General features: G+C 43.1%; 2 protein-coding genes across 3 annotated transcripts; one reads left to right on the top strand and one right to left on the bottom strand.

The window, feature by feature from the left end:
- Positions 1 to 58195: 58195 nt before the first annotated feature.
- INO80D (INO80 complex subunit D) lies at positions 58196 to 118891 on the bottom strand. 2 transcript variants are annotated; one of them, XM_080799278.1, is made up of 11 exons: positions 118506 to 118891; positions 99547 to 99639; positions 99195 to 99441; positions 93482 to 94233; positions 86266 to 86374; positions 75295 to 75519; positions 69462 to 69571; positions 67742 to 67875; positions 63041 to 63258; positions 62186 to 62343; positions 58196 to 59905 (listed from the first exon to the last, which is right to left on the bottom strand). In XM_080799278.1, the coding sequence occupies exons 3-11, from the start codon at positions 99410 to 99412 to the stop codon at positions 58740 to 58742; spliced, it is 3090 nt and encodes a 1029-aa protein (XP_080655404.1). In that variant the 5' UTR covers positions 99413 to 99441; positions 99547 to 99639; positions 118506 to 118891; the 3' UTR covers positions 58196 to 58739. The 2 variants fall into 2 exon arrangements, with proteins under 2 accessions (XP_080655404.1, XP_080655405.1); XM_080799279.1 differs by lacking the exon at positions 118506 to 118891 and adding an exon at positions 118356 to 118463.
- On the top strand, positions 113125 to 119494 carry LOC308340322 (uncharacterized protein; the record flags this gene model as incomplete). The annotated part of the gene is made up of 6 exons (XM_080799454.1): positions 113125 to 113232; positions 113828 to 113950; positions 118159 to 118408; positions 118564 to 118665; positions 118753 to 119118; positions 119255 to 119494. 5 exons carry the CDS (start codon positions 113125 to 113127, stop codon positions 119082 to 119084), a joined length of 915 nt encoding a protein of 304 aa, XP_080655580.1. The 3' UTR covers positions 119085 to 119118; positions 119255 to 119494.
- Between the last annotated feature and the right edge of the window lie 24685 nt (positions 119495 to 144179).

The following is a 144179-nucleotide window of genomic DNA, read 5'->3' as shown; positions in this document are numbered from 1 at the left end:
CTTAGTGGGCACTGGTGAGAAGGGAGAGTGTGCGTAGAGAAGCAGACGTTCAAGACGGCAGACGTGAGCCTGGTGTCCAGGCAAGCTTTTAAAATCTAGTTGGGAAAAACAAATAGTCCTCAAGTGCAAAGAATCGGAGGCTTGATTTTGGATCTGAACCTCCAACGTAAATATTTCCAGGTTACAGGAGCAGTTTAATACAGAGATTCTTTACCTGGAAGACGGAGTCCAGAAACATATGCAGAGTGTTCCTGGAGCTGAATGGCGAAGCCCCGTTATAGGCGATATTCCCATGTTATGTTTCATCGTAAATAAATAGCTCATTTACCCAAGGCCGCATATGTTTTATTAAAAGGTCCCACGATGGTCCTTTAGGAAGAGGAAATATGTAAATGTCCACCATCCTCAGCAGAGTGTTTATTAAGACTAATGGGAATACAGACTGTCTATGATGTGGGAAACAAAAGTAAAAGAAAAATTAAATTTCCTTACTACTTACAGCCCATCAACGACAAGTCCTTGAAACAGGCCAAGTGACATTCCTCTAGGAACTCGGCTGCCTCGATGTTAATACTTTGCTAAGGGCGAAAGGCAACCTTAGTCTGACCCCCAGGACCCTGTAAGTCTACTTTAACGTATAAAAAAATACCTTTAGAGGGACGCCTGGGTGGCTCAGTTGGTTAAGCAGCTGCCTTCGGCTCAGGTCATGATCCCAGCGTCCTGGGATCGAGTCCCACATCGGGCTCCTTGCTTGGCAGGGAGCCTGCTTCTCCCTCTGCCTCTGCCTGTGCTTGCTCACTCTCCCTCTCTCTCTCTGACAAGTAAATAAATAAAATCTTTAAAAAAAAAATACCTTTAGAAACTTCCTTTATCTCTATCCCACAAGATACATGTTGGCAATCATCCCCCAAGTGTATGACCCACCGATATACGTCTGAAGGGTCTCATGACTGAGGTTTTATTAGACAGTAATAAATGTCCTTTTCCTAAAAACAACTAGCCCCCTCAGGATCCTGGAAACCTTGCTTCCAAAGTTCCTTAGAGACTTCTACTATCCCTAACCCCCTCCCCCACTTAAAAGTATGTCATCGCCACTTCTCAGGAGCCCCGTGCAGCTCTTTCTGTTGGCAGGTCCTGTCCCTGTGCATTCATAAAACCACCTTTTTGCACCAAAGACGTCTCAAAAATTCTTTCTTGGCTGTCGCCTCCAAACCCTAACATCTTTCCTACATCATCTACACTGCCTGAAGCATCAAGTTTGCAACATTTTGCCACAAGGGGCCCCAAGATGATTGGCAGAGGTTCAGACCAAACGTGGCCGGATTCCACGTGCTTCCCTGAGCCTTGGGGGAACACCGCCCGAGCTGAGGAGTCACACCGCAGCGCCCTGACCACGTTCCCAACACAACGGGTGGGAAACCTGCTCTTCCGGATCGATCGATACCACTTGGGTGGGACAGAGGCTTAAAAACCTTCACCAGCCCTTCCCGGACCCACTCCAGAGTCTGGAGAGAAGGCTGCTGAGAAAGACACGGAGACCTTCTCCCCCTGGTGGAGAATCACTGCTTGTAAGGAATGGTCTGGAGCCCTTCACCGGGCGAACAGAGCGAAAGCAGGAAATGGAGTCACTGAGAAGGAGCCGCTTGGAACATTCTTGCAATGACCCTCATGACTTGAATTTCATTTTTTTCTCCTTTCAGATTCCTGAGTCCAATTCTACGGTAGCTTTTTCTTTAAAGAAAATAACAGAAGACCTAGCAGTGGGGTCCCGGGTCTGGGCTTGTCACCCATCGCCGCGTGGTCTCAGCTCTTCCTCAAATGGATAACCTCGGGCAGAGTGTGTGACATCCTGAAATTTGTTTTCTAAATCTGCAAAATGAGCCGTTCAGACAAGATGATTTCTAAAATCATCTCCAGCCTTAGCCTTCTAGGACTCTGCATAGTAAGTGTTAAAAATTAAATATTAAAATGTGCTATCCATACCATCCAAATACGATGATGGGGCGTCTGCCTTTGGCTCAGGTCATGATCCCAGGGTCCTGGGATCAAGTCCCACGTTGGGCTCCCTGCTCGGAGGAGAGCCTGCTGCTTCTCCCCCTGCTTGTGCTCTCTCTCTCTCTCTGTCAAATAAATAAATAAAATCTTAAAAAGAAAAAAAAAATACGATGATGCTTGTGAGTTAGGCAAGCCCAGAAGGGATCCCTCAACGGGGCCTAATCAGTCCCTCCACCCTCCTATGGATTCCTCTTCTGCCCTGCAGCCCTCATGTGAGAGAGGGATGGCTAGTCAGAGAAAAGGATTGTGCGTGTTTTGTCACAGAAACATTTTCTCACTTGGTGCGTTGCCAGTAGGGAGATGAAATAAATACTAATTAAAATACCCTGACACAGCATCTCTCGTCCTGACAAATACCTCATCCCCCATCTTTACAATAACAAATCTAAAAAATCATCTACGGATCTGGAGAGAGTAAAAGAACAGGAGTCAGGGGGCGCCTGGGTGGCTCAGTGGGTTAAGCTTCTGTCTTCGGCTCAGGTCATGATCTCAGGGTCCTGGGATCGAGCCCCGCATCCCTGCTCAGCAGGGAGCTTGCTTCCCCCTCTCTCTCTGCCTGCCTCTCTGCCTACTTGTGATCTCTGTCTGTCAAATAAATAAATAAAATCTTAAAAAAAAAAAAAAAAGAACAGGAGTCAGGCCACAGGCACCTTATATGTCACAAGTTCCAGGGCGAGCCTGTGAATGTAGCTATTTCAAATGTAATTACCTCAGTCACCCCCCACTGCGCAGGGACTGTTAAGGTCTGCTCAGCTTCTAGTGCATGGCTGGTGCTCAATAAATGACAAATGCAATTATAATAATTAATAATTCATATATTAATAATGCAATCCCTTTCCCATGCTCGGTAATTGCCCGCCAACATGCCACGCATACACAGAAGAGCGCGGGTTTGTCAGGCGTCCCAGAATTTCTCCTCGCTTCCCTAAAGCTGTGTCCAAAGGTCACCTTGAGAAGGCCATCCGCAGCCTTCCTTATCCAAAAAGTGCAAAGACCTGGGGCTGTGGAAATGTCCACGCCAACCCTCCCCCATCAGGGCCTGGCCTGGGAGCAGAGAGCCTTGAGCTGTGGGGAGCCCCTTATCTGGGGTGAATTGGTGGGATCCTTACCCCACAGTGAACAGATTGTTATTTCAGAGTCAGTCACAAAAATCAAAAGCTCCAGCAGGTTATTAATATCCTAGCAAGTCTTCCCAGAAGAGGGCTAATGTTGATCTCTTTATCTCATCTGTGTTTTCTTTTTTCCTGGCATTCTTTGATTTTTCACAATGCAGGTAATTCTACTCTGTTTGATCAGAACTCACTCAAGTTGTCTAATGAATTTCAATTTCCCGTTTATTTAGTTTTCCAACTGGCCTCTCCTTCCCGGACATTCCAAGCGATTTCCAAACTAGGATTAAAACCTGGTGTTTCTAACCCCGCCCCACCTTGAGCCCCCCTCCCTCCCCACTCCCCCTGGGCTCCCCCCACCGGTCTGTGGTCTGCAAGCTCTTCCCCCAGACCTGGCCACTTTCTGCTTTCTGTAATATTAAGGCATTCGTCCGCAGGAAGCAGAGAGACTGACGTCATCAGACAACTCCGTAATCCTTCTGGAGCCCAGAAATGACTGACCTTTTGTTATGCATAAAATCCACTCCTACACCCTAACTCCGAGGGACCTAGGGACCAGGGACCAGAAGGCAAAGGAGTCCTTTAAACCGACCATCCTGCTTCTTACAAATTGCTTTCTCACATTGCTTTTTCACCTTTACTTTTCTTCCAGGCTCCAAGTAAAACCAAAGAAAATACAGCTTCTGGTTTCCCCTTCAGAGGATAACGTGTCTATGAAACGAACTTTCAGATTTAATGTTCTGGGTGTTCATGAGATCCCATTCATCAAGATCAGGTCGAGGGGGAGAGCTCCATCAAGCTTACCGTTGGCTCCGAAGCCCTCCAGCTAGCGGCGGCGGCTGCTAAGACCACGTTCCCAGCTCCCACATCTGCACGACTGGGGCTCACTTCGGCCTCCGCGTATGTTTTTGGTACACTTTATGCCTCCTAGGGGGCTGAGAAGGAAACCCTCTGATACCAGGTTTTCTCTCTCCCATGCTTCTAGTTCCAAAACAGAGCCAGAAGTATCTGCCTGTGTTAACACTCTCCTTCCAGACCATTTGCCTTCAGCTCGGTTCTTCATTTTACTGAATTTGAGATTTCTTATTGAACAAACACATTGCTCACTCATCTGTAAACCCATCTAGAAGAGAAACCCAACATAGCAAACCCGTCACCTTCCCCTATAAATCTGTTCTTCCTCTCATATCCTTTATACTAATTTGAGGACACCACCACTCCCCTAATCCAAGGGATGGCAGCCTTTTTCTGTAAAGATCCAGATAATAAATACTGTAGGCCTTAGGCTGTATGGTCTCTGTCACAACAACTCAGTTCTGTTGGATCACGAGAGCAGTCGACAGTTCATAAGGAAGAGTGTGGCAGTGTTCCAATTAAACTTTATTCACGGAAACAGGCGGTTGCCCAGATTTGGCCCTTGGGTCATAGTTTGCCAACCCTTTTGACTAGAAACCTGGGAACCATCATGTCTCCTTCTCTCTTTAACCCCATAAAACCAATCAACAGATCAGAGTCAATCTTACCTCCTACGTATTTCTGAATTCTGCTCTTCCTAACCACATTCACGTTCTTACTTCACTTTAAAGAAGCTGCCACTGTGAATTACAGAAGATGCAAGAAAGATGCCACCTGACTGACTCTTGGTGGAGAGTACAACTCTTGATCTCAGGGTTGTAGGTTCGAACCTCACATTGGGTGTAGAGATTACTTAACACTCACACACACACACACACACAAACTTAAAAAAAGAGAAAAAAGGAAAGAAGATGCAAAGAATACACCAACCTATGTTCAAAGGAAATTGCTCACGCAACAGAAGATTAGAGAACAAATTCATGCTCACTGTATTTCATCGAATCTAAGATACCACTGGTTGTAAGATATGCATTATTTTATGCATACTACTAAGAAAGAACAAATAATAGCCAAAACTATAACCAAAACTTTACCACTTAGAATTTTAATTTTATACTTCTTGAAAAAAGTTATTTTAGACAGAGAAGTCACTGATTTTTGTTATCAGTCTTGTGTGTATCAAATATACATACGTATGAAAATGAACTGGTTAAACTTCTTGACATGCAGAGCCTGTCGTTTTCTTTCTAGAATCAAAGAAGTCTGTATCTTTCAACTCAGTACCCTCCCCTATGCCCTCATAGCCACACGGATTCAGCAAATTTCAATGCTGTCCCTCTCTTGATCTTACTAGAAGGTGTCAAAGGAATGTTTGCCAACAACACCCAGGACTCCTCTTCCTTCCTCAAAGGGCTCGTAAATGGTTTGTGGCTCAGAACAGAGAGGATCTGCCGTTGTCCAGTGGTGTCTCCGGGAATAGCAGACTAATATGCTTATGCTGGCAAGGACAAAGACTTCCAGAATTTCGCCTGGCAGGCGGCAATTACAAAACAGTCCTGATTTCAGAGATGCTAATGTAAAAACATGTGCCTCTTAGCATCTGTGAAGCATGGACTCGATTTTAAGTTATAACAAATGTTTTATGGCATGTATGTAACATATTTATGATTCCCCCAACTTCAACTAGTTTTTTAGATGAACTAGTCATTGTTATCTATAAAATAATAAGAGCACTTCTGCTGTTCATGCCAAACAGTAGTTTTTTCAAAGATTTGTTTTACTTGAGAGAGAACGCATGCACAGAGGGAGAGGGAGACGCGGGCTTCCCGCTGAGCAGAGAGCCCGACATGGAGCTTCAGCTCAGCACCCTGAGATCATGACCTGAGCCGAAGGCAGACCCTCAACCGACTGAGCCACCCAGGTGGTCCTGCCAAACAGTAAGTTGACAAGATCAGTCTTTATCAGAGACAAGGGTTTGGAGCTTAAATAAGGTTCGTTGGATGAGTGTGTCACTAGCAGCTAGACAGGATGGGTGGTGCTACTGTTAGCAATCAGGAAAAAGAAAGAAATTCATTTTTGCCCCAAAATTCCTCCCGATGGGCTGGAACAATTCTTACTGCCCTACTGATTTGGTTTGGAAAAATTCAGCCATGGGGACAGAATGAACAATAAGATTCTGGGGCCACCGTCTTCTAGTACAAAGATTATACCATGACCGCAAATCTGTGGCGTCTTGTGGGACTCACAAGACACAAAAGGGAAGAACCAAGCTTCACAGGGAAAGCCCTCTGACCCTGAGAGTTTGGATCATTCTTCCTTGGAAGGCACGTGCACTGATGAAGGAAACCGTCTGGGCCATTCAGGCTTACATAGGACAGCTCCCCATCAAGAACGCGGGCTGCCTCCAACTTCTCCATAGAATGAGTTGCTAGCTCAGCTTTTGATTCCAGAAACAATGCCACTTATCAAACTGGAGAGCTAGAAGGGATCTTGAAAAGACACACCCCTAAGATTCCATCTGGGAAGACCAAAGAAAAGTGGAGAAGAGTCATGTGCCTGTGGGACCACATTGGTCAAGGGCAGAACATCAAAATCCTTCAGCCAGTGTCCTAACCCCACATCTTGGGACCCTTTCTGGCAAATTCCTTAAAATCTCTAGACAGAGGCTACCGGTAAGACAATATCTGGATTATTAGCGTAAAATGCCACTCGCCCCAAACCCCATGATCAGAAATAATCTTTTCTTCCCTTTGAAATGTGAATGAGAGTGGTACGGCCAAAAATCCTATAAGACCTCTTCTTTTAAGCTATAAATGAAATTAATTAAAGCATTTGGGGGAAAAAATACTATTGTTTGATTTTTTTTTTTTTTTTGTGAGGTTTTTGAAAGAGAGGCAGCATAGCTAGGAGAACGCGCCCAGGTCAGGGATGGATGAAGCAACAGAGCCTCTAATCCTGACATTCAGCATCTGAACTGCTCCTGATAAAACAAAACAAACCAAGTTAAGCACGAACCCACCCCTTCTTCCCGAGCGCCTGAGTAATCCCAAGCGGCACCACTGGGTATGCCTGCGAGACTTGCTGATAGGTGTGAAGCGATGGGGGGAAGCCAGAGGCAACGAGGAAGGTGGGGTCACTTTTCTCTGTCTTATTTCAGCTGTAAATTTTCTGGGCAATACGACCGTGACAATTGATTTATTTTTCATTTAATACAGATTTATTCTGTGAAGCTTTGAACACTCGCTGACTCAGATGGAGAATTTTCAGTTTAGCAAAGCAAACTCTCAATAAACATGATTGGATATGAAATTTGTTAATCTGCACTTCCCCTGTTTGGAGATAACCATATTTTCTGCTGCCCCATTTGACAGATCTCCAGCCCCCAGCATCTCAATGTTAATCTGAAATGATAAGGGATCAAGGCTCATCACCTATTTTCTTTTCAGACAAGACTGACTTTTTTTTTTTTTTTTAAATCACCTTCTTAAAATCACCCAAAGAACAAGTCAGGAATCCCTAGGGAATCCAACCAGCTCTATTATGCTAACTACGAAGACACTCTTGCCCCCCAGCCCTCAAGAAAGGATCTTAAGGAAGTAGAAATTAAATTGCCAAGCCTAATGGATTCCCTGTGTGACTAAATCACTGTATTATTTCTCATGTTTGAGGAGATATACAGATTTCACGGCCAGGCCCACTCCCAGCTTAGATATTCCTGCTTCAACAGCTGTTGCCTTGCACTGTGTCTAAGGTCAAGTTCACCGATGGTGGAGCCCAGCCCTTCCCACTCTGGTGGGCTAAAGCAAGCATGAAAGGGTTTCCTGTTGACTTCACTCCCCTGCTTCCAGGAGACCCCTCCCCCACTCCGTCCCAAGGAAGATCCTGCCTCTCCTCCTCATGATGGGAGGTGACAGCCATTAAAGGAAGGGGGGGTAGCTGAAAGCGCTTTCATCTTTGTCTGAATAGCACGGGACCCTCGGGGTCGCCCAGCTGTCCCACAGAGGCCCTGCCCCTCGGGGCCTCCATCCTTCACCTTTAGCTTCAATGACTTGCTTCTTCTTCCAGAGACAAGACTAAGTCTACCATCTTAAATCCTTTGGGGGAAAGGCTTGGTAGAAACACATTCAACCCTGAGTACTGACAAACATTTGACCTTCCCCTTTTGATCAGCCTGTTTTTCCGGCACAACCCCAGGAGCAAAATCTGAAATAGACCGCAAGGCTGGGGCATCGCGGAACGCTCTTCACCCTCACTTCCACATCTGCATTCACATATTAATATGGTTTAGATTTTATATATGTTGGAAATCATCATTTAGGATATACCGAGTAACGAAACGAACATAATCGTAAGGTTCCCTACTAGCGCACGTGTTTATAGGCATAATCGTTTCCAAATGGGTTACAAATAAGGTTAATATCTTTTTAGCTCAATAGTGGACCTCTTTATCCAAACTTAGACGGGAAGCATATCCTTCTTACAAATCCTAAGCTTAGCGAACATGAAAAATAACACCATGCCTAAAGTTTAAAGTTAGTTCCTCAGGGACTCCTTCGCTCTGATCATTTTTAACCATTTCTATCCAGTGATTTCCCTTCTCCAATGTCAGTTCTAGTTCTGTTTAAATCAGATCTTCCCTCCGAAGTATATCTCCGTATTAGAGAAAGAAAATCAGAAAACAGTACGGTGACTACTCTCAAACTTCCAGTTTCTGTTGTCATTGGAAACGGGCAAAGGGAAGAGAACAGACCGTTCTAAGTCGAAAACCGGGTGTGCAACCACTTAGGGGGCGTTCATGACACCTCTTGGAGGCAGGAGGCGCAGGCAACGGCAGGCGGGCGCCCCAGAGCCCGGAACGGGGCCCACGAACACAGACAGGGAACCGACAAAGAACCCAGAAGGAGGAGAGAAGAAAGCACTTCCAAACTGTCGCTCGTGCATTCCCAGAGAGGGGGAGAGGGTGTGCCTCAGATGGGGAAGAGCTCGATTCCAGGAGGTGGCCCAGGACCTAGCTACTCTGCCCTGTCCGCTGCCTGAGTGCTCTACTGTGCCCGCTGCGTCTGCTTGGGCTCCGGACCACAGGCAGGGGGGCTCCGACGACAGATGCTCCCTTTCTCCCAGTTCCAGAGGCTGCGGGTCCAGAATAGAGCAGGTGGACGTCTGCCTCGTGACTGTGTGTGCAAGGGGAGGGAGGGGGATAGAGAAAGAGAAGGATTTCCCTGGTGTCTCTAGCTAGCTAGCTATTCGTTCATTCATTCATTCATTCATGCGTGGAGCCCAAGCTGGGGCTTGGACTCCTGACCGGGAAATAGAGACCTGAGATCAAAGAGTCAGACACTTTACCAAGAGGTGAGGTTCCTAATCCCATCAGACCAGGGCCCCACCCTGATGACCTTATTCAGTCCTAATTACCTCCCCAGTTCTCTCTCCAAAAGCCATTACATTGGAGGTTAAGGCTTCAGCGCATTGGAGGGAGGGGGAGGCACACAAACATTTAGTCCATGACAGGACTACAGGCCCTAAAACCACCAACCACAAAGCCCAGAGCCACACAAGAAGAGCCACTGATTTCTCACACATGCGTGAGGTTCACTGATGTCATGTGGAGGCCCAGCTTCTGTGTTTGAGACCCAACGCGGGGGTTGGCTGATGCCGAGGGATCACCTGGGGCCGTTGTCTCTTTTCTCCAGCCGGCAGGCCTGGCCACGTGCTCCTGATGGTGGCAGAGGAACCAGAGAGAAAGCAAGCCATTACCCTCCTCGTCTGGTGGTGCACATTTATAACCGCTCCATCGGCCCAAGTCAGGCAGAGCATCTGAGCCCAGAGGCAGCGTGGGGGGCACTATAAAGTGACACTCGTCAGCAGAGTTCAGAGAGGAGTGGAGCCCCAGGGCCATCCTTTAAGCTTACACAATCCCTCGGGGATTGCTCACATGACCTTATCTCTCTGCAAGGGCTTCCATTTCCTCTTCTGAGGGCCATCAGGATATGCATATTAGACCCTTCCCAGCTTTGTCCATCTGTGATGAGTTTAATATAATTCATGTATCATTTCATCCTACTGATGAAATAGATAAGTAGTGTCTTAACCCTAAACGGTATTTTAAGAAATATTTTGACAATATTTTGGGTTTTCTATAATGTTCGATTAAACCAAGACCTTGTGATAGAGTGCACCAGAACGAAATACTGCTTGGGTTTTGGCTCTCCCCTCTGCGACCTCTCATAGAGTTTTTCCCTGAAGAGAAAAGGGGATTGGGTCAAGCAAATGAAGCATCCAATGGGGTCTAATTGCAGCCAGTTCAAGTTCGTGCGAGAAAGATAACACCACATCCTAAGAAGCTACTAGGTGTGGGCAAAGAAAGAAAAAGACAAAAGAACTACTGTTCAGACATCTTGACAAATTTAAAACACACACACACACACACACACACACACACACACACACACACACACAAGAAGGAGATTTAAAAAGAAAATCTAAGACTATGAGCTTTTGAGTTGTCAAGATAATTGAGAACAGGTAATTTCCTAGGTGATAATGAACTAATGGAGGAGAAGTATCGTTTTTTCAGCCCTGGAAACAGATTGTACCAAAATATCAAATTTAGGGAGGTCCCCCAGAGACAGTCTGACGCGTGTGTTCCGGGGCGAGGATGGCATCCTGACCCTTCGAAGCCAGACTCGTTTAGTGGTCATACGGCTGTGTCCCCTCCCCAAGGAGGCCAAAGCCTGCAGCAGACTCCAGCCGCCGTAACCAGCCCTTCCTGGAAGTCAGCCCGGGAAGGGACCCAGCTGGCCTAAAGCAGACCGGTCCTTGTCCAACCCCAGCCAAGTGTGTGGGGCTTTGCAGTGGGGGAAGGTGTACCTCATTGCTCCTCCCTGAGCCCCGCGAGTTGTGACTCCCCTAAGGCAAGCCCCCAGCAGACCCTTTGACCTCAAGGAATTCCCTGCGTCCATTTTTCCTTCGGTAGAACAGAGCCATTCAAGCCAGGCCCGCTGAGAGCAGGCCGTTAGGGCCAGAAGTCACTGCCCTGTGCCCCCCATTATGCCGGGCGCCTTGGTAGCCCCTTCCTACCCATCAAGTCACGTTCTCGGAGACGTGTCAAACCCCACATTCCATGAGAGCTGGCTCCCCACACGCAGACAAACTAGCCTGGCAGCACTCAAGGGGCAGAAACCAGCCAAAAATAAAAGGGGGGGAAGCAGCTAGGATGTGATCAGGGGGCCCAGGGCTGGGACGCTTTTGAGGGAGGATCTGGTGTCCTGCTGGGTCCCGGGGCCCGGCACGATGCCCTCCTCCAGCAGGACAATGCAGACGGCCCGGGGTGTGGCTTCCGAGAATGTGGAGGTCCGCACTCAGCCAGGTAGTGACTTGCGGACGCCTGTGAGCACAAGTTGTCACACCTGTCACCACCACCAACTATCTGGTGAAACGCCTCCCAGCACTTGTGGTAAAACTGCAGCCTTGTCAGCAGAGGATAAAAGACTTGGAAAGAGGACAACGAGAGACTCCAAAAACCCAGGGCTGGGAGATAAAGCAACTGCTATAAAATCCCCTTCTACTGAAAAAGAGTACGAAGTTAAACTTTTCATTTTTAAGATGTATTTATTTATTTGAGAGAGAGAAAGAGCACAAGCAGGAGGGAGGGTCAAAGGGAGAGGGGGAAGCAGACCCTCTGCCGAGCACGGAGCACGGTGCGGGCCTCGATCTCAAGACCCTGGGATCATGACCTCAGCCGAAGGCAGACACTTAACCAACTGAGCCGCCCAGATGCCCAGATTTCAAGCTTTGAATAAGTCATCATCTGACACACATTCAGTTTGATTTTGTACCTGGATTTCTGAGAAACTATAAAAAAATGAAGGTTTTACCCCCCCCCCCAAACAACAGATAAAGCTGCTTTGATGCTCTGTGTTCATTCTTGTGCCATTTTTGGTCACTTAGTTGATTAACAAACAGGTGATTCAAAAAGAACAACAAAAACAGCAAAAAAGAAACTTAGAAGAAACCCTTCGGCCCTATCAGAAAATCACTGCAACCTAAGAAAACCACAAACACCCAAAGGGAACACAGTAGGAGCCGAGAGAAGCAGGAGCGGGCGTGGCTCGGTGGGGGGCGGGGCGGGGGAGGCTGGGATAGTCTCCCGCCCCCCCCCCCCCCCCCCCCCCCCCGGCTGCCTCTCCTCCCGCGTATCTGCCTCTGCCTCTCAGCATCCACTCCGCTCATTCTCTCTGTACACGGACATTGTATGGAGCACTACAAAATAGGCTACTTTTATACTAAAAGGAATTCAATAAAAGTGAAATACATAAAAGCCAGTGCTTATAGATTTTTATTATGATTCTTTTCAGCCAGGCTTTAAAAAATCTCTGATGTCGGGAGAAGTACAACGGACGCAACTTGCAGGAGGAGACAAGGTGTCAGGAACGAAAGCTGGTGCATCGGCACCAAGACAATCCCAGCCCCAGACCAAACCCCCTGCCCACCCCGAGAACCACTTTCCAGCTTCACCCTCCTCGTCCCCACATGCTTTGGGACAACCTGCTTTTTTGTCTGTCCTCGGGTTGATTTTAGGGACCGAGGAGGTGGTCCCCACGAACTGTGTCTTTTTATGACTCTTTTCTGTAAGCCCCTTTTTATTCATTCATAAGCAGCGGTAATCTGATGTTCATAGAGATGGATGAGGGGCCTGGGTGTCAGCAGAGAATCAGACAGATGGCAATTTTGACAATAAATAATCGTAATGCTTTTCAGTCTCTTGACCTCAACAATTCAAGGGTCTCAAAACACAGCAGAAACTTAGAATTAGAGGGAGGGTGAGACCTTGGGGAAGGGCATCCTGAATCTCCTTCCAGCTTGTCATCCAGGGCTCCGACTCAAGGAGGTACTCTGGTCAGCGCGTGGCCTCGGACCAGCTTGCGGACTGCTGCGTTCCTGGGGAGGACGCGGGGACAGCCCACGCATTACGGGACGTGCTCCCTCTTCGCCAGCATCAAGGAGCACAGTGAGCTCCAGAGCCCTCATGGGGAGATGGAGAGGCTGAAGGGCAGCTGGTGACCCCCAGCTGTTGGGACGGTGCGGAAGGCGGCAGTGGAGCCCCAGAGCCCTGTCCCGGCTGGAGATGGCTGCTCTTGCCACCAAGTCAGAGCAGATGCTGCAGAATGTGGCAGCAAGACAAGCCAGCATGACGCCGTGGCTAGCCCTGGCTGCCCTGTTCTTCCCTGCAGTACACATTCTACCGGACATGCCTCTTCGAGCCCAAGTCAGGGCTTCTTCGCGGGCTGTTGAGCAGCTGCTGAGAGGGAATGTGGCCTGAGACCCCGCAGAGCTACTCCCCTCACCATGCCCCTGCGAGCCACCACGACAGAGCGCTCCACGCACCTCAGGACACTAGTGTTTCCAGATGTGTGGACGGGGAGCCGGAGGACTCTTGGTGCTGCCCAGAAAGGATGGAGGGGAGGGGAGGGAGGGAATGAAGTTTTGTCTTCAGCTACCCACGTCCACACACACCAACACCAGGGCCACGGGCACGAGGACCGTTGAAGGTGAATGTCTAATGCATTGGTTGCAAATATAGCGATATTTAATTTTCCCCCTTTTCATGAGGTTCAAGGCCTTTTTAGAACTCCCTCCTCATGGGCCCTGGAACCCTAAGTATTCCATCGCAGAGGCTCAGGGTTGTTCTCTGGGCAGGGAACTCTCCTGAATTTCATGCGTATCTTAATCCTCATCTCCTTTGAAAAACTGAATCTTGTCTCTGACTAGAAAAGCAGAAACTATCCTGCACCCATAAAAATCTATGACAGCGGGGTGCCTGGGTGGTTCAGAGGATTAAAGCCTCTGCCTTCGGCTCAGGTCATAATCCCAGGGTCCTGGGATCGAGCCCCGAATCGGGCTCTCTGCTCAGCGGGGAGCCTGCTTCCCCCTCTGTCTCTCTCTGCCTGCCTCTCTGCCTACTTGTGATCTCTGTCTGTCAAATAAATTAAAAAAAAAAAAATCTGTAACAGTATCTTTGTTCTCGAGAGCCAAATTAAAAAAAAAAAGTGGAGGTGATTTCAGGTTCTCCTTTATAATATCCAAACGCTGAATTGGAGGAGTTTTAAAATTTGACGAATTTCTTAATTTACTTTTCCAATTTAAAAAATGTGGGTGCTGGAGGCTTTTGAAAACCAACCTTGAAACCACAGATGCCAGCAAGTAAATCGTGGGAGCTGACCAAACACTAGGGAAAAACGAAGCACTTTTTATAAAAGTCCTGTTTATGGCCCAGTTAATAGATCCAAGCATCCTTTTTTTGAAGATTTTTATTTATTTATTTGACAGAGAGACAGAGATCACAAGTAGGCAGAGAGAGAGGGGGAAGCAGGCTCCCTGAGATCATGACCTGAGCCGAAGGCAGAGGCTTAACCCACTGAGCCACCCAGGCGCCCAGATCCAGGCATCATTAAAACAAGATAGAACTTAATGTCCAAAGTGTTCCAGAAATACGGACTGCACACGTCCACAGCTACTTTTCTCCAGGTCTGCCGCATAGACCGGCCGCAGGGACGTCCAAGCAGCATAACACGACAGTGCTCTGCCATCTGGTGGCCATCAGTGAAATGACCCCGAATGTTCTGCCAACTGACTGAGGACAGAGGAATCGTGTGAACTGCCGCAATCATGAACAAAGCGGTTTTCTCAAGCCCACTACCAATGAGCAGGGAAAGCTGGGATCCTGAAAAAATAAATTAGATGTGGAAGAATCTTCTTCTCTAAGCCTCACAGGTATGAATGAAACGCTCTTAAATCGCTTGCTTAGCAGAGCCTGTCTAGTTACCAAACGGAGGTGTAGAAAAATAGCAGTTGTCACGTCTGCAAACCCCTTTGGTCGTGTGTGCACACCGACCATCTGTCCGTGCCGTGCACATCTCTGGTGGTCGTCAAATGGAGAAAAAAGGAGTTTGTTGGGGTGATGTGGGAAGGGGGACCTGGGACATTTTGAAAGCCACCTGGGAATGCATTTAAATAATTATGGTCCAACATGAGCTGGTCTATGGAACACCAATTCCAGAGACAACTTACAAAACTGGTCACAGAGGGTGCCTGGGTGGCTCAGCCCTGGGATCGAGCCCCGCATCCGGCTCCCTGCTCAGCAGGAAGCCAGCTGCTCCCTCTCCCACTCCCCCTGCTTGTGTTCCCGCTCTCTCTGTCTCCCTCTCTGTCAAATAAATAAATAAATAAAATCTTAAAAAAAGAAAACTGGTCACAGAAATTTGGAAAATGGACCTCCCAGCCCTCTCTCTCCGGCACATCTGTCATTTTTCCCTCCTTGGTGATTCAAAATGTACTTTAGTATGGGAAAACCTCAGAGAAGTCCCGCAGAAGATTTGTCTAACTTGCTTAACTCAGAATAGCCTAAATTTCTGGGACCTCTGAATATATTTTATTTGTTATTATTTGGGGTCTTTTTAGTTAGGTTTTTGTTCAAGGATCCTTTTTAAAAATTGTTGTTTTTAATATGACCCAGAGAATTTGAGAAACTCGAGTGTAAATGCAGCGTCAGCCCTGCTGCGAGCTGAGCAATATTTGGGAAAGTCACCTAACCTCTGTGTGCCTTATCTTCCTCAGATGGAAATCCCGAGTGGAAAAGGAAGAGACTAGAAAACACTTCACTCCAGCCGTCTCCCAGCTCTACCATTGTTTCCCCGTTTGCAACCAACTTTCAACTCTCTACATTGTGGGCTGTAGGAAGCCATCCATCTGGGAGACGGGCCAACGGACAACACACGTCTGTTCCCTTCCTCCCCCAACACCCAGCTAGGCTGCGAAAGGAATGATAAGGAAGAAACTATAAGGAAAGAAGAATAGGAGAAGCCAAAGACACACAACTTCAGAGAAATGCTAGGTGGAAGGAGAAATGGTAACTAGCTCTCCTCCTAACACGCAGTAGACCGTATTTTCCCAGATGACCACACACTACTGATCTCACCGGCTCTTCGCAGTGTGACCTCGCCGCTCTCCCCTCAAGAGGGATAGTCTAGTTTCTCTCTTCCTTGAGTCTGGGCTCGCCGTAATGACCTTCCTGTAACCAACAGCAATCTTGCAGCCCTGCACGGGCCTCTCGGAGAGCCCTCTCCCCAAACTTTCCCTCTTAGATCCCAGCTGCCAGGCTGCGAGAAACCCAGGCCACATGCAGGAACACCGTATAGGTGCTCTGGTCCACAAGCCCCTATGGGCCGAGTGTTTGAGTCTTCCCAGCGCACGGGGCAGATGCGAGAGGAAAGACGCCCCAGACAGAGAAGCTTTCCTGGGCTACTCTACCTAAAACAGCACCGTCATCCTGCTTTGTTTTTATTCATAGCCAGAATGTCCTTCATTTGTTTACTATTCTCCCTTGCTAGGATGTAGTCTTCAGAAGGTCAGGGGGCTTTATCTTATGAACCACTATATCCCCAGCACGTAGAACAGTACTTAGCATATAAAAGGCACTCGATAAATATTTGATGAATAAGTAAATGAATAAAACAATCAGAAAAAAAAAAAACAGAGGAAAGTGCAATCAGTGCAAAGAACAGAATGAAACTTCAACAGGTATTAATTAATATTGGCCGAGCGATAGCATCCACGTAGAAAAACTGGAGGCGATTGGAGGAGCAGGCAAATAAAAGTAGACAGCCTAGGAAAGAGCTTGCACAAAATAAACATGGATGGGGCGCCTGGGTGGCTCAGTGGGTTAAAACCTCTGCCTTTGGCTCAGGTCATGATCCCGGGATCCTGGGGTCCAGCCCTGCATCATGGGGCTCTCTGCTCAGCAGGGAGCCTGCTTCCTCCACCCCCCTGCCTGCCTCTCTGCCTACTTGTGATCTCTGTCTGTCAAATAAATGAATGAAATCTTAAAAAAAAAAAAAAGAAAGAAAGAAAGATAGAGTTGCTGAAATAAAAAATCCAAGAGAAGACTTATTAGATAAAGCTGACTAAATCTTTCAGAAAGCTGAATCAAAAGAAAATGAGATGGAAAATGAGGGGGAGGGGGAAGAACATTCGGGGATCCGTTGAGGAGGGCTCACATCCAATAACGAGATGTAGACAAAGTAAGAAGAGACAGAACGAAACACCGCTGAGCAGCACAGGGAAGCCACGGGAAGTGGCGGCACGCCCAGCCCGAGGACACCCCGCTGACTGCCGCGGACCACAGAGGGCGGGGGCCCAAGGGAAACACAAGACAGACGCATTGCATGATTTGTCTAAGCATTTGGAGAAGCCGTTATCGAGCATTTTGTTGGAAATTTCTGTTGAAGTATTTAGGGAGAAAATTTAGTGTGTAGAGTAGTAGATCCATAGCAAACTATGAAACCAAAAAACTAAGGTAATAATTAACTCCAGCTAAAGCAAAACATTTTATCTAACCTCCAGTTGTGAGGTCACCATGTTGGAGGATGGGCGAGAGAAAGGCAGAGAGGAAAGAGAAATGGGGGTTAAATCTCCCACCACCAGGAAGCCAGATCAGGTCCAAAACAGATAACTAATATGTCGTAAGATAAGCATGTTATTTAGGTAGATGGAATAAATACAAAAGAACCATAGAGTCCTCAATGGGGACCCATGCAGAGTAGAAAGAAATGAGCAGGAAATTAATGTTCTTCTTTATAAGACTTTGATACTCCTTGGTTTTTCAGCTGTGCAACTGTATGTCTCCTATATGAATACATACAGGCACAGAAAAGACGGGAATTGACAGGAAGATAAGAAAAACCAGAGGATGGGTTGTGGCCGCCCTGGACGGCAAGATCCTGGACATTGTTTAGCCTCCTTTTTCAGATTTTCCAGATTTTCAATAATAGGACTGTAATACGTTTGCAATGGAGAAGTCCCAATAGACACTTTAAAGCAAATATTTATACCCAAGTGACAGTCCCAAAATGTTGCTATGCACTGAAATTACTTGGGGAGAGGCTTAAAACACAGAGGCCCGGGTCTCCCCTACTCCACGCTCTGCACCCCCCTCGGGACTTTCATAGATGCCCTAAATATACCAGAAGTGCCACAGCCCTCCACTCCTCATATAATTCAAAATGTATGAAACCCAAGCCAGGAAATTTTCTTTTAATTTTGTAAGTCATGCAGTATGTGACACAGATCAGACGGATCGGGAGCTCAGTGTCTTTCCAGGTTGAACCGTTTTCTGATGCGTTTCCGCCCACACCTCCGCGCCACCGCGTCCCAGCGGGTGCAGGCTGGGTGCGGAGTTGTGGAAACCACTGCTCCGGGACCCTACTCCGTGGAAGGTGGGGGGGTGCTCTCCCCATCTGGTCCCCGTGCCTCTCCGTCCATGCTAGCAGTTCCTCCCTCCACAACGTCTGGGAACACTCTGTCACCCCTGGGACAAGAGAGACACTTGGAATTTTCCTGGAAAGTAGGATTCGGTTGAGAGCAGCAGCAGCTAGTAAATTCAACTGCAGGAAAGTGAACCTGGTGAAGCAAATTCCCTCAGACAGCGGGGGTCCCAGCGCCACTGGAGGTGTTCAGGCAGCAGTCACCCCCACCCCCAGGGGATGCCGCAGTGGGCTTCCCACAGCCAGGAGTCTGGATTTCCAAGTCCCTCATAACCCTAGTGTGGTGGATGCAAAGTAATTTTGCTGACCCACCGCCCCAAATGCCATATTTAACGATGTTTAGAGACATTCGTGTTTGCCACAACGGGGCACTGGTGGTGGAATGCCACTAGTATCCAGTAGATAGAAGCCAGGGGTGCTCGAAATATCCTACCATATACAGGACAGCGCCCCTACCACTCCAATAAAGTATTATCTGACCCAAATTGTTGATAGTGCCCAGACTGACAAGCCATGTGCCAGAAACTGTGATACAATTATTCAAATGAGCTGAAAAGAGTAGCTGTTTTCTTCTTTTACCTCTATTATCTATAAATACTCCGCTTGATGGAATGTGTTCCAGGCCATGTGCACAAGTTGGGACCATTTATAGACAGGTGCATTTGCAAGAACACCAGTCAAGCCTTCCCAAATAGTATCAAAACACACACTATCACCATCTCTCCTTAGCAGGCACAGACGTCTCATAAAAGACACTTTGCATGACATGCTTTTTTTTTTAAGTCCTATTTCCCAGGGGAAGCTGGAGATGGTAAAAATAAATAAAATCTGTATACAAAACTAGTGAGAAAAACAATTTGACAGAGCGATGTCCAACGCTAAAAATAAAGTAAGAGGTGTCAGTTTCCTAGCGTTGAGGAGAATGTTAGATGCTGTGAGGCAAGTTCAAGATATCAGCATGACACTTGTTGGAATGAATGGACATTATATACAGTGGTGACCTCACACCAGAAATGAAAGATCCGGCAATATGCTGGGGTAGAAGGTGTTTTGTTAGGTGTAGATATAAGGCCAACCCATCAGGAGATGACTTCTTAAGAGGAAGTGCATGCCAAGCCCCAGAATCAGGTAGGAAGCAGAAGGGAGGACATGGGCAAGAGTCTGTGGGAAAGAATGGGTGAGACGGAGTAGGCAGGCTACTCTAGCCAGATTCAGAACTGGTTAGTTGAGATCATTTCAGCAGGCTCTGGGCATAGGGGCTGCTCCTCACTGTCTGGTCCCTGGCCCCAGGGTGATCAGGGTACGTGGAGAGGGGCCCAACCAAGAAGGTGGTTGTGTTTGTGAGCTCTGGACTAGTTGGCATGTGTTTGAAAAGCACGCTAGAGAGCAAGCTGGTTATTATTTCTAGAAACTGGCTGATGCTGGGAGAGGCAGTCCCTCCAGGGTCTTGAAGGCCCCAAATAACAACGTATCAGAATACAGAAAATAGGGGCGCCTGGGTGGCTCAGTGGGTTAAGCCTCTGCCTTCGGCTCAGGTCATGGCCCCAGGGTCCTGGGATCAAGCCCCACATCGAGCTCTCTGCTCGGCGGGAAGCCTGCTTCCCTTCCTCTTTCTCTCTCTGCCTGCCTCTCTACCTACTTGTGATCTCGGTCTGTCAAAAAAAAAAAAAAAAAAAAAATACAGAAAATAAAAGCCAGGGCTGATACACCAACGGAATGTCAGAACGAATAACAAACTATGAAAAATAGTAACCTTATCCTCACCGAGTGTGCATGGGTCCATGAAAAGGAAATTTTGTCCAGGAAAGGTGAATGGTGCCTGACAGAGTTTCCCCTCTGCAGGTTGGGTTTAACTCAAACAACTGGGTCATCTAATGAGCGAACAAAACCAAACATACACCCAAATGTGCATCAGCTGAAGGCTGGAGAAGCCAAGTCACTTATCTATACAACGGAATACTAGTATTTAATGCAAAGGAATGAGGCATATCCCACACCGTGGATGAGCCTTGAGAACATGCTGCATGGAGGAAGCCAGATACAGAACGTCACCTATTGTATGATTCTGCTTCTGTGAAATGTCCAGAGTACGTGAATCTAGAGAGACGGGAAGTAGATGAGTGTTGCCAGGGGCTGAGGGGAAGGGGCAAAGGGGAGATTGCTGATGGGTGTGAAGTTTTTTGGGAGGGGATGAAATTTTCTAGAATTAGACAGTAGTAGTGATGGTTGCTTAAGTCTATGAACATTCAAAAGAGAAAACCATACTGACACCTTTTTTTTTATTCAATTTTATTTATTTATTTGACAGAGAGAGACACAGTGAGAGAGGGAACACAAGCAGGGAAAGTGGGAGAGGGAGAAGCAGGCCTCCGGTGGAGCAGGAAGCCCGATGAGGGACTCGATCCGAGGACCCTGGGATCCTGACCTGAGCCAAAGGCAGACGCTTAACCCACTGAGCCACCCAGGTGCCCCCATATTGACACTTTAAAAGAGGAGACTTCAGGCACACCTGGGCGGCTCAGCCAGTTGGGCGTCCGACTCTTGGTTTCAGCTCAGGTCATGATCTCGGGGTCCTGGGGCTTCATGGCCGGCAAGGAGTCTGCATGAGATTCTCTCTCTCCCTCTGCCTCTCCTCTCCCCTCCCCTCCCCTCACCCCTCCACCCATGCCCCCTGTTCATGCACATCTCTCTCTCTCTCTCTCTCTTAAATAAATAAATTTAAAAGAAAAAATTAAAAGAGTAGACTTTAGAGGCATCTGGCTGACTCAGTTGGAAGAATGTATGATTCTTGATCTCAGGGTTGTGGGTTCAAGCCCGACACTGGGTATAGTGATTACTAAAAATAAATAAACTTTTAAAAAGGCATTTTATAGTTTATGAATTACATCCCAATAAAACTGTCACCAAAAATTTAAAAAAATAAACAGGCTGTGCGAGGCTCCCCTTAAGACAGAGTGACCAATTCACGGAATGAGTAGGCAAGAAAGTGGGGCCCAAGGCTAGCAGTCAGCCCTGGGGAAGGGCCTCTGGTAGCCACTGCCTGGCTTAGTGAATCGTATTTCACCCTAAACCATTTATTACTTTGACACATGAAGGGTTTTGATAATCAAGAGCCTCCTATTAACATGCAAATACTTCCCGAAGAGTCTAGAAAAGCAGTCTCTCTCGAGAAGGTGGAGGCAGTCTTGCAGAGAAGCCATTGGCCACCTGTGTTCAACTATGCTTGCACAGGTATTGCAAAAAACGCCGAGACTCAGTTGAGCCCATAGGCACGGGGGCAGAGGGAGGGGATTGCGACAGGCGCCATGTGCCTGATTCCAAAGACACTGAGGGCAGGTGAGAGCAGGTGCGGGATGGATGTGGGACAGAGACAGGAGGACATGGAGTGTGGGAAAGTCTGGGGCTTTCAGTGCATCCTGGAAGGCGAATGTAGGGCGTGGCAGAGACAAGTCCGCACAGCCCACACTGAGGTCCCAAGCCTCCCTTGACCACAGTGCACACCGGGAGGTGACCCTGCCACCACCCACGTCAGGACTGGACTAGGGTAATGACTAGAAAAGACCTCTAGTAGGTTCACTATAGACCGGGATGTGAAAGAACTCGGGAGGCACCTGGTCACAAGCCAAGGTGGCACGGCAGGGCCCGGGTGGCTTCACGCCGGGAAGCAAATGTCGCGAAGGGTGGGGGATGGGCCCTGAGCCACAGTGGCAGGGCCAGCGCAGTAGGCCCAAGTCTCGCCCTGCCTCGGGAAGCCGAGTGTGGGTCAGTTGACACAAGCCATGTCCGTGCCTCACGAGAAGGGTCTGCACGAAGAAATCTGTCGGTCATCCATGGATTGCCATTCCTGCCTCCCGTCAGTCAACGCCACGGGAGGCCTACCGGGCACAGGACTGAGAGCCGCCCCTGAGCTCCTGGGGAGATCAACGCCTGGTCCCTGAATGCGGTGGGGACAGAGTCACACCCAGAGTCCAAAGGAAAGCAGAAGATGCTCCTCCTGTGTGGTCCTTGCCAGAGAAAGCCATCTCCTTTCAGACTCGGAGAACCGGCTTGGGGTGGGGGGCATAAACAGTGTTCCCGCCTCCCATTGTGGGAGCAGGTCTTACCGGACGGGCCTGGGGAGAGGGCGTCCGGGACCGGGGGAAGGAAGGTCCGTCTGGAAAGGCGGCTGCTGTACGGAGAAGCGGGAAGGCCATCGGGCACCTGCGGCTCTCAAGCTCACACAGGTCAGAATCACCTGGAACAGATTCCGGTCCCGCCCCAGCGTTTCCCCTTTAGTAAGTCTGGGTGGAGTCTAAGAATTTGCATTTCTAGGAAGTCCCCGGATGATACTGAGGCAGAAACTGCCGAGGGCCACCTCCCTAGATAAACGGTCTCACCTGTTTTTCTCAGGTCACCTGAGTGGGTGGGTCCTGTGAACAGACCCAAAGACGGCTGAAAATGATGGGCCGGGCCTCAAACAGGCTGACTGGAGAACAACAGAAGAGATTCCCTTAAGAAACACAAGTAGGGGCACCTGGGTGGCTCAGTGGGTTAAAGCCTCTGCCTTCGGCTCAGGTCATCATCCCGGAGTCCTGGGATCGAGCCCGCATCAGGCTCTCTGCACCGCAGGGTGCCTGCTTCCCCCTGCCTCTCTGCCTACTTGTGATCTCTGTCAAATGGGTAAATAATTTAAAAAAAAAGAAAGAAAAAAGAAACACAAGTAGGGGCACCTGGGTGGCTCAGCCAGTTAAGCCTCCAACTCGATCTCAGCTCGGGTCTGTCATTTATTTATTTATTTATGAAAGAGAGAGAGAGAGAGAGAACAGGGGAGGGGTGCACAGAGGGAGAGGGAGAGAGAGTCCTAAGCAGACCCCATGCCAAACAGGGAGCCCTACTCAGATCTTGATGCCGAGACGCTGAGATCACAAACTGAGCCAAAACCAAGAGTCATACACCCAGCTGACTGCGCCACCCAGGTCCCCCTCAGCTCAGGTCTTGATCTCAGGGTCCTGAGTTCAAGCCCCACATTGGGCTCCACACTGGGTGTGGAGCCTACTTCAAACAAGCAAAAACAACAGCAACCCATGAAAACCCTAGTAGTAGAATACTAATAGGAGCGAACATTGATTTCTTGTGCATTTACAATGTGCTGAGCACTCTGTGCTTTGTAATTTATCTCATTTATACAACACAGCAACCCTACAGAGATGGTCTCCTTGTATCCCCTATTTGTATGTATCAGGAAATCAAAGCACAAGGAAGGGAATAAGCACTAGGGGTACCAAGATTCAAGTCCAGCTCAAGGGCCCTAACCCTTAACCGCTGTGCCCTGCAGCTAGCCAAGGATATAGGACTGACACCAGGAAGAGAGAAACTAGAATTTTCTTTCCTTCATGAATCTTCTCGCCATGCCTTCAAGTAAGCACCTCAACTTTGCAAGCCATTCTTTTTGGAAGAGAACTGAAAAGGGAAGTGTGAGTTTGCTGGGGCTGTCCAAACAAAGTACCGCCCACTGAGGGGGGTTTAAACAATAGAACCAGACTGTCTCACAGCTCTGGAGGCTGGAAGTCCAAGATCGAGGTGCAGGCAGCGTTCGTTCCTTCTGCTGGCCATGAGGGAGAATCAGTTCCGTGTCTCTTGCCTAGCTTTGGGCCCTTTACCTGCCGTCTTTGGTGGATAGACCCACCACCCCGATCTCTGTCTTCTTGTTCACACAGTGTTCTTGCAGTGTGTGTGTCTGTCTCCAAATTTCCCCTTTTTATAAGGACACGATCAGATTGGATTGGAAGCCATACTCCAATATGGTCTCAGCTTAAGTAATTACATCTGCAATAACCCTAATTCAAATAAGGTCATATTCTGAGGTAAAGAGGATTAGGACTTCACTAAATGAATGGCAGGGCTGGGGTTGGGGGCCACAATTCAACTCATAACAGGAAGCAAACATCTTCCTGGAACTAACTCCAAATGCCCCAGTCCTAAAGATATCAAAAACACTTCCCAGGGCCATCCTGCAACCCCATCCCCACTAAGTAAGAAGTTCTACTTTCCAGGACTTGAGAAACCAGCACGTATGATATAGAATCAACTAGGAAAAAGGAGGAGTGTGTTAAGGGAATTTTTATAATGAGAATTCTCTTTTTTTTTTCCTTAACACTTGACTTCAACTTTAATGTTTCTCTTTCAGATGTACGTACCACCCAATTATAAGGTAGAAATGCAGCAAGTCAGGGGAAAAATCGTCTTTTGGTACCTGCCACTAACCAGTGTGTGAACCTCTCTCCTTTGAATAGCATTTGAATAAACGCTGAGCTCATTCTGGAGAGCAAGGTTGAATTAGGGAAGATGGATGTGAAGATTTCTCTGAACAAAGGTCTAAGAAGTAAAGTGAAGAGAGTTGATGTTCTGTGTCAAAATGCCTGGGAAAGACAGAGTCCTCTCTTGATTTTGTTATTAGAGATTTCCCACATCCTTGCACCACTCAGCATGGGATGGGCCAAATGGAGAAAACCACAATTTCTGAATCCTACAAGAAGTTCCTACGGTGAGGGATGGGAAAAGCAAACTTCCTCTGGGTAGTTCTTTTTTTAGGCAAACACCGTAACTGGAGGGAGAACGGTGCAGACATTGAGAATGCCAATTCACAACCAATGCAGATGCAATTTGGTTGACTGTCCATCATACAGCGGAGGATAAAGAGACTTGGGTTCCAGTCTTTGCCATAATGCTGTTCTTTCCTTTATTTGCTTTATTTGCTGTTTTTCTTTCTTCTTTCCTTTATTTGCTGTTGATCGGACTCCTGTGACATGCCGGGCATTCTGAAAACAATGACTGAGGAAGTCAGCTGTGCCCCGCAGCCCCTTTCAGGGAATCAGTACTTGTCCTCGTGGTGAGTTTCGATCAGTAATGTGAAAATAGAAAGTTGAAGTTTCCTAAGGACTTCGGTTCCACAAGCATCCACCCTGTCCTCAGCGTGGGTCCAGACAGGGTGTTCAGTGCGAGAAGGCTGGAGAACGAGACAGAAGGATGCGATTTATGGTGAGCGGGATGGGGTCTATGGTGAGCGGGATGGGACCCCTGCCTTGGAGACGCAGAAATAGGGCAGGGAAGACGGACCTATCAGTCACCGAGATCAGTGCTCAAGAGACACCATGCAAAGAAGGGACTTATTCCCAGTGCCGAGGGAGAGTAGGGGAAGCCTCAAGGGAGGGAGGAGCACCGTGTATGCCGGGCCCTGAAGAAAGAGATGCTTTCTTTGGTAAAGAACTGATGAAGGACAGGCGAGGTTCAGGGTAGCGTGAGCAAAGGTCGCCGCACTGGCAAGAAAGGCCTGGAACAAATGCGGTCCCCCTCAGTAATACAGCTCCTGTCTGTCTCCCAGCCCTTGCATTTTGCACTAGGGACCCAAAGAAGCCATTCAGAAGCCAGCCAGGAAACTTGCAGCCGGGCTCCAAGAGCCATCAGAGCAACTCAGGTGAGTCAGTCATTGGAAATGAAAAAATTGGCACGGGGCGGGGTGGTGACAAGGAGCATGTCATCTAAAGTGGACAGCCCCTGCTCGGCTTGGCATGCTGCAGATTAGAGCCGCCCAATTCAGGGATCTTTCAGAGAAGCCAGAAAAACACGGAGTGTATGCATACATACACTCACACATATATACCTGTATGGATATATACATATGTGTACACATACATACCGTTACATATTTCTGTATTTTTAAAATACTTTTTTCTTAATTTTAAATGTCCTTAATACATTGTGCAGGAGAAATAAAACACATCTGTATCTGCAGGCCAAACGCAGACCCACGGGCCCGCTTGGTGCAAGTCGAAAGGCCCCGGAGGTCCCGAGAGGATGAGCGACGTGCGCGAGGCCACGTGGTAGGTGCGGAGGCCCCGGCCGGGGAGCCCGGGGTTGGAGCCCGACAGTGAGTCTGTGGCAGGACGGGCCTGGAGGGAAGTGGCTCCGAGGACGCTGCTGCCCGTGGCGGGAAGAAGTGGAACGGAAGCCTGAGGGCACAAGGCGGGGAAGAACTGATCATCGAGGGACAAGGTGTCCTGGCAAAGAAGTATCTTCTGCATGATCAGGAAAGTCTACACACACGCGCACTCACAGGTAAGGAGGAGCAAGGATGAAAATCCTAAAACTTGGGCATGGAAAGGGACCAGAGAGCCCGAAAAGAACAAACCTGGAGTCACCACAACGGGGCGGTTATCAAATTGTGGGGGCAGGGGGGTGGGGTGGGGAAGGACGCCTTGGTGACAGAGTCATTTAGGCGTCTGACCCATGGTTTCCGCTCAGGTCATGATCTCATGGGTTGTGGGTTCGAGCCCCGTTGCTGGCTGGGCACCCAGTGTGCTGGTCCTCTGCCCCTCCCTTCTACGACACCACCCCACCTCCGGCTGACACACACTCTCTCTCTCTAAAGTAAATAAATGACTCTTTAAAAAAAAAAAATTCTAAGGGGGTTAGTACTCAATAGCGGTTTCAAATACTAAAATGAAAATTTACCACCAATTTAAGAAAAACAGCAACCTGCCCAAAATAAACCTGAAAAGAGAAACCAAATCCTGGACTCTTCACCTGCTGCCTTCCCTTCTGGCCATGATTTCTTTCCACTAATAATCGGAACAACATCCTCTAGGAGCACCGGTCTGGGGTGGGACTTGACTGGCTGTTCCCACCCTCGGTGTGTCCCTGCAGCGGCTGGGTATTAAAGACAATGTGTGGAAGAGTCTTTCTTGCAGTGGTTGGCCACCATGATAACCCAGTTTTGAAAGGGAGTTTTTGCCAGCAGGAAATCAGAGTCCAAAGATGATGATCGTCCTCTGAACCAGTTCCTAGCTCACACTGCTCTTGACCTTGTAGATGAGACGATGTGGCTTGTCGAACAACACGCACTTGAAAACCGCGGACTAGTTCAAGGAGGGGTTTGTTTCAGCATTTCTTACTGCAGGTCATATGAGACTTATTATGCTTCATGACATAAGGCAAGACCACGGAATAAAAAACTTCTTTACCGATGTCTGTGATTTATACATAAAGTTTGCAGTGAATCCATTTTAGGAACCCAATTCTCCTATGGGATCAAGCGCATTTAGCAGAAAAGTTCCGTTTCTCGGGAAGAAACACCTTTTAGGTTGAATGCAGAAAAAATTGGACATAAACAATGTCACTACAATGGGGAATTCTCAGAAATGAGTACATTGCAAGTAGCTTGATTAAATAGCCTGGGAAAATGAAAGAAGGAAGGAAGGGGGAAGGAAAGGAAGGGAGGGAGGAAAGAGGGAGGGAGGGAAGAAAGCAGGAGGAAGGGAGGGCGGGGGGAAGGAATGGTAGAAAGCCATTAAGGCTGAAGGCATAGCGGGGATGTACGTATGGGGTGTGAGTGTGCCAAAGAAAGCTGTGTCCCTGTCAAGGCTTTACCATCATTACACACACCCTTCGCGATTTCGGTGGAAACGAAGCTCAGCGGGCTTCGTGGGGCAGACTCACAAAAACCACAGAGCACATCTCTTTGACTCAGGTTGCTAAACATCCGGGTGGTAGGGGGCCTGAGTCATGGGAAATAAAAGGGGCAAGGAAGGATCCTTTGGTATTTGTGACAAGTGAGGACGAAAAATCTGCAAAGTCTCCCCGGGCAACCCATCGGACGTCCCTCTACAGGTTTCCTCCTCTCACGAGGGATCCTCCCGCCAGCGCTGAGCTGTGTGAAATACGAAGGCAACACTCCCTTCAGCGCAGCCCTGGGAGGGGAGAGGTCGGACGGGTGGAAGGAAGGAAGCCCTGGGCCCGGGCGACGGACAGACCAGGGGCACTGGGCAGCCCGGTGCTCGCGAGCTCCCCCCTGAGGCCACGCACGCAGGGTCGAGCTGCCCACCCCCTACCCCGAGATCTCAAGGGTGGGGAGGATTCCTTCTTCCCACTTGTGTAAAGACTTTTTTCTACTGGACACCCATTTTTAAAGCTTTTTCCCCCCCAGTACACTGCATGCTGCTGCCAAAAATTCATTCAGGCAACTTTTCAGATACCTTCGTGGTGCGCCTGTCTGGGCAGCCGCCTCGGGTACCGGGTGCCGGCTGCAAATCTGCCCAAATGGGCAGTACTAAGGCCGAAGAAAGGAATGAGCATCGGATGGGATGGGGCGGGGGGAGGGGGGGCGCAAGCACGGACTCCTCAACAGAGAGGGACGGGGACATCCACAGCCGGGAACCTGGCTCCTCCCAGCACTTCTGGAATCAATGGCAGACCTCAGCCGCCTGGAGTCACGGGAGGCTCGATTTCACTGACCTTGTATTTTTCCGTTTCCCTTCTGCCTGATGGCTTATGTGCGCGCGAGAAAGACACCTCATGAAAAGTCCTCAGAAACCACGGAGTCGCACACATTCTGTAGCTGAGAAGCATTATCGCTCAGGGCTCCAGCTCTGGGGTCAAACAAATCTGACAGAGAGCGAGATCACAAGTAGGCAGGGAGTCAGGCCGAGAGAGAGGAGGAAGCAGGCTCCCTGCTCAGCAGAGAGCCCGATGCGGGGCTCGATCCCAGGACCCTGGGATCATGACCTGAGCCGAAGGCAGAGGCTTTAACCCACTGAGCCACCCAGGCGCCCCTGGGGTCAAACAAATCTGAGTTCTTACCATGGTTTCATCACTTCCTACCCACAGGAACTTCCCTGCGTCAATGGACCTCTCCAAGCCTCTATTTTCTCACCTGTAAAATGGGACGACCTGATAAAGTTTGTGTCTGGAAAGAGAAAATGGGGAGGCAGCAAGGTCAGCTCTTTTTTCATAAGCCTTATTGAAATGCCTGACACTTTAAACCATGTCCATTTATCATTTTGGTTAAAAGGCAAAAATGGGGGCGCCTGGGTGGCTCAGTGGGTTAAAGCCTCTGCCTTTGGCTCAGGTCATATCCCAGGGTCCTGGGATCGAGCCCCGCGTCGGGCTCTCTGCTCGTCAGGAAGCCTGCTTTCCCCTCTCTCTCTCTCTGCCTGCCTCTCTGCCTTCTTGTGATCTCTGTCTGTAAAATAAATAAATAAAATCTAAAAAAAATTTTTTTAAAGGCAAAAATGATTTTAAAATATTAAAATACTTCAAGAAAGAAAAAGAGAAAGAAAAAAAAACAATCTAAAGGCTGGAATAAGACATTTCTTTCTAACCAAGAAAAGAATATACACAGACACATAGAAATGAAATGGGTATTTGCATCCCTCAAACAGGTTTTCTCAATTATGTTATGAGGAAAGTGAGAGTAGAAGATAAAATAGAGTGTTAATATTCACATTTCATTTTCAACCTGAGGAGCTCACTGGGCATGAGCCAGCCTGGGTCTGTTACCTACTGTGTGCTGGTTAGTCATTTCTCTATTACACCTCTGCTATTTATTGCACGTATACTTATTTTCTTTATGAAAATGATAATTTCTACACACAGCAAAATATCCATTTTAGTTCTCCCTCAGGTCTCTTAATTCTTTTTTCTGAATATTAAAAAAAAATCTTTATCAGAAAAAGTTGATTAGATTTGCTTATTGGATGAAAAAAATCCATTTTCCAAGTGTAGAATGAATTATAGTATGAAAAGAGTTATTTGTAAAAAATAGAAATATCAACTCTAGATTTGTGTAAAATAGCTTCTACTGCAATTTACTGTGAAGAGAGATTTAAAAGATGGAATAACATCACAGTAACTGAAAATTTCTCTGGGAAAATATTCTCTTGTTCTGAAAGAATTTTGACAAACAGCATTTCAGAGGTAAGTTTGAGTCACATTATAGGACAAAAACAGTTAAATGTCCGCAATTTTGTATGATTGAATGTAATGAAGGAGGACTCAGGAAAGTGTCATTACTTTTCTTCTTAGTTATAATGAAAATTCTACTCAGATCATACACTTAAAATGCGTGAATTTTATGGCATGTAAAATATCAATCTTATGGACTGAATGTTGCTGTTTGCCCCAAATTCACAGGTTCAACTCCTACTCCCTCCATGTGGGCTTTGGGAGGTAATAAGGGTTAGATGAGCCCATGGGGGGCAATGTGTTCATGAATGGGATCAGTGCCCTATGGAGAGGGATGAGAGACCTTGCTTCCCTCTGCTCCTGCAAGAGAGCCTTTCCCAGAACTCTGTCCCTGCCGGCACCCTCCTCTGGGGTTCCCAGCCTCTGGAACTGTGAGAAATAAATTTCTGTGGTACTTTGTGATGGAATCCCAAACCCATTAAGACATTCAATAAAGCTGTTTAAAAAATCGACTTCAGTCATTCATTCATTACTATTTTCAAAACCCTAATCCATAATTTATCGTTGGGAGATCTCACAGAGTTTCCACGAAGCTAAGACTTGTCTGACTCATTCAGAGACAGGGAGAAAACCAGGCCACAAGGAAGAGCCCAGACCTTGTCCTTCTTGGCTCAATCCCCTCATTCATGAGACTTGGATATGAAAGGGCCCAGCCTACTGCCAGTGTTTGCAGTACTCCAAGACGGAAGGATAATTAAACCAAGGCCACGGAAGTTTGTAGAAAAAGAACCAGAAACTAAAGTCCACGGTCTCAACTACTTCTTCCTCCGTGGTAGGTTAACCATTACCTGGAGACCAAACAAGGATCTCGGATGCCTCCCTCCTTGACTCTGAAGCACCTGCTTTACCCCAGCCCACCCCCCAGCCCTCCGCGCTACGTGTTGTCAGAGGACAGACAGCCTCACTGCAGAGGTCCAACTCAACCCAAACAATCCATGCTGGGGGACTGGAAAAAAAAAAAAAAAGGAAGAAAGAAAAAAAAAGACAACAAGATTTGGGTAGCAACATTCAGAAAGCCTTTTTTGGTGGTTAGTAGCCACATTGCAGGGCTCGAGTGCGTTCCTGGTAGCAGACAGGGCCACTAAGCCTACAGGAACCCCTGGGCGACGTGCTTCTCAGACTAGCATGTGCACCTGAGACACCCGCAGACCTGAATAAAACACAGAATCTTACTCATTAGGTCTGGGGAGAGCGCTGAGATTCTGCATTTCTTTTACTGTTTTTTGTTTTGTTTTTTAAGATTTTATTTATTTATTTGAGAGAGAGACGGATAATGACAGAGATAACAAGAGCACCCACAAGCAGGGAGGAGAGGGAGGAGCCGGCTCGATGCTGGGCTAGATCCCAGGACCTTGAGATCATGACCTGAGCTGAAGGCAGATGCTTAACTGCCTGAGCCACCCTGGCGCCCCCGAGATTCTGCATTTCTAAGAAGCTCTCAGGAAATGCTGATGCTGCTAGGACTGGGACCACCCTTCAAGTAAATTCTAGAGCAGCTCTGTTCAGTAGAAGTGTTGGCTGCTGCAAAAATGCAAGCCACATACATGATTTTAAATTCTCGGGTAGCGACATTAAAAAAGCAAAAAGAAATAGAGAAAATTAATTTTAACAGTACATTTTTATTTAAGCCAAAAATTCAAAATACTGTTTCCATGTGTAACTAAGAGGGGAATTTATTTATGAGATGTTCTACATTCTTTTGTTCCTACTAAGCATTTAAATTCAGTCTGTATTTTATGGGGTGCCTGGGTGGCTCTGTGGGTTAAGCCTCTGTCTTCAGCTCAGGTCATGATCTCAAGGTCCTGGGATCGAGCCCCGCATTGGGCTCTCTGCTGTGCGGGGAGCCTGCTTCTTCCTCTCTGCCTGCTTGTGATCTCTGTCTGTCAAATAAATACATAAATTTTTTAAAAAATAAATAAATTCAATCTGTATTTTAGACTCCCAACACATCTCAGTTCCTGCTGGGCATGTTTTGGGGGCCCGGTAGCCCATGTGACCTGGGGCTGCCGTGTAGGACAAGCCAGCTCTAGGGCCTTCCTCAAGCGGTTCTGGAATGCCTAGACAGGCACACTACAAGCTAGGGGAAATTACTCTCACCCTACTTGTTCGTTTTCTTGTGCGAGGTCCGCTAAGGGGTCCTGCAGACTGAGAAATGGAGACAAGAAATGTCTAGTCTTTTGAGGTCTACTTACCAAGAGCAGGAAGGGCCGTGAGGGAGGAGGGCATTTGCAAGGAGAAGCTGGGGAAGGGCGATTCTGATGGGGGAGCGACAGGGCAAGTGAGAGGCCCCAGGGCACCTCCGTCGTCGCAGGCTCCTCTGTGACCCCTCCCCACCCATCCCGGAGCCCAGACACTTCGGCCGCCGCCGAATTTACCAATCCCGTGGCTTGCATAGAGTATCAAAAATGAAGTCAAAGAGGGAAAGGAAAAATAAATATATTTAAAGGATCATGTAAAGATTTAAAAAGATAAAAAATGGAAGGCGAGGCAGGGTACCTGGGTGGCTAAGTTGGTTGAGCAGCCAACTCTCCTTTTTGGCTCAGGTCGTGATCTCAGGGTCATGACACAGAGCCCCCGTGTGCGGCTCTGCGCTCAGTAGGGAGTCTAATTGAGTTTCTCTCTCCTTCTCCCTCTGCCCCTCCCCACCCCCACTCTCTAGAACAAATGAATAATCTCTAAATGGAAAGTGAGGTTGGCAGGACACAACAGAATTCCAAGAAGAAGAAAAACTCTTCTGAACACTTAACCCCTACTGGTTTCTCACTCTTAGTTCCCAGGCTACACACAGCAAGATAAAGTTGGGAACTTGATTTTCCCGCCTTCACCTAGAGACAGGAGGAGGCCTAAGTCACAGCCTTTAGCCCCCATAAAACCAGCACGAGAGGCTCACTCTTGTCTCTTCCCCAGACTCTGCTTACGGAAGTCACAGAACCGGAGGGCCCTTGACTCCCAACTCCCTTCCAAGCAGGAGTTATTTCAGAAACAAGGGCAGCCAGTCTCTCCCTGAAAACTTCCACAAAAGGCTTACTACCTCAAGAAGACAGACTTCTCCATTTTTGAGAAGTCTTACGAAGTCATTTCTGTCAAGCTGAAGTTTACCTTCATTTAAAGTTCATCCACGAAATAAAAATTAAATAAAAAATAAATCAAGTTAATCCACTAATCCAAGTCCTAGTTCCGGAACTACGCAAACCACTTGTCATCCTTATTCTTTTAAGTAATTGAAGACAGCTGTTGAGGCGTACTGCTCCTAGATCTCTTGCTGTTCAAATCTGCCAACACCTTTACATCAATCCGAGACCTATATGTATAGGGTAATTGTCCAGAAAGAGGATTAGTTAACTAAACTGTTGTACACCCACACAATGAATTATTATGCAGCTATTTAAAAATGATAATGGAGATGTAGATTTACTGACACCGGAAGACTTCTGCCATATGTTAAATAATTAAAAGGCAGGCTAGAAAACCATATGTATAGTAGAACCCTATTTTTAAAAAATCTATAAGTATAATCTTACAGTAAGAAAGTCTAGAATAACACACACTAAAATGTCACGGAGGTTATTTACGAATGAAGGCATTACAGATGTTTTTGTCTTTTTGCTTAACAACATTTTCTAATTCTTCTATGTGAGCATGTGGTACTTGTATAATACTGTTAAATAATGTTCTACATAAATAAATAGAAATTATAACTAGTCTTCATAGCAGATAGGGAGCAATGACAAATCATTCCTTGGTTCCCTCAATGAATGAATACTTGTCATATGCCGGACACTGTTTTAGGTGCAGCTGTAGGTACAAGACAGAGAAAAATCCCCACTCTCTGGAACTTACATTTCCATGAAGGAGACAGATATTAAAAAATAAATTAGTAAAACACATTGTATATTAGTAGTGACAAGTGGTAACAAGAAAAAAAATCTAGGTAGGGAAAAAGTAGCAAGTATTGGGGGAGATTGAAATTTTAGGTAAGATTGTCTGGGAAAACCTCCCAAGAAGGTGCCATTTTACTAAAGACCTGAAGTCGGTAAGGGGATGATCTATATCTAGGTATCTGTGGAAAAAGAGTTCCAAATCAAAAGAGATTTAGTACAAAGACCCTAAGGCAGGAGCATGGCCCCCATTCTAGAAGTACCAGAGAACTCAGCACAGCCAGGGTGGAGGGCGTCAAGGGAGTGTCCAAGGTCAGGGTGTTGACCAGACCAGCAGGGCCTTGCGTCCGCCTCCGACAGGCAGCCACACAGGTTTCTGAGCAGAGGACTTACATGATCCCACTTAGGGTCTTAATAGAATCACTCTGGTTGCTATGCGGACAATAGATTAAAGTGGGACGAGGACAAAATCTGGGTGACCAGCCGGCCACTGAAATAATCCAAGCAAGCGTTGACAGTGGCTTGGACCAGTGTGGTAACCTGTGGAGGTGGAAAATCAGACGAACCACTGGTAGTGGCCAGAGTATATTGTGAGAGCGGAGCCCCCAGGATGTGCTCATGAACTAGATGTAGGGAATAAGAGAAAGAGGGGAGTAAGGATGATACCAAGGCGTTAGGTGGGAATAATGAGACAATGGGGTTGACTGTGGAAGGGTCCAATGGGTGGACACCAGAAGCTCAGCTTCGAACACTGAATTTGAAAACCTCTTGGACAATCAAAGGCAGATGTCAAAAATACAGGTATATATGTCCGGAAATCAGAGGAAAGGTACTGGATAGAGACGTTAAAAAACAAAATCCAGCCAAGTAAGTCTTAAAGATCTTACTGGCTTTATTCAATGACTTGTGAATTGGGCAGCATTCAGTCTAGCAGGCAGAAAGGAGCTCCAAGGAGCTGTACAAAATTAAAGATTTTATAGACAGAAGGAGGCAGGAAAAAGGAAGTTATACTAGGCAACACAGTGAATTGGTTATCGGAAGGTTACTTTCCTTGGATGGAAGAGAAGGGACCTAGCAGGCAGATGACCTAACTAGTGGTCACCCCGCAACTTCTAACTGGTTTAAGATGCCATTTCTGGGAGAGCCAAAACTGTAATTAAGTTAAATCCTACTTTGGTGATATGGGCTTAGCATAAGCGACTCCATTTGGGCCCTGTTGTCTTGTTTTTTGGTTTTTGTTTTGTTTTGTTTTACCAGATATAAATCAGGAGCTATCAAATAGATAGAACTTAAAGCCAAGAGATTGGAGAAGTCATCAGATTATGAGTGTGGAGAGAGGAGCTGCAAGGTTTGGGTTCCGGGGCACCCCGTGTTACAGGAACAGAGAGAAGAAGAGGGTCCAGAGAGAGACTGAGAAGCATCAATGAGGTAAAAAGCCCAAGAGAATCTAGCATCCTACATGTAAGAAGAGACAAATGTAAAAAGGGTTTCAAGATGGCAGGCGTGGTCCGCTGTGTCTAGTGCTACTGCTAGGCTAAGTAACGTGAGGAGCAACGGTTAATTTAGCAACACAGAGGTACAAGCGACCTTGAAAGGACAGTTCTGTGGCCCGTGGGGGCAGGAGTCAGTGGTGAGGGTCTCACAGGAGTAGGTTTGAGAGGGAATGGGAGAGGGGAAACTGGAGATCGCAAGTACATACGATTCTGCTCCAAGGAAAATAGAATAATAACTAGAGATAAGGAGGCAAGAGAGGCTCTTTTTTTTTTTTCCTTTTAAGATGTGAAACATACACCTGTTTGTATATAAGTGGAAATGATCCAGTAGATAAGGAAACAATAGGGAAGTGAAGGGAAGGTTCCTGGGGCCATGTCTCTGGGTAAATGAAAGGAGATGGGATCCAAGTCCAAGGGGAGGAGGAGGTCTCTGCTAAGAGCACAGACACATCATCTATGGTACCAAGAAAGAAGGGGGAGTAAATGGGAACAGACACATCTACCAATGAGTGGAAGTGTCATAGGAGCATGTAGGACTTGTCTTTGATCACTTTAGTTTTGTTAGTGAAACAGGCAGCAAGGATATCTGCTCACGGTGAAGATGAGGTATGAGGTAGGGTTCAAGGACGGAAGAGAAAGGATGAACCTGTCCTCTTAGGAAAGGGAGAAGCATGAAGGGAATACTTGTTTGCTAGGCAACATTAAGAGTATGCTTGAATTTAGTGACTACAAGTCATGTTTGAGACCTACTATTTATGATTCCATTTTTAAGAATAAGTAGAATCAATAAATGAAAATACTGACTTTCACTGCTAAAATCAGAATATCCTAGACTTTCTGAATTGGAAGCTACTTTAAAATACTATCATTCTACTTCTTTCTTTCATAGAGACAGAAATAGAAGACCAAGGAAGTTAGGACATTTGCTAAACAAGGTCCCTAAAGAGGTCAGTGGCAGAACCTATATGTTTATTGTGAAGAAGAGAATGAAAACTTGATAGGCGTGTCCCCCAAGTATAGAAGACACACCAATGACTGGAATGTATAGGGTTTAACTACGTATGGAACTGTCTTACCAGAGCTGCACAATAACAGGAGGGGTTACCTGGGAGGGGGGGAAGGTGGAAGATGACTTTTAAGTGTAGTGAAGAGTGGTTCCTATATTAAGGTGTTCATCTAAATTACCCTTCCACTTCTGATATTCTACACTTCAAAAGGAGTCCTCAAGAATATTGTGCACAGGGATGCCTGGGTGGCTCAGTCTGTTAAGTGTCTGCCTTTGGCTCTGGTCATGATCCCAGCATCCTGGGATCGAACCCTGTGTCGGGCTCCCCGCTTAGCGGGGAGTCTGCTTCTCCCTGTCCCTCTGCCCTCCCCACCCAGCTCATGCTCTCTGCTCTCTCTCTCAAATAAATAAATAAATAAAATCTTTTTTTTTTTTTAAAGGAATATTGTGCACAGGCTATGAGAAAAAGAGTATCAGAGCCAGTGTTGGGATGACTACTAACTAACGCCCACAGCCCACTTAAAAAGCCTCCTCCCGGGATGGCTGAGTGGCTCAGTCGGTTGGTTTGGGCTCAGGTCACGATCTCAGGGTCATCGGATGGAGCCCACACTCAGCGCGGAGCCTGTGGGACATTCTCTCCCTCCTTCTCCCTCTGCCCCTCCCCACTCACATGCTCTCTAAATAAATACATAAAGAAAATATTTTTTAAAAAAGCCTCCTCCCGGGGCGCCTGGGTGGCTCAGTGGGTTAAAGCCTCTGCCTTCGGCTCAGGTCATGATCACAGGGTCCTGGGATCGAACCCCACTTTGGGCTCTCTGCTCAGCAGGGAGTCTGCTTCCTCCTCTCTCTCTGCCTGCCTCTCTGCCTACTTGTGATCTCTGTCTGTCAAATAAATAAATAAGATCTTTAAAAAAAAAAAAAAGCCTCCTCCCTTAAATTCTTCAGTCACAACTCTTGAGGTATCAGAACCTACGGGAGTTGCTTGCCTCCCCTACCCACTCCCGCGCTGGGGCACACGTGCTCATACAGCTGGAAACGCCTGTGAGCCCAGTCGCTGGAGCGAGAGTAGGGAGACCTCGGGAGCTCGGATAATAAACAGAACAGATAATTAGTCCTTGAATAATTGATGAATTTAGGCTTTAAGGCTATTACTCCAACAAACATTCTTAATGGCACTAAAACTAATCCAAACATCTTCCCAATGCCCACCAGTGAATGGATTACAATTTTGCTCCAAAGGCAACACTGTTTGGAGATGATGCGTGTGTTGCTCTTCCCACAAATGGAATTGCCACAGCAGAGAAGGTGCCTTTAAAATGCAAGCCCGGGGGAAAAACCAAGAAACCAAAAAACAAACAAACAAACAAACAACAAAAAACACTCTCCAATCTAGTTTGTGCCATAGACCTTCGTGCTTTTTAAAATTCTTCTGCAGCATATTTGGGGACGAATTGAGCGACTAAGCAAGGCGAGATACAAGGTGTCCACAGATGGAGCTGCCGCGTGTCAAGCAAGGGCGAAAGAGGCGGCCAGTAGAGAAAGCAGCGGCCCCGTTAGATTTCGTTTGTTAATTTATACAGACGGCGAAAATGAGCAGGGGCGCCAGCCCCCCATGTCCTCTGTCCCGCAGGCCAGTCCCGGGACAGAAGGCGCGAGAACCTCCAAGACGGCAGGACGTCCTTTTGCTGGGCAACCGGTGCCACAGCCCGCAGCTCAGAAGGTGGGGACCCCCCCCCTCACTCCGCTCACCTCACGCGAAGCCAGGGAGCAACGAGAAACTCGAGAAACTCGCAGGGCGACCTCCTGGGAAGACCGGGAGGGAAAGAGCATCTCCGCACTCGGCTCTCGCGTTCCGGGACGATCGTGGGCCAGACGTGCAGAGAACCCACCTCCCCGGGGTCGGATGCAGCCCCTCCCGCACCGCGGTGGGTGCAGAGTCTCCTGGGAAAGATGATGAAACAGAGGGATGCAGGGCGCCTGGGTGGCTCAGTGGGTTAAAGCCTCTGCCTTCGGCTCAGGTCATGATCCCAGGGTCTTGGGATCGAGCCCCGCATCGGGCTCTCTGCTCAGTGGGGAGCCTGCCCCCCCCACCCCGCCTGCCTCTCTGCCTACTTGGGATCTCTCTCTCTGTGTCAGATAAATAAATAAAATCTTTAAAGAAAGAGAGGGATGCAGACTCAGTAAAAAGAGCCAAAGGGCTCTGAGGGGGAAGCTGGGGCCCTGACCCCTCCGCAGGGGAAAGGGCTCGCAGGGTCCGGAGGTGGGGTCTGTAGGGGGTGGCGGGAGGGTCACCGAGTTAAGGAAAAACCCATTGGACACCGCGTAACAGGGGAGCCTGAGCGTCCCCAGCACCGAGATCCAGAAACACCACTTAGATTGACAAAACCAAAAGCAGAAGCGGTTAAGCCTTTCAGAACAAGGAATTTTTCCAAGCTAACAAAACAACAACATACTTTGAGAATACCGTCACGTTAGGGTACATGAATATGCATTTGAAGAGTTTCCTCCGCGACGTGATAATCCCTAATTACCGGACTCAACAGACTTCGTTAAAATTTGGATCTTCCTAATCTTCAAGATTTTACAAAGCTAGAATCTGGTGGCATAAGGAGCGAAAAGTATGATTTTTAAAAAAAAAGAATCCAAAACAGTGAGCTTGGCATATCTGACTTCATAGCAAAGCTATTATTTTCAAAACAAAAAAATAAAAGTTGGGGCGCCTGGGTGGCTCAGTGGGTTAAGCCTCTGCCTTCGGCTGGGGTCATGGTCTCAGGGTCCTGGAATCGAGTCCTGCATTGGGCTCTCTGCTCAGCGGGGAGACTGCTTCCCCGCCCCCCACCCCCCTGCCTCTCTGCCTGCTTATGATCTCTGTCTGTCAAATAAATAAAATCTTTAAAAAAATAATAAAATAAAATAAAAAAATAAAAGTTGTTAGAATTTCAGATTTGGAAGGAGACGCGGCGGAGACTGTATAATCTGAAGCTATTCAAACATTTAAAATTTCCGGCTCCAGAACTCACTGGTGACACAAAACTCATGAAAAATGGAGGAGGAGCGCAGAGCCCTGACCATTCCCTCCCCCCACCACTCCGAGGGGCCTGGAGGACCTCCTAGAGCAGAGTTCAGAAACCACTCACCTAGCCCAGTGCCCTGTTTATGGGCGGGGACACTGAGGGTGAGTTTATTTTCCCAAAGTCAAACCTCTAGTTTAGAAAAGCTTGGACCCCTGAGCTCGTCTTTCCCATACAGGACTGTTGGCTGAGCAAAGAAAAGGGTTTCTGGAGAGGGAATCCGCTCCCTGCAAAGATGCTGTGAAGATTGCTGAAATGGCAACAAGGGATTTAGAATATTACAGAAACTCACTTGATCAAGCAGCCACAGGGTTGGAGAGGTTGGGCTCCAACTTTGAAAGTTCTATGAAGCAGCGTCGCATGCTACAGGGAAATCGCGTGGGAAAGGAAGACTCAGTCAAGGTGGCAAACTTCACTGTTGTCTTATTTTAAGGAATTGTCACTCCCACTGTCAGCAGCCACCACCCGGGCAGTCTGCAGCCATCGGCATCAAGGCAAGACCCTCCGCCAGCAAAAAGATTAGGACCCACTAAAAGCTCAGAAGATGGTTAGCGCTTTTTTTAAGCAGTAAAGTATATTTTAATTAAGGTCTGTACATTGTCGTCTTAGTCATAATGCTATTGCACACTTAATATATTTCACTATAGTATAAACATAACCTTTACAGGCACTGGGAAACCAAAAAGTACATTTGACTCGTTTTATTGCAATATTCACTGAATCGCAGTGATCTGGAACTGAACCGCCAGTATCTCCCAGGAACACCTGCATGTGGTTTTAATGTTTCATTACGTTTTCTAGCAAGGTTTTTATTTAGTCTTAGACCCAAAACACTTCCCAAAGGAGAGCATCTCCAATTCAGTAATTTATGTCAACAAGAAAATCTGATTAATTAGTATAGATCAGATTTACTGCCAACTTTTCAGGAATAAATTTATTTTGTCAAGAAGTCTATTAATTAAACAAAAATATGGTAAGAGAAACAAATGATAAAAATACAAATACATGACAGCCCCCAAGTTTTTTATTATTTTCAGAAAGAAATATTTTAGGTAAGAGCCGTGAATGGAAAAAGATGTTATACTTAATTTTTTGTTAGTTTGTTTGTTTGTTTGTTTGTTTGTTTAAAGCAGGCTCCATGCCCAACATGGGGCTTGAGACCTCGAGACCAAGAGTTGCAAGCTCTGCTGACTGAGACAGCCAGGCACACCAAAGATATTATATTTAAATATCAAAATTCAAATACAATTTTAGCACTGCTAGTCCATCGGTATATAAAAATCAAACAAAAAAGATATGATATGCTTTTTAAATGAATACTACTCTGCACATATTTTTTAAAAGATCATATTTAAGAGAGAAAGCTTGCGGGGCAGGGAGGGTTAGTGGGAGGGGGAGAAGACCCCACTGAGCAGGGAGCCAAACGCAGGGTTCAATCCCAGGACCCAGAGATCATGACCTGGGATGAGGGCAGACGCTTAACCAACTGAGCCCCCCGGTGCCCCACTCTGCACATATTCTGAGGGAGATAGGACATGGATAAGTGAAATGCTGACAATCTAGCATATGCTGCGACCAATGACCATTAGAGACTAGATCCCCAATTTTAAATATCAAGATATATTTGATGGTTCCTTGTTTTCCCCCTACGCAAAGAGCTCAGCTGTATTATTTAGTTTCCACTGGCATGATAATGAGCAACAATTCATTGAGGTTCTTCTGTAGGCATTGGGCCACATCCCAAGCAATAAAGATTTTAAAAAGAGAAGGCAGTGGACATAGATAACTATCAGGCAGGGAAGCATGATGTGCGGTAAGTGAATGCTCCAGGCAAGGAGTGTTGCCAGGGAACAGTGACTCAGGGTTTCTCTGGAGGCAGAAGTCTTCCTGAGGGCAGGAAGGCTTGAAAGCAGGCTGGAAAGAAGGTGGTACTTGGATAAGCAAAGAGACGGGCTACCTAAGGGTTAGGTATACCCGGAAGTGCATGGAGAGAAGTTTGGCTGGAAGAGGGGCTGTGAAAGGAAGTACATTTGCTATCGATGATCACACAACGAAACTGGGTTCAAGCAGGTTATAAAAAAACATTCTGAGGAGCCTTGAAAATCAACCCGTGCTGGGACTCTCCACGAGGGGATGGGAGGAGATTGAAGGAGGTTCAGATCTGAAATCATAAATTAATCCTGGCTGATTTTGGAGGGTCCTGGGAAGATCAGTCCGGCGGGGTGTATGTAAAGGGCCAATGGGAAGAAGGAGAGGTTGGAAGTAAGGACACCAGCTGGGAAACAACTGTGCTGGTTTAGTCACCAAGTGATGGAAAGCTGGGAGAAAGTGGGAGAAATCAAGATGACTGGAGATTCTAGTATGGGTAACTTAGAGTCTTTATGTTTGCTGAATGACTAAGTGAACAAATGAACAAGGGCAGAAATTCAGGTGAGAACTGGCTTAAAAGGGAGAGATGAGGGGCGCTTGGGTGGCTCAGTGGGTTAAAGCCTCTGCCTTCGGCTCAGGTCGTGATCCCCGAGTCCTGGGATCGAGCCCCGCATCGGGCTCTCTGCTCAGCAGGGAGCCTGCTTCCCTTCCTCTCCCTCTGCCTGCCTCTCTGCCTACTTGTGATCTCCGTCTGTCAATAAATAAATAAAATCTTAAAAAAAAAAGGGGGGGGATTGATGAGGGGCATCTGGGTGGCTCAGTCAGTTGAGCTTCTGCCTTCAGCTCAGGTCATGATCCCGGAGTCCCGGGATCGAGGCCTGCATTGGACTCCCTGTTGAGCAGGGAGCTTGCTTCTCCCTCTCCCTCTGCCTCTCCCCCCAACTTGTGCTCTCCCTCCCTCTCTCTCTCTCTTGCTCACCCACTCTCTCTCGCAAATAAATAAATAATAAAATCTTTAAAAAAAAAAAAAAAGGAAAGATGAGCAACTCTGGAAAACAGTATGGAGGTTCCTCAAAAAGTTGATAAAAGAGCTACTTTATGATCCAGTAATCTCACTACTAGGTATTTACCCAAAGAATACAAAAATACTAATTCAAAGGAATACATGCGCCCGGACGTTTATAGCAGCATTGTCTACAATGGCCAAATTATGGAAACAGCCCAAGTGTCCATCGACTGGTGAGTGGATAAAGAAGATGTGGAGTATACATAAATGGAATATCACTCAGCCAGAAGAAAGAATGAAATCTTTCCGATTGCAATGACGTGGATGGAGCTGGAGTGTATCATGCTAAGTGAGATAAGTCAGTCAGAGAAAGACAAATACCAAATTCACTCATTTGTGGAATTTAAGAAACAAAACAAGCAAGCAAAGATGAAAAAGAAAAGAGAGAGAGACAATCAAGAAGCAGACTCTTCACTACAGAGAACAAACTGATGGTTACCGGAAAGGGGGGGGGGGGGTGAGACAGGTGATGGGGTTGAAGGAGGGCACTTGTGATGAGCATCAGGTGATGGAAGGAAGTGCTCAATCACTATATTTACACCTGAAGCTAATATTACCCTATATATTAACCAACTGGAATTTAAAGAAAAACTTTTTAAAAAAGGGAAAGATAAGTTTGGATTTAGACAAACTGAATTCACAGTGATGGTCAGCTATGAAGGTGGAGGTCGTCAGGAAGCAGTGGGAGATGGGAGGCTGAGGTCTGAGACCATCGGAGCTACGGATGTGGGTTTGGAGTTCGTCTCCGGGGAGTCAGAGTTTAAGCCACGGGAGCAGAAGGATCCAGCAACGGGAGCTTGTGTGCAGGGGAAGAACAACCCGGAGGGCTGAAGCATGGGTTGGAGACGTGTTCAGACTGAGGTTGAACAAAGAGAGTTGGAACGAACAAGGAACCCAGAAAAGACGTGTGAGAATTAAGTGGAGAAACGGGACAATGACGGGTTGTCAGGGCTGACTGGTTCGGAGAGGTTGGAGACAAGGACAGCAGAGGTCACCGGTGGCCCTGGCAAGAACGGCTTCGGGAAGATGACAAGGTGAAAGCCAAATGGCAGCGGAACCACGAGTGATGGTGGAAAGAGCAAGTACAATGTTTAGCAGTGGAAAGAAGCGACAGCCGCTGAAGGGAAAAGGAAGTAGAGGGAAGATGTTAGTCTTAAAGAAATAACCGTGGTCAAGAGGGTCAGTACCTCGGGCGGCTTGTTTAGCTTCCACAGACCGTGAAGGTGATATATGGACTGGCTCTTTATTTTTTTCTTTTTAAGACTTTATTTATTTATTTGAGAGAGAGCAAGAGAGCATGAGAGTGGGGAGAGGCAGAGGGAGAGGCAGATTCCTTCCTGAGCCGGGAGCCCAACGTAGGGCTCGACCTGAGCCTCCGTCCCAGGACCTGGAGATCACGACCTGAGCTGAAGGCAGATGCTTAACCATCTGAGCCACTCAGGTGCCCCAGAAACACGGGAGAATTTTTTTTAAGTTACAAAGCAGAAGGCAAAGTTGTATTGCAGTTAACTGGATTTTAGTAACTGGTTACATCCTAGAATATTTTGGAATGTGATTGAGTAAAAGTAACCCCATCTGTATTTATGTCCTCTTGTATTATAAAAATCAGCACCCCTCGTCAGAAACTTCTTACCTAAGCTCCTTATCTATCCCTATCCTCCCCCTAATCTTTGTTCATTTTCCTCTAGACACTTATTTTAGGAAGGGGCCTGTGTTGTTTGTATCTTCAATCATTTCCGCTAGTTACAAAATGAGCATAATTAAAATTTACCAACGCTCAGTAAGTGCCAGGGACGATTCTCAGTGCTCGCCACGGGCTGTGCCCAGTCATCCTTGCGGTGCACTCTACAGAGAAGGAAAACTAAAGCAGGGAGAGGTTAAGTGACTCACCTGAGATCACACAGTTCTTAAACAATGGAGCAAAGTTAGAACTAAGGAAGTCCTGTCCAGATCCACAGTGGTAACCAGTCGTGGCGCTGCCTCTCACCAGATGCTCCCGAAATCTGCATTCCTCTGTTCACGGACGTCTTGAGAGTACTGACTTCCTCCAGAAATATGTACAACATACTGTGGGCAAACACGCTGCACTTGGGGCCGGCGTCTCAGGAGCTAACACTGTAGGCACTGGATCACACTGTCCGGACGGGGAGGCAGACAAGAAGACCGTGGCTCAGATGGAATGTGGGGGCGAGCGCACACCCGCAGGCCGGGATCGGGGCACGGGGCTGCTGTCCCTGAGTGCCATCGCTCCTGGGGGCGTGTGAAGGAGGCAAGTCAGCTCCCTAACCTGTGCAAACCAGCTCCACGTTCCCCGGGTGGCAGGCTGTAGGGAAAGTGTTTGCACTCTTTCTGGGCCATAAATAAAATACAGTAAGAGACTGCATGAGCTGCTCTCCCAAATCTGTCCTTTGCTTTCTTCCTTGATCATTTACATCTGGCTTCCACAAGGAACTCTCCGCCTATAACGTTTCTATCTCTATTTCCCGCTTGAGCCTCCCTTCTGAGCCCTGACCGCACTGCTGGTTGTCCATGCCCACTGGACGCCCCTGCTTGCAGTTCTGACTTTGTAAGTCTGAATCTCACTGGCTCAGGGCGCCTGGAGGGCTCAGTCAGTTGAGTGTCCAACTCAGGTCACGATCTCAGGATTGGGAGGTCACGCTCCCCGAGGGGCATGAGGCCTGCTTGAGTCTCTCTCCCTCTCCCCGACTCTCTCTAAGGTATATATAAACTCATTGGTTCTCTCAAAACCCTTGGTCTGGAGTGGTGCCCCCCACTTTGCTGCTGGCAACAGCACTCTTCTAGAAGCCTGGGGGAGGTCTCTTTCGATTCCACATGCTCCCCTGTCTCGCCATCTCATCAGTCTGTTTCCAAGTCTTTGAACTCCTCCCTCCTTTACATTTTACTGCCATGACTAGTTTCTACTTCAAGGAGCCTGACTTGCGGGAGCCTCCTCCTCCCTCACCTCTCCACCAAGAGTCTTCCCGAATCCCAGCGGGCCAGCCGTCTTGTGTCCCTGCCTGTTCTGCCTTCCATGCTCCCTACGCAATCGCCATTGGCTTCTCCCTCATTCCTCTCCAGTCCCTTCATGCGTCTCACACCTGTCGAATTCAGCTGCTCCCTGCTCTCCCACAAGCTGCTTACACTGCTCCTCCATCTGGAACACTCTGCATTTTCCCAACACGGCTCATCCTTGAATGCGCACAGGCACTGTGCTCTACACGTTTTTCTCTCCTTTGGTTGGAAATCATCTCTTTCTGACAGGAACGTACAAAGCATGTTCTCTCTCTTCTAAGCACTTGGCAATTTCTACCTTATTTGTAGAGCGACGCATCTTCTCTCTTCCACTCCATGGCAAAGTCTTTGGCTGTAGAATCCAGGCGTGATTCATTCTCAGGTGTCCCACTGTCTCTAACAGCAAGTGCTCAGAAATCTAAGTAGGTGAATAAGAAAACGAACGGAAGGCCTGAAAGACGGAAGACTGGGAAGAGGGAAGAGCAGAAACGGCACTCACGCGCCACCACGGGCTCGACTGAACGCTGAGCGCTGAGCCATAGACATCCCTCCATCACAGCGATTTCAAGGAGCAAAAACAACAGACTACGGTCACATGTCAGCTGAAGAATTTTCCAGGAAGCCAGTTAAGTGAAAGGAACAGAATAGTAGCACCTTAATGTTCGGATCCACACACTGTGGAAAGGTACAAAATTAATGCAGGTAAGCAGATTTTTAAGTAATGTAGGCTTCCGCCCCTCCCCCCCCCCCAACAAGAATTGATGGGGGCACCGGCTGGCTCAGTCGGCAGAGCAACTCTTGATCATGAGTTCAAGCCCCATGTTCGGCAGGGAGCTTACTTCAAAAACAAACAAAACAAAACAAAATACATATAATGAAACAGAGGAAAGAGCGAGGTGAAGACATGCCAGCAAAGAGTTAAGAAAATAGGTTCTCCTCTAAACCGAAAATAGATTTTCTAAACTCTATTTATGCTTTCACTTGCTGACCACAGGCTCTCAACACCAAGCTTTTAAAGATGTGGCCTCAACCCAAACATTTCACTCATGAGACTTGTCTCCTTAAGGCTGCTATTCTTAAAAAAAATCAACCGAGTGGGGCACCTGTGGGGGGGTGGGTGGGAGTCAATCGATTTAAGTGATTGACTCTGGATTTCAGCTCAGGTCATGATCTCAGGGTGGGGAGATGGAGACCCACGTGGGGTTCCATGCTGGGGGTGGAGCCTGCTCGGGATTCACTCTCACTCCCCCATCTACTCCTCAAAAAAAGAACTGAGTCAGCACAATCTCCAATTTTGTGATTTGTGCAAGTATTTAGAAAAGGAGCATCCTTAATGGACATGACAAGAGTTTAAGTCAACTGTAATACAGCCGAAGAAAACGGAGTGACCAATTCCGAGCATTATTCTTCATATATTGTCAATTTCAGAAGCAGAGCCTGGGATGGAGGCAATTGTCACCGCAGGCCATTTTCCTAGTACGGTGGGTGGGCACCTGCTTCTAGTCTCAAAATGTTAACTTCTTTTGGAGAAGCAAAACCAGTCTAAATGCCCCACAAAAATGAAGAATAGTAACTCTCTAACAAAAGGAATGTGTGATTAGATTACTAATTTTTCCTTATGAATTTTATCCTAGCCTCTATGCATACCACAAAATCCTTTGGCAAAAGACAGCACAGGAAATGAAAACTTCCAATCTGCATATTAAAAAATAAAGTTACATTTCAATCCCAAGGAGATACAAGGAAGACACCCGGCAATGCTTTAAAGGAAAAGAGTGTTTCTTCGAGGTGTTTTGGCTTTTTTTTTTTTTTAACTTTTGGTTATACAGCATGAAGTTCTTCTTATACTTGTGAAGCTATGAAAATGAAGAGAGAAGGGGCTTCTGATTAAATGAGATAGAAACTGGCTTTTAAGGCCTCCATTATGACATGTAACAATTTCATGTTACCAGAAATGTAACTTCTGGTTGGATTTCAAGGATCTAGATACCACATTAAGTTCACCTAGCATTTAATAGATCTCCCATCCAAGTACTAACCAGGCCCGACCCTGCTTAGCTTCCGAAATCAGACGAGATCCGGCGCGTTCAGGGTGGTATGGCCGTAGACTCACCTAGCATTTAATAGATCCATAGCTGTTACAAATATTAATCCTTGTTGGTCTCACCATAAAGAACCATGAATTAATCTCTCTAGAGTTCTTAATACAAGATAAGATCTATTTTTTAAAATTACTCTATTTAAATAACGAAGGGGGGGATGGATTTGCAGCTTCGATCTATATCCAGGCAAAGGAAATTATATGCAAAACAAGGCTACTTCACAGCAAGATTTATTAATACATCCAAAAGAAAGAAAGAAAAATCATTTTGTCACACTATATACAGATAATACATACAGTGTTTTATACACATATTACATCAGTTTTTACACAAGAAAAATATACATAAAAATGTAAACTTTTGTATACAAAAACCCTTAAACAAATTAAACAAGGACCAGATAACAAAAGGAGACCAATCCATTATTATTTCATCAAATTTTTAAAACAGTAATACAGTACATTCATTGAGATATATATGGAAAATGTGAGCCATCTCTTCATGTTTAAAGGGAAATTACAAACCAACAGCCTATCACCTCCCAAAATGTGGTCCCCCCCAGCCATACCACACTCAGTGCCATAGACCTGCCTTTCTGTCCAAACTGGAGGGCTCTTAACCAAACCTGCCGATGTCCTCCTCTGGCTGCTATAGTCTGTGCAGAAACGGGTGGCCCCTTAGCTTTTGTGCATATAACTAAGCTTCTAGCCACTATTCACGCAAATGCAGACAAGATTCTCGGTTTGTAAGTTCCCTTTAAGCAGCGCTTCATTTTTTTTTTTTTTTTGTAAATATTTTTAATGTATGGCCTGTTAAACGTACTTGTGTGCCAAGGTGAATGAGAACACTAAAAAAGAAGGGCTCTGAGACCTGCTAGTCCTTGCTACCGTGCAGTTACTTCGTAAGAAGAGATTTGAAAACTGTGCAACGTGTCTGTCCCTTACTGGATCCAAAGAAGCTACCGCCTCACCTCTGATTTCCCACTGCAACTTGGTTTCAATTTACACCTCTGTACTCCAGTTAGTACCGAAACACGGCCAAGAGGCTTTGTTAAAGGCTGCTCCTGATATCAAGTTCCAGCTCAACTACTCTACGAAATCACAGACCCCAACCTCTCTGTTCTGGTCTTCAGGGGGTTCTCTTCCTTCACTGGCTTTTTTTGTCGTTGTTAACGTCTTACAATTTAGGATTGTCCATCTACGTTCCTCTCTCTGTAAGGTCTTGAAATGTCATCTGCTGCCAACTCATCACAAAATAAAATATTTCATGTTTTCTTCTTCATAGTCTTTCCTTCAGTGTGCCAAACTGATGTACGGATGAAAACATCTGAAGCTGTAGGGACTAAGAATTAAATCTGTGGCAAGTGCATGTAGACTTGGAGTTCTTTAAAAACTAAAAAAAAAAAAAAAAGTCTGGGAAGACCTTTAACTAAAGAAATGCAAAACACGCTTAAGACAAGCTTCATGAGAGCTGCCTTCTCACAAAGTTGAATTTTGAACAAGGCAGAGTTAACAATTAGGTGATAGATTTCCCTGCAGCTAGAGAGTAGTTAACTTCCCCTAGGCAAAATGATCTCAATGATCATTATTTATTAATGAAAGGAAGAGGCAAATTGGTGAATTAAGTTGATCTAGAAGATGGTGGTTGACATACACTAACGGAAATGATAGAATTGTTTTATAACTGAAATAAACAGGCTGGTTTGTGGTACATCTCCATTTCAGAGAGAGGAAAAACGCACAAGGTTCCTCAAGTGAATCCCCAGCTCTCTCTTTCTCCCATGGGACAGATGGCATTTTTCAAAATGACAGTCTCCCTTTCAGTTAAAAAAAAATGTAACAATAAAAAGGAAAAGGAAGATAAATAAATAATGTGTGGATGTCTTTAGATGAGACTTTTAAATGTTTTTTTTTTTAAATAATTTTCGATAATGTATTTTTAAATCATTACATACAACTGCCATTGCAGTGACAATATTCCAGTAGGGGCAGCATTTTGCTAAATGTAAAAGATTGCCATTTAAAACTCATACATATACATGTGTATATACAGTATATCAACACTATTTATATACATATATATCTAGAAAGCAACATTTCATTGCCTCTGAATATCTATATATTCACTCCCACAATATATGAGAGACATACTGTGTGAGTATATACGAAAGTATATGTACACATGCTCAGACATGTATATATACACTTTTGTCTTGTGTGTGCATAAGAGCTTTAAAGGCACAATATATAGGGATGCAAGTTTTCTAGAGAGCTGCAGCGAAGTTAAAACAGAATGTCACAAATGTGGGAAAGAAGTCAAAAATATAGCAAAATTCCTTACGTGAGAATTGGTTAAAGCAGGGTCATCACGAGTAAAGTGAGTTACTTCTAGAATTCAGGAGGCTTATGTGTGACTTTGTATGCCTTCCATTAAAAAGAAAATGGTAAATGGATGATTAAAGACACAAAGTAAACCACATTTTTAAATGACAAACTGATGAGAATAAATGAGAAAATAAAGCTAACACTGTTATCAGTACTAAAATCAGTTATGTTCTTTTCCATTGTGAGTGAAATGTCCCCAAATTATCCAGGTACAACTTTCAAATTAGTCTTGTTTGAATGTTGGTTTTTTGGTTTGTTTTTGAGACAAGGATGAATGCCCAATCCTCCAAATTACTATATACACGATTACCCAAAGTGACACCTTCTGGAAAATATCAGAGATAAAGATCTTTAGAAGACAAGACCGAGACGTTAATGAACTATGCTTAAGCCAAACGCTTCTGGCTAGAGAGGACATCATAAAGGGGGAAAAAAATGCAGTGATAGTGAGACGGCCTGAGAAGGCGGTGAACATGAAGGCCAGTGGAACTGGCAAGTAAGAACAGTTCCAGCAGGAATTCACTTGTAATAACCATGAATAAGACTATAATCCAAAGGACTTCCATCTTGGTATGCACCGATAGTGGACTCCAGACTGTCCCCTCCTCTTGCTTACAGAATCATCGAATTTTCCATAAACGTATAATCTTAACAAAGGCTGTTCATCTATTACACACACACATTTTTTAGGGAAATATATGTATATAGCTTTATCTATACACACACATATACATACGTGTATATATAGATTTATACAAATGTATAAATAAACATAATACTTTTCAATCTTTCCATTGACAAGGCAAGTTCACATTCAGCAAAGTGCCACCACATCCCATATACACATCTCTGTACAGATATACACAAAAGGGTCGATTTTCACCCTTCAATCGGGGGGTATTTATTCTAGCAAATCCCATTGAACCAGTAACTGAAGGGAGAAATGGCACCAGTACAAACTCCCTTCTTTCACTTGCATGCATATGTACAAGAAATATGCAGATTTTTTTTTAAAATCCATAAAGCAAGAATGAATGAAACTGGGAGATGTAGAAATACAACTATAAAAGGAACGACCTCTAGAGCTTTCCTAGGTCTTGGCTATACTTAAGATGAATGAGGCTTCAAAGAACTACAAATTCTGGTATATTCTCAGAAGTTGTTTTGACATATATCAAAGTACATGATCTTTTCATATTAAAAATAAATGTGATTGGAGCATTTAATAACAACTCTAGCTTTGTCTACATTAGACCACCAGTTACTCCAGTAATGAATGTATAGCAAAGTGACAAAACTCAAAATACAGGAATGTATCTTTTAAAAATTCCATATGAATTAGGTAAAAGTCAAGGGTAGCGTAATTTTTCTTATAACCAAAATATGGGGGTTGGGGGCACACTAACTTCATGAGTAATAGCACAACTGAGTAACTTTTTAAAAAAAATTTTGGAAATAACTGAAATCATCCCAGCTTTGAAATATGCATGGTGAAATGATCCCACCAACTCTTCCAAAAAAGCAGTCCCTTCAAAAAAAATGGCATTCTTTATAAAAAGACTTTAATTTTCTTAACTTCACCAAGAAAAGATGATCACTAAGATTTTCTAACTCAGAATACAAAGAAATCTATTATTAACATAAAAAAAAAAAAAAGTTGTTTCAACTGGTCTGGTCCCATCACCCCAGTAGATAAAGACAGCTTGTGTCTGGTTCGTCTCTCTCTCTCTCTTATTTTTATGCTCAAAAGTGAGAGGCTTGTCTTAGAACCTGTTTCTCATGTCATTTGAAAAACATAGCATAATATAAGTTAATCAAAAGGTTAAAATTAAATGCACATGATATCAGAGCTAGCCTTTTAACATAAGATAGCATAATGAAGAATTTGGTGTATTTATACTACAGAGACAATGAGAAAAAAACTCTGATAGCCTCATCTAAATAAATCGTATTTCTACAATACATTCTGTTACCTTCCTCTATTTTTACCTAAGCACACATTCACCTCTCTCACACACGTGCCCCCAATGTATATTTTTGCATGTGTGTAAAAACACAGACGAGACATGCACACAAGTAATTTAATTCTATTTTTAAGTCACAGTGGGAATTCCTTAGTGAGGAGGGATAAAAAGTTCCTGAATAAGACACTGAGAACATCTAGATTTATTATTTTCTCTATTTTTACTTCCCAACTTACAGAATAAACTGTAAATTAAAGAATAAACCCATAGGAACTAAAAGAGGTCTGAAAAACTTAGTTTACAAATTCCAGCTACAGTAGTTGGGGGAGTTTTGCTTGATCTATTATGTATTTCTATTTACCCTGTAACTAAGCTTCTAGCCATCTTAAGTGTAAACCACAGATCATTTACTAAAGAAACACGATTCCCAACAGTTCTATGAGCAGTAATAAATGGTCTAAAGGTGTTCTACATTTTGAGGCCCCAGGATATCCTTTTATTTTATATATCTGCAAGGTAGCAAAGGACAGCTATACACCTTGACACGGCAGAGATCCAGTGTAAAAAGGTGCTTCACTAGTTTTGTTTTGTCAAAAAAAAAAAAAAAAAAGCTCATATATAATTTTTTAAGCTATTAAAACACACAGGCAACATAATTCATTACACTCAATACAGCTTTAGTATAAAACTTATAATTTATGAGGTGATGTTAATAGTATAAATTAATATACCTTTTCTCTTAAAATCTACAATAAGTATTCTGAAAAGCTCATTGGGGAAGGAAACTTTTAAATAAAACTTTTAAAGCTGTGCGTGATGGGAAAGGATTCTGTTTGCTGAAGCGGAGATGAGAGCCTGAAGGAGAAAGGAAAAAAATCCTACGCGAGACACGGTGGGCTATGAAACCAAACGTTTTCTCTTTCTTGCGCTCTCTTCAATGATGAGTCACCTTTAGTTACTTTTAAAACTATTTTCTTATTTTAAAAACTGCCCTAATTTCCACAAGGAATCCCTGAGACATACTCAACACTATACAGTGAAAAGAACAATCACTGTGAAGAGGGACTGATTTCAACCCTTCTGAGCAGATGAAGACAATGTCACAAGCATCCAACGTCCCATCACTTGCACACTCATCTGCTGGAGCCGACGGGCCTTAGCGACACTGGGTGGAGTCAGTTCAGGGCAAATCAGTCTATTCCCCAAGCAAAAGCAATGGTGTGGCATTTCGCTGCACTGTATGGTGAACATCTTTCCAAGGGGAACTCTGGGTGCATATAGAGCTTACTTCAGTGGTCCCCAGCTCAAAAAAACAAACAGAAACAAAACAAAACAAAACAAAAAAACAAGTGAAAGAGGCAGCTTCTATGACTCTTAGGCCAGGATCAGGGCAGATCAGGGGTGTGTGTGCAGACTTGAGGACCTGGGCGGGGGGGTGGGGGGGGCACTGAGGCCAGCAGGCAGGAGGGTAAAGGGGATGGGGAGCTGGGCTGCCCGACAAAGCTTACCAAGAGTTAGAAAGCTTTTCTCTTACAACATTGTTTTTTTCAGACTCAATTTTAGATCCCTCCAAACTCCGCCACTCAAGTAGTCAGACATTTCCAAGATGTGGGAACCTAGTTTCCGGTAAAGAAAGTCATACCAAATTTGCTCTCTCTGAAATGCCACCTGTCCTTTATTGGCTCTGTATCACAGTGCAGAGAGAGGGAAGCGAACAGAAATTAGAGCTGAAGGGAGACTTTTTGCTATAGTAATGAGGCTCTCCAAGTTGGCCCCACAATTTTTGCATTAATGACACTGGCTATTAGGAGACATAATTATTCACTTATATTTTAGGGTTTTTTTTCCTAACTTAATGGTCAGGGGGAAATGCTTAACAGACAGATACTCAAATAGGTTCTTCACTGGTATTTTATTTCAAAATCTTTTTCAAAAATCAAATAGATTTTTCAAATCTATTTCAAATCAAAGATAGCATTTAAAATGTTACTTTAGTCTACTAAGCATGGATTCTGGTTCCCTCCAGAATAGGATATTGGAAAGCTCACAAGGCTCCAGATACTAAGATGTCATTCTTTAACCTTTCTACTGAATGCCAGTGAAGATTCCGTATTTTCAATGTATTGCGAGAGAAAAAAAAAAAATTCTATGTTCTGTCACATATATATTTCCACCTCCCACCTCACCCCCAAGAAATGGATTTCTCATCAGGAATAGATCCTTGGAACGATGTAGGTGTTGGTGATGAAAGAGATACAGATGAAGACTATTCAGTATGACTACACTTTCTTCTAAGGAATCTTTGAAATTGCCTTTCACCTGCAGAGTTCTGCTGACCATGGAGAAGACCACTGTATTAGATTAATCTATATATACCGGATTAAAAACAGAATTTAGTAGAATGTTAAAAGGCTAAAAAGAAAGAGGTTGAAGAACCTGAAAACTAGATACCTAGAAATTTTTTAAATGAATTCCAAACCTATTAAATAATTAGTTTAGTGTTATGAATAGCCTCATCTTTTTGCAGTACCAATCCACAACCACCTATACAGAACATGGAGAAAAGGCGATCGGCTCACAAGAACACTGCTGACGCAGCCTACCACGACCACCATCACCACCCCCATGACCCAAGGGCACAGGAAGGACTGCAGGCAAGGGACATGAGCCGATGGTGCGGGAGTTACCGACACAGGCTCACTGATACAAACTGAATGGTAGAGCATGTGACTTTTGATCTCAGGGTTGTGAGTTCAAGCCCCATGCTGGGCGTGGAGCCTACTTAAAATATAAAACCCAAACAAAACTGAACAGCACAGGTCAAGAGGAATATAAATTCTTTCACATAAGAAGAAAGCTTACAGACTGGGCATGGGGATGGATCACAGACACCGTTTCCTTCCAAATCAAAGCACTGTCTTTGCCTCTGGGTTGGGATCATGGACTGCGAATGATAAGGAAAAGCTTTCTGATAAGGAAAAGCTTTAGTGTTAGTCACAGAAAGTGAGGATTCTTAGCTTGCAGTTGAGACTGGGCTTGTTGAAGAAATAAATCTTATAAATAATTATTTGGCAAGGATAAAGTATTCACTTTCTTTAGCCTGATGCCACTCGAGACGGTAACTACAATTTTACGGAAAAGGAAACACACACACGCACACACGCGCACACACACACACACACACACACACACATCCTTTCCAACTTTATCTCCATCTCTACTATTTGCTTCTCATTAAATTATCATCTTCTCGTGGAGGGACACTAGACACACTGCAGTGCCTGCCAGCATGAAATTGCTCAGGAAGTCATTTATAAAGCAGTTCTATCTCACATGGTAGGTTACTAGAGAAAAAAAAAAATCCTTCACCTTATAAGCTATGTGACGATAATTACAAAATTTTTCCATTGCATAGTCTGTCATTTGGTGGGTTAAGTGTAATTGCTACTTACTACTGTGAATTGTTTACTAGCTACATAACCTACGCAGATGTGCAAATTACTAAGCCATTTTTACAGAGGAAAAAAACAATGTCTTAAGTACTTTAATTAAAATAATATTAACAATTATGTAGAGAGAGTAAAGGAGAGAAAAACACTTCTTCGATGCTCTAAGATCACAGCCAGTATCATTCCTTAGAATGGAATTCAGATTCTCCGAGCACAGAGTGTATCCATGAACTGCAGCAACTGTGTAAGTAAATCACATTAACACAATCTAACTGGCCTTTATATATGGTCCCAAAGAACTACAGAAACGGAGTGAACTTCTCTGCCACTATTTCTCCTGAATTTCACACTAGCATACAAGCTAGTTTCCACCTAACCAGGACCTCACATGAATTTTGTTTTGCGATTCCAGTACTGCCTTATGATAGCGTAAGTGCTACTTAAAGACACAAATTTTCATATTTCCAGAGTGAAAGACGCTTCATTCCTTTCTCTACACATGAACAGCAAACCTACTACTAACAGACTAGAATTGCTCTGCATTTGCTAAAAGAAAAACGTTAACAGGTTATCTCTGGGTTCACAGGATGCTCTTCTCTCTTCCGAAAAGGGACTCACAAGAAGCCGCGAGAGCAAAGCAAATTGCAAGCTGGGATGCTGGTTTTGAAGGAGATGAAATGAGAAGACAAATTTGTTTTTTTTGCTAATGCCTCAAACCTACAGTGGTACTTCCTACGGGAGTCCCTTCTTCAGCTATCCCTGTGGGCATCTAAACAAAAATGAACTGACTCGAAATTTTTGGTGTGAAGCTGAAACTGGCAACATTCCTGATCATTTCATGCCTCCTTACTAGAAAGCAGGAAAGGGCTTTTCAATGCACATAAAACAGAAAATTGCAAACAAGAAAATGTGCAACTTACTGCAAACTCAGTTTTGATAACTGAAGAGTTTTAAGCAGCTACCACGAGAGACGAAGAGCCAGAGAAGTTCAAACCGACTACCCAGGACTTTCCCTTTGCTGTCAGAGAAGGGCGGGTAGGTAAGACAGTCGGTGTGCGGCTCTGCTACAACCTTGAATTAGTACACAATGGAGACTAGATCGGATTGCTGGGAACGGGACAGTTATCTAGGGATGATGAGAACGGGAAGGGAAAGAGTGGAGGAAAACCAACTGATACTTTTGAGCAGAGGTAACTACTCGTAATCATTTCATTACAGTACATTAAAATAAAAAAGCTTACTAACATAGGTTCACAGGTGAGAAATACTCAAATTATCTGTCCTCACCATTCAGAATAGAAATTTATGGTGATACCAAATATAATTTTGCTTTGTGACATAATTTATAATTTAGAAATTTCTCAATCTGCAAAAAAGGCAAAGCTATTCAAAAATAAATCTTCCAATCAATTATCATGATTAAAAAAAAAACCTAAATATATTACAAAGGTATTTTTGGCCCACAAAAAGAAAACTTCAATAAATACAAAATAGGGCATATCATGATTTCATACAGTCATGTGACATTTCCCCCTCCACAATCTCAGGCACATCGTATCTGCATAATGCCTGCCGATCACCATTATTCCTTTAAAAAGCAGAGAAAGAAAAGCTTTCAAAAGAAGGGACTGGTTAGAATTAGCATGGCATAAAGAGATTACATATAGGAAGTAGGAAAATACATCCAAATCTTTACCTATTGAAAAGGAATCAAGATCAAATATTCCCTGACAAATGAATTATTATATCACATCATTAATAGATATGTTCTCTCTACTCATCTTTTAAAATATATATATGTAAATTAGACTAGACTCGGGTATAAATAGCCAATGGTATCTCAGGGGACAGTGAGGCTTCTCAGCAAAAGCAGAGCACAGACGCCTTTAGAATCTAGTTCCACCCTGGGGGACGGGGCTGGGGACAAGGCAGGTAAAAAGAAACCTCACAGATTTATTTCATAGTCACCAACTTACTAAACTACCAATATGATTTTTGAACCCTAAAATCCTGGTACTTTAAAAAAAAAAAATTCCCCAAAGTTAAACCTAAGCATTTCAATTATTTTTAAAAGTACCAAAGGGTGGGTATTCCATATTCTGCTTTGAAAGAAACTTTAAAACGTGTATCCTTCAGATATTACACATCACTTCACAACTGGTACATTGATTCTACAAGTGTCGTCGACATCTTACAAATCTTACCGAAGAACCACTACTGTAAACATGAAAAAGTCAAAAGGAAAAGACACATCAAGGAGTTCAGAGATCCCATCTTTCCAAACCTAGCTGACCTGTCCTGCTCTTCACATCAAAATGTGGTCTTTTTGTAATTACACCTCGGGAAGGTACTCCGTGAGAGAGGGACGGAGAAACCAAACGCGCGTCTAAAAAGGCCAAGTGACCCCCAGACCTTGGAATCTCAGCAACCGCGCAGTCGGTCCCCACAGCCCCGAAGTGAATTCGGCTTTCTGAGTTCCCCATCACTGAGCACAACGGGGTTGTGCAATTCGCATCATCAACCTGCCACCCTCTCCACGCGGGAGACCTCACTAATTCAGGGGGAAAGAATGACCAACCCAATGAGGGTTCTGAGATGTGGGAAAGGAGAAGTCAGAGCCTTATCCTCATTAGGAAACAAAACAAAACAAAACAACAACAACAACAACAACAACAACAACGGGACAGCTGCTTCCTGCCCTGCACAGACACACACACATGGGTGCGCACGCGCACACACACACACACACACACAGGCGGTCAAAAGACTAATTTTTTTTTCTTGTTAATCGAACATGATCACAATTCGGAATGGAATCCTGGCCTCATGTGGTGTCTAGCAGGTGGTGCTGGGTCAGAGCCCCGACCCGCCCCCCACGCACCATCTGCTATCACTTACACAGGAACTCAGTGAATAGGACCGTTCTATCTAGAACCACCTCCGTCAAGACCTGGTCACAGAATGGAAAGCATTGATCTGAATACTAGGAAATAGTAAAGGGCACTGGTAATCTGAGGTATCTTCCACTTCTAGGACTTGCTGCTAAAAATCGATTCTATCCAGTCACTGTGCTGAGCCACGAAGGAAACCACTGAGGGAGGAGGGTGAACCTGCCAGGAGGGAATGAGCACCAGTGCGAAGGAGCACACGCGAACACTGAAGCGAGGTCCACCGCAGGCCTACTTGCTGAACTGGAAAAGGGAGTTCCCCTGTAGTCCCCATCTGTTATTTTTAAAATCTCCGTTAGGAAAAGGGGGAGAGGGATGATAAACAGGAAACAAAGATAGAAAACGCCAGGCTCCCCACCTGCCTGCAAACACACAGACACGCTCAGTTAGGGGAGGGAAAGGGAGAAGATGCATTATTGGTACTTGTAGCTGTGGCACCTGTTACTGTGAAGCCTGTAGGAGGGGCTATCGAGCTGTGGCTGGGCTGCAGGTCCTTAGGAATGCCACTGTGAGAACTCAGCTGGTGGCCGAAGGCTGCGCTGAACTGAGGGAGCTGCTGCTTGGGGGAGGTGGAGGCCATGAGTTCAGCAGAAGGCCCCATGCCACTGAAGCTGGTCTGCGGTAACCCCGGGAGCACGCTGGAGCTGCTGGGGGTCACAGTGGCGAAGGCAGGCTGTGTGGTCTCTGAGTTCGAAGTGGTGGGTGGCGTGGATAGGGAAGTGGAGAGAAGATGTCCATCTGCGCCGAGAAGGTTGCTAAATGGAGAGGGCTCTCCGAGGTTGACAGGGAGATTGCCCCAGTGAGTTCTGGGGTTCACGACTCCTCCAAGTGGCACCTCGAGTTGGGTTGGGAGCAAGTGCTGCGCCATGATGGGCATCTCTGCTGAAAAGGTAGCTGCCATATTATCACCAGAGAAAGATGTCGTGTGGGGAGAGGTGATATGGTCACTATAGGGAGACGGCACGTGCTCACTATCATAATGGCTTCCATGGGGCGAGGAGTGTGAATGATCACTGCTGTATTGCTGTCGTGAGGTGATTAGGTCGTCTGCCTTGCTCAGCAGCTGGGCAGGATGTGGCCTCTGGGAGGCATGGCTGCCGTCATGTAGTCCATGAAACTGTCCTGGGAAGGCTCTCTCCCCAAGTGCACTCTGGCTGATCAGAGTGGCAGAAGTAAGGCCAACGTTGGCTGGGGCAGAAAACTGCCCCTGGATCTGCCCTGCCAGGGGTGTGGGTGGGTTAGACAAGGTAGCAGAACGGAGCAGGTTCTCATCCAGCTCTAGACTAGAAAAATTATCATGTACTATGCGCCCATTCAATAGCTCCCCTAGGTCCGTGTTAACTTCTCGGCTCAAGGACTGAATTCCTGAAGCTCCACTACCTGTGGAGAACACCCCTATTCCTCTATCGGACAACTCCTGGACTGGCACACCATCGGACTGGGTGAGTACCCCAATGGTACTCAGGCACTCAAGAGAAGTTACAGCCTGCAAGGCCCGTTCGAGTTCCTCGGCCTCTTCGGTAGTCGGAAGGAGGTCTCCGTTCTTTCCTGAGGAGAACAAAAGCCATCAAGAATGAGCAGAGCTTCCGCTGGTCCCGTATTACAAAAAGCAGACGCCTGTATTGCTTTTCAACAATATTCTATTAAAGGGGCGCCTGGGCGGCTCAGTCAGTTGAGCTCTGACTCTGGATTTCGGCTCAGGTCATGATCTCAGGGTCGTGAGATCGAGCCGCACATCGGGCTCCATACTCAGTGCCCGAGTCTGCTTAAGTTTCTCTCTCCCTCTGCCCCTCCTTCCCACTGCATGCGCTCTCTCTCTCAAATAAATAAACAAATAAATCTTGTATAACCTGGATGGCTCAGTGGGTTAAGCCTCTGCCTTCGGCTCAGGTCATGATCTCAGGGTCCTGGGATCGAGCCCCACATTGGGCTCTCTGCTCAACAGGGAGCCTGCTTCCCCCCACCCCCCCTCCACCGCCTGCCTCTCTGCCTACTTGTGATCTCTCTCTCTGTCAAATAAATAAATAAAATCTTAAAACTTTTAAAAATTGGGTGCCTGGGTGGCTCAGTCGGTTAAGCGTCTGCCTTCAGCTCAGGTCATGATCCCAGGGTCCTGGGACAGAGCCCCACATCAGACTCCTGGCCCGGCAAGGAAATGTGCTTCTCCCTCTCCCTCACCCATGTGCACACGCGCTCTCTCTCTCAAATAAATAAATAAACACAATCTTTTTAAAATAAATAAATAAAACGGCCACCTGCGTGGCTCAGTTGGTTAAGCATCTGACTCCTGATTTCAGTTCAGGTCATGATCTCAGGGTCGTGGGATCAAGCCCCACAGTGGGCTTCACGCTCAGCAGGGAGACCGAGATCGTCTCTCCCTTTGTCCCTCCCCCTACACAGGTGAGTGCTCTCTGATAAATACATAAATCACTGAAATCGAACCAAACCAAACCAGTATTCTATTAAAGAGGGTCCCTGTGGAACAGAGAAGCTTCCAAGGACTAGACTGGAACCTGCGTCACATCTTCCGTTTGTCCACAGCACCCTCTACATCCAGCTCATCAAAGCGTTAAATTCTTATAGATTCTGAGCAAAGCCAACTTGAAACACACAGTGACCAGTCTGACTACATCTGTGTTTTTACATAAAGTTAAAATCATTCTAGGAAACATATCCGTTCAGACTGGAGACAAAAGGCTGTGTCGGAGTCCCCCTTGGTTCTTCTGCTCTTGAATTCGTTCCTCCAGCAGGAGGGCGGCTGTGGTAGACCCGACACAGAAACTCATGCCTGCAGGTGAGCACCCCGCGTTTCCCTCCACTCACACACTATCTTTTCAAATGCTTTTTGTGGCCTGCTAATCCTGTTCCTCTCCTTCTAACTAACTTTCATAGGACGGAAGCCCAGGGGCTGCTGCTGATTTCACTTCCAATCTAAAAAATCTAGGGGCACCTGGGTGGCTCAGTCATTAAACATCTGCCTTCAGCTCAGGTCATGACCCCGGGGTCCTGGGATCGAGCCTGAAGTAGGGCTTCTTGCTTGGTGGGAGGCCTGCTTCTCCCTCTCCTGCTCCCCCTGCCTGCTTGTGTTCCCTCTCTCGCTGTCTCTGTCAAATAAATAAACCTTAAAAAACAAACAAACAAAACTATATAGTTGGGAACTTGGCTAATCACCACAAAAATACCCAGTTTTTAATGGGGAAAGAAACATTCTAAGAATATAAAAGGTTTCCCCTGAAAGCACCAGAGACCTGGTGAGATTAAGCAAACTTTGTTTTGGAAAAATGCACTTCAACTGACATACAGGTATTACGACTGGGACAAGTTCCAAAAGGCTTCAATAAATTCAAGTTTAAAATGTTCTTGTTGGGATCCCTGGGTGGCTCAGTCGGTTAAACATCTGCCTTTGGCTCAGGTCATGAATGCAGGGTCCTGGGATCGAGTCCCATGTAGGGCTCCCTGCTCAGCGAGAAGCCTGCTTCTCCCCCTGGTTGTGCACACTTCCATTCTCGGTTTCTCTCTGACAAATAAAATCTTAAAAAAAAAAAAGTCGTATGCTTTTGTTGAAAAATAAAGTAAATTGACTCAGTGTAAAGTAACAAAGTTAAAAACCTAGCAATCAAATGATCAATCTATTAAGCCCATAGAGCACGGTGAGACAAACCACACAGCTCTCACCTGGGACAAGGAAAGAGCTTCAGCAGTGCTGAATGTTCTGTGAGGAGGGGTACTTCAAACACATCTCGGAAACACTACTTCCCTTTTAAAAAGCTCATTAAAACAAAAACAAAACCGAACAAAAACGGTCTTGAATCAAAATGCTGACCATACCTTCAAAAAAATCAAAATCTTGTAAGTCATCAGGTAGCCGTGGCAGGACGTCTGAAAAGTCCTCCTGGTTCAATTCCAAGTCATGTGGAATGTCAGTGATCTCATTGGCAATGTCATCCGGCAACTCATCAGCACTCAGCTCTGGCGTGGACGGGCTCCTGGGGAAGAAGACATGGTTGGCCCCACCACTCCCCTTGACCCTTCACACCACTGTCCCCAAGACAAGTTCGTCAAACACAAAGACGGGAAATCCTAACTCAAACTTCTACTTTCAGAGAAGGACATGTGAAAGCAAAAGGGAGACCTCGCCATCCACAGTCAGTATTTCTGCAGCTTTTAACCAGGTATTGAGAGAAATTTCGAGATAATAGTTCTACTTCAAATTAGTAGAATAAATTATAATTTTGGGCACTGATTTCTGGTAAATTTCAAATCTAGTCGAAATAATAATTTTTAGAAACGACATAAACAGATAAAATGGAGATGCTTAGCTGAAACAGAAGCTTCATTCTTCGGGTGAAAATGCTAAGCCCTGCCAAAACTAGTAGTTCATCAAAATTCTGATGGAATATTTCTGTTGAAACGTATATGGAATTTCTGTTAAAGCAGGAAAATCTGAGTGGACAATTAAATGCTCAATTTCAGCATCTGCTTTCTGCATTGTAACAAAAAGTTTCACCTCAGATCTCTCACTCAAACATTTGGTAAAAATTATACTGGAAACTACAAAGCCTAGGCTGATCTATCAAATGGCTTCTGGAGCCCGGGCACAACGCTAGAGAAGAACGTGAAGTTAGTCGCTCTGAGAACCATCGAACACAGGAAGGAAGCGGGAGCTTCAGCGCCGTCACTGACCGGATCTGAACAGCCTCCACTGGCAGTGAGACGCTGGTGGGCATGCTGAGGTTCCCTTGGGGTACTGCAGGGGGGATGGGTTTTTGGGGTCGACGAGGTCCACGCCTTCTCTTCTTCTTGTGTTTTTTGGTAAGTGCAGGAGGCTTGGTTTTTTTCCTGGGTTTCCTCTGCTGCTGGTGCTGAACTTTACGGGAGCTATCTCCTCTCAAGAAATTATCCTTCGGAATGAATAAATGGGTATTTTTAAACTGAGACGGTTTGGGAAAAACCTAACAGCTACCTGAAAAAAAATGCATCGCTTAACATTCTATGGAATGCCTAAAGCATCCTGCATGCCTACAGCTGTGCACAGCAATAAAGGAACGAATAAAGAATTCATGTTTTAATTTAATTCAAATCAATTCAATATACACATACAGTTCATCCCATACTCATATCCAGACACTGTGAGACCGTGGCAGGCCAAGGGAGAGGTGTGGGTGGGCAGAAGAGACACAGAAAAAAAGAAGACATTGGGATCGGTGTTGTAGAGTAAAAACATAATGAATGAAACATAATGCACTCTCAAAGAACTTACTCTTCCATAGGAAAAATATGAATGCAAGTATACGTAAATACAGCACAGAGAAAACAAGGTAATAATGACCTTCTATGCGTATACAAAAGGAACATCAATTATTTTTAGTTGCATGATTAAAAGGAAATGGCACACACAAGAAAAAAGAAGAGCAAATAACCAAGTATGACTTGTGTTTGGGGTGTGGCATATGGAGGACGGACTATGAAAGTGAGCTGTGCAGTTTAGGAACAGATCATATATGACTCTGAATGCTGTTAAGGATTTCAACTTCATCTTATAGGCAATGGGAAATTATTTTTGATGAAAGGATTAACACAACCTGACAAATGTTCTGAAAGGAGTAACTAAGCTCGTAGCAATGTAAAGGGACAGACAGACAAGGCAAGTGGAGGGAGGCATTATTTCCAATCAGAGGCCTGCTTCAACAGTCAACACAAGATAAACCACTAAGGCGACGTGAGTGGGATTGGAAAAACAAAGCCCTGTAGGGACAGAATTCTTAAGATTTGACAGCTCCTTGGATGTGGTGAGGATGAAGGGAAGGGAAGAGAGCACCTGAAGACGTCTCTAGGGTTTCTAGGGTTGACTGTTAGATGTTACCATTAGTGGGAACAGAGCACACAGCAGAATAAAGATTCAGAAGAAAAGTTAAGGAATTCAGTTTGGCTCCCAATTTGAGGTATGAACGTGTCCCAGGAGATAGGAAAAAAAAAACAGTATAAGGGATGAAGAATGGGGGTGGAGATGTAGCCTCAGAAATCACGACACGGTAAAAGTCCTTCCAATAATTGACATGGGCCAGGGAGACAAGGTAAAGAGAGGCGGCCATGGGACTGCAGCGTTATAGAACTGTTCCAATTAAGTGAGTAGACAGAGGAAGAACCAGCCAGGAAGAACAAGACATTGACAATATAACCAGCTTTCTTCAGCAGCCCCCTTCCATCTGAATACTGCATTTCATTAACTCCAAGATACACACTGTAGTGTCTCTGCAACTCAGGTCCATCTTACAATAATGGCATCTCACAATTGCTGTTGACCAGTGATGGTCATGAGAGTTGGCATTGCCTACATGCGTGCAAAGATGGTAACAGTTCTTGGTACTATGGCTGTTTGAGTCTAGGTACGTACATTTTGCTTTTACATGAAGAAGAAATACTGAGTGTGCGAAAGCACAAAAAGAAATAGCATATACAACTGTCATTACTGAAGCAAATACTCATTACTGAAGATCTGACCACAATTCCTTTTTTTTTCTTTTTCAAAGCAACAACCAAATGATAAAGGAATATAACCACAAAGTAGACCAAACTGTGTTCCAGCTGATGTACGTAGAAAACACTGCCTTTCCCGGTCAAGTAATACAGCAGAAACGTTAGACCAGCAGCATTAAGAAGATAAAAATTAGAAAAGATAAAAATCTATGCCTGATTAAGTCTAAAGAAGCTATTTTGATAAACATAAATAAAAAATTTTAAGTGGTAAGAAATGCACCGTGCCCCATTTTTAAAATCTCTTGGTGGTATATAAAACAATCATGGCTTTTACAATGGATGTCACCTTTCATTTAATGAATTCATTAATAACTCATAACTAAATACATAAAGAGTACAGACAACAGTATTTGAAAACTCATAACTAAAACTAGTTATTAATACTTAAACAAATTTAAGACAAGAAAGAATAAAATTAAAGTATCAATTCAGGAAATCCAAAAGAAGTTGAACACTAGCCAAATATTTGGATCAAAACACAAATATAGACTCCAATCACAAATGTACAAATGTATAAAACAAACAACAAAAAGAAAGGCTGTTTCCCAGCGTCTACAGTTCTTTGGCTCAATACTTGAGGTCTACTTTGACTAGAGCCAGTATTTAATTCAACAAACAGTGTCCGAGCGATCACTGGTACCCAGCAGGGTGCTGGGCACCCATCCCAGGCTCTCCCTCTAGAACCAGTGTTAGGTAGGAGAAAGTCTGTCTAGCCCAAGATCTACATGTCCTACCTGAAAGACACTCGGTACCACCTAGTTCTGGTTCTAGGTGTGTGTCTTATTCTCCTAAGCTTATACCTTGTAGCCCAACAATGTCGTTGGTCATGTGCTAGGTACTCCACACAGAACTGCCCCCGACTGAGGCCCTGCCATGCTCCTGGTAGTCCCCCACATAGCTCCTCTAGAGCGCTGGCGCCCCCAGGCCCTAGGGGCTTTCCTCATGCCATCTGTTCATTGCCTACACTATTCACTCCCAACTTGCTCACGGCCTCCTTCTACCATGATCTGTGTGTCAGCCTGGACTTCCTGTAGCTTGAGCTGCTTCTACGAATGGCTGTTCTGTCCACTGGTTGAACCTAATTCTTCATTTCAACCCTTCCCAGCCATGTGTCTGTTACTCAACAGTGACTTCCTGGGCATCTTTGCTCTAAGCACCAGGGATACAGCAATGAACAAAAAATGTTCCTGCCTTTGTAAAATTTACATTCTAATAGAGGGACACCGGCAACAGACAAACTAATTAATAAATAATATAGTATTGGGCTGATATCGATGTTAGGAAGAAAAGCAAGGTAGAGTATGAGGACAGAAAATGACAGGGGTAGAGGGAAGGTGAAGACTTCTTCGACGAAGCGCCATCGGATGAGAAACCCGAACGAAAGAGTGAGGCGTGTGGAAATGGAGGGAAGGAGAAAAACCAGTGCAAAGCCCATGCGGTGGGAGCGAGCTCGGATGCCGAAGCAGCAGCAAGGCTGATGCGGCCGAACTCCAGAGGGGAAGGGGGTACAAGGTGCAGCTGCGAAGACCACATCAGCAAGCCTCACAGGCCAGGTGGGAATCCTGGATTTGACTCTGGATGTGATGGAAAACCACCGGAAGGTTCTGACTGGGAAACTAAAACGATCACATGTACATTCTCAAAGGCCTGCTCTCACGGCCGCAGACTGGAGGATTCCGATTATACAACATTACGGAAAATGTAAAATTATACGGGCAGGAAGACATCAGTGGAGACAGAGGAAGGAGCAGACTGCAGGGGTGGGCGCAGCCCAAGAGAATGCGGGCGGTTAATGGCGCATCTGGATTATGGCGATGGTTACAGGACTCTGTGTATTGTCAAACTCAGAGAACTGTGGACCCAAAAGAGTGAGTTTTACTGCATATGAACTCAAATGTCTGTGGGGCGGGGGAGGGCCACTGCAAGAGGAAGGGAGACCAATGTCATCTGGGCAAAGGTGAGGACAACTAAGGCTTGAATGGTGGCAGCCAAGCTGGCACAATGTGTTCGGATTCAAGACCGTTTGAGTAGAGCCAAGAGACTTGTACATCATCTGCTGTGAGCCGCTCACTGTGGGACTGATGGGCTACAAACGTTTGCTATACGCTGTGACTTTTAACTTTAAACAGTCCTTGATACACATTTAGCTGGTGGCAACACCAGGAGCACGGCCTTGTACTATTATATCCTTGTACTGTTACATCCAGTGGCCGTTCGGCTACCCTGATGAACCCCTGAAAGTACAAAATGCTTACAGAGAGAAAGAATGGTCTTACTCAGCTTTTTAATGCATTATAACTTGCATACTACCTAGCAAATAGTGGAACTCAGCAAGTATCTGGGTAAAAACAAAACAAAACAAAAAATGTACTTAATTACAAAAAATTGGCTTCTGGCTGAAATTTCATCAAGTATCTACGACATTCACTGAATTGCATATATAAAAAAGCAAAAATCTAGAGAAATGGGGCAAAGAAAACTTGGAAAATCTGTTAATCTGTTAAGTGTAAGAAAATGTACCTTGAGGGGGAGGGAGTTATGGAATAGGAATAAATAGTAAACAAAATAACCGTATGTAAGCAACGACTAAATACCTTCTGGAAAAGTTTTCTTTTAAATGAGGCTATGAAATTAATCCAAATGATCAGGATCAGTATATAGATAGATAGATAGATAGATAGATAGATAGATATAGATATAGATATAGATATTTTATATACATATTTATGTATTAACATATATATTTACATACACACAGTTTTTAACTAATGCAAACAGTACTTTTTACTGTGGATTGCTGTCGGAAGTTTGAAAGTCTCTGCTGCAGAACATCAAATCTGAACTCACCATTTTTTTGGCATGTTCTTCACACAGCGGGGTCTGGTGTGTAATGTCGAACACGGGCACAGAGCACTGCTGTCCGTCTGCAAACTTGGCTGTGCAACTTGAGAAAAGCTGCTGAGAGCGGTTCAAGAGGATATCTGTGGTTTTCAAAGTTAGGAATACAACGCACTGAAACTCAAATTATTTAAATTTTCCATTTTTATATAAAATCTGCTTCTGGGGCGCCTCGGTGGTGGCAGTTGGTGAAGCGCCCGACTCTTGGTTTTCGCTCAGGCTGTGGTCTCAGGGTCATGGGCTCGGACTCAGTGCTCAGCGGGGAGTCGGCTAGAGATCCTCTCTCCTACCTCTCCCTCACTGCATGCACGCACATGCTCTCTCTCAAAATAAATAAATTAGTCTTTAAGGAAAAAAAAAAAAACTTCTTCCCTTATTTGTGTTTCCTAAGTAACAAATTTTCTTATCTATAAAATCTGAAGAACCAAGCCAACTACTGATGTGGGAAATGATAATTGTTGAATTTATCAGAAGATACTTCTAAAGGAGTCTACTTTGCTCAAAGTCTCCTGATATGAGTCTCCTTTATGGGCATTCTGATTTTTGTTATTCGGAAAAAGCAGGGTCATTTCATTCTTAACACACTAACTCCTAGAAATTCCACTATAATGGTTAGAAAATGCCACTTTCTTTTAAGGAAAACTTTCATATATAATCCTCATCAAGAAGAATAAAAATTTTAAGATATAGTTACAAAAGCTCATCTATCCAAATTTGATTTTTCATTTCCCATTTCCAACATAAAACTCAAACTCGCAACTTACGAAAAGTTACTTTTAGATCAAAATTTTATCATTAAAACTGGAACAGCAGCTTTACTTGATCAACATTTTTAAACGTCCAAACTTTTAGCCCCTAGCTGCACTTCCTCGAGACATACTTCATACCTATCAAGGGACCACCTTTGTTTTTCCTTTATACTTTAATAGTTAAGGCTATTTCTAAAACCTTGAGCACATAGAAAGTGCTGCTGAAAAACTTGTGAAAATTTAATGCCAGGAACAGAAAGTAGGGCAAAAAGTCAAAGATAATAAAGAAGAGCAAGTAATTGCTACTGTATAAAATTTTTAAATGCTACTCAATTTTAAATGTTTAATAAAAGTGAGAGTAATAAGATTTCAAAACCAGCCTGAAGCCCTTTACCACAGGTTTTCCTCAAGTATATTCTGTCTTAATGTATCTTCTTTCCTAGTCAGTGATGTTTATCTTTCTTCCATTTCAAATCAGCACTATGCTCAACACAAATAGCAAATTATTCCCAGGGCAAAAGGGACACCGTAAAACTACGTAACTCTCTTGGAAGACTAAAATCAGATTTTGAATAATACAATTTGCCTTCTCCATGAATGGGTGTTATAGTTGCCTCCTAGAAGCTATGCAGAACCACGGCAAGCACAAGATTTCTTGCAACTGAGTGATCGCCACCAGAAGAATCTGCTACTTGCTATCAATTTTTCAGATTCTGATATAATTCTTGAATAAAGAATCACAACAATAGAAGTGGAAAAAAATTACTCAGGAGACTTCATGAAAATGCAAAGTGACATAAAAATTTTAAACATTAAAACAGTAAGATTTCAAAAGTCATCCACTCGGCTTAAGCATGAAAATACTAGCCCTGAATGAGTTAATACTTTCCGGTGCACACTCAATTCAGTTAAGAGGATACGCTGGAAACAATGTCTGGTGAATGGAAGGGCTTTGTTAGGGCATCGTTCACCCTTCACCGTTCCACTGCATGCGGCTGGCTCTACTGCCCTCAACTTGGTCCGGCTCATGCTGAGAAAGCAAAGAGACAAAATTCATTTTTAAAAGAATGCTGGGAGAATCCAGGGCAACTTTACAACACTAGGCTGGCAGGTTGTAACACCAATATTTTACCTTCCTAGGTTCATTCAATAAAAAGGTGACTATGAGGTACAATGACCAGTTCCAGTATTTCCCCAATCTACTGACAAAACCAGTAACTATGTATTATAATCGATCTCAACGACGCCTATTTTTTCTTTTTAAAGTGATATTTTGGTTCGTTTGACATCAGAAAGAGCCAGTGAGGAGACAAAAAGGGATAAAGAACAGGAGACTGGATTATCAGACCTAATTCTGAATCTCAGCTCTACCTCTTCCCAGCTGTGTGACCTCGGGCAAGTTACTTAACTGTCGCTTAAGCCTCAACTTCCTCACCTATATATAAAGTGGAGATAAGAGTACCTTTGTGGACTGGTAAGCACCAAAAGATACAACACATCTAAAATACTTATCATATATAGTGGATAGTTCAATACCTAGTAAATGATTAATGGTTGTTAGTTCTTGGTATCATTATCCTCATTAGAGTCTGGTCATGTGAAGCTGCTAAACAGTGAATATGCAAGAAACTTGACCTATTATAGAAGGAAGGGGTAATGACATGGAGAAATGGTTGATTTGCTCTCATCTTCCAAAATGAACTCATTTTGGATACTTTTTTAAACTTTTAAAAATATGTGCAATTCCATCTTTCATTAAATGTTATCTCCCCTCCGTATATTCAAAATTTAAATATTTGATTCTTATTTTTAAATTCATGAGTAGGCAATGTGTTCACATGGCCCCAGAAAAACCAAAGAATAAAAGCTAGGCAACAAAGAGTCTAATTCCAGGGTGCCTGGGTGGCTCAGTGGGTTAAGCATCTGCCTTCCACTCAGGTCATGATCCCAGGGTCCTGAGATCAAGTCCCACATCGGGCTCCATACTTGGCTGGGAGCCTGCTTCTCCTTCTGCCTGCCGCTCCCCCTGCTCATGCTCTCTCTCTCACACACACAAATAAATTTTAAAAATCTTAAAAAAACAAAAAGAGATTTTTATAAAATAAATAAAATGTTTTAAAAAGTCTTTCTAGCTACCCTTGTCCCAATTTTCCAGTTCCCACTCCCTCTATAATAAGTATTCGTTTGAACAGTTTGTGGATCTTTCCATAGTTTTTTACAAACATTAAAAATTAAAAATACGTAATATTCAAGTTCTTAGAAGTACGAAATTGTCCTGCGATATCTGACTCTCTGAAGCATCACAAACTGGTGGGACTCTACACCTGTCTGAGGGTAGAAAAGGAAATCTACATGATATAATGAATCACACGTCAGGCATCACGAATAAAATATCTTCTGAACTGTTTCTATATCTAAGGATTTTTTAAAAAGATTTTATTCATTTATTTGACAGAGAGATCACAAGCAGGCAGACAGGCAAGCTCCCCACTAACCAGAGAGCCCGATGCGGGACTCGATCCCAGGACCCTGAGACCATGACCTGAGCCGAAGGCAGAGGCTTTAACCCACTGAACCAGCAAGGTGCCCCTATATCTGAGGATTTCAACAGAATGATTTACACTAATCAGAAGGTCATTCAAAACCCAAAGTACATATGAATCGAAAGAAAATCTAAATAAAACGTCTACTCTAACTTTCATATAAACAGTACATACAAATAGAGGACCAGGTACTGCCATCAAAGGCATTTTAATTAAGGGCTCTGCCAGATATGTCAGAATCACAAGAGTGGGGAAGGGAGCCATTAACTTATGTCTATAAACCGGACAGACAATTTCAAATAAATGAAGCCGTACTATGTGGCAGCCTACCCCAATTCTCTTGGTCTAGATTTAAATAGAAGGCATTTCTCTATATTGAATAGATTATTTTTGTGGAACACTTCAAGAATCTGCTCTGCCATTCACCAAGCCTCGGGTACAATACAGTCCCTCGTTTTTTCTTTATCCTAGACTTCGAAAGGAACTACTGGTTTCATTTTGTAAAACTGCTGATATGTTCCAACTCACCAATCTTTCTCTTAAACAGTAACATAAACTCAAAGTCAGAATTTCAATACCCCCCCCCCGGACGATTAAGGTAAAAATGCCTGATGTTAGACAGATTTTTATTATCCGAATAATCTCAACAACACAAAAGGAGAATTACCAAAACATTTTGATGTTTTTAATGTGAAAACACCTGCTATGAGCTTCCCTGTTGTATGATTAGATCCCCCTTTTACAATAAAATTTCTACACAAACGACACTCGTCTCTGCAGGGCTGTGGCTACAGGACAACCAGGCGTTGAGTGCACGCACTGCAGCTCTTTCAGGGGTTTAGTCCACATATTCACCAACACATATGACAAAGCTCTTAGAGGAGGAAGAATAATGTTATTCAGTTTAGATCCAAACTCTATGTTAAAGGATATCTACTAAAAGGCAGTCATCAAAGTTTTAACTTCTACAACATTTAAAGGCAACTTTTTAAATGTCTTTTGTGGAACTAGTCTTTGAAAGCAAAAACATCAAATAGAGGACATTATCCAACTAACAGCTGATGTTTGTGAGCCTGAAATAGAACGTAAGTAAAGCAGTAAACTACCCATCACCAACAAAGGATTATGGCTCATTGTTAAATGATTATCAGTGAGGCATTGACCAATAAACTTTTTACTAATCACGAGTGACAGAAACAAATGACATCCAATTAATAATTAGAGTTCCTCTTTGTATTTGTTTAGTAATATTTAATTATCACGAAAATTTTTTTAAAAATCACTAATGAAGGTTTGGGAAAAGTTTTGGGAAAGAAAGTGGGGGTTTGGGGGGATTCTGCCAGTTAAAAATCATAGACAGATACAGTCTTCTACACAAATACCGATTGTCCCAAACTCAGAGTACAGTCCCTTACATCTTTGACAAGGTCCTAATAATGTACTAGATTCAATGTATATACAATGCTCTACACATACAGATTGCTTAACACCAGACAAAACTAAAGTCTCTACTGAAATTGTACACTTGAAAGCATTATCTAATGGAAATGTTAGATATCATTATTTTAAAACCTATGTCAAACCAAGTGAATTCTTTCGACAAATAGAGAACAGACGTCTCTTCACTTGTTTAATTTTATCCATTCATTCATCAATACCAGAGACTTAAGAACAAAATGTACATTGTTCCTGCCCTTGCAAAAGTGACTGTCTAGCTTGGGGCGCCTGGGTGGCTCTGTCGGTTGCCTGCCTTTGACTCAGGCCATAATCTCTGGGTCCTGGGATCCAATTCTGTGTCCGGCTCCCTGCTCAGCAGGAAGTCTGCTTCTCCCTCTCCCTCTGCCTCCACTGCCCCTGCCGCTTGTGCTCTCTCTCAAAATAAATAAAATCTTAAAAACGAAGAGACTGTCTAGCCTGACAGAAATATTAGTATACAACTGGACAGTGAAGCAGAGTACAGAGCACAATAAGCATATGTAATTGGGGACCTAACATAGTGGAAGCTGGGAATGTTTCTCTGAGAAAAGTTAAGTCTCTGAGTATGGAAGCTAAGACTTAAAGGACGTTCTAGAACGGACACTACCTCCCCCCTACACAGGAGTCGGGGCTCTAAGAGTGAGTAATATATTGCAAGCAGCGGTCATTACGTAGTATACGAGACACACACACCAAGTTTCAAACAACTCTAAATGTCCTACGCAGCAGAAAACTCTTAAGGGCAGAGTATCTTTCTGATATACGCAACTGAAAAATAGGGTTTTTTTTTTTAAATAACAAATATTAACAAAAACCAAAATACGTAAAACTAAAATGAAATTTCAAAAAATATACAGGTACGTAAGAAGTATGATCGGAGGCTTTAAAGAAAGGGTTTTTTAAATGTTTTAAACTCCTTTTCCTCAGTGACTCATCCTCACTACAGAAAAATTTTTTTAAGCTTTATCAATAATCCCACCCTCAAGAGACAGCTACTGCTAAGATTTTTATACAAACTCATAAAAGTGTGTGTGTGTGTGTGTGTGTGTGTATTTCAAGGTTGTTATCTGAAAAAAAATAGTAAAAAAGAGTAAAAAATTGTAAAATAATGAACTCCGTAAAAAACTATGTCTTCTGGGGCATCTGGGTGGCTCAGTCAGTTATACACCTGCCTTCGGCTCATTCAGGTCATGATCCTGGGGTCCTGGGATCCAGCCCTGCGTTGGGCTGCCTGCTCAGCAGGGAGCCTGATTCTCCCCTGGCCTCTCCATTTGTGTGCTCTTGCTCTCTCTCAAATAAATAATAAAAACCTTAAAAAAATTAAAAGAAGAACTATTGCCTTCTCAATTTGAAAATTATTTCCTTAATTAAATGTGAAGATATTTTGGAAAATTTTAATTCAATTAAGCTAGTGTTTTTTTTTTTTAAGATTTTATTTATTTATTTGGCAGAGAGAGAACATAAGCTAGCTTGTGGGGCTGAAGGAGAAGCAGACTCCCTGCTGAGTAGGGAGCCCAACGTGATGCTCGATCCCACAACCCTGGGATCATGACCTGAGCTGAAGGCAGACGCTTAATGACTGAGCCACCCAGGCCCCTCTTAAGCTAGTATTTTTAAAGGTATATAACCTAAATAAGTAATTATGATTTAAGTTTTTACCACCTAAATTGATTTCCAAAATGATAACACCACCACAATTTCTTCCTTGAAATATCAGGTAACTTCTACATGTCCAATTTATGGATTTTCAGTCAATAAAATAGTTATAAACCATGTTTTCAAAACAAGTTTTTGAGAATGTAGGTGAATGGCTATATGATGTATTTTTAAGGGAAAAAAAGGGCACATTGCTTTTAAATAACATAGACCCAGTTTTACTTAAATACATATCTAAAACAGAAAAAGCCCAAGGACTGACATCTGTATTACCAAGCCATTGAGAATCATGTTTTAAAGAATTAGTATCATGAGAAAACGGTCATAATCCAATGTTACATGGGAAAAATTAGGAATTAAAGTATACCTAGGGCATGATCTCAATTTTGCTTTTTAATACAAATACATGGCTCACTAGAGATTTCATACACACACAAACACACACATGTACACACACATGAAGAAAAAAGACTACAAGGAAATAATAAAAATGTTCACAGTGCTCATTCTCTGTTCTGTGCAGGGTGATTATTATGGAAACCACCCCCCCCTTTTTCTGTATTTTTCAAATTTACAACAAAGAAGTACCTGGACTGTAATGTAAACAGAAAAGATTTTTCCCCCCCAAAGAAATGCAATGTAATAAAGTATTCTAAAGACATAATATGCAGGATAATGGAGATACTAACAGAAAATACGCTGGAAACAACATTTTTTTAAAAATTTAAGTAAAAAATGTAAAATACTATTTCTGTAGTTTAAAAAACTGTAAATATCACTTTTAAATAATAAATGAAATTTCTAAGCACTGTCATTTTTTTAGCATTCTCAAACACTTTACCGAATAAATTCTCGTCAAACTCTGGCAAAGTGACAGTAATAATTTTCACGGACAGCTCGTGGTGATGTTCTCTCCCACGTGATGTTAAATTTTATCCGAGCACTGCAAGCAAAACGCAACGCTCCAACGTTTCAGACTTAAGTGCCCATTGTCCGCTGCGCCTCAACGAGCCTGTCCAAACCCAGAGAGAAAACGGAGCCGGAGGCCGCGGAGCAGGCGGCCGCCCGGGGCTCTCACCTGGTCCGGCTGCACGCAGCCCGCTGCAGCTCCTGCATCAACTGACCGGTGCACTCCGGTTCGCGGCTGGCCGCCTGCAGCAAAGCTTTCCTAAACGTGTGCCGGCATTTCTTTTGACGAGATTCTGCCCGCTCCAGGCGGCAGAGGTGCTTATATTTCTGCTGAAAGTAAGTGCAAAGTTGGGTCACCCTGGAGCTCCTACTCTCCGTATCATCGTCATCGGACCTGGAAAGGGCAGGGAGACAAGGGAGGAACTGATGAAACGTCAGGCTCGCTTTAGAGAGGGGAAAAGCAGGTCAAGAAGCGGGTCGGAGGCACAAGGGTTACCATTTGGGGCAGGAGAGCACATCGCAAAATTCGAGGAGAGTTCCGGCAGGGCTGAAAGTAAGCACAATATTTCGACAATAAAGAAGGCAGCAGAGCCCACCCAGCGCTTTCAAACGCTTCACCTTTCCAGCATGTCAGAACCAACACAGTGCATCAGGGTATTTTAAATTTTAAGGGACTCGGGGCTCTCGGGAATAAAACAATTTCTTTACCTTTACTTACTAAAACGTCTGAGTAAATGACACGGCAGTTATGAGGAAACACTCAGTGTAATTTCATAAAAGATAGGTCATGCCAGAAACAGAGCAGTGAATTCTCCTGTGCCTTATCAAAGAGCTGCCTTTTTACATATACTGGGTTGTTTTTTTTTTTAAGATTTTATTTATTTATTTGGCAGACAGAACACAAGTAGGCAGAGTGGCAGGCAGAGAGAGAGGGAGAAACAGGCTCCCTGCTGAGCAGGGAGCCCGATGCAGGGCTGGATCCCAGGACCCTGGGATCATGACTTGAGCTGAAGGCAAAGGCTTTTATTTAACCAACTGAGCCACCCATGCGACCTTACATGTACTGTTTTTAATTCCCCTTTACCTGCTCAACACTTAGAGAATGTGGACTGTAGGGGTCACAATCATTCTACAATAATTTTTATTATTTTTTTTAATACAGGAGATACCATTTTTTAAAAAGATTTTTTTTTAAAATTTGAGAGAGAGAGAGGAAGCAGCGCAAGTGAGAGGGGAAGGGGCAGAGGAGAGGGAGAAGCAGACTCCCTGCTGAGCTCAATCCCAGGACTCCAAGATCTTGACCTGAGCCAACGGCAAACACTTTAAGGGACTTAGCCAGCCATGAACTCCCCACTTTGCAAACTTCTGGTCTAAGTAAGTCCTAAGAAACATGTTCCCTTTCCCTCTGCCTGCCTCTCTGCCTACTTGTGATTTCTGCCTCTCAAATAAATAAATAAAAAATCTTAAAAAAAAAAAAAAAGAAACACACTCTCTTCAGTATAGTAGCTACTACAAATACACCAAGTGAAGGATCTTACTTCAATCTTTTTATTTATTTAACTTTCAACATTTGCTATATGTCTACTACGGGGAGTCCTATAAAGGAGAAAAAAAACTCAAGCAGTTTGCAATGCAGTTTATTTTAGTTTTTTAAAAGATTTTATTTATTTGACAGAGAGATCACTAAGTAGGCAGAGAGGCAGGCAGAGAGAGAGGAAGGGAAGCAGACTCCCTGCAGAGCAGAGAGCCCGATGTGGGGCTTGATCCCAGGACCCTGGGATCATGACCTGAACCAAAGGCAGAGGCCTGAACCCACTGAGCCACCCAGGCGCCCCTGCAATGCAGTTTAGACGAGATAAACAGATCCCCAAAGTTAAACAATTCAAAAGACAATCAAAACAATAAATAATAACTAACAATAACTAAAAACAATAACTAAAACAATGGGGCAGGCTGACCAATGACTCAAATATCTGACCTCCAATTAGAAAAATCTAGGAGTTTTTCACAATTTCAGATCCCAAGACCTACCCTAGATCTACTGAACCAGAATTTCCATGGAATGGGGCCCAGGAATCTTTATTTTGAATTGTTCCCTCAAGTCCCACACCAGGTTTTTCATTCGTGAGAGTTCCAGTCGAGCCGGTAGGTACTATAAATATCTTCAATGTGAGGCAGAGAACATACGGAGGTCTAGATAAGGCTAACGTGCTATTAAAGTTCACGAGCAAGATTGTTGGATGAGAGGCTCGGCAGAGGAGATGCCAACAGAACCGAACTGTGAAGAAAGGGCAGAATTTGGAAAAAAAAAAAAAAAAAAAAAAAAGGGTACCTCACAAGGATAAATGAATACAAGCCGGGCTTCAGAGACAGACAGGATAGAGAACAGCAAGTACTAAGTAGCTTGCTTTGGCTAAGACGTGGCGTACATAGGGGAGTGCAGTGGGTAAGGCAAACTTTCTAAACCTAACCTTTATTCTACCAGCAGTGAAGAACCTCGTAGAGTTTGAAGAAAATAGATTAACAGGGGCACCTGAGTGGCTCAGTGGGTTAAAGCCTCTGCCTTCAGCTCAGGTCATGATCCCAGGGTCCTGGGATTGAGCCCCGCATCGGGCTCTCTGATCGGTGGGGAGCCTGCTTCCCCCCCACTCTCTGACTGCCTCTCTGCCTACTTGTGGCCTCTCTGCCTACTTGTGGTCTCTCTCTGTCAAAATAAATAAATAAAAAATCTTTAAAAAAATATCTAGATAACAATAATAGAACCGTGCATGAGAAAGACTGCACTGTCAGCAGGCAGAAGTGAGGAAGACGGGCGCCTGGGTGGCTCAGTGGGTTAAGCCTCTGCCTTCGGCTCAGGTCATGATCCCAGGGTCCTGGGATCGAGCCCCGCATTGGGCTCTCTGCTCAGCAGGGAGCCTGCTTCCTCCTCTCTCTCTCTGCCTACTTGTGAATTCTGTCTGTCAAATAAATAAATAAATCTATCTTTAAAAAAAAAAAACAACAACAACAAGTGAGGCAGAGACAGAGAAGAGGGCAGGGAGGAAATTAGTATAAAACTCCAGGAAACAGGTAACAAGAACCCACACGAGGGCAGCAGCAGCTGGACTGCAGAAGAGGAAAGGGATCCTGCATGTATGAAAGGCAGACCTTGTCAACCGGGATGGGAGGATGCGAGGGACACTAATCATGTGGCCGTTTCCGTCAGCCAAGACCAGGGAAGAGGAACACGAGCAGACCCGGGGCAGAAAATACATTGCATTTCACAGGTGAAGAAGGTAGAGTGCAGATGAGGTGTCCAAGGCAGCAGTGGGAGAAACTGCTGGAAATGATAAAGAGGAGCCCAAGAACGAAGGGACAGACTTCCTAGCCAACAGCTGGCCGACTGAAGGACGGGAGACACTGTAACTGAAAGGCCACAGAGATAGTAGAAAGAACAAGACCTATGAGGCCATTATCATAAAAGAATTAGCTCAATTTGGTGACTGGATATGAAGGATAAGAAAGTCAATAATGACTCAATGACTTTGAACTTGCATAACTAGGAGAACGGAAGGGCTATTAATAGAAAAAAGAAAGAGAGGAGCAACTGCAAGTCTTAAAGAGAGAGTAAAGCTCAGGTAGATAGTCACTTGCCAAAGCTGTTATTTGAAAAGACTCTCTTACGGCGGGGAGGACACACCAGATCGGCAGTTCTCAAGTAGACAGTGAATGCTGAGGCATGGATGTTGAGGCACGTGCCATCATTGTAATAAAAATTTTCAAAGCTTATGCGGAACTTCCACGCTGACCTTGCTGCAGACCAGTAGCACGCAGTCTGCAGACCCGCACAAGGCCCCGGACTGTCCCAGGCGTGTCCTTAACTAGAAAATCTCCAATACGCCTCCCACTTCCAAGATGCTGTAACACTCGCATTTCACACCTGGTTGTGGAGGAAGAGTAGCATTCCAGGCAGAGAAAGGCCAGTGGCCACCGTTTACCGGCAGAGACAGGCCTGCCACCTACTGCATTCTCAGTATTCTGTTTTCCCCATCTGTGAAATCAAGGAGAGCTGGCTCAACTACCTCCCAAGGTTGGGAAGAGAATGAAAAGAAATGACCTATCTGAAATCACAATATAAACGTAAGTATTATTATTACATACGGAAACCCGTATCTATTATCTAGAATCAAATCACTTATTAAATACACACATGCAAAAAACTCCTGGCCTAAACACTTTTACCATGAGCTCTAGCAACAGTCAGAGAAAAAAATAACTTGAATCATACACAAAATAGTCCAGCTGTCCAAAAAGAGGGGAATATTCTTTTCTTTTTTTTAAGATTTTATTTATTTATTTTAGAGCGAGATCGAGCATACAAGCAGGGGAAAGGGCAGAGGGAAGGAAATCTCCAGCTGACTCCACACTAAGCATGGAGCCCAATGCAGGGCTCGACCCCACAACCCTAGATCATGACCTGTGCCATAATCAGGAGTCTGACAATACACCAACTGAGCCACCCACGTGCCCCAAGGGAATATTCTTTCAATTAAGCTAACCTAAACTTGACACCAAAAACTAATTAACAAGGACAACAGAACAAAAGGAAAATTATAGGAAAATCTTATTAATGACTTCAGAGGCAAAATACATTAGTAAGTTGAATCTAGCAGCATATAAGAAAAAGAAATATCCAATCTGGGTTAATTAATGTAGGAACGCAACAATTATTTTTCAATCTGATCTTACTAGACCTCTCTCCCGCAAAAAAACAATTTATTCTCCTTTCCTTTCATCTTCCAACTTGCTACTGCCTTGCTTCCTCCCGTCGTTTTCCTCATTTTCTTTTCTTTCTCTCCCCAGTCCTCATATCAGTATGGAAATTCTTCATGTCCGTAACTTCAACAGCACTGAAATACTGAAGACTCAAGTTTGTTCTCTAGCCCATACATACCTCACAACTGTATTTCAGACACAAGGTATTTCTCTGGCGTGTTCATCCACATCTAACTAACCCAGAAATGCTGGAATCAGGACAGAGAACTGGGCAGGACAGAGGTGCCCAGAAGGCAGCGCCCTGAAGACCTCCAGAGGCCTCTCGGTTCCTCACTTGAGCACTGACCAGTGCAGGAGTGTGTGAACCTCCTGGGAAGAGAAGGCCAGACTCCCACAGAGCAGGCCTAGTTTGTGTTTCCATCATTCAAGGGGAAAAACCTACAACGTGCCCGGCACTGGGTAGGCCCCTCAGGAGCAGACCGCCGCAGAAGTGGGGGTAAAATGAGCCCTCCACTAAAGGCTGCTATGGCCCTATTTCATGAGATCTAAAAAGCAAGACTCACATTTATTTCTAAGTAAGTTAACTACATCCCCAAACAAAGCTCTTAAAGGAAGACAAAATACCAGAATCAAGTAAGTAAAATTAACAATGTCTGGCATCTAATAAGAAATTACCACATTCAGCCCGGATGGCTCAGTGGGTTAAAGCCTCTGCCTTCAGCTCAGGTCATGATCTTGGGGTCCTGGGATTGAGCCCCACATTGGGTTCTCTGCTCCCTCCCTCTCTGCCTACTTGTGATCTCTGTCTGTCAAATAAGTAAATAATATTAAAAAAAAAAAAAAAGAAATTATCACATTCAAAGAAACAGGAAACTAGGAACCATAAGAAAGAAAAATCAAACAGAAACAGATCTAGAAATTATATAGATGACAGAATTAGTAAACCAAGAATCAAAGAACAGTTATTATCATCATATCTCACATGTTTGAGAAGGTAAAGTAATCATGACCGTATTAAGGAGAGACAGTATTTTGGGACTATATCCCAAAACAAACTTCTAGAGGTAAAAAATATAATGTCTAATATGAAAAAACAGACTGAATGGGATTGATGGCTGGTTAGATGCCACAAAAGATTAATGAACCTGAAGATATCTATAGACACTTTCAAAATGAAACACAGGGGTGCCTGGGTGGCTCAGATGGTTGAGCATCTGCCTTTGGCTCAGGTCATGATCCCAGGGTCCTGGGATCAAGACTCGCATTGGGCTCCCAGCTTAGCAGGGAGCCTGCTTCTCCCTCTCCCTCTGCTGTTCCCCCGCTTGTGCTCTCTCGCTCTGTCAAATAAGTAAATAAAACATTAAAAAGAAAAGAAAGAAACATAGGAAAAAATAGACTGGGGAGAAAAATGAATGAGTATAAATTTTTAAGAAAGTGAATGCAACATCAATAATGGAATAATTTCAAGCGGCCTAAAATATGCCTAAGTCTCTCAAACAAACGGGGGAAGAAAAATAACTGAAGAAAACTAGGGTAAAATTTTTCTAAATTTCATGAAAATTATAAACCTACAGATCCAAAAAGGTCAATGAACCACAAGCACAAGAAACATAAAGAAAATGAACTACACAAATGGCTTAAAACTACTGGTCAGAGAAGACAAATAACATATTATTTCACTTATGTGTAGAATCTAAAAAACCAAACCAAACAAAGCAGGGATAGACCCATAAATACAGAGGACAAACTGGTGGTTGCCAGAGGGGAGAAAGGTACAGAGACGGGCAAAATGGGGTGAAAGGGAGAGGGAGGTGCAGACTTCCAGTTAAGCAGTAAGTCACGAGAATAAAAGGTACACCCTAGGGAATACTGTCGATGGTAGTAGGGTTGTATGGTGACGGACAGGAGTTACACTTGTGGTGAACAGAGTATGTAACATACAGACTTGTCAAATCACTGCATTAGACACCGGAAACTAATCCAACATTATGGGTCGATTATACTTCAATTAAAAAATTTAAGAAGGCATACAGGGACACTTGGGTGGCTCAGTCAGTTTAGTGCCCAACCCTTGATTTCAGCTCAGGTCATAATCTCAGGGTTGTGAGATTGAGTCCCATGTCAGGCTCCACGCCAGGCTCCCTTTACCTCTGTACCTCCCCGCAACAGCCAAAAAGGCAGTCAATTATACCTCAATAAAATTTTTTAAAATGAAGGCAAAATAAAGACTTTCCCAGGCATAAAATCTAAAAGAATTCACTACCAGAAGGGCAACACTACAAGAAATGTTAAAGTGAACCATTCACATAGAAAGAAAATGACATCATATGGAAATATGGAACTAGTCAAAGAAGAATGAACCCTAGAAATTATAAATATATGGGTGAAATACAAAAGAGTATTTTTCTTTTAAATCCCCTTAAAAGGTAATTAACTGCCTAAATACAACAGCAATGCATTACAGGGATTATAACATATGTAGAGGGGAATGTACAGCATCAAATGTCTATGGCGGGAAACAAGGAAGATCCCAGGTTTATGCTATCCCCTTAGAAACTTGAAAAAGACAAATAAATGCAACCAAAACAAATAAGGAAAGAAGAACATAGTAGAAGGAAATAACAGAGATAAGAACAGAAAGCAATGAAATAAAGCTGAAAGAGAATCAATGAAACTAAAAGCTGGTTCTTTAAAAAGACCAATGAAAAAGAATAGAAAATGAACAAAGAGACATACACACTCATGCCAAGGGTTCCAATGCAAGATCAACAGTGTTTTCAACAGCACTGGTTCAAGAGAAGATGCACACAGGAAAAAATTATCCTTAGCACCACACCTCACATTATACACAAATTATACAAAAATAAATTTCTACAAAGACTGTCAGTAAAACAATAAAGCTTCTAGAAGATAGTATTAGAGAACAGCTTCATGACTGTGAAGCTGTGGGGTAAGCAATGATTTTTTTAAATGGGTCACAATTACATTACCCATAAAGAAAAAGACTAATAAAGTGTACTCATTAAAATTAAGAACTGGGGTCGCCTGGGTGGCTCCGCTGGTTAAGCGTCTGACTCCTGGTTTTGGTTCAGGTCATGACCTCATGGGTCATGGGATGGAGCCCTGCATCAGGCTCAGTGCAGAGTCTGCTCCAAGATTCTCTCCCTCTGTCCCTGTCCCCACTCGCGTGTGCCCTCTCTCTAATAATAAATAAATCCGGGTTCCTGAGTGACTCAGTTGGTTAAGCATCTGCCTTTGGCTCAGGTCATGATCCCAGCCAGGGTCCTGGAATCGAGTCCCTTGTTGGGCACCCTGCTCAGTGGGGAGCCTGCTTCTCCCTCTGCTTCTGTCCCCACCCCATGCTAACTCACCCTCCCTCTCCTCTCAAATAAATAAAATCTTTAAAAATAAATAAATAAAAATAAATCTCAAAAAATTTAAGAACTATTCTCTATCAAAGATACAATTAGGGGGGCGCCTGGGTGGCTCAGTGGATTAAAGCCTCTGCCTTCGGCTCAGGTCATGATCCCAGGGTCCTGGGATCGAGCCCCACATCGGGCTCTCTGCTCAGCGGGGAGCCTGCTTCTCCCTCTCTCTCTGCCCGTCTCTCTGCCTACTTGTGATCTCTCTCTGTCAAATAAATAAATAAAATCTTAAAAAAAAAAAAAGATACAATTAGGAATATGAAAAGGTAAGCAGCTACTAGAAGTAATTACTATTCATAACATACTTAAGATACCAACTTATTTCTGCTCTTGAGATAGAAATAAGAGCCTGCAAGATCTCCTTCGGTACGTGCATCTACAGCTAAACTAAGCAAGCAAGAATCTTTCCCAAAACAAGGCCAGGGGTGCCTGGGTGAACCAGTCAGTAGAACATGTGACTCTTGAACTCTGGGTGGTGAATTCAAGTCCTTTGCTAGGCATAAAGCGTACTTGGGGGGAAAAAAAAAAGCCAAACTTTCTCCTTAAAATTTCTTCAAGCATAATCCTGGTTTAGCAAGAAAATTCATGAAAAGCAGGTTTGGGGGGAAGCAGGTGGGCTGGCGTCAGAGAACGGTGATCAGACTGCTATCAGTTTTTCTTCCAAAAACCAGATGAACTCCTGGAGGAATTTTATTTTATTATATTTTAAAAGATTTTATGTATTTATTTGAGAGGGAGAGAGGAAGAATAAGTTGGAGGACAAGAGCAGGAAGAGAGATAAGCAGACTACCCCGCCTCGATGAGCAGGGAGCCCAACAAGGGACTCGATCCAAGAACCCTGGGATCATGACCTAAGCCAAAGGCAGATGCCTAACCCACTGAGCCACCCAGGCGCCCTCACGGAGGAATTTTAAATGGTAAAACCTTCTGAGAAATTTTATACAGCAAAAACTTCTTGAAGATCTATAATGGACAGGCTAGGTGGGGCCCATTTTCTATAGCTGTCCATTTTCTGCTACACTTCAGCCCAAGGTAAAATAAAAGACAGGTAGCTTCAACAAGAAACTGAAACGTGTTCCATGGGTGGTTTTGATACAAGACAAAGGTTCCCATGACAGGGGCACAGTGGCAGACACAGACATGGAGGCGCAGACAAGGAAAGGATCGGGAACCAAGTCAATCCACGTTTCACCCAAGGGAAACAATATGGAGTGCCCCGTGCCTAGCACGTGAGTTCAACAAGAACGTACTGAATGAGTGAATAAATCAATGAATAAATGAAGGGGAAAGACTCAAGTGACAGCGGGACAAGAAGTAAGGATAGCCCTGTAAAAAGAGACAAATATCCTAAAGGAAAAGAACTAGGAAGTGTATCGTGGTAAGGCAAAGAGCAAGTTGGGTGGCAGAAGCAACCAAGAAAGCAAAACGCTACAGGGAGGAAGGAAAATGAAATGGTCGAAATCTTCTGAAAAGTCTGCAGGAAGAGAGGACAGAAACAGAAACTATGTCGCTCCTAATAAGAGCAAACCCAGCCCATACCGATGTTCGGGTCATCTGAGAATTCAGACGACCCGAGAGAATCTTCGCTACCGTTTACATTCATTTTCTAGGTGCCAGGTACTGTGCTAAGCTAAGCTATGTTTAGTTAGTTAGTTAGTTAGTTAGTCAGTTACAGCCATTTGTAGAATTAACTCAAAATATCCCAAATCAAGCTAAGCTGACGTGAACATTCACCTGAGGAAGCATGACTGATTGTATCTGAAACTGTGAGAGTGTTAAGTTCAACTGTTCTTTACCTGAAAAAAAGAATTATGCTAATGGTAAGGACACAGTCTTGACTGATACATAAAATGGAACCTTGGAGAGAGAACGGCAGCATTCCCCAATCCTACCAAGGAGACAGGGGAGGCCGGGTCACCTGACCATTAGTAAACCCAACCAACTCTTCTTCCAGGCCCAAATGAGCTCCCCATGCTTAGTGAACATTTGTACGATTTAATGATTATTTCTCACTGTGAACTGGCATTTTGGTTTTTACATTAGTCTCTAGAGAATTAGTTCTCTGAGCCTCATCAGCTCTGGGTGTACTAACAAATCATATTTTAAGCCTATAAACCAAAAAACCGGGCTCTAGAGAATTTATGTCCATACAACGATATGGAAAGTATCTAGGAGCCGGCCTGGGGCAGACAGCTGGTCTCCCCTCTAACTTGCCTAACATCTATTCAAACCATAATATTTAAAAAAAAAAAAAAAAAAAAGTTAGCTAAGTCTGAGGGCCATCTTTTGGCTCCACAGACAAGGATCTATCTCAGAATGGCCCCACTATACTAAGTGAATCCCTAGGACAGTCCCCTGAAACAGAAAGGGCTTTCTCATGGTCACGGAAGGGGTTGTGTATTCATCAATCCACAGCTTTCGGATAAGGCAGATACCAAGAACCTCTAATGACATCATCTTGAAAACCATTTGGCGCGTTAGAAATACTCAGCGCTTAAGAAATGATTAAAGAACAGCTCAATCTTGTAGAAGACAGAGCTGAAGTAAACTGTTCTAGCCACTGTAGGGATCGGGCCAAAGAGGATCAAAAGAAGCCAGGCCACAGGACTCAAGTAGCCCTGGGGCCACAAGCCAGTTCCTTAGACTGCCTGGCCCTTGGGCTCTTTTTCTGTAAAATGAGGGGATGGGACTAGGTCATCTTGAAGGTCCCTTTTCATTCGAAATTCTATTCCAATCGGTTCCTTCAATGATAAATGGGAAAGGTACAGAAACAAATTTACCAAGAAAAATAAAAAGTAGCTTTCCTCAAACAATATAGTACCTTTCTTCCCAAGTGGAATCTGTCTGACCTCCGTGACAATAAACTAGATTCAATGAGATAAAAGAACATTAGCATATAGAGTAAAACATCAGGCTACTAGAGGCGTAACTGGAGAATAAAAACAAAAAGGAAAACTTACGTATGTCTCTCATATCTGAGGGTTTCTCGGATGGACCATGCCACCTGGTATGGCGAGGCCTGCTCTGAGTCCTCCGGTTCCTCTCCACTCTCTTCTGACCAGTCCAACCCTGGGACATATGAGAAGATATTGCAAATTAGAAAAAAATGCATTTTTATTTAAAATTTAGGAAAGAAGCTACCCAAAATGTATAACCCGAAACCTACAGCACATACCACCACTGTATGAATAAATGCCTCTCTGTTCTGACAAAAATATTAATAATGATGTGTGATATAGACTCAGGTTTAAAAAAATCACACTGTAACAAAAAAAGCTATATTCCAAGGGTGAACTTCTTTGTCAGACACTTCACAGATGAACTAGAAACATAAGCAGAGTTCAAGTCTTTCCTCCCACCAAAACATCATACATTAAACATCATACATAATGTCAGAAAAACTATAAAACAAGGGTAATGTATGTTCAGATAAGAAAGAAGTCAAAATGTACTGGTGGATTCACTCTATACCTCCACAAAGGAGGGCCCTAGGATAAACCGTCAAAGGCTGACACTTCCTCCATGCCCTTTCCCGACACGTCCAGAGGAAAAGGACTCCATCCACCAAGCAGGGCCATGCCCCGGCTCTTGCCCTCTGCAGGAAGAGGGACGGGTAAGAGGTCAATATTCTATTTCTACTGTGGCCTGGGCTTTCTGTGAATTCTTTTAAAGAAGAGCTGTCACATTTTGCGGCATTTTGAAAAACAAGTTTAGAGGGGAAACCGGAGAAATACAGGATGAACAATGCTTACTTATTTTGTTAGATGCTACTAATTCTAATGATTGGATAATTATTAGCTTCCAACATAAAGGCTTTACCTTCTTGGAAGTTTTGTATCTTGAAAAGACCTCAATAAGTACCGATGTTGCACAGTCTAACATGCATAGCTTTAGTATACTTATACCGCTATAACACTTGAATGAGATACCTTGAGAACTAGTAATCGGTCTTCCTTCTTGAGACCCTCAAAAATCAAAAGACCAACTTCATTAGACAGTTATGTTAGAAGGGACCTCACAGGTTGCTTCTATAATTTAAATGAGTCTACATGTGCCAAATAGGGAAATTAAAAGAAGGGGAATTGAAATGCAAATTATAAATGCTTAAAATTAAGTAACACATTGCCACTGGCATAAAGAAACCTCAAATCTGGGGTGCCTGGGTGGCTCAGTGGGTTAAGCCTCTGCCTTTGGCTCAGGTCATGATCCCAGGGTCCTGGGATCGAGCCCCCACATCGGGCTCTCTGCTCAGCAGGGAGCCTGCTTCTCTCTCTCTGCCTGCCCCTCTGCCTACTTGTGATCTCTGTGTGTCAAACAAATAAAATCTTAAAAAAAAAAAACAAAAACCCTCAAATCTAGTTCTAAGATGACTATCCAAATGTTAGGTCACCTTAAAAAGTTAAGTTTCTAAAAAAAAAATTACCACTTAAATAATTAGTGGTAAAAAAAAAGTAAACAAGTAATCAGAATAGCATTAGCTTCAGGACAGGATATTGAAAGGCGAGGTCTTTTGAGCACAAAGTGACACTTAAGGTATCTTTTAAAATTAGGATATGAATTATTTTTTATCATTTTTGGGTAATTAATAATAATTTCTACTAAGTCACCTCTATCTTCTCTGAAAAAGTCAAGATCTAAGTTATAAAAACCAAGATGGAAGTGTTTCTCTTGTCAAATTAACTGTCCAATAAAGCAAACCTTTGATCTTGGCTTCATTATCACTAGTTTTAATATAACTAACTGAGATAACCAGTGCAGACAAGACTGTAAAAGCTGATTATAAGACTGCATTTTTCTTCAAGTATTCTTTGCTGACATGAAGGCAGACTACACTTGGTCATAATAGTGTATTACAATTTCTGGCTTCTCCAGAGTAACCTTTGTTTTGAAAACCTAGGACCCTAATATGCTTGAATTAAAAAAATTAAAATAAAAATAAAAGGGGGGGCTGCCTTCAACTCAGGTCATGATCCCAAGGTCCTGGGTTGGAGCCCTGTGTGGGACACCCTGCTTCTCCCTCTCCCTATGACTATCGTCCCTGCACATGTTCTCACTTGCTCTCTCTTGCTCTCTATCTCAAATGAATAAATAAAAATTATTTTTAAAAAAAAGACAATACTTTTTCTCTAAGTTTTCATTCTGTTCAAAATGACAAAAACCAGACCAACAAAACAGTTCATTTCAAAAGCTAAAAAAATTACCAGCACCCATAAACACACAAAAGTATAAATACTTAATAGATGACACGGGTACATTGCAGACTAAGAGGCAAACATTTGGGAAGAAATAAAGTTAGATTTTGCCCCAAAACTAGTACCCAATAAATTCTAAACAGAGGGCTATAATGTAAATAATCAAACAATAATGACTAAAAGAAAATATGGGTAAATATATTACATACTCTTGGAGCCCAAACAAGTAAGAAACAAAATAAAGGAAAACAAAAAGTCTGATTCAAAAGGAAAAAATTCTAAAAAAACAGAATGCATAAACACTTTAAAATCCTAAATTCCAGAATCATTATCATAGATATTTAAAAGCAAATAACAAATAGGAGGAGAGGCTTTGCAACAAACATGAGATATGTATAAAAGATCTTACCAAATCAATTAAAAAAAAAAGAAGCCCTTCAATAGAAATGAGTGAAAAAAACTCAAAATAATCAAGAAATACAAATGTCCAAAAAGCATTATCAACACATATTCAAAGCTACATTACTAATTCAAAACAGCAATTTTCACTTAAAGAATGGTCCATAAGTCCCCAGGGGTCCCAAAAACCCTCTTAGGGAGTTCCTTAGGTCAACACTATCTTAAAATAAGAAGACATTATTTGCTTTTTTCACTGTGTTGGCATTTACACTGATGGTTAAAAAAAAAAAAGAGGGGCGCCTGGGTGGCTCAGTGGGTTAAGCCTCTGCCTTTGGCTCAGGTCGTGATCTCAGGGTCCTGGGATCGAGCCCCGCATCAGGTTCTCTGCTCAGCGGGGGCCCGCTTCCCCCTCTCTCTCTGCCTGCTTCTCTGCCTACTTGTGATCTCTGTCAAAATAAATAAATAAAATCTTAAAAAATAAATAAAGAAGGAAACAAACAAACAACAACACGGGAGGTAAACCTGCTGGTACCTCAATATGAATCAGGGCAGGGGCACCAAACTACACAAGCAGTCACTCTATATTTCACACCATGACGTGCAGTTACATGAATAAATAATAAACAAATAATAAATAAATAAGTTTTAATATTATCCTTAGGGCACCTGGGTGGCTCAGTCACTTAAGCATCTGCCTTCAGCTCGGGTCATGATCCCAGGGTCCTGGGACTGAGCCCCATACTTTGGTGGGGAGCCCGCTTCTCCCTCTGCCTGCCACTTGCCCTGCTCGTGCTTTCTCTCCCTCTGACAAATAAATAAAATCTTAAAAAAAAAAAAAGAATATCCTTGAAAATTTGGTATATTAAAGACTTTTATTTTATTAAATCTTAGTTCTTGACTACACATCCTCACACCAGTCTTTGTGAGCCCCTGTGAAGTCAGAAGGCTCCCATGCCGCACCCCGAAGGCATATGGTGGTTGTCTTAAAGGACAGCACTGGCAGCACTGGTGTAACTGTGACCTCAACTAGCTGTTTTTCCCATTCAGCATCATTTTTATTTGAAAGAGCGACTGACAAGCGATGGTTATTAAGACTTGGATTTTTCTAAAATGAACACAGCGAAACTGTCACTTCAAGGAAAACAATGGACAGGATTTGCTGCCAAAATTCAGATTTTCACTTGAATGCTTCATTTTTGTTTTTTGAAAACTTGGAAATCATCACTGAGTCTATGACAACTTCCTAACAGAGTTTTCCGATGAGACTGCTGGCAGTATTAACGAACGTGATTTTGTTTTGTTTTTGAGTAGGCTGCACACCTAGCATGGAGCCCAGCCCAGGGCTTGAACTCACAACTCTGAGATCAAGACCTAAGCTGAGATCAAGAGTTGGATGTTTAACTGATGAAGCCACCCAGGCGTCCCACGAATGTGGTTTTCAAAATTTTGTATAATTAAATACGTCCACATTTGGAACATGTGCTTAACTAGGTAAACCAATATTTTCCAAATGACCAGTATATGGTGTTACAAAATCATGTGGGTAAAAAGATCCATTCAAAGTGCAAAGCAGATTAATGGATTTTAATGTAATGGCTTGCAAAACTCCTTGACATGGTTTCAGATTTCACACTGTAACTAATCTTTAAGAAACTACCATTTGTCATATTTTGGTGTAGGATCAAATAAGAATATCCACAATTATTTTTAAAAAGCTAGTAAAATATTCTTCCCTTTTCCAACTACAACATGTAAGCCATACTTTCACATATTAATCAAAACCACGTATCACGACAGACTGAATGTAAAAGCAGAGAGGAGAATCCAGCTGTCTTCCAGCAAATCACACATTTTTTTAAGATTTACAAAACAAGGGACGCCTGGGTGGCTCCGTTGTTGAGTGTCTGCCTTCGGCTCACGTCATGATCCCAGGGTCATGGGATCAAGCCCCATATCAGCTCCCTGCTCAGTAGGAAGCCTGCTTCTCCCTCTCCCCCTGCTTGTCTTCCCTCTCTAGCTGGGTCTCTCGCTGTCAAATAAATAAATAAAATAAAATAAAAGATTTACAAAACAATGTAAAATAATCATGTTCTTCTCATTATATTTCTTTTCAGAAAACATAGCTATTTCGTAAAAAGAATGTTACCATGTTTAAAAATGCATTAACATTTAAAAAATTTCTCAGTTATAACTTCTAATTCAGTAAATACCAACAAATGTAACTCACATACACAAAGGCTCTATGGTATCCTCAATCATGTTTAGGTGTAAAGGGATTCTAAGGCCAAAAATTTGAGAAGCACTGATCTAAGGTATGCAAATTAAAGCAAATTTTCTATCATATTTGCAAAGGCACAATAATAACCAATATCCAGGACTGTAAAGATGTAGAGAAACTGTCATTCTCACACCCTGCTGAAAGAAGGGTATTGTGACAAAACAGTTCTGAGGGAAAATTTGACAACATGTATCAAAAAGCTTTTAAAAAAACGCAAAAGCTTGGAATAGCAATTCTGCTTCTAGGAATCTGTTTGAAGGAAAAATTAAAGATGTGACAGTAATTATTTTACTATGAGGCTATACAGCTACAACACTTTATAATAATATAAACTGGAAACAACCTAAATTAGAGAAAGAATTCAGCTGTGACAAATTATATTGTGTATGAAAAATTACTACCTTCACAATACATCATGAAAAATTTTAAAACAGGTTATAAAACGTATGTATAGCAGGAACCCAATTTTACAGATATGAAATATACTAAGGCATTAACAATCGGGTATTAATAAGATTTGGGTGTTTTACTTTTTTTCCTCTATACCTTTTCTCTAAGTTTTATTAGTTGTTTTACTTATCAAAAGTCACACATGGTTTAATAACAGGTGAAACAATATAAAACTCTATTATCAGAAGAGCTGCCATCCCCATCTCCATAAAAACACATCCAGTCTAATTTTGTCTTCCCCTTGATAGTCAGTGTTAACAGCCTGGTCGTGTATATCACTCACGCTTTAGAGACCTGTGCTTGCACCCAACAGGCAAACATCTATCTGTCCATATGCCTGATTGATAGATAACACTGATGTCCCTCGCTTTTTTTTTTTTTTTTTAAGATTTTATTTATTTATTTGACAGAGAGAGATCACAAGGAGGCAGAGAGGCAGGCGGGGGGGGGGGGGGGTGCGGCGCTGAGGGAAGCAGGCTCCCCGCTGAGCAGAGAGCCCGATGCAGGGCTTGATCCCAGGACCCTGAGACCATGACCTGAGCCAAAGGCAGAGGCTTAACCCACTGAGCCACCCAGGCGCCCCTTTTCACTTTTATTTTTATAAAAATGGGGTAATACAATACTTATGGATTTTTTCTCCTTGGTAATATAACATGCGCACATCTACTTATATTGTTTGAGGATTTTTAATACTACCAGAAATGCTACAATAAACGTATCCTTACATTCTGGTATTTTCTTCACCCATAGGAATAGAGTCCCAAAAGTGAGTCTGTTGGCTATATATACACTCCTAATTAGTAAATAATGTCACATTACTCACCAGGAATATAGATGCTTCATCAACACTGGATATAATTTTTGCCATTCTGATAGTAATTGTTAGTCTAATTTGCATTTCCACACCTGCTATGGGGATTGAGGTTTTCATTGGTTTACTGACCATTTATATTTCTTCTTCCATTATTCCCATCCTTTTCATATTTTTCTATTACTATCATGTCATGCAAATGATTTTTCCTAGAGTCATAGCTCACACCACAATTAAAGGTTGAAATAATCAAACTATCAATAAGAAAATATAAAATAGGGGCGCCTGGGTGGCTCAGTAGGTTAAGCCTCTGCCTTCAGCTTGGGTCGTGATCTCAGGGTCCTGGGATCGAGTCCCGCATCGGGCTCTCTGCTTGGCAGGGAGGCTGCTTCCTCCTCTCTCTCTCTGCCTGCCTCTCTGCCTACTTGTGATCTCTCTCTGTCAAATAAATAAATAAAATCTTAAAAAATATATATATATAAAATACCCGGATAAACCTGGGATCGGACAGATTCTCTTGAGTAAGAAAATTCAGAAGCAATGAAGGAAAGACATTTCATTACATTAAAGTTTTAGCTGTATTTTTTCACTTTTAAATCATGAATAGGTATTGCTTTGGGGAATTTTTTTTTACAAGTTTTTTTTTTTTTTTTTTAACTGTCAGCAGGTATTAACAATGCTATCATTATTCCAAAGTCCTAAGATAAGACATGTCGAAAAGTTCATGAGACACAGGTGCTGAGCTCACAGGGGCAGAGAACCACACAACTGCCTTTTAATACTTCTGGCGCTACCACTAACTTAGAAACTGTGACTGCGATTCCAAACTTCCCAACTCCTACTTCCATATCCTGTCCACCAAGGATCACCCCCTCTCCCTAGCGTATTGCCTTTATGATGGCCTCCCCAAACACAGTCTTCCCCTGGACCACGGGGTCTCGGGGTCCCTCCAGCCCCGTGACATACACCGCAGTTCCGAACACAGAGCTTCCCGCGGAAGGGGAGGCACCTTCCGTGCGTGCAAGCTGGGAAACGAGAGAACTCACCTAAATGGGGAAACAGATCAGTGTCCAACTGATGTTTCTGGGTGCACAGTTTCACCAGTCTCTGCAGGCGACTTATACAGGAGAAGTGTGGCGAGAAGGCTGTGGCTTTCATGAGGACCCGGTCAGTCCTGGGCGGGTCCGCGGCGGGAGCCCTACTGGATGGCAGGAGGGGCAGCGGCCTCTTGTGGGACAACTGCCTTGCTTGTGCTATAGTGTGCGTGGTGGGGGCCACTCCCTGCATTGGTAGGCTGGTGTTCGGAGGTGGAGGTGACTTGCAGACTAAACCCTGCGGTGGCGGTGGCGCTGGAGGTTTCAAAGAAGTGGATAAAGGTGACAGGTGGGAGTGCTGCTGCGGGGGCTGCTGCTGTGAAGGCGCAGGAGGGGGACTAAAGTGCTCTTGTCGGACTTTCAAAATCTCGGTCTCTCTCTGGCGCTGCCGATTCTGGGCCAACTTGCTCTGCAACTTCTTTCTCACAGTTGCCCCTTTCTTTAGGTCGTCATCTTCCTCGTTGAAAGCGAACGGGTCTTCCAACTCGGTTTCCAGGTAGTGGAGAGGGACCCTAGCCCCGGGTGGAGAGAGGGACATGCCATCCAGTCCATTGGGCATCTTCAAGGCCAACGGGGGCACCGTCAGGCTAAAGGCCATGGTATCCATCTGGTGCCTGACCTTCACCTCATCTATAGGATCATTCTTTTTCTTCCTCTCTTTTTTCGGGATAAAGCCAAGTACCTGCAAGTGGCTGTTGCAGTACCTTTAAAAAGACACACACACACAGGGAAATGTTCATGATATACACTAAGAGAAGTCGAATATAAAACTACATAGTACAAAATGTAAATCCTACCTAATATATTAAACATGCATGACTATAGGAACTTTTGGCACTCACGGATTTAATACCAACGACCTGCACTACTCTCAAGCACGCCTCAATGTCTGCAATTTTCCTGAAGCAAATAGGGGAGTTGTGTGTGTGCAGAGGCCGCCAGACAGAAGCCAGTCGTGCAAATACTGAGCGGCGCTGGATAACCATCCAGCTGTGGCTTCTCACTCTGCTTTGTGACTTTGTATTCGCAGCACAAAATAACTCATCAAGTCTAAAGGATCTCTAAAAACTCTTGTTATGGGGAGGGGGAAAAATATGTACATATATATTTATATATATATACACTATATATATACACACATATATATTCCAATGTCATTCAAGTATTTGCAGATTCCCAACGATCTTATGACATAACCCCTAAAAATATCAAGTGTCTACACTATATTCTACACATACACACACAGACTGAGAGAGAGAGAGAGAGAGAATAAAGAAGGGAAGGAGATAGTAAAATAATAAAACTAGTTAGAGGGATTATAGATGAAATGAGTTCCTCAGTAGCCAGAGAAGTACGTGTTTTCTACCTGCAGCAGGTACTAAAATAATGCCCTTTATACAGATGAGGAAGCTAAACTTGATCAAAATTAAATAACTTGCCCCAAACCCCCACCTGGAAACTGACAGAGCTGTGACTCAAAGGAATAATCAAAGCCCAGAAGACTCTCCCTAGTCTTCAGCAATGAGGTTACTTTTGTAATGTCAATGGTATTTTCAATATACTAAAAAGGACAGAATCCTTCTACTTAATAAGAAGGCAGAATGCATGTTGTTCCCATAAACCACACTGAAAACCTAAGGAGGCTTTCAACCGGTAGAAAAGTAGTGTTTCCCGGACTGGTACTCTTTATGCAGTTCAGAAAGTCAGCAAGTATGCCATAAAGACTAGTCCATGCTTAAATAAATTCAGAAAATGCTGGCTTCAACAGAATTAGTAATTTTGTTGTTTGCTTCTGCTGAAAGACTTCTCAAACTATTTTGTATGATAATGTGCATTATGCTTCAAGGTGGCAATATACCTGTCTGGCAGTGTTTCCCAAACTTATTTGAAAATGCCATCTATTTTTATTGTAGTGCACCTGTGATATCTCTACAGAACAGGGTTTGCGGGAAAATGGCAACGAAGTAATTAATGTCAATCCTCAAACTCACTGGGCTGTATCAGACAAATTTTGAAATATTTGTTCAAAATACATATTCACCAAGGAATCAAGAGACACGTGGTTTTGTCGGTTTGTCTTAGCAATCAATCTCTCAGAAACACGCCTCAATTTTAATAACGCCTCAATTTTAATAGGACTATTAAGAAAAAGCTTTCAGGGCAGTCAGGAAATCTGTACCTCGTGTGTGTGCACACGCCTGCACGTACGCACATAACAGGTTTGGGTTAGGTCTCACATAGGCCTTAAACAGAACAGGTTTATAAAGCTGTAGCTAACAAGGAAAAAGGTTTCAAGGGGTAACTGCATGATTTTTGTTGTTTTTTTCAAGTCATTTTTAAATTAACAAAAGGATTAGTAGGGGACACATGAGATGGGATTGAACTTGGAAATGGAGTTTTTCTGCTCATTACACGTGGGCAGCCCGCACAGGAAACGGAGCTTCCTCCACGCCACCGCCAGTAACAGGGCAGAGGCTGACCTGCAGGTCCAGCCAACCTTCCTCCACCTCACCCTGGGCTCCTGCTCCAGCTGCGCTCTCAGCACGGCCACCACAGAGCCTGAACTGGTAGAATACTTCCTCCTCTAGAAGGGAAAAGCTTTCACAGCTAGAATTACAACAGCTTCCTTCATTATGATCAGCGTTTAAAAGAAGTACGCAGGGATGCCAGGGTGGCTCAGTCGGTTAAGTGTCTTCAACTCAGGTCAAGATCCCAGCGTCTTGAGATCAAACCCCATGTCTGGCTCCCTACTCAGCGGGGAGTCTGCTTCTCCCTCTGCCTGCTCATGCGGTCTCTCTCTCTGTCTCTCTCTCTCTAATAAATAAATAAAATCTTAAAAAAAAAAAAAAAAAGAACTGCGCTTAAAAAAAAAGGTATGCAAATATGAACTGCGTAACTATACAGGGAGTGATTGTTAATGGGTTCTTTTGAAGGGATGAAAATGTTATAAATCAGACTGTGATGATAGTTGTACAACCCTGTAAATATACTAAAAAATACTGACTGGACACTTCAAATGAGTGAACTGTATCAGCTGTGAATGATATCTTAATTTAACTGTCTAGGAAAATAGTAAACATACAAGAAACAAAAAACTTCTTGACAAATATACACTATTAAAAATGTATAAAATTATAGCAAACATATTTAAAGTATTATGTAAAATAACCAATTTAATATAACCACTTATCACTGAGAAACCAAGGCTACAGTAATAAGCCTTAGCTTCCCACCATACAAGTACATTAGAAAATGAACTTTACTTTTTTAATTATACCAATACTCCTACTAAACATAACACTATTCACTTCCAAAGAGGCAGAATCCCGTAAGTTAGCCTTTTTAATACATACCAGAAGTTAGACATCAGGTACTAAGAAGCTTCCTTTAGCTGACCACCAATCAGATAATCAACTAAAGGTCCTTGGGAATTTGTTTTCTAAAATAATACATAAAACCATCTCAAATTCCTAAGTGTCCAAAGAGTAACTGCATTAACAATAATGAAGGCTTATTTTCAAAAGAATATCATCCTTTTCTACATTATGTCATAGAGTGTAGTTATCAACTAGCAATATTTACATACACACTAGACCTTATAGCAATTCAACCTGGATTTCTTGAGGCAACGTAAGAACATGACCTCCTACTGATGTCTACTTTAATCTATTTCCTAGCAACTCTACAAATAATCAAAATATTAGTACCATTTGCATTGGTTTGAACCAATTTTTTTTTTTTTTTAAATTATGTAACTTAGTACTTCAGGGTAGTTTCTCTCAACATAGCCACCCAAAGTCCTTCCCTTTCTTTTCTTGTTCTAAAAAGAGAAAATTACTTTGAATAGCAAGGTGAAGACCTATGATTCAGAGAATTAATATTGTGGAGAAATTCAGAGCAACTCTTATTTTACTGCTCCCTGCTAGCTATTAAGATAGTACTTGGATCTGCTAAAACGAAGGAAAAAAAAAAAAAAAAAACCCAAGGTGGACAACTGCAAATGTGGTAAACTAAATTTAAGACAAAATTAAATTTTTGTCTTAAAAATTTAATGCCTGGCTGGCTCAGCAGGAGGAGACTGGGACTGTTGATCTCAGGGTCACGAATTTGAGCCCCGCACTGAGTGTAGAGATTACTTAAGTAAGTAACTTTTTAAAAAAAGGACAAAATTATAGATGTGTTTACAGTGGAGCCTGGAGTAAAAAATGAATCCAAGTTCATCAATTCTTCAAGTTAAAAAAGGCCAGGGCTGGGGCGCCTGGGTGGCTCAGTGGGTTAAGCCTCTGCCTTCGGCCCAGGTCATGATCTCAGGGTCCTAGGATCGAGCCCCACATCAGGCTCTCTGGCTGAGCAGGGAGCCTGCTTCCCCCCGCCGCCACCCCCGCCTGCCTCTCTGCCTACCTGTGATCTCTGTCTCTCTGTCAAATAAATAAAATCTTAAAAAAAAAAAAAAAAAAAAAAGGCCAGGACTAAGAAATGGACAGGTTAAGGCAACTAGAAGCAGCTGGACAGGTATGTTTAGCCAGGTACAGTGGTCCCTTTCTCAACGGAGATTAAAATTTTATTCCTTGCCTCACTGAGCAGCTGCTTCTAACTTTCAGGTATTGTAATGTGAAGCTTTAAATGCTCATTAGAAATTCCAAGGGAGTATTCCCAAATCACCACATGATGCTATCTATACTCATTTTGGTGGGAGCTCTATGAACACAAACTATTTATTTATTTCACTGTGAAAGTGTAAAAACTGCTCACCATGACATATACAACACATGACCTCTTTTCAACCAATTTATGCAGGCGACATCTGCTTACGCATAGGAACAAGGACCAAGGTCATACATACATATCTGAGAGATAAAGTACAAAGTTCCCATTTTCTACCTAAAGATAACAGTATTGGAAACTTTTGGGAAAGCAATTGTGCATCTGTCTGTAATACCCTACAATGACCGACATGGTTTCTGGAGAACTGAAGAAAAAGAAATGAAAAAGAGATTATATGTGAATTTTCTTGAGAATATGAAAGATGAGTATCGTAAGACTCTCTAAAAACATCTCCATGTTTTTTAATTCAGCCTAGTAAAAATTCATAATCCTAGTGATAAAGCCTACTCTTACTATGAACATACCATTTCTCAATTATGTTAAACATACTTACTATGTAACTTTTTTAACCAAGAGGCAAGATTACAGAGCAATGCCAAATACTGTTTCGAAGTCTGATAGAACGTACATCTTCTTAATAATTCAAATAATCATTCTTTTGAATAATTCTTTTTCAGTAAGTACACACCCTTTGCTACCTTTCAAGCAGATTAAAAAATTACAAAATCATTACCATTAATTATAACACCTAAGTAGTTCCTGTAATTTCTGTTGTGTAAGCAGATTTCTATCATAATCAGGGACTATTTTATAAGACTGCAAACCAAACACATGCAACGATTTTGACGGAAAAATTCTTTTAAAATAAGTCTATTAAATCAATCATTTAAAAACAAAAAACACATTCAAACTCACTTTTCAAGTAACTCTTCAAGTTCTCTACTCCATTTTCTAGAATGTTTCAATTTGCCCCATTTAAAAAAAGAAAAAAAAAAAAAAAGACAAGGACCATTCCAAGCCTACAGATGAAATCAAAGAAGATTCCCATGATTAGTCTTACCTACGATCCTCTGATTTGGGGATGGGGTTGGTGCAACGTTGGCTGTTATACTTGGCCACATATTCACATTGCTTGAAGGGGGCAGTCTTGTCCTCCAGAACGTGTCTGATACAGAAAGCGTACCCGTTCAGTCGCCGCTGCTTGCACAGTTTGGGGCTATATGAGCACAAGGGCTTATTGTCAACCTCAGAGAAGTGTATATGTTTCCCTTCATACATCACGTGACTCTATTCCTTGTGAACATCAGCTAAAAGACCACCACAAAAAAAGAAACCCAAAGGATAAATCAGAGAGTGTAAGGCACATTTAAGCTGAGAATTTCACTGAGGGACTTCTGGCCCCACAGCCATACCTGATTTTAAATCTTCTGCACCATAGCAATGTTAAGAGAACCCCAAGGATACCACAGTTTGGAATGCTGCAGAATCAAGATGAAGCAGATTGTCTACAAAAATATCAAAAGGCCTAGTTAACAAACAGAAATGAGAAAGGCTTGCTCACCTGGGAAGTGAAATAAATACTCGGATATCACCCTTCCTAACGAGATGGATGCTCCGTGGTAATCCATCATCCCGGTATTAAATTGAAATAATAAGAGACATTATAACGTATCAAGTTACCTCACACCCCTCCAAATTGCAGGAAGTAACTTTTACCCTGGGAAAGTTCTGGGAGTACCTCAAAGCAGCGGGCTCTTCCACCAGACCAGTGTCGGAAGGCGGCAGGTCTCTGTATTTCATTACTGGTGGCTGAACGCTACCGCTATCTTCGGAACGCACAACCTCTTCACAATACCAATGCAATGAACCTATAGACCTAAAATGTCCCTCAGAAGTTCGACATTTTTTGATGTCAGCAAAATATGTGGCCGTTTGCAACAAACGTTTCTATGAAAATACCAAAAACAGGGGGGGCAATCCCTGTTTTAGAAGTCCTCTCCCCATATTTACCCACGTTGATCCCAACCAAACTGTAACTTCTTGGGCCCAAAGACTAGTCACCTAACTACGCTTCCGCCACCCAGGGCACGGGTGAAGAACAAGGAAGAAACCGTGTTAGCACCCACTACCTCTCTGCACACAGGCTGGCCAGCGGTAACGTTTACATATTGTAACACCAGACAGTCTACAGCGAAAACTGATTTGTCAAGTCGGGCTATTGGGGGCCCATGTGATTTAACCCACTTTCTCCAGAATCTACAAGTCATCCAGATGGGCTGATGGAATAGTGACAGGAAACTCGAGAACACACTCCTCTTTACAAAGCTGAATATGAAATTCCTTACATCCATAAATGTCAAGACGCATGCTGAGAGGAGTCAGAAGACAAGTTTGCCAAAATCTGCCACTTAGTGTTACCTTGAATAAATAATACCTCCTCAGTTTTCTCACCTACAATGGGGATAATAGTAACTGTTAGCAGGCTGCTCTAAGGTCAAGTGATACAAGGTGCGCAACGCACCAACTACCTCGCCTGGTGCATGTTAAGCACCAAACAAATGAAGTTATTAAAAAATGTTAACCTTATTACTTACATTCTACCTGTTGGTGATAAAGGTAGAGAATTTGTATTGTTCTTAAGCATTTCACTGCAGCAGAAAAAACTGTGAAGTATTAGCTTAGTTAATAAACCTAATTAGAGATCAATGTAAATAAAAAAATAAGAGCTTTTGGGATGCCTGGGTGGTTCAGTCTGTTAAGTGTCTGCGCACTAGGCTCCTTGCTCAGCAAGGAGCCTGCTTATCCGTCTGCCTGCCACTCCCCCTCTTGTGTTCGCTCTCTCTTCCTGACAAATAAATAAAAGCTTAAAAAAAATCAAAAGTAAGAGCTTTCCCTTTTTAGTTTATTAGGATATAAGGAAAAAAAGTTGTATTAAAAATTTAACTGCCCTAAAGGTCTAGATGTTCAAGGACAGAAAATATTTCAAAGCAAACCCATGTTTTTTTTTTTTAGAGAGGGAGAGAGGGGTAGAGGGGGAGGGAGAGAGAGAATCTTAAGGTGGGGGGGGTGCTCCATGCCCATCACAGAGCCAGACGTGGGACTCAATCTCATAACCCTGAGATCACAACCTGAGTCAAAATCAAGAGTTGGACATTTAACGGACTGAGCCACCTAGAAGTCCCTGCTGTTTCATTTTTATACTCTCTTTGGCTTGCTCATCCACCTGGTCAACATTAAATATTTCATAAATTAGTTAAAGTAAACTTATATGAACTTTGGAGAAAAAAATACACTGGATGTAAGTGAAAAAAGTAGCCAATGTAACTATCTGTAGGAGAGTATTTCATAAACCATAGAAAGAAAAGTGGCGGCAGGGATGGAGGGATATGAAGGACAACCTTCACTTTTAAGACATATTCTAGGGGCGCCTGGGTGGCTCAGTGGGTTAAAGCCTCCACCTTCGGCTCAGGTCATGATCCCAGGGTCCTGGGATCGAGCCCCACATCGGGCTCTCTGCTCGGCGGGGAGCCTGCTTCCTCCCTTCTCTCTCTCTGCCTGCCTCTCTGCCTACTTGTGATTGGTCTGTCAAATAAATAAATAAAATCTTTAAAAAAAAAAAAAAAAGACATATTCTATTTTTTTTAATCTTTTTTTTTAAAGATTTTTATTAATTTATTTGACAGAGAGATCACAAGTAGGCAGAGAGGCAGGCAGAGAGAGAGGAGAAAGCAGGCTCCCCGCTGAACAGAGAGCCCAATGCGGGGCTCAATCCAGAACCCTGGGATCATGACTTGAGCCGAAGGCAGAGGCTTTAACCCACTGAGCCACCCAGGCGCCCCTTAAGACATATTCTAGATCTATAAGCACTTGTGGTGTATTTAGACTGATGATTTCCCCTTTCTTTTCAATTTTCATGTATCTTTTTTCCTATTTGAATGGGCCAGAACTGATGGAATAATGGTAATAATGGGGACCATGGTTATTCCTGTTAAATGAGAATTGCTTACAGTCAATGGTAGGAATCCTGCACACTTTTATTGTAAGACTTATTTCCTGTTATGTTAAGGAAGTATCAAATAATTTGTTTTATTCAGTTGTTTCTTTAAAAAAAATAAAATTAAAACAAAAAACAAAAAAACTCAGAATTGATGGGTAATTTTACCAAATTCTTTTTCAGCTTCGAGAGAAAATCATTTTTCTCTTTTGTACTGTTAAAAACATGGCATTTAGTAATTCCCAATGCTGATACATTAATATTTCCTGATAGTTCATCCTGAGAATATGGTCATCGTGTATTATTTGCTAAATTACATTTGCTAATTTTTAGGATTTTTTAAATTTGAAAATGGTCTAGAGCTTGGGTTTTTTAATGTTTTTTCAGAATTTGGTATCAAAATAATATCTCAAAAAATAACATGTTCCTTAGCAGGTTCCTGGGCCTCATAGTGCTTTTTTGTGCATATCAGGTTTTGAAATTACCTGCGCACAATCTAGCAATATGATCACTTTCATTTAATTTTCTAAGTATCTGGGATTCATTCTCATATTCTGTGTGCGTTCACACACAGGTGATATTTGTGCTTCCTCCCTTTGTTCATGATTAGGCTCAACAGGAATTTATCTGTTTAAAATTGTTACTAACATCTTCAAAAATATAAATAAAAAGCCCAAATCTCTTGGATTTATTAGTACCTCCACGTATATTTTCTAAATTCACCAATTTCTGCCTTTATATCTGCTAATACCTTCTTTCTGCTTTCTTTCCATTTTTTTGGTAACTTCTTGGGCTGAACTATTTTACTGTCTCATTCTTCTCTTGCTTAGTGATTTACTTATATTTATGAATTTTCCTCTGAATACTGCTTTAGTCATATCCCAGAGGTACTAACACAGATGTTTGGCTATCAGTACTTTCTAGTTAATTTGGATTTGAGTTTTCGATTTTTCCTTTGGCCTGAGGGTTATTTAAATTTTCTCAGATGGCAAAGTTTTATACTTTCTTTTGCTTTAGTTCTAGTTAAGAATAAAGAGTACAATCTGCATATATCTCTGCTTTTTGGATTTGACTGATGATCTTTGAGGTCTAAGAGGTATGCTTGAAAAAGAATGTTTCCAGGGTATGTTATTACTCCATGTATCATGCTATTATATTAACCTTTTAAAGTCTTCCGCTAATGGGTCAGCAAACTGGCTGAAAAGGACAAATGTGGCCCACTACCTGTTTTTGTAAATAGTTTTACTGGAACACGGTCCTGTTCATTCATTTACATGTTATCTATGGCTGCTTTCCCACCATAAAAGTAGAGCTGAGTACTTGACAAAAGAGACTATACGGTCATGACATCTAAAAAATTCACTAAATAAGTGAATAAATAATAAACTCACTAAAATATTACTTGCTGGAAACTTTTCAGACACCTCTCTTAATGGATTTAATTTTTTTGCTCCAATCTGTCATTTTCTTCTAATAAAGGAGTTTATCCATTTTATAATTTTGTATTTATTTATACGACAAATAGTTTATCATAATTTTATCTTTTAAAAATCCTTTTAGCTTTTAATTTTTTATAACATATTTCACTATATAATATATAGTCTGTTTTCTTGGAAGATTTAGTCTATGTCCTTTAGATAACATCTCTTTACTCCACACTAAGAAAGTTAGTATATAGCTGACCCTTGAACAATGCAGGAATTAGGTGCACCAACACCCTACATAGTCAAAAATCGAAGTAGAACTTTTGATCTTACTTACCTACTAAGAGCCTACTGCTGACCAGCAGCTTCACTGATAATATAAACAGTTGATTAATACAAATTTCCCATGTATACATATTATATACTATATTCTTATAATAACATAAGCTGAAGAAAATCATAAGGAAAATACATTTACACTACTGTATTTACAGAAAAAAATCCAGTTTGGACCAGCACAGTTCAAACCATGCTGTTCAAGGGTCGGCTGTACTTAGCGTTACTGTTATTGATCTCATGTTATGAATGATGAGAAAAATTTTCATTTTTGTAACCATCTACACCCAATCCCCAATTCTGAATTTTTCCTTCTATTTCTACATTGCCACAATATTAATATTAGTTCTACATTTAAATTTATTTAATGCTAATCACCAATTCTTTTAATTCATATTTTTTTCAAGATTTTATTTATTTATTTGACAGAGAGAGAGAGAGAGAATGAGAGAATGCGTGCGCGCACGGGCACAAGCAGAGGGAAAGGCAGAGGGAGAGGGAGAGGGAGAGGCAGGCTCCCGGCAAAGCAGGGGAGGCCCAATATGGGACTTGATCCCAGGACTTCGGGATCATGACCTGAGCGGAAGGCAGTGACTTAACCAACGGAGTCACCCAGGCGTCCCCAGATTTTGTTTTTAAGATTTTATTTATTTATCTGACAGAGAGAGGGACAGCAAGAGAGGGAACACAAGCAAGGGGAGTGGGAGAGGGAGAAGCGGGCTTCCTGCTGAGCAAGGAGCCTGATGTGGGGCTTGATCCCAGGACCCCAGGATCATGACCTGAGACTAAGACAGACACTTGCTTAACAACTGAGCCATCCAGGTGCCCCTTAACTCAGTTTTCAACTCATCTCTTGATTCAATAGTTTCTAATTACCCTCCCTTCTCTAGCCCTACCACCCCCCAAAGCCCCACCTGCAGGGCTGACTTAATGACAACTAAGCCCTGGCTTTTTTTGGAAATACGTGTTAATTCATATTAAGCTACAGCTTGCCTGGACATAAAATTCTTGGGTCATTTTTTTTTCTCTAGTGACTGTGTAGTTTTTTTCACATGTTACAAAATGGAAAAGCCTGTAAGTCCAGCCTCTTTTATTTTATAGGAGGCTTGATTTTTTTTTTTTTTCCATTTTGACCCAACAATAGTCTTTACATTGAAAGACTAGGAACCATTCTAAAATATCAGTCTTTTATTGCGGTAAACTCTTACTGTCTTGACAAATTCTTTCTGCGTCAATGATTCTGTATGTTAGGGATCTCAATTATTGGTATGTTAAATTCACTGTGTTTCATATCTATTACTCTCTAGTCTTTCTTAATTTTTCCTTTTTTCCATTTTGGATTGCTCCAATCTCTCAAGCTTACCTCCCTGATTCCCAGCTAGAGTGGGAATCTGCCACTTTGAAAGTGACCTTCGTTTCTATAATGATTAGATTTTCTTTTGTAACCTCTTTCCCTCAGTTCACTCTTATCTCTTCCTGTTGTCTTATCATTGATTTCTTGAGCTTTTGTGTCTCATCTTTAGTTTCGACTCCTGCCTTAGAGGAGCCGGATCTCACTCCCAACCTCACAGGCCACCTCCCACCATAGGGAACTCTGTTCGTAATTCTCACTTGCTGAGCTGTTTCTGAAAATGATTCTCAGCAACACTCTTCCCTTGAAGCTTGACTCAAGGCTGAACTCATCTCCCCAAGTCACAGAGGCCCACATGCCACAGATTTTCAGGGGATGAGAATGTAGGCTTTATTTCTCTTCAGTTGACCAAGATTGGCCGCTGTACGGCTGCTTGCTGCCAGTTTCTCCTCCACTCTAAACTCCCTGCAAAATTCGTATGACTGCACAGTCCCTAATTCAGCCCCGCCTCTTACCACTCAGGGAGCCCAATGTACACACCAGCTTTGCCACTCCACATATGCGGCTTATTGGTTTTTTGCCCATGGTGGGTCAGCCACTTGGGAGAAAGCTGCGCCCTCACTTTGCGGGAGTTCATGTTCTCCTGTCATCCTCCTGTCTTGGTTCAATTTTCACTGCACTTACCTGCACTAATTCACACACTCTGGTTGTAAGATTTCGTTAGTTATCAGAGAATGAGCTGCTTTTCTGTTTCTCATGCTCCTTATTATTTCTAGTTGGTTTAGAGAGAACAAAGATGTCAGTACTCCACCATCATTAACCAGAAATATATTTTAAAATTCTGTATAGTAAAACATATCAAAAGAAAACCCAAATTATAAAACAAATGTATTATCTAATTTTTTACAATAAGCATTACTTTTATAATCTACTTTTTAAAGAATCAATATGCTATTAAAAAAGTTAATAAACTTGACTCAATTTATTTCACTATGTGAAATCCACATGACTCTAGCTTTCATGGCAAGTGTTTATTAAGCACTTCTGAAAAGCCCATCATTTTCTCAGAGACTGTGAAAAATTTAATAGCAAAAGACAGAATTTTTAACTAATGTGTTAAAATTAAATTAGTTAAAAACTAATTTTTAGGGCACCTGGGTGGCTCAGTGGGTTAAAGCCTCTGCCTCCGGCTCAGGTCATGATCCCAGGGTCCTGGGATCAAGCCTGGCGTTGGGCTCTCTGCTCAGCAGGGAGCCTGCTTCCCCTCCTCTCTCTCTGCCTGCCTCTCTGCCTACTTGTGATCTCTGTCAAACAAATAAATAAAATCTTTAAAAAAAAACAAAACTAATTTTTACCTGTGTGTTAACTGGAATTTTTTTTTAAAACTTGAATTAAAAAAAAAGACACAATTTTCGCCTTTAGAAGATACAGTCCGAAAGATGAGATGCATTCGAAAGGAAGTGCACAACTGGAGGACCTCACCCCAGGCTCAGCATCCAGGCTCCTCTAGTCTCATCAGATCTAAAAGGCTGCCCTCTCTGCCCAGAGCAGTAGACATCTTCCCTGTTTGTGTGCCCCCAACCTCTGGCCAGCCCAAGGCCAATTCTGCAGGACCCAGCTTAGTCATGGCCACATGCAGATCCCCAAAGGCTACGTTAGTTCCGTGCTCCATGCTTCTCCTTGTTTTGGCAATCATCACACTCTACTGTAATCGCCTATTCTTCTGTTGTCTTCCCACCTGAAAAATAAAGGTCCCAGAGGAACAAGCAATTTTCTGTTCATCATTATATCCCAGGGCCTAGCATGATGCCCAGAAGTTAACAGGTGCTCAACAAATATAGCCATTTACATAAATAGCTTCTGTGACAATAACTCTTAATTCCTGGTGGTCTACCTAAAACAAAGGTTACTAAATTCACTCAGAGATCATTAAATAATTTTCTAAAAAATCGCTAAACTGGAACTTCAGATAGTCTATACAAAAATTTCTAAGAGCCACAGTCACACAGCAAGAGAAAGTATAATTAGAAAGGGAAGCCTGGGTGGCTCAGTTGGTTGGACAACTGCCTTCGGCTCAGGTCATGATCCTGGAGTTACGAGATCGAGTCCCGTATCGGGCTCCCAGCTCCATGGGGAGTCTGCCTCTCCCTCTGACCTTCTCCTCACTCATGCTCTCTCTCACTGTCTCTCTCTCAAATAAATAAATAAAATCTTTAAAAAAAAAAAAAAAAGAAAGTATAATTAGAAACTTGAAAGTTGGGGCGCCTGGGTGGCTCAGTGGGTTAAAGCCTCTGCCTTCGGCTCAGGTCATGATCTCAGGGTCCTGGGATCGAGCCCCGCATTGGGCTCTCTGCTCAGCAGGGAGCCTGCTTCCCTTCCCCTCTCTCTGCCTGCCTCTCTGCCTGCTTGTGATTTCTATCTGTCAAATAAATAAATAAAATCTTAAAAAAAAAAAAAGTTTCAGTAAAAAATAATTATAAAAAAAAAAAAAAGAAACTTGAAAGTTTCTGAATATTCCAGTACATCTCATAAACATCAAACAGGTACCATATAATGTGGTACCCAATGACTATTCAGCAAATAATGTGTAAAAAATATACAAGAATGCAGGGCGCCTGGGTGGCTCAGTTGGTTAAGCGATTGCCTTTAGCTCAGAGCCTGATCCCGCACCATCCATCCGACTTCCTGCTTAACCGGAGTCTGCTCATCCCTCTGTCCCCCCCAACTCATGTGCGCGCACGCTCTCTCTCCCATAAATAAAACGTAAACATCTTAAGCTAACTCTGTATCATTCTTTCCATCTTCCTTTTGAACAATCAACACTTCATTTTCAAATCCCTCTTTTAAATGCTCAATTTAGGGGCACCTGGGTGGCTCCGTCAGTCTAGTGACCAACTCTTGATTTCGGCTCAGATCATGATCTCAGTCAGGGCTGTTAAAACTGAGCCCGGCAGCAGGCTCTGTGCTGGGTGTGGAGCCTGTGTAAGATTCTCTTCCCTTGGGGGCCTGGGTGGCTCAGTGGGTTAAGCCTCTGCCTTCAGCTCAGGTCATGATCCCAGGGTCCTGGGATGGAGACCCGCATCGGGCTGTCTGCTCAGCAAGGAGCCTGCTTCCCCCTCTCCCTCTGCCTGCCTGCCTACTTGTGATCTATCTACCTCTCTCTCTGTCAAATAAATAAATAAATAATCTTTAAAAAGATTCTCTCTCCTTGGGGCACCTGGGTGGCTCAGTGGGTTAAGACTCTGCCTTTGTCTCTGGCCCTGACCTCAGGGTCCTGAGATTGAGCCCCACATTGGGCTCTCTGCTTGGCGGGGAGCCTGCTCCCCCCCCCCACCTCTCTCTGCCTATCTCTCTGCCTGCCTGTGATCTCTGTCAAGTAAATAAATAAGATATTAAAAAAAAAAAAAAGATTCTCTCTCCTTTTCCTTCTGCCCCTACCCCTGCTTGCGTTCTCACTCTCTTAAAAAAAAGCTCAATTTAATCTTCATACTTAATATTTCCAATCCTGTAATGTATTCACACTCACTTTGTATACCATAAAAAGTAACAAATGTTGGAGGAAAATGGCCCTCTGCCTCAAAATCGAACTTCCTACTAAATGAGTATTATTTAATATCAAAATCACTGCATGTATAAACTGGAAACGACTATTCATCTGGTCTTTACATTAATGGGTTTTTTTCTTTTTAATTAAAACAAAAGCACTAAGGCAGATCTCAGGGGAGAAAAAAAAAAACCCACAACTTTTTTTTCTTCATTTGTTCATGTAGCCTCCTACAACTGAAGTTCTTTACCCCAACTCCAAAGGTGAAGTTCACAGAGCCTCCTTCACTCCTTAACATTTGTTGTAAGACATAAAAAAGAGGAGGGGCTCCTGGGTGGGTTAAGTGTCTACCTCAGCTGGTTGTCTGTCTCCAGCTCAGGTCAGGATCCCCGTGCTCGAGCCCTATGCTGCCCTGCTTAGCGGGGAGTTGGTTTCTCCCCCTTCCTCTGCTTCTCCATCAGCTCGTGCTCTCTCTCTCTCCCAAATAAATAAATAAAATCTTTTTCTTTTAAATAAAGATTTTATTTATTTATTTGACAGAGAGATGGAGAGATAGAGACAGACAGTGAGAGAGGGAACACAAGCAGGGGGAGTGGGAGAGGGAGAAGCAGGCTTCCCTTCGAGCAGGGAGCCTGATGTGGGGCTCAATCCCAGGACCCTGGGATCATGACCTGAGCCGAAGGCAGATGCTCAATGACTGAGCCACCCAGGTGGCCCTCAAATAAATAAACAAAATCTTAAAAAAAAAAAAAAAAAAAAAAGATATATTGGGATGCCTGGGTGGCTCAGTAGGTTAAGCCTTTCCCTTAGGCTCAGGTCATGATCTCAGTGTCCTGGGATGGAGCCCCGAAATGAATAGGGCTTCCTGCTCAATAGGGAATCTGCTTCTCCCTCTTCCTGCTCTTGTCCTCTCAGTTGTTCTCTCTCTCACCCTCTCAAATAAACAAATAAAATCTTTTAATAAATAAGTAAATAAAATATAAAGATATAAAAAGAAGAAACATATAATGCCCTCATGATCTTAGTCAAATAGTATTTAAACACTATCACATGGTCTAATCCATGAAGAAGAAAAGCTATACCCTAAGCTCTACCTTTTTTTTTTTTTTTTAACAATTTTATTTATTCATTTGACAGACAGAGATCATAAGTAGGCAGAGAGGCAGGCAGAGAGAGAGGGGGAAGCAAGCTCCCTGCTGAGCAGAGAGCCCGATGAGGGGCTGGATCCCAGGACCCTGGGATCATGACCTGAGCCGAAGGCAGAGGCTTTAACCCACTGAGCCACCCAGGTGCCCCCTAAGCTCTACTTTTTAACACATGATCAGTATCACTTCAAAGAAGAAGAAAAAAATCCTAACCATACTCAACTTATTAACAGCAACTGTATATATGATCTTCAGCTAAGGAAATAACTTGCTGGGAAAGTAAGTGGATCTATGCTCCCTTAAAGAGAATGCAAGCAATTAAGCACTTCAGAGCAGAGCAGAATACACACCCTTATTTATTACCAAAAGGCAAAATTAACCATTACTGAGAGTAGTCTCACAGAATGAGTATTTTCATGGCAAACATGTCCATATACTGGAATTCAAGAGCAGGAAATAATGGACAGGTGTAAGATCTTAAAAATTCCTTCCTAGGAGCATGTGGGTGGCTCAGTCAGTTATACACCTGCCTTCAGCTCATTCAGGTCATGATCCTGGGGTCCTGGGATGAAGCCCAGCGCTGGGCTCCCTGCTCAGCAGGAAGTCTGCTTTTCCCTCTCCCCTTGCCTGTATTCTCTCTCTCAATCTCTGTCTCATCCCAGGGTCCTGGGATCAAGCCCCGCGTCAGGCTTCTTGCTCACGGGGAGCTTGCTTCTCTCTCTGCCTCTGCCTGCCACATTGCCTGCTTGTGCTTTCTCTCTCTCTCTCTCTGACAAATAAATTTAAAAAAAAAAAAAAAAGCAACCTATTGTTTATTATAAAAAAATAAAAATTATTAAAAATATTTGTCTCTCAAATGAATGAATAAAATCTTAAAAAACAACAATAATAGTAACAACAAACCTTCCTTGATATTCTATGCTGAGTTTAATTGGAAAATAAAATGATTCCTTTCCATAGTTTTTTCTTTGCAGATACGGAGGCATAAGACATTAGCGGGGAGAAATGGAAAACAAGCTTTTAACAAAAGCAACCTATGGCCCTTTCAGCCTCCCACAGCAACACATAAACCAATCTGACCAAAATATGAACATTATTCTCTTTGGGACTGCCACTGTACCACATCCATGTGGAAACTCTGTATGTCCTGACTGTTCTTTTGAGTCTCGTGTTTCAGAAGCATGTTCATTTCACTGCCACAGCATTTTCCCCTAATTGCTACCTGTAATTTTATATTCTACCCCCTTTTAAGAGCTAGGCCAACAACATACCTTACAATTTTTTTAAATCCAGCACCTAAATTCCCACAATGTTAGCTTTCTAATATATTTAATACAATGAAAAAAAAAAACAAAACAACATTTACTTATCCCAAGAGTCATATACTCGCCGGTCTTAAAAAACTTGTCTCTCCATTTTAACTTATTTCTGAAACAAGTTTTAATTCAACTTCATGGAGCTCAAAAACATAATGAGATACTAAATAGCTGAGTACACTCATTAAAAAAACAACAACAAAAAACTAACATCCCACATATCAATGTGAAAAGTGGTAAAATTAGACTCGGAAGTGATGAAAATCTGCCTATTGATGTGATCTGAAAACAACGATGAGGGAGAAAACTGTCTATCACCTGTAAACATAGATAATACTCAGCATAATTAAAGTTCAAAATAAAATATTTTAAAATAAACCAAGTAAGTGCTTACTGAATATATGTTTTGCGACAAATACTGTGCTCAAACAGCGCTGTACAAATAAGTCTGCATAATGAACTGAAATTAAATACGGCCTTTACACTAGTTGAGTTCCTTAGCTAATTCATTAGAAAGGTAAGGACAGTTTCTGCAGCAGTTGGGGAGGGCACTCTTCGGCTCTAGTGGGGATCAGAGACGGTGCTCCAATCTGGTTCTGCTAATTACTAGGTGTGTGACCTTGGGCAAATTATTTAGGTTCCAGTTTCCTCCTATGTAAAGAGAGAACTATAACAGCATGTACCTCACTGAGTCGTTTAGGAGAATTAAATTAGGTATTTCATGAACCGTACTTAGCATGGCACCCAGCACATAGTAATCACTTAATCTTAACTACTATTAAAAGCAGTAAGTAGTAGTTTATTGGTATTATCATTTTAATCTAGAATCTGCAGGGCTAAAATGCTCTCTCCAGCGGCTAGTGCTTTTCTGAATGGTACAGGGTAATTCTCCATTAAGTCAGGCCCTCCCACCTCCTTGGGGCTTGACTAACAGAACCCACTAAGAATTGTTTCCTATAATCTATATTAAGAACCCAATGTTAAAAGTATTTTTTTTACATTTTATAGAGCATCTATATAGTGATGGAAAATACCAATGAGCAGCGCTTGATTCAGTCACAGAACTGATGAACTCCATTTAACAATCGTTACAACAAATGCTGAATTCCTATCCATGGCACAGTCACGCCCCATCCTTACAGAAACCCTGTACTGCAGGACCAGAGGAAAAACTAAGTTAATAGTTCTAACCCTCAAAGTTCTTTCCTTCTAAGAATCTGAAACTAATGGTTTCTTTGTTGCTAAATTTCACATACACTTTTCCATCCTTATCTTACTTAACCTCTCTGCTGCTTTGACACTGTTGACCACCTTCTCTTTCTTGAAAATCTCTCCTTTCTGGCAGCTCAGTGGCTTCCTTTTTCTTGCTTCCACCCTTAAATGTCCCTGTTCCCCAAGATTTTCTTCTTCTTAGTTTGTAGGGATGCAAGATGAAATGCCTAAACATGCCACAGGGGCCGGCCAGAGACCGACTGGCAAACTTTGCTCATCTAAAGAAGGCTCACTCAAACCAGCTCCAGCAAGTTGTTGGGGTTTAAAAAAAAAAAAAAAAAAAAAAGACAAGACAGAAAATAGGGAAAAAAAAATACAGACCCAAGGTTTCTAAACTTTAGCAACTTTTCAAGAAGTAGAAATCCAGGTTTCCCCACAAAAACGCAGGCAGTCCATTCAACTGTTAAAATAAAGATGTCTGACCTTGAACAAGTAAATCTATTTCCTCATCTATGAAATGGCAGTGATAAAGTCACAAACATATAAAGAGTGAATCAAACAAAACACTTCTACAGCCTTTTATTTGATCTTCCACTCTACATCTACCCCAAGACTGCAGGTTGTGAACCCAAGTCTCAAGCCACATGCAGAACTGTAAACATGCAAAAATGCATTCTTCTGGAGAAGAATCCACAGAGTTCATCAGATTCCCCCAGAAGATTAAGAACCAGACTAAGCCAAATGTTTCTGCTTCTATGGCTGCAGCTGTCACCCCTGTGAGGATGATCACCCGACAAGCTAAGTCTGGCCAACCTATGAGACCACTTTACCTCGGTGAGCAGCCTCTCCACTGACTTCTCTCCATCTCCACTTGTCAATGCCATGGCCTCAGTTCAAACCTTCCATCTCTCCTTTGCAGCTGCCTCACTGGCCTGTTCCTTCCACTCTGTACAACTCGGATCCTCTATAACGCAAATAATTTACTTGACCAAAGGCCTTCAGGGTCCGCGTAGGAACATAAAAGGAATCCAAACTCCTGAGCCCACCAACACTCCTTAGGACTCGGCCTAGCAGACCTCTCCCCTCCCACTATTTATTCCTATTCCTACTACTCCTACAATTTGCAACACAGAATACTCTTTTGTCCTCAGGCATTTATTCATAGGAGCAGGTCCCACCTCTTGGAATGCCTTTCTAACTCCTCCCATTCGCTTAGGGCAGAAACCCTTATTAAAGTCTAGAAATCCTGGAAAGTCCTTCTCCTCTTTAAGGCTTACCCCTAGGCCGGAATAAATAGGTTTTCTCCCTCCAGGCTAATCTATCCCTTATCATTCAATGATGAATGTCAGCCTTTTTTTTTCCCCCCACTAGACTAAAAACTCCTCAAGGGCAGAGAACGTGTCTTTGTATAACAAGGCCACAGTGACCAAGAGGAAACTGATCTGGCAAGTGAATGGAACGGCCCTGGTTTTGGCAACTCCCATCATGCCTCAGGTAAACATCCCACCCTACCCAGGTAGGCCCGCCAAAGTCACAGACTAGGGCTTCCTCAAAGCTATGCGGCTTACACCCTAGCAGGCCTAGAACTCCAAGTGTCAAAGGAGCAACTAACTACAAGTAAACCCGCCTTTCTTCCCCACCGCACTTACCAATCCTTTACATCTGCCAACTCACAGAATTCAACAGCTAGACCACCGTGAGCTGCTGAGACTTCTAGGAATACAGTGCCAACTTTTTACTGGCACAAAAACAGTTATTTGCCCCATGAAGGTAATTATACTATTCTATCTGCACTCAAATACTTACTAGTATTAGTAATATCCGCGGAGCCAAGAACTTATTCACATTGAAAAAAATCTCACACCCAGAAGAGTAAAAATCTTTAGAGGAAATATTATATAAAAGTCATGCACCAGGCACCATTCTAGAAACTGTGATTCCAGTCATTCAAGGGCCACAGCAACCCTATGGAAAACCCTATGATATTACTATCACCCCTTTTCACAGATGGAGAAACTGAGACTTAGTGAAATTAAGCAATTTGTCCCATCACAGGAGCTACAAGGCCAGCAAAAGCGCTTAGCCAACAGCAAACTACACAACACTGTTAAATGGAAGATCCTAAGATTATGTTGCATGTACACACAATCACACACGGAGAGAAAACACAACAAAATATGTTAACAGTGGTTAGTTACCTCCTGGGTGTGAAAAACAGGTCTGAGTGGGATGAATATGAGCCTGTATAACTTTTAGTCAGAAAAAAGCAAACAAGCCAATAAGAGAGATGGTATTTAAATGGTTTTAATTAAAAAAGGGTAAGGTGGGTTAGGGGAATCGTTAACCAGGACCTACTAAGAGCCAAGTTGCACATGGGCTATCTCATCTAATTCTTGCATCACAAATGTTGTATTTCCATTTTACAGATAAAGAAACCAATGATTAAGTAACCCACCCTGTGGAAGAGCTGGGATCAGAACCCAAAGCCCAGTCCCAATGTGTCTGACTGCAGGATACCACCCTACAAATAAAATTTAACTGAGAAGCTGTTTAAAAACAAAGCACATTCTGGGAAAGAATCAGAACCAGGAAACCTGGTGTATTAAGTGAAGGTGGGAAAAGACAGAGAGGCCTAAGGTTTTAACTTTAAGCTTTAGTGAACTCCCCAAGTGTCTCAAAAGAGCCAGAGCATTCTCTGCAAAATCAGCCGTGACCGTGAGGACTCTGGGACAGACCTGTACCTGGGGGAGTGGGAAGGAGATTCCACTGCTGTTTGTTTTGCAAAGCAGAATGGCATTAGCATAAGTTACAGGGACTTAAATGGGACTCCATTGTATAAACTGCAGAGTATCTGCTTTGGGGACAATTGGCGGCCTCCGACCCAGTCTCACCTATTCATCTATTGTCTACAAGTCACCAGGTGTGTGCGGGGAGAAACGGGGTGTTGCGTGTCCGACAATATTGCTAACTGTATTCAGATATAAATGACCTCTCATTATTCATAACTGCTGTTCCAAACCTGGATAGTGAGAGCTGTGAACTCTTGGGAAACATCTCAGGTGAGAATGAATGGATCAGCACTTTTTTTTGAAATGACATATTTAATTTTGAGTGCTCTGACTTCGAAATTTTAAAATCCATATAAACTAAAATCTCATTTCTCTAAAATAGTAGTGTTTCATTTTTGTAAAATGATTTGCTGAGGAAAATAGCTGGGGTGGGAGTATACAAATTTCCTTATACAATCTTTCAGAGGAAATAAAATGTGATTATTTCAGACTTACAAATTAAAATAAACACCTACTTTTGAAACTAAATATTTAATAGTGAAAAATACATTACCTTTGCAATTTAAAATTAATTCAGTATTTGCCCTGAAAGTCTCATTAGTTTCAAATAAAATGTAACTTAGAAAAATATCAAATCCTCCATTCCCTCAGGAGTAAAGTAGCCCACAAGGTGATTAGATTAGGAAATTTATGTAGGTTTGGGACAGGATCCTTTTGAAAGCTTAGAAAACTAAAGTCGACAATATATCTTAAAGATCTTAAATTATGGGGCAAAGAGATCTTCTTTTTAAATCCTAAAATGTTCTAGGAAAAGAGACTCACTGAATGATTTCTTCTATCCAACATGCTCTAAAAATAAGGGCGAGCTATAACAGAAGTAACAATTCTGGGTACACAAGCCTATGAAAATGTCTGAGTCAATACGCAATTTCAATTCATCAATAAAGTTAAACAACCATTAAATGTAATTTGCATTTTTGAATGAAATCCATACAACCTCAAATATCAAGCTTTCCTTAAGTGAAATGCTAACTGGCTGGGTATCTACCATTGTGGAGAAACAGAAGGAGTTTTATTTTAGGCAGACAAAAGGAAAAGAAAGCCACACTTAGTAAGAATCACAGAAGGAGTCTCACTTCCACGCCTGACAGAAGTCAGACCAAGTCATGGGTTATCTCTTGCTCTGCAAGGGGCAGCTTTTCACTAGGTAACAGTGCTCTGGGGGGGTGTGTGTTAGAATGTGGAACACCTCTGCCAGCGAACTACAGCCTGATACCAGGCAGGACACACGCACGTACACAGCACACAATACCATAGGTCCACTAAAAAAAGAAGGGGGGGGGAATAAAAGTGAAAGAGGAAAAATAACCTCCAAACTTGCCCACACCAGGGGCTGGTAGTGGGGGGGAGAGGACATTAACATTTCCACTTCCATACTAAAGAACAACCAAAAGGAGGTTAAGTGTAACCACAGGAAACATCCCATCCCTGAAAACCAGGAAATCTAGATTTGGAAATTTAAGTTTTTGACTTTTTTTTTTTTTTTTGCAACTTTCAAAGCTCATGGCACCAAAATAAAGCTAAAATTAAATCCGTTTAAACATAGAAAAAAAAAAATTACCAAAACCACACTGTGTCAGCTACGTTCAGTTCCCTGAGGGCTCTTCCACCGACCCTTCCGAGTTGTGGCAATAACAAGTTTCCTTAAAATCCCCATTTTCCTATCTCTAGGGTCAAACATAAGAATATCACATAAATTCAGAGAGTTATTGTCAGAATAGATAAACTGCTCGTCCTCAAACTGTAGACCTTGTTTCAGGAGCTGCCCTGCCCACCTCCTCTCCCTCCGCCTAATTTTTAATGCTTCCAAGCGTTCTGACAACCAGGGTCTCCCCCTTGGGTTCTGTTCGTGTGTCTGATTTACCAGACACTGACCAAATAGGGCAGGAAACTCCTACGTCTGGGGGCTGCTCCAGAAATCCAGCCCCCTCTAATGACAGTCTCCTCGCCGTTCCCTACAGTCTTTCCCTCTGCGGGGACCGTCCAGAAAAGGGGGCTTGAGACCCAAAGCAGTCCGGGAAGAAAGGAGGGGGGACGCCTAATCTGAAATGAACGCCCCCGGTTTCTGGAGTAAGGGCTAAAAAGGCGATTAGGAGAGCCTACCCAGGAGAAATACCACCTGAATTTACCTCCTCCTCTCCCGCAGCAAAAGCCCAGTCACTAACTAATACGCTAAGAAAAATCCCTGGAAAACTTTTCCAAACGGGCAGAGAAGGCCCTCTCCCCAGCCTGTGGGGGCTCCAGGGGAACGGGCTGGAGTTTGCAGCCCAGGAAGGGCTCGCCGGGGAGTGGGGTGGGGCGCGGGCGAGGGGTACAGGGGCGGAGTACCTTCAATGGACAGGAACTGGCAAAGAGTTGCAAAATAGCCGAGTGCTCTCCCCCATGCCCTCGGGGGTCGCGGGCGCTAGGACCAGGGCTCCCCGAAAGGAGGGCAACCCCCAATTCGGGCCTAAAAGGAAACTTTCCGGGCCGCGGCTGCACCTGACTCCTCGCCGCCCCTCCACCCCACCCCACGCCCGCCAGGCCGCCCGCCCCGCCCCGGCCTGGCCGCCCGGAGCGCGTAGAGGGATAAATAAATTCAACTATTACCGGAATCGAGGGGGATGGGGGCGTCTGCGAGAGACCAGGGGAAGGGGGCGGAAGGGTGCCCATTCCCCACTCCTAGGCCCTGACGCCCCCGTCCCGGCAACCCGGGCCTGCCGCCCCGCGGGGAGCCTCCCGGCCCGGCGCACGATCCGGCCCCGCAGCGCCGCCGTCCCGCCCGGAGGCCCCGGGGGAGCCGGAGGGCGCGGGGAGGCCCGGGGTGCTGGGGCAGGGCGCGGCAGCCGCGGGGCCCGCCGGCCCGAGGCCTAGCCGGCTCCCCCCCCCCAACCCCAAACGCCCGCCCCGGCCCACACCCCCACCCCGGCCCGGGCAGGCCGCGCTGCTCTCCCGGCTCGGGCCCCGGCCGGACCCCCGCCCGCCCGCCAGCCAGCCACCGCCGCCGCCCGTGGGCGCCCCCAGGCCCCGCGACCCCCAGCCCCCGCCACCCCGGCGCCGGCCCCTCTCACCCTTTCATTCTCTGCCCGGGGCCTGACGCGGGCCGGCGAATCCCCGGCCTCACGTAAGCGCGCTCGCCGCCCGCCCTGCCTGCGCGGCCCTGCCCGCCGCCCTACGGGAGCCCGGGGATGTGGGCCGGGCCTGGGGCCGCCTCTGCTTACCTTTCAGCTGCTTTTTTTTTTTTCTCCTTCCCCCCTTTTCCCTCGGCCGGGCTGACAGATCAGAGTGAGAGGCGCTGGCAATGGACTAGGAAGCTCGGCTGCCGCTGCTACTGCTCCCCCCTGGGCTCCGGCGAGAGCCTTTCCCTGTCAAGCAAGAGGGGTGAGGATCATATTTTTATTTTGGAAACTAAAAAGTGCTCCCAGGGTCGGTGATTATTAAGGGGAAATCCCTGAATATACTCTCCAGCCAAGAAGGCAGGGCTGCCGGGGCTGCACAGAAGAGGCAGCAGCCTCCTACAGCACCACTACAGGCACTGCGAGGACATAACACCAGAGAGCCGCTCCTCTGCCCTCCGAAACGACAACTTTCCTACCATCTTGGAGGCAGAGGAAAGGGGGGCCGGGGGGAAAAGTGCACCCGCTCCCGATAAAGTACAAATTTCTACTTCTCATCTCTGGAAAAAAGTCCACACCGTCCGTCTACACCGGCGCCTGGGGGAAAAGGCGGGGAAGAATCTGGGGGTGCTTGAGAAACGTTTTCATTTGCACCACGGGGCAAAATGTTTCTGCATCTTCTGATGGAGAGAAATCTTTACAAGACACAGGTTTTCCGGTGATTATTGTTTTCTCTTGTCTATTTAATTTTTTTTTCCATGTCGGGGGCAGTGGTATTTTATTTTATTTTATTTTGTTTTATTTTATTTTATTTTATTTTGTTACAGGCTAATCATGATTTTTCTCCATTGCAGATCCAAGTTCTGGGGCTGGTGGTCCGTTTATAAATTTGTACTTCAAGAGACTTCATAGCCACTTTATCTTCATTTGTCTGTTTATATTTTTTTTACATGTATATTTACAGGTTGCCTTATATATAAAAATGTGTGTTATTTATTCCCCTCAAAACTGAGATGGCGAAAAGACAATTGTAAAGGGATGTCTTTTGTCTCCTTTTCTCAAAGCAATGTAAATAAAACCTATTGAGTGTCCAGAAAGGCTGGATACAGCTGTTTATTTTTCACAGTGCAAATAAAGGCAGAGATCACTGAGAGGTTAAATACAACTTAAGGTTAACTGACCAGATTTCTGGAAATTATTCTAATTCTGTTATGGTCTCCCCAGGAAGAAAGGTTACTGTAAAACTGGAAACAGATTTGAAAGCTTTAGATTTTCTTTAAGACTGCTTATTAAGAAACTTTGCTTATTACACCCAGATATTGGATTTTCTCATTGGATTCTTTAGATCTTTGGTGACTTGCACGTGTTGCTGCCCACTTTCTGTGTCACAGAATGGGAAAGTGTGTGTTTTTGTTCGAGTTGCTGTGTTGTTAGTTTATAACTTCCAGTGTGCTGCCGGCCTCTATAAATTACTTTTAATATATTGCAGTGGATGTCACAGATCTACTTTTTTTAATGAGCAAAGCTTAGTAGGTAAGTGGGATCAAAGTTGCACAAAGCTGAGGTAGCACAGAGGTGAGGGAAGGGATCCGCCCCCTTGCAAAAATTCCCACAGAGTTCTTACTGGAGGAGAATAAATTCCAGAGATATTTTTCTATTTTTGCCAAGAAAGGGGAGAGTACCAGAAAATGACTAAAGGATCTTTTTGTGGGTTCTACTGGGAATGATGAATTGAATCTTGGACTAAAAGTTATTTTTCTGACACATGTTTGCTAACCTAGTGGGAATGGATTTGTAATATTAGTGCCTCGAATCAGCAGAATATTTCTTTCATTTAAAATGTATTGCAGAGCACTTAGAAATAACTGATGACTCCACCTAAAAATGTTTCTTTTTTTGAGCGTCCAAATTTAGAAATTCCCATAATGTTAAAGTGAGTTCAGATAATGCATATATCAAATACTTACTATTTTCATGTTGACCCCCATCTTTATCATCTAAATTTGAATACAGTACCTGAATAGTCTGGGTTTTCTTTTGTGGGCTTTTTTTTTTTTCTCGTTAGTAGAAAAATCAAAAGTTGTGAGGCTTGGGTGGCTCAGTTGGTTAGTGGCTGCCTTCGGCTCAGGTCATGATCCTGGGGTCTGGGATCTGCTTGATGGGGAGCCTGCTTAGAGCCTCTTCTCCCTCTCCCTCTGCCGCCCCCCCTGCTTGTGCTCTCTCCCTTGCCCTCCTACTCTCAAATAAGAAAAATCTTAAAAACAAAAACAAAAATAAAGTAATTAAAGTAAAATTAACTGATTCTTATCTTGGAAACCTCACTGTGAAGTTGTATTTTATTCACAAGTTTTTAAAAAACATTTGGAGATCAAACACGTTGGTCATGACAAGGAAATTACTTCCCTTAACATGGAACCCTAGTGGACTTGAAAAACGTGTTTCGAGCTTGTTCTTCTATATGATGTGACTTTATAGGTATGCTTTGCGTTTTTCAAGAAATTAAGATGTGTTCACTTTAAGCTGACTGCACCCTTTTATGCAATCCCTCTTGTGTCCCACAAACTTATTTGCATGATAGGGATATGGGATATGATGCATAATTTAGCATTTCAGTGTCTTTCTCTTTATAAAGCTTGACTTGTACATGGCTATAATGCATGATGTTTATCCACCAGCTGCAGACTTGGGGAATTACAGCCTAACCAAGAAAGAAATCTCACTATGTTTGCAATATTGGTGAATTTGATTGGTCAGTGTTTCAGTTGTTAATTGAACTTGAATTAGGAGCTGTGTCTCCATAATTCCTAGAAGCTGCAGGTAGTAACAAAACTACTGACCTAACTGGGGCGCCTAGTTGGCTCAGTCAAGTGTCTGCCTTTGCCCCAGATCATGATCTCAGAGTCCTAGGATACAGTGCCCCCCCTCTTTAGACTTCCTGCTTAGCAGGGAGTCTGCTTCTCCCTCTCCCTTTACCCCTCCCCCAGCTCATGCCCACACTCCTGCCTGCTCTCTCTCAAATAAATAAGTAAAATCTTAAAAAACAGACAAACAACAACAACAAAAAACCTGCGCACCTGGGTGTCTCAGTGGGTTAAGCCTCTGCCTTCGGCTCAGGCCATGATCTCAGGGTCCTGGGATGGAAGCCCCACATCAAGCTCTCTGCTCAGCAGGGAGCCTGCTTCCCCCCTCTCCCTCTGCCTACCTCTCTGCCTATTTGTGATCTCTATCCCTCTGTAAAATAAATAAATAAAATCTTAAAAAAAGAAAAAGAAAAAGAAAAAAAACTGCTGACATAATTAACCTTAAATAACCCTATTTTTGTGCCCCCCCCCCCAAATCCCAAAACTCAAATTTGGCTAATATTATTGAGCCCCGACTGCATTTTGGTAACCTTGCTGGACACTTTATGAATGTGCTCTCATGTAATGCCCCCAAAAGCTCCAAACAGGGTTATTTCTCCTTCTTTGCTCTCCTCCTCCTTTCTCTTTTCTTCATTTAAATACAGTTGGGATAACTGTCTATACTTTCAAGGGGGTGTAGACCTTCTTGGCCTTAAAACTTTCTAAGAAGATTTCGAATTCTCCTTGGGCTCTAGAATTGCTGAGGTGCCTACCACAGCTCTATGTTCTGTATCTGGAAATGCTAGACTCCTGCCCTATGCCCTCTGCCAAAAAACAAATTTTGAGTAGCCAGCAGTCGGAGCCCTCTTCATTAGTGACAACCAGGGGCCTGTTTCACCTTCATGAGGTCTAATAACTAAGTCTATGTTATTTTGAGAAATGCAAGTTGTCAGTGAAATAGCACTGTGAATAAGAGGAAAAAACTAACGGTGTGTGTTGTGAAGTACTAGCATAATTAGAAGTGCTACCTATGGTTGTAAGGTTATGTTATTTTTTTTTTAAGATTTTATTTATTTGACAGACAGAGATCACAAGTAGACAGAGAGGCAGGCAGAGAGAGAGGAGGACGCAGGCTCCCCGCTGAGCAGAGAGCCCCATGCGGGGCTCAATCCCAGGACCCTGAGATCATGACCTGAGCCAAAGGCAGAGGCTTAGCCCACTGAGCCACCCAGGCGCCCCAGGTTATGCTATTTTATAAAGATCTAGTTAATGGACGACAGCGACCTGCAGGCATGAATGAATGCCAGAGTTTAACCAAAATGATACTTGAAGCTGTAGTGTCTTATTTATTCTGTTACTGTGCCTTCATTTCACAAGCAGTTTGGCCTTTAGTTGAAATAGAAAATGTTTGACTTAATATTTTTGCTATATTAGAATCTTTAACTGATCTATTTAAGTATTAATTATTTTAACCTTGTAAAAATTAGCCGTCTTATGATGAGCACTTATTGTGAAGTCATTAAGAAAATACCACCTATATCCTTAAAAGGTCTCATCCATAAATTGTGTGGATTTAAAATGAAAGATTTATGCATGTTTAATAATATTACATGTCTTTAAGCAATAAACCTATGCCTTTGTTGGCAAATGTTTGCTGACAGAATCAAGTGTTTAAAAAGACACTGACAGCAGACATGATTATACAAATTATACATGGGGTTTTTTTTGTTGGGGGGATAAGGGCATGTATATAAACCTTCTCTGATCATACATTTCCAAAGACAGGCTCTAAAGTCATCAGGAGTCCCTAGCCAGTGTAAAAACTCTCAAGGGGGTAAAAAGGTAGAAGTGGGCTATGTGTACAGAGCCTAAAAGTTTTCAAAACCACACTATTATGATGGCCATAGACACAATTTTTTTTCACTTTAAGCATTTCTGTTTTGGAAACATTTGTTGGTAATGTTTCTATCTAAAACAAAGATCCGGTTTTATTGTGGTTATGGTGCCCTGCAAGAAAATGTTTCTGAGACAAGCGTAGTTGGCAGACATCCAGGTCATGGTTTTAGATTATTTGAGTATGAAATTTCTGTAATATAGATTTAGCCGTAGTCAAAACACACGATCAGGTTGTCTCTACGTTCTAACACCTAATCCAGGGGCACTGAGACCTGGGAATTCCTACCTGATGCCAAGACAGAAACCAAGAAAGTCTCCCCCTCGCTCCCGGACAAGTCCCAAAATATACCCCCTCCAGGAACCCATTGGTCACTGGCAGCACCACGGACGAGACTTGTCCCTAGTGCCATCTAACTGCCTTATCACGCTTTTGGCAGAAGAATGTAACCACCTAGCCTAGGCTGTCGGCATTCTGGAGACGTTCCGTGGACTACCAACTCTAACCAAAGTTGTATAAGTAATGATCAGTAAGAAGGAACACCCAAAAGCAGTGTTAATGATTGGATTTGAGTACAATTATAAGTGATTATCAACCTTTTCTAGAACTTAAAATGAAAAACTGTTCCAAAAGTGGTGGTTAGCTAAAACATTGTAGTAAGAAGAGAAATCCATAGAGTCCTCAGAATAACAGGCAAAGGTCAAAACAAAGATTACAGTGTTCATTTCTGCTACATTCCTGGTAAAGCGAGCTTTTGTAGACCCACTGGGAACTTAACCACTATTTCCATGGGAAAATAAATTCTAGGTTCCAAACAGCTAATGGACAGTGATGTTCTGGAACACGTTCATTAATAACTTTGAACTTCCTGTACTGTATGTGATGTCTTTGCCATATATTTGTTATAGATGGCCAGGGTTCAATAGTGAGGGTGGGGAAAAAGGGAAATTCTCTCATTCAGTTAAAGTAAGGAATTACGATTTTTTTAAAATATTTTTTTAAAGATTTTATTTATTTCTTTGAGCTAGAGATCACGAGCAGTAGGGGAAGAGTAGAGGGAGAAGCAGACTCCCCGGTGAACAGGGAGTCCATGCAGGATTCATCACAACGTGAACCCAAACAAGAGTCAGTCACCACCACCTGCGCTGCCCAAGGCGCCCCAGTAAGGAGTTACTCTTAACACGATTCAAATAGCTTGATTCAAATTCGGGTGAGGAAGATTATCAAATTGTAAAAGGGTAAGGCCAGTTGTACACCAGGAGGGAAGACCTCAGTAACCAAAAATTATACTTTTTACCTTAACCGTATACATTGCTGTTTCTGTTCTATGCATGTCTGGGCGCTATATGAGCTTACAAGTAGGTATTTGCATTTTGCTTTATTTATTTATTTATTTATTTATTTATTTATTTTTTGAGAGAAAGAGACAGAGTGAGAGAGCATGAGAGGGGAGGTCAGAGGGAGAAGCAGACTCCCCATGGAGCTGGGAGCCTGATCCCAGGACTCCGGGATCACGACCTGAGCCCAAGGCAGAGGCTTAACCCAGTGAGCCACCCAGGCGCCCCTGCATTTTGCTTTATTAAGGAAAACCAGAAAGAGAAAGAAATGAGAGGACAGAAGTCTGTAAGATTCTACTAAAAATGATCCAACTTCATTCTTCTGTTAGGCTGATGCTGTTTTTTGCCCCACACAGCAAGTCATGGCCATTCTTGTCTGGATGCCCCCATTCCCACTCTGCTCTTATACCTTGCTCAGAATTGTGTCCCCAAAGCTTTCTGATGCCACCTGAGTCTACAGTGACCTTGTTCTTACTTTAATGCCTTGAGTTGTTTTCTAGGATTTGGGGGGTTTTGTTTGTTCATTTGTTTCCACGTGTGTTCCTCTTGTGCAAAACAGCGTGAAGTGGTTAGGAGCCCAATCTCCTGTCAAGGCCATCTGGTTCAGGAACTTGGCTTTACCACTTTCCTTGGTAGTGTGATGCTGGGCAAGCTTTTAACCTCTCAGTTTCCTCATTTGTCAAAATGAGAATAATCATCGCACCTACTGTTACTGTATTATGGTAAGGATTAAGTGGCACCGTGCACGGAAGGCCCAAGGCAGGGTCTCCAGCCGTAGTAAGTGCTGTGTAAAGTCAGCTGCCCTTTTTGGTTGCTTGCCAGTAAACACCTTACAGGCAGTATGGCTCAAGGTCAGGGAGTACTGTTTTGTTATTGTTTTGTTTTGAAACACTACCAAGACAGTGGGCTTAGCAGCACTAGTTACAAGTTGACCTCAACACAGGAAAAGATGAAAGGAGATTAAGATTATGGCATACTAAATATCTACGTTTAAAAAGAAATTGTCCATTGATTTTTTTCCCAGATTTTTTTTTTTTAAGGTAATCTCCTTACCCATCATGAAGCTTGAACTTACAACCCCAAGATCAAGAGTCTCGTGCTATACCAACTGAACCAAATGGCCCCTCCAGGTAGCTTTGAATACCCAGATAGTTGACAGTCTACAACAAAGAATTTTAAGTTTGGCTGAGATCTTGGTGTCCCTCAGACTCAAGGTGTTAAATATAAAATGGAGTACAGGAAAGGTACTCACACAATGCACAACAGAAAACTGTGACCAGTTAAACCTAACTCTTTCATTAGCCATTCTAAAGAATGAGAAATGCATCTAAGTTTCAGTATAAGGTATTGAAGCAAGATTGTTCTGACAAGGAAGCATAAAAAAAATAAGAAAAAAAATTTTTTTAAGATTTATTTATTTTATTTGAGAGAGTGAGCTTGGGGGGCACGGGCAGAGGGAGAGAGAATCTTCAGCCAACTCCATGCTGAGCCCAGAGCCCAAGGCAGGCTTCCGTCTCATAACCTAATGACCTAAGCTGAAACCAAGAGTCGGCTGCCCAACCGACTCCACCACCCAGATGCCCCTGATTATGAAATATCTTCAAAAAGGGCCATCCCGGGGCGCCTGGGTGGCTCAGTGGGTTAAAGCCTCTGCCTTCAGCTCAGGTCATGATCCTGGGGTCCTGGGATCGAGCCCCGCATCGGGCTCTCTGCTCAGCGGCGAGCCTGCTTCCCCCTCTCTCTGCCTGCTTCTCTGCCTACTTGTGATCTCTTTCTCTGTCAAATAAATAAATAAAATCTTAAAAAAAAAAAAAAAAGGGCCATCCCATAAAGGAAGCAGTGGATGTTTGACACGTATAACATTTCCAACTCACTGCATTATCAGATAGCTATTAGTTAATTGTTTTAAAATGCAAATACAGGGGGTGCCCGGGTAGCTCAGTTGTTTAAGCAGCTGCCTTTGGCTCAGGTCCTGATTCCAGGGTCCTGGGATCGAGCCCCGCATTGGGCTCCCTACTCAGCAGAGGGCCTGCGTCTCTCTCTCCCTCTGCCTGCTGCTCTTTTCACTTGTGCTCTCTCTGTATTCTCTGTCAAATAAATAAAATCTTCTAAAAAAAATTTCAAATACAGTGTTAGGTTAAAGTGTGGGGTTTAGAAAACCATGTGTGAATCCCATAGCTAATATTTGTTTAGTAGCTATAAAAATAGGCAAGTTCCCTAGACTGTAAAGCCTCAGTGCCCTCATTCTTAAGACGACTGCTTGAATAAGATAATTTATAGGACCATATGTAGTATACTGTCTGACACTTAACAGCAATTCCATAACTGAACATTTCTATTTCTTTTCTCTGAATTCATAGAAAGTGACTTTAATCAAAGTAGGACTTTAATTAGAAAACTGAGAAGGGCCTTGCTCTAGAATTGATTTCCGAAGTATTGAAGAACAAATAACATATTAGTTAAAACCCTATTTACATACTTACTATTTTCTTGGAAGATTTGTGTGAGATTTCTCTGTGATTGAAGAGTACTTGAGTAAATGAAATTTTAATTTTTAAACTATATATTTTTCCTGTAAGACAGCCTTAGCCAACACAGAGCCACAAGCATGTAGTCACTGTGCTATGTGCCCAGACTCCTAGCACTAGGCTCTAACGGAAAATGATCACAGGGGTCTTCTTGTCTTCTTCTTGCTAGGTGATACCCTGCCCAGAGAACTGACCTCAGCTCTGTGGCATATATTGTGTTTGAAACAGGGAACTTAAGAAATCAACTCAGCAGCTAATCACCTACTAAAAAGAACAGAATGCTATGGAATAGAAAATATCCAGAGTCATTGTGGTCAAAGTTTATTTCATGAAACAGTTCTCTTCAGTTACAAACACATGTATGTGTCTTTATGGCGGATTGGGACAAAAATTTGAAGAGCTCCCGGTATATATTATCAGGCTGAAATTTGTAGGATCCTGCGGTGGTTAAGGAGTGAACCAGACAGGTCTTGTCCTCTCATTGGCTTTACAGTTGAGGTATAGGATAAAGGTCTGAACTGGCCTGGTGGGAGACGTAGGGAGAGGTAGAGCCCAAGAAGAACTTGAGACCACTGGGCTTAAAAATGTTAAGTTTCTCATTTTTTTCTCAACTGCTGGCTGAGCTAAACGTGTTGAGGGCAAATCTGGCTGATGAGAACCCGTGAAGCTGGACAGGTTATCTCATGAAAATGCAGGTTGTCTGTGCAAGTTTACCTTGTCATACCTCAAAGGCGTGAAGAGGCCATTGTGTGGTCAAAGAATGAAAGAAAACCAGGAAACAGTAGGACTTCTGTGCTGGGAAAATAAACTGAACAGGGTTGTGATTAAAGTCAATGAAGGAAGTAGATCAGCTGAACATTAAATTGTTTACCTGTAAGTCAAAGACACTGAAATCTCAGGTGAGGTATTTAAGACTAAAGGAAGTATTTTTTCACAACAGTAAGTTCTGACTGTGTAAAACTTAATTCAAAAGCTGAAATTTGTGGGGCACCTGGCTGGATCGGTCAGTAGAGAAGGTGACTCTTGATCTTAGTGTTGGGAGTTCAAGCCCAACCTTGGATGTACAGGTTGTACTTGGATGTACTTTGAAATAAAATCTTTAAAAGGAAGAAAAAAGATGGAATTCATTGCAAAGATTAACTTTAACAGTTGAAAATAGGAGACTCAGCCCAAATTGCTTAGCCTTCCTTCAGTCAGTGAGTGCTTGCTGGGCATGGCATTCAGGCTCTGTGGGGAAGTAAAATAGGGTACCCAGCTGGGCACAGGGAACTTAGAGTCTAGCTGTGAGGTCAGGGAAACCCTGGGGAACAAGCAAGGGCTCATAGTAGGGAACCGAAGGGACAGAGCAAGGAGTTAAGCTGCTTTGGGTTGTTGTTGAGGCCCGCCTGGGTCGCTGAGTGACCCTGGGCCCCCTCGGAGCTCAGAGCGTCTTTCGCTCCTTCCGAAAATGGTGAGAGTGCTTGTGTGGAGTCAAGAAGATTCGTGGGAATCTCTAGCAGTCCTGGCACAAAGAAGATCTAGATCAGTGTTTGTTGAATCTAAACAGAGGGGTTTCTTGTTTTTGTTTTTCTTTAAAGATTTTATTTATTTATTTGACAGAGATCACAAGTAGGCAGAGAGGCAGGCCGAGAGAGAGGAGGAAGCAGGCTCCCCGCTGAGCAGAGAGCCCGATGCGGGGCTCGATCCCGGGACCCTGAGATCATGACCTGAGCCAAAGGCAGAGGCTTTAACCCGCTGAGCCACCCAGGTGCCCCATAAACGGAGGTTTTTAACTTACCTGGGGCAGAGGTAGTGGCGTGAGGTAAAGCAGGAGAATGTCTTCTCTGTAGAATGACAGCATATGTGCTGGAAAATAAAGAAGTAGGGTAGGGCCCAATTAAGAGAACTTTGAAAGCCAAGCTGAAAAGTTCGAACAGATGCAACAGGCAGTAACCACTATTTATACTTAAGCAAAAAGGATCTTCTGCTATTTAATTATTCAAGGAGTACTTACGAATCACTTACAGAGTGCTAGACCCTGCAGTTAGGATATTGGGGAAACAGTAACCCCTGCCCTCGAGTGGCTTCCATCTGGCAAGGGAAAGAAGAATTACTGTTTTAGAGATGGTTTATTTTATACAGATCCCACTTTAAAAAATAAAAGTTCTGCGGCACCTGGGTGGCTCCAGCCCTATATTGGGCTGGGCATAGAGCCTACTTAAGATATATATATATATATATATATATATATATATATATATATATATTCCATACATATATATTCCATGAAAGCTAGGGGCTTTTTCCTTTTTTAAAAAATGTTTTTAATTTTAATTTTTTTTTTAAACTAGGTTCCATACCCAGCATGGGGCTTGACCTCATGACCTTGAGATCAAGAGTCAGATGCTTTACCAACTGAGCCAGCCAGGCACCCTTCTTTTACTTTTTCTTTTTTTTTTTTAAGATATTTTGTTCACTAAGCATCTAGAACAGTGCTTGCCACAAAATCCGCACCATATTTGTTAAATTAAGGAACATTTAAGATTTTGAATTCTTAACCAGTTTAATGTCTTTGAGATGATTTTATAATTAGGATATATTTGGGGTGCCTGGGTGGCTCAGTCCATAAAGCATCTGCCTTCAGCTCAGGTCATGATCTCAGGGTCCCAGAATCAAGCCCTGCTTTGGGCTCTCCACTCAGTGGCAAGTCTGCTTCTCCCTCTCCCTCTGTGATCTCTCTTGCTTTCATTCTCTCTCAAATAAATAAAATCTTAAAAACAAAAAAAAAAAGATATGACTATTCTATAGGTTAAATGAGAAGCGTTCCAAGGAGGCAAATGTGGACTTTCTGTGAATCTCACTGAGAGTCTAAGGTGATTAGTAAAATAATATCTGTACAATTCTAACCATGCTAGTCCCTTAAGCATTATATTCCAACTGTCCATATTATAGTCTAGCTAAAACATCCGGGAGTGGTGCTTTTTCTATTGGCTATTTCTGTGGTACATTCTTTATTACTAAGACCACTTAACGTGTATGCACACTCTATTTTTAAATGACTAATGTCACTTAATATTGAAAACTCTACAGGTTAAAGAGCAAAAAATACAATACAAGAGAATAGCCTGAGGTAAAAGCAAACATACAAGAGGAGAGAAATATGGTTTTCATCATAGCCTTTTGTGTGGAAACTCTGTGGCATATTTGAGGAAATATCTTTAAGTAGTCCCTCCCCCCATTATGTAGGACATGATCAATTATACCATCTGCTCCTCTAGGTAACTTGGCAGCTGTTAATTGACTAACATTATTCCCTGAGTTTTACTGTAGCCATGGATGGTTCTAGAACATAAAAACAAGAGATCTGCAAAAATGGCTTTTGTGGCGTGGGGGGGTGAGGGGGATGGGTGAAATAGGTGTTGGGGATAAAGGAGTGCACCTGTTGTAATGAGCACTGGGTGATGTACGGAAGTGATGAATCACTACGTTGTACACCTGAAACTAATATTACACTGTATGTTAACTAACTGGAATTAAAATAAAAACTTCCAAAATAAATAAATAAATGGGAGGAAAAAAGAATCAGTATTGACCGACTGGGAAGAACAAAGTAAATATTTACGTAGTCATAAATCATTTTTGTTTTCCCGGAGGTTTTGTGATGTTCTATATATCTGAATGTTTTCATGTATTAATGTATAGAGCAGAAGCAATTAAGTCATTTAATACCAACAGAATTTATACTTCAAATGGCGAAAGAATGGATCATCTCTGTTTGTGGTAAGATACCCAGATGCTTCCTGTTCCTCTGTCCAGAACGATGTTAACATTAACCTCAGAGGAGGCCGTTAAGCCAGTCTTGAGCGAGAAATGGCAAGCGTCATGTTTCTGTCTGTGGAGGAAGGAGGAAAGAATCGTGTCACCGAAAATGTGTGAGCAGCAAAGTTAGCGCGCGTTATACAATAATCCTGATGATGTGATAAGTTATCATTCAGTCCCTACGGTATCTGTCCATCTCTCTGAAATAAAGCTAACGAGCAATTATAAGGACAGAGACTCCCGATACCGTTCTTAGAATGCTCATGCAAATATTCGTCCGTTTCTTTTTCTTCTATTGGAAGAGGATTTCTCTCTTTTCTGAATCAAACTCTTTGAAGGGTGTGTTACTGAATTCTTTTTTGCTCCCCTCTCTTTAACCTGACTTGAGTTCAGAAAATTTCTGAAATGTTCATTCTTTGAAACTACAAAAGGGGCTTTTGTGTTATTTGTTGTTTATGCCAACTTCTTAAATTGAAGTAAAAGAAAAAAAGCCAACAGCATTAACCACAAAAAGCCTCCACAATGTACTAAGTTGTCCAGATTTTCATTTTGGGGTTATATCCATTAATAGTATTTGGTTTAGGGGTGCCTGGGTGGCTCAGTTGGCTAAGTGTCTACCTCTTGATTTCGATTCAGGTCATGATCTCAGGGTGGCGAGGTGGAACCCCACTTCTGGCTCTGCGCTGGGCATGGAGCCTGCTCAAGATTCTCTCCCTCTACCTCTGCCTCTCCCCCCCACCAACTCCTGTGCAGGCACCCTCTCTCTCTCTTAAAAAAAAAAAAAAATAGTATTTGCATTCATTAATCTGTAACATTGCATCAAAATCATTACAATACTGAAGCATATTAAGTCTTCCAAAACACACCAACTCTTCCAAAATTGAGCTATCTTAAAAGAAAATAAAATGTGCTTTTTGTGATACCTAACAATTAGAAAAACCAAGTTCTAGGCAAGTAAATTGCTTACAGTTACATAGACTAGCCCAATTCTAGAGGGATATAGCTCCAGGTGTTTTGTCGTATTTTTTGTTGTTGTTAACTATGGACTCTGTTCAGATTTCATCGGTTTACCACTAATGTCCTTTTTCCACTGCAGACACTCAGTCTTTCCTTCTCTTTTATGACCTCAATCTTTTTGAAGAGTACTGGTCAGTCATTTTGTAGAGCATCGCCCAATTTGGGTTTCTCTTAGGTTTTCTCATGATTACATGAGGTAATGTAGTTTTGGCAAGAAAATCTCAGACACGATGTGTCCTTTTCAGAGCATCCTATCAGGGCATGATGTTGAGATGTGTTATGGCTAGTTGTATAGTTTTCTTCCGCCACCGGAGTAAATCACCGTAGACCCATTTATTGTAACACGACCCATTTATTATCTTTCCATTTCTAGAGGTGAGAAGTCCAGGCAAAGGGTGGCTGGGCTCTCTGCTCAGGGTCTCCCAAGGGTGAAATCAGGGCGTTGGCTGGGCTGCATTCGCATTCGGAACTTATAGTCCTCTTGTTGGCTCACTCAGGCTGTTGGCAAAATTCAGTTTCTTGGTTATAGGACAGAACGGTTGCCTGGCTGTCTGGCAGCCAGGGATCACTCTCATTTTCTACAGGTTCCTCTCCAGTTTTAACTGATGGCACCTCCATCTATAAGGGCAGGTAAACCTCCCAGATAGTCCCTCTCATACCTCGAGTCTCTGATTTCTAGGCCCAGGTGTAAAAGGCCCTTATGGGACAACGGGGTGGCCCAGTCAGTTAAGCATCTGCCTTCGGCTCAGGTCATGATCCCAGGGTCCTGGGATTGAGTCTCACATCAGGCTCCCTGCTCAGCAGGAGCCTGCGCAGGGAGCCTGCTTCTCCCTCTTCCTGCCGCTCCCCTGCCTGTGCTCTCCCTCTCTCTGTCAAATGAATAAATAAAATCTTTTAAAAAAAAAAAAAAGGTAAAGAGGATAGAGGGAGTGAACAGGAATCTTAGAATTCTGCTTGCCACACTAGTGATTATTAATCTTGATTCCTTGGTTTAGCTGGTGTCTTCAGGGTTTCTCCAGCGCAGAGTTACTGTATTTCCACTTGTAATTACGAAGTATCTTGGGAGACATACTTTGAACTATGCAAATAGTCTGTTTCTCTTCCAGCTTTCCCATATTAATTTTTTAAACGGTTTTATTTGTTTGTTTGTTTATTTAAGAGAGTGAGCATGAGTGGTGGGGAGGGGTAGAGGGAGAGGAAGAAGCAGACTCCCCGCTTAGCAGGGAGCCAGACTGGGGCTCCATCCCAGGACCCTGAGATCATGACCTGAGCTAAAGGCAGGCGCTTTACCGACTGAACCACCCAGGCACCCCTTTCCCGTATTAATTTTAACATTCTTCAGTGGAATCGTCCATTCTCTTCCATGTATGTATGTACTTATGTATTAATTTATTTCATTGTGGCCACATGAGAATACATATTTTATTTGAGGGGTTATAATCCATCATTATTTTGTTGTTCAACTTTAGCCATTGGTAGCCTTTTCAGATTAGTGTCTGTACCCTTTTGACATGCCCCCCAATCCTTCTTCAGCACTTACTTCTTACTTTCTGATACCGAAAGAAGCTGTGGATTCATCTTATCTTTTTTCCTGCCCCAAACCCGAATAAATCACTTTTCCAAGGATAACTCCAGTTGTAATCCAAGAGAAGTAGAGGTAAAGTTGCGTTTGTGTTGACTTCAGATTAGGGTCTCCATAGGTTTGGTGCAGATTAATGAATGTATTAATCGAAACTTGCTTCCAAACAAAGTACTACAAATTTAGTGACTTAACACAGTTTATTATGTTACAGCTCTGCAGGTCAGAAGTCTGAAAGGGGTTTTACTGGGCTGAAATTAAGCCATCAGCAGGGTTGCATTCGTCTGGAGGCTCCAGGGGATAAAGTTTTCCCTTTTCTTTTCCAGCTTCTAGAAGCTACTACCTATGAATCTTGACTTGTGATGATCCCCTCCTACATCTTTAAAACCAGCTGGCACAGTGTCTCCTAATCTCCTCCGACTCTTGTCCTCCTGCCTCGCTCTTATTAGGATACTTCTGATTACATTGTCCCCACCCAGATAATCCAGAATAATCTCCCCAACTCAAGATCCTTAACTTAATTCTATCTACAAAATCTGTTTTGCGGGGCGCCTGGGTGGCTCAGTGGGTTAAAGCCGCTGCCTTCGGCTCAGGTCATGATCCCGGCGTCCTGGGATCGAGCCCCGCATCGGGCTCTCTGCTCAGCAGGGAGCCTGCTTCCTCCCTTCTCTCTCTGCCTGCCTCTCTGCCTACTTGTGATCTGTCTGTCAAATAAATAAATAAAATCTTTAAAAAAAAAAAAAAAAAAAAAAAAAAAAAAAAAAAAAAAAAAAAAAAAAAAAAAAAAAAAAAAAAAAAAAAAAAAAAAAAAAAATCTGTTTTGCCTTGTATGGTAACATATTCATCAGGGAATTAAGACATGGACACATTTGGGGGCTACTGTGTAGTCTACAACATGAATATATTTAGACTAATATATATGGACTAGTGGGACAACCAGTCCACATTAATCAGGCAAAAGGGGGAAAAAAGCATACACACACACGAATTTTTTTTTCTTTTTTTTTCTTTTTTTTAGAGAGGGAGAGAGAAAAAGAATCTCAATCAAGCTCCATACCCAGGGCGGAACCAACACCCAGGTATCCAGCACAGGGCTTGATCTCACAATCCTGAGACCATGACCTGAGCTGAAATCAAGAGTCAGATGCTTAACCGACTGAGCCATCCAGGAGCCCCAAGGGAAATATCTTTTATTTTTTTAATTTTTTTTTAAGATTTATTTATTGGACAGAGAAAGACCACAAGTAGGCAGAGAGGCAGGCAGAGAGAGAGAGGAGGAAGCAGGCTCCCCGTGGAGCAGAGAGCCCGATGCGGGGCTCGATCCCAGGACCCTGAGATCATGACCTGAGCCAAAGGCAGAGGCTTTAACCCACTGAGCCACCCAGGCGCCCTGAAATATCTTTTTAATAACAGGTCCCTTTTTACTTTTTCTTCATTGTGCAGTATGTCACCTTTTTATTATTTTATTTTATTTTAAGATTTTATTTATTTACTTGACAGAGAGAGACACAGTGAGAGAGGGAACACAAGCAGGGGGAATAGGAGAGGGAGAAGCAGGCTTCCCGCTGAGCAGGGAGCCATATGCAGGGCTCGATCCCAGAACCCTGGGATCATGACCTGAGCTGAAGGCAGACGCTTAACAACTGAGCCACCCAGGCGCCCCAGTAAGTCACCTTTTTAAAAATTGTAGTATGTTTGCGAATTTGTCTAACTCCTTCATAAAAATAAATGTCAGCAATCTTCCATTGGTAAGACGTTGGTTTTGATTTGTCCTCCAGCAGGAGTGAAGAACTCCTGCTGATCTATCTGTCCTGCGGATCTGTCTGTCTGTCCCCCTCCTTCCTTTGTCACCAAGAGCACAGAATTTTACAGGATCATACCCAGTTGTACAAGCAGTGATTATAATTTCCCGTGACGCATTACTCTATGGACCAAAGAGCTCAGTTTATATAAACTGTAGGTACTTTGCTGGTTGGGAATTACTTTGCTGGAGCTAAATGAAAAAAATTAAATATTCTCTTCATACTCTCAGTTCTATCTGTGAATTTACTTTTTATTCATTTATTTATTGAGCAAATGTTTGAATACCTGACTGTGCAAGATACTGCAATAGATATTGGTGATGACTATTACTGGGCATGAAATAATCAGGATTCAAAAGACGGTTTTGTTTTGGGTTTGTTTTTTTTTTTTTTTGAGGGGGGGGACATTGCTTTTAGTAGCTAAACCTCAGGGAGTAGTTCGAGTATCTAATACTTATATACTTATTTTCTCTCCAGAAGCGTATTTCTAAAGTCAAGGTTTTCCCATTCTTATTACTTTCAACTGACTAGAAATAAAATTTTTGATGTAAAATATTATGTGGAAAAAGCGATAATGCTTTCTATTCTAGTACTAAACTACAGATTGGTTGCATACAAAATCACAGGTTTCTAGGTACACATTTTATTTTTAAGTAATCTCTACACCCAATGTGGGGCTTGAACTCACAACTTCAGGATCAAGTTGGATGCTCTATCAACTGAGCCAGCCAGGCAGCCCTGGGTATACATTTTCAGTCTTTCTTTTTAAAGGTGGAAATAACAACAACTAACACTTAACTACGCACTTTATGCATGCTTAGTGCTTTACACATACTATTTAGTTAACTCTATGAGGCAAGTGTTATTACCCCATTTCAACTGGTAATAATAATAGAGATGACATAGCTGGTAAGTGGTAGAGTCAGGATTTAAATCTGGGGAATTGATTCCAGAACTTTCTCCCTTAACACACAAAGCAGCATGTACATTATCACATGGTGTTGCCACTCAGTAAATAGTGTTGGATATAATGATTGCCCCAAATCCTTCTCATAACTTGATTATTTTCCCCAAATTTGGAATATAGTTAAAAAATTATAATTTCAGGGTGCCTGGGAGGCTCGGGGGTTAAAGCCTTTGCCTTCGGCTCAGGTCCTGGGATCGAGCCCCACATCGGGCTCTCTGCTCAGCGGGGAGCCTGCTTCCCCCCTCTCTCTCTGCCTGCCTCTCTGCCTACTTGTGATCTCTGTCTGTCAAATAAATAAATAAAAATCTTTAAAAAAAATTATAATCTCAATGGATTGTGATACGCACAGTGATCAGAAATTTTAGCAACAGCCTCAATGCTGCAAAGGCTTAGTAAATCAAAGTCCTGTTGGGTGCACATACATTAACTAGAACCTGGGATCTGGCCAACTGAGTTCACTGAGTTCATTGTCTCTTTGATAGCATGACTCAGAGACAGTGTATCTCCCAGCACAGTTACTCAGAGTAAAGTAGAACTATATACTAGTATCGGGCGATTGCCACTTGCCACTGGCGATTACTTTCCCGTAACTGAGGAGGACTGCTGCCGATTTAAGTATTTGTTATGATTTGAATGTTTGTGTCCCTTCAAAATTCATATGTTGACATCCTCACACCCAGTGTGATGATTTTAGGAGGTAGGGCCTTTGGGAGGTGCTTTAATTAGGAGGATGGGGCTTTTCATGAATGGGATGAATGCTTTTATGACCGCAGGAGCTCCCTACTCCCTTCTACCTCGTGAAGCACAGCAAGCGACAGCAGCGTGCAACCTAGAAAGGGCCTTCACCAGACCTGACCACGCTGGCACCCTGACAGTGGATTTCCAGGCTCTGGAGCTGTCAAAACCAAATTCGTTTATAAGCTATCCAGTCTCTGGTATTTTGAGATAGCAACCCAAATGGACTGAAACAGCATTATTTTTCCAGTTCTTGGAAGAATCCTGAAGGGAAACTCTTCGCTAAATAAATTTTGGCTGTCGACAAATTCTTTAAAATATATCCTATTCACACCTAATCAGAAAGAATGTTTTTGGGGCGCCTGGATAGCTCAGTTGTTAAGCCTGCCTTCGGCTCGGGTCATGGTCCCAGCATCCCGGGATCGAGTCCCACATCGGGCTCCCTGCTCTGTGAGAGGCCTGCTTCTCCATCTCCCACTGCCCCTGCTTGTGTTCCCTCTCTCCCTGTGTCTCTCTCTGTCAAATTAATAGATAAAATCTTTTAAATAAAAAAAAAGGAATGTTTTTCACGTTTACGTTATTTCTATGTTTGACTGTGTACATGTGTCATTCACAGAAATGTGTAGTTACTCTATTCCAGGACACCCAAGAATAAAACATGTGCATATATTTTTTAATATTTTATTTATTTACCAGAGAGAGGGAGTGCCCACAAGCAGGGGAGCAGCAGGCAGAGGGAGAAGCAGTCTCCCCACTGAGCAGGGAGCCTGATGTAAGGCTTGATCCCGACTTTGGGATCATGACCTGAGCCAAAGGCAGGCGCTTAATGACCAAGCCACCCAAGTGCCTAAGACTCTAAATATTTTCATGTTGAAATTTGTAGATATTTCTCAATCAAGTTTACAAAACATATAAATCTAGGGGCACCTGTCTGGCTCAGTCAGTAGAGCATGTGACTCTAGATCTCAGGGTCATGAGTCTGAGTCCCATTTGGGCGTAGAGATTACTTAACAAAAACAAACAACAACAACAACAAAATATATATATATGGGAGAAAAATGGATTCAATTTATATCCACATTTGTGCAAGTCTGAAATACAGGTATATTCAACAAGAAGGGACATTATTCAAGATAATTGAAAGTTTTAGAAGATGAAATTTATGAAATGTGACTTATATAGTCCAATAAAACGCACATAATGTAAAATATAATTTGGAAGTTTTTGTCAGCATATATATGACTACATGACTAATTTCTACTAAACTGCTAATCACTTGGAAGTGATTCACAAATACCAATGTTTATCAATAATCTTAAAGAAATAGAAGATAGTATCTGGAAGGACCAATAAATTATACTGCATAAGGGTTACTAATCAATAAATGGATTATTTTCTACATTTCTGTATTTTCCAAATTAGTAGAGAGGCAGTTACTCAGCCTATGACAAACTAGATAACTTCAGACTCTGCTCTGCATGATTTGCTTATTAGTTTACCCAAGATCAAATTTTAAGACCTTAAGCCATGTTATGGACATAGTTCTACACTTGATCTTAGCCAAAAGGCCGAGAAACGATGTTATGGACATAGTTCTAAAGAAGACATAGATATTCATTATTTAGGGGAAAGACAAAGTGCAAAAAATTACCTTTTGGGGGGTGTCTGGGTGGCTCAGTCGGTTCAGCGTCTGCCTTCAGCTTGGGTCATGATTCCAGGATCCTGGGATGCAGTCCCTCGGCTTCTATTCTGCAGGGAATCTGCTTCTCCCTCTGCCTCTGCCCCTGTCCCTGCTCATGCTCGCTCTCTCTCTCTCTCAAATAAATAAATAAAATCTTAATTAAAAAAAAAAGAATTACCTGGATTCAAATCCCATCTCCACAATTTACTAGCTGTGTGATCATGAAGAAATTACCGCACTGTGCTTTTGGTTTGCCCATCTGTAATGTGGAGCTAATAACGGAATTTATTTCACTGGGCTGTGATATTTAGAACTGCACCTAATCCATGGTATAGGCTCAATACATTTTAGTTATCATTATTGATAGGGAATTGGGATACATTTTGGTAGAGGTACACAGTGGAACACTAGGTAACTATTTTAAACAGAGCGCTCTGTGTACTCTACTTAACCAAAAAGCAATCTCTGCCAACTCAGTGTGTCTCCTTCCCTACAGCACCCAAGACAAAATTTGGCTAAACTTAACTTGGCTAAACTTGGTGCATATATATTGAAGAAAAAAGAGCAAATTCTTTGAATTCTGGGAGAAAAAGCGTTTAGGGGTCTTGGGGAAGGAAGGTAAAAGGCTTTGGAGCATCTGGAGTGTGAGAGTGAGGGAGGATAGCCAACACTTCTGATGTATTAGCTTTGTGAGTGCGTTCAGGGAAAGAATGGTGGCCCCAGTGGGAAACAGATCTGGTATCTTTTTGATTACTAACTGCATCCATGTGCTTTCCTGCATCAGAGACAATAATTTCTCAACCGTTTATTGTGTGTAATCGCGCTGAGTCAGAGGGTGAGTCAATGCAGCTCTCTGGGAGAGAGGTACTCCCACAGGGACAGGAATGACCTCTTCTGGGCAAATGGGCCAATTTAGGAAAACCTTGCCCAGTGTCCTAATCATAGTATCTTGGAGCCCGGGAAAAATTACTTGTTATTCCCAAGGATGAGCAGTTGACTTGATCTACTCAACCTTCAGCATCAGACATAATAACTTGAGTAAACATCAGAATGTTCAAATATATAGAGCATGGGGCACTGGGGTGGCTCAGTCTTCAACTCGGGTCATGAACCCAGGGTCCTGGGATGGAGCCCCATGTGAGGCTCCCTGCTTGGGGGGTAACCTGCTTCTCCCTCTCCCTCTGCAGCTCCCCCTGCTTATGTTCTCTTTCTCAAATAAATAACATCTTAAAATATATATAGAGAGAGAGCAGGTTGGGTATTGCCCCGGGAATAAAATTGAATCGGCATAGCCCTTGCCTAGTAGCCTTAATCATAAAGCTACTAAGGATATTAGGAGGTGGCTGTTAAAAGCATACAAGCTCCTAATAATCTCTTTGGTGGTTCACCTAGCAGAAAGGTTTCCTACCCTCTTAGGGTGTTTTTCATTTTCCTTCTTAAAACTGCTTTTCTTGTACAGGGACTTAATGAATTAAACCATAAAATATGAATGGAAGAACAAATTCCAATCAGAATGTTCACAGTGGAATAAGATATGGATTCTCAAGACTCAAATATATTATGAAAAATGGTTAGGCATCTCTTTTTCGGCCATCAATTGATTGGTACATGGCACCACACGTTCCTAAAACAATTCCCGATTATTATCCTAATATTCCAGCTTTGAATGAGAATTGTCCTAGTTTTGCCAAAGGGCAATGCCCTGAGTCACAGTGAAGAAAAGGTACGGAGTCCATGGGAGGACAACGATAAATTTGAACTGGTGGAAAATGTACCTCACCAATGTGTGGAAATGCTGTGAGAGGGAAATATTAGGTAGAGCTCTAGAGACAGAGGGAAAGGAGTAAGGAACACATCTCATCTTCTGTGGAACAAAGTGTTTCGGGAGATGGACACACGCATTTGGCCAGGAAGGTGGGTAAACAAGGGGAGGGCATAGGTCACAGAATGAGGACCTACACAGGAGTTACTGAGGAATAATCCCAATTTCCCAAGGGAATGCTGCTGCCCAGGGATACACTACCCTTCCCTCCTCATTCCCTCTGGGTTTGCAGGTACAAAACAAGCCCCATCCCATGATGGGGTGTGGCTGTTGAGTTCCTGCTGCTAAGCAAACAATACATTTCCACTTCATGCTTTATGGGAATTGTAGTTTGGGGTTTGGGGAGCTATATAGGAAGGCATATGTTATCCTATTATTTAACTTTATCGGGGTGCCTGGGTGGCTCAGTGGGTTAAAGCCTCTGTCTTCAGTTCGAGTCGTGATGCCGGGATCCTGGGGTCCAGCCCCACATTGGGCTCTCTGCTCGGTGGGGAGCCTGCTTCCTCCTCTCTCTCTGCCTGCCTCTCTGCCTACTTGTGATCTCTGTCTGTCAAATAAATAAATGAAATCTTTAAAAAAAAAACAAAAACCCTTTATCTACATAATGTTGTACCTCAGACAAAGACCACGTTGCTTCTAGTCTTTTTTTTTTTAAAGATATTTATTTATTTATTTATTTATTTATTTGACAGACAGAGATCACAAGTAGGCAGAGAGGCAGGCAGAGAGAGAGAGAGAGAGGAGGAAGCAGGCTCCCTGCCGAGCAGAGAGCCCGATGCGATGCGGGGCTTGATCCCAGGACCCTGGGATCACGACCTGAGCCGAAGGCAGAGGCTTTAACCCACTGAGCCACCCAGGCACCCCAGTCTTTTTTTTTTTTTTTTTTAAGCTTTTTATTTATTTACTTGACACAGTGAGAGAAAGAGAGAGAGAGCAAGCAGGGGCAGCAGCAGGCAAAGGAAGAGGGAGAAGCAGACCCGCCGCTGAGCAGGGAGTCCAACGCAAGGAGCAGTCCCAGGACCCTGGGATCACCACCCACACCAAAGACAGACAGACGCTCAACTGGCTGAACCACCCAAGCATCCCTACATTGCTTCTAGTCCTAAAAAAGAAACAGAAACAGGCCGAATAAATAAATAAATAAATAAATAAATAAATAAATAAAATTGTGGCCTTTATTCTCCTTGACAGGGGCAATTGAGATTAATGAAGTTTAGTCATGCTTCATTGCTCCTTTTAGGCTTTCAACATTATCCCAGGACTTTCCAGCAGCAAAGTGGATGCTGCTGTTCTAGAGCCATGGGGCAAGGTCACCCTACCCCTAGGAATATGGGGAAAATCCCAAAGTCTTGGAAGAGTTTAAAGATCCCAGTAGGCTCAGTTCCTGTCCAACTTTTCCCTTGTGATTAAAAAAAAAAGAAAAAAAACTTACTTTTTTTTTTTTAAAGGTTTTATTTATTTATTTGTCAGAGAGAGTGAGCACAAGCAGGGGGAGCAGCAGGCAGAGGGGGAAGCAGGCTCCTGGCTGAGCAGGGAGCCTGATGTGAGGCTCAATCCCAGGACCCTGGGATCATGACCTGAGCTGACACAGTTAAGGACACACTTAACTGACTGAGCCACACAGGTGCCCCCCAAAACCTTTCTTTTTTTAATTCGGAAAGAAAAAATTATATTAATAATGTACAATACATTGTTTGACAGGGAGGTTACTTATCCTGCTGAATAATATATTAAATTTTATAAAGTGGAAGTGGAATGGAAGACCTTGGAGAACTAGTTTGGGTCCCACTGCGGTACTCAAACTATCATACTAAATATGTTCCTTGAGGAACACTACTTTGTTAGGACCTAGTGGTTACCCAATCTATAGCAACCCAAGCTGGACAATCTGTAAGCAACCTACCAGAGACTCCTTCCTCCTATAAACAGCTTTAATCCCACAAAGAACATTTCATTTCCATATGCCAAGGTTCTTGAGTTTTATTTAAAAGCTTAAAGAATTTGAGCCCGAAGGAAGGGCCTCAGCTCTATCCTATATATGATAAGAGACTTAGCAACTCTATTCTGGATACAAAAGCAGTGGGGCTGTGTACGCGGCAATTAGAAAATAGCTACATATTAACTGGTATATTATAGAAACTTCATCTGCGCTACCTGAGTGGCTCAGTCAGTTAAGCATCCAACTCTTGATTTCAGCTCAGGTCATGATCTCAGGGTTGTGAGATCGAGCCCCAAGCTGGACTCCATCCTGGGTGTGGAGCCTGCTTGGGATTTTCTTTCTCCCTCTCCCTCTGCCCTCCTCTCTCTCAAAAACAAACAAAATATATATAGATATATATTCTCTCTCTCCCTCCCCCTCAACCCTGTGCTCTCTCATTCTTGCTTTCCCTCCCCCTCTCTAAAAAATAGTAATAATAATAATATATTTATATATAATAATAATTTTTAAAAGAAATCAATAAAAAATTTTTATGGTTGTTAATGGCCTCTCTTCTTTTCTCTCTGTGTCTCCTTCGTTTTTGTGGTACAGATACAGGGCCTGTGGCAGGAACTAATTGCCCCCCAGTATCTACCCTTGCGGTGGTTTTAATTCTTCCACACTCCTCCCATGGGATGTATGTTTCCTCCCCTTGAATCTGCGTGGGCGCTGGCCAGACTGACTTGACCAGTAAAGGACAGTGCAAGTGAAGCTATATAACTTCCAAGGTTAAGTATTAAAACCCTTCCTCGCTGGTCTTGCTCTTGGAGCCCTGAGCACTCTGCAAGCACAATTGTCCTGAGACTGTCCCGCGGAATAGGCCACAAGCAGATGCTCCGGAGGACAATCCCCTCTGAACCAGTCTTTCTATCATTCCAGCCCAGGAGCCAAACAGGAGAGCGAAGATGCCATCTGGGAACTGGGTCTTCCCACCATCAGCGGCTCCAGGCCCCAGCTGTTTGAGTCAACCTCCAGTACCCCAGCCATCCAGCTGGGGTTCTGGCCTGCCAGAGATGACTCAGTCCCGTCTCGGGCTGTGTCCTTTCTGTATCTTGAATCATCTCCTGAGTGTAATAAGACGGTTGCTGGTTTACACCATTACGTTTTGGGTTAGTTTCTTACACAGCAAAAACAGAACTAGAGCACTTCTCTTAGAATCTCTGTTTCGGTTAGTTGGGTAGATGACTACGTGACTAGAAGGTCCATTTCCCAGCTTCCTCTCTTGCAGGTGAATGTGGCTGCAATTCTTACCTATGATATTTGAGTGGAAGTGATGGAATTTCCGAGTCATGTCGATAAAATGTCTAGAGCTGGTTCCCTGCTTCCTCTCGCTCACGAACGTCTTGCTGGCTGAGACAGTGATATTTGGAGCAGCTCTCTAGGATACATAGATGTTCTGGATGGTGATCACGGATTGGATTCCCCAGGTAGCGGTCTCTGAGAAGAATGTAATGTACAGAACATTTATTAATGAGTTCCCTGGAGGTCGACACTGTAAGGGAGGGAAAGAAAGCAGGAATGGGCCGAGGGAAAGCTAATCTGCAATTGCAGCCCCCATGACAATCTCAGCCAACCCCACAGAGAGCTTTGGAGCTCAGACAGCCTTCCAGAGTTGTCCCCCAGTGGGTCTAGAAGGTCAGATCTTTATATTCCCACATGGATCCGTCATTGTATGCGGGTCATCCTGCCACATGCTTTTGCTGTTTAAGTTATCTATTATTATATAATAATAATTATATATTATTTTATATATTATATATAATATAATATTATGTATAACATAATTATATTATTATATATT

Source organism: Martes martes (assembly GCF_963455335.1).
Source record: "Martes martes genome assembly, chromosome: 3".
Classification (NCBI taxonomy): Eukaryota; Metazoa; Chordata; class Mammalia; order Carnivora; family Mustelidae; genus Martes; species Martes martes.
Note: the sequence above shows the minus strand (reverse complement) of the source record. Positions and strands in the feature narration are given on the sequence as shown.

Bases quoted from the DNA above. Each gene is read 5' to 3' on its own strand.
- INO80D (XM_080799278.1), bottom strand. From the start codon at position 99,412: ATGTATGAAGGGAAACATATACACTTCTCTGAGGTTGACAATAAGCCC. The intron at 75,520-86,265 runs GTAAGTTTTCCT...TGCCCTTTCCAG, and splicing joins CTCAGATATGAGAGACATAC to GTCCGATGACGATGATACGG. The intron at 69,572-75,294 runs GTGAGAGCCCCG...TTGCTTTCTCAG, and splicing joins GCTGCGTGCAGCCGGACCAG to CATGAGCCGGACCAAGTTGA.